Source organism: Rhinoraja longicauda, chromosome 1, assembly GCF_053455715.1.
Source record: "Rhinoraja longicauda isolate Sanriku21f chromosome 1, sRhiLon1.1, whole genome shotgun sequence".
Classification (NCBI taxonomy): domain Eukaryota; kingdom Metazoa; phylum Chordata; class Chondrichthyes; order Rajiformes; family Arhynchobatidae; genus Rhinoraja; species Rhinoraja longicauda.
Window position 1 is genome coordinate 19,946,452 of NC_135953.1, and position 144,179 is coordinate 20,090,630.

Here is a 144,179-nt window from a genome sequence, read left to right on the forward strand (position 1 = left end):
CACAATCTCCTTGTCGACCATGATGCTAAGTTAAACTAACCTCTGCCTGCACGTGATTCATATCCCTCCATTCCCTGCCATTCCATGTGCCTATCTAAAAGCCTCTTAAACACCACTTTTGTATCTGCTTCCACCATTCCCTTGGCAGTGCATTCCAGGCACCACCTCTTTCCGTGTATTCTTCGTGTAATAAAAAGGAACTGCAGATGCTGGTTTATACCAAAGACAGACACAAAATGCTGGAGTAACCCAGCAGATCAGACTGCATCTCTGGAGAAAATGGATAGGGTCAGTCTGATCAGTCTGAAGAAAGATCCTGACCTGAAACGGCACTGAGGCATGGTGGCGCAGCGGTAGAGTTGCTGCCCTACAGCGAATGCAGCGCCGGAGATTCAGGTTCGATCCTGACTACGGGCGCCGTCTGTACGGAGTTTGTACGTTCTCCCCGTGACCTGCGTGGGTTTTCTCCGAGATCTTCGGTTTCCTCCCACACTCCAAAGACGTGTGTAGGATAATTGGCTGGGTAAAATGTTAAAAAAAATTGTCCCTAAGATAATGTTAATGTGCGGGGATCGCTGGGTGGCGCGGACTCGGTGGGCCGAAGGGCCTGTTTCCGCGCTGTATCTCTAAATCTGAAACGTCACCTGTAAAAGGATGTCCCTCGTACGCAGAGTCTTTTACTGAATAGGTTTATTAATTGCACTACACACATTATGCCCTAGCTGTCCGTGGTCATCACCGGAACTAGAGAGCGAGCTGGAGGTGGGGAAGCTACAATTATACAAGAGACCATGGGGAGTGGTTAGTAGTGGTGAGGTCACTATGTTAAAGGAACATGCACTGATCTACATCCTTCCTCTTGGAAACAAGAGCGACCACGGCTCATACGCTAGACTTAAACTATAAGCAGGGAGCAGATAGAATGCAGCACAACACAGACTACTCGTACCCACCGTACCGGACAGGCGGCTTGACCAGTCGCCCAGAGCGGGTGCGCAACCCCCCATCCCCTTCGGTCGAAGGAAGAGCAGGGACGGGTGCGGGTACCGAGGCAGGGGAACCAGGGGAAGGAGGAGAACGGGGCGGCGATACCCGCAAACGCGCAGGCGAAGGAGGGGAAGTGGGCTGGGGCGAGCCGGGCACAGACAGCCGAGACGGCGAAGGTTGGGGCATGCGAGGATGGACGGGAGCAGGAGGCACATCAGGCACCGGGGACTGGACGGGAGGTGAATACGGGACCGCGGGAGGCGGTGCAGGCTCGTTGACCAGCATCAGGTGCTGGCGGGTACGACGGTACACGGTGCCCTCGTAATTAACCAGGTACGACCGTGGAGAGTCAGCATTGCCGACGACCACGGCCAGCCGGTGGTGACCCGAGGCGGACTCCATCCGGACAACCTGGCCAGCGAACAGAGGGGGAAGGGGACGGGACGATTTGTCAAAGGAGCGCTTCTGAATGACTTGCTTTTCGATGATGCGCTCCTTGACAGCGGCAGGGCTGCGAGCCGTTGGTTTCAGGGATTGCTGGGAGACGGGGATGGGGGGTCTAGTGGTGCGGGACATGAGGCGCTGGGCAGGGGAACCGAGCGCGGGGTCCCGGGAGATGTTGCGGAGGTTGAGGAGGGCAAGGTACAAGTCAGAACTGGCAAGCCGACAACGTTCCATCAGTTCCTTCGCGCTGCGGACAGCGCGCTCTGCAAGTCCATTGCTTTGCGGGTACTCGGGGCTGCTGGTGATGTGGCGAAAGTTCCACAGGGTGGCGAAAGCGGCAAACTCCGCGCTGGTAAACTGGCTGCCGTTGTCGGACTGGAGAGATACCGGGGAACCAAAGGTAGAGAAGTGGCGGCGAAGCTTCCCGATGACGGCAGCAGACGTGAGGGACGGCAGCAGGTCCACCTCGAACCAGCTGGAGTAGGAGTCCACCAGGACCAGGTAGTGTTTGCCACGCCACTCGAAAATGTCGGCGGCAACAGCCATCCACGGCAACTCGGGAGCCGGCTGCTGCAGGAGAGGCTGGCGCTGCTGATGAGGTAGTAGGCGGTTGCAGGCAGCGCAGGCGGAGACCCTGTCCCGGATGTCCTGAACCATGCCAGGCCAGTAAAATTGTGCTTGGGCCTGGGATAAAGTGGCCTCCACCCCGGGGTGTCCGTTGTGGGCAGTCTGAAAGTAGTGATCTCGCAGCGCGGCCGGCACCACGACCTTGTGACCCTTCACCACCACGCCCGCGTGCAGCACCAGTTCATCCCGAACCAGGAAGTAGGGCACGGCACCAGCCGGCAGGGAAGACCGTCGGTCAGGCCAGCCACGGCGGATGACGCTCTCAAGCTGTTGCAGGGCAGGATCAGCGGCAGTGTGTGTGACCAGGGACTGCATCTGCCAAGATGGAACGATGTTGACGTTCAACACCATCAGGTCAGCCGATTCGTACGGATGGCGGGAAATGGAAGGTAGTGGGGCACGGGACAAAGTGTCTGCCACGAACATCTCCTTGCCCTTGCGGTACACGATATCGAAGGTAAAGCGCTGAAGCTGCAGCATCATTCGCTGCAAACGGGACGAGGCTGCGTGGATGGGCTTGTTTAAAATAGAGACCAGCGGTTGGTGGTCAGTTTCGATGGTGAAGGTGTTGCCCAGAACATAGTCTTTGAATTTGGAGCACGCGAATACCACGGCAAGGAGCTCCTTTTCAATCTGGGCGTAGCGCTGCTCAGCAGGGGTCATTGTGCGAGAGGCATAGGAGACGGGCAGCTGCCGGTCGTCATAGAGCTGCAGGCAGGCAGCACCAAGGCCGAACCGAGATGCATCGCAGGTGAGGACGATTGGCCTGTTCAGGTCGAAAAACTGCAAAGTGGGGGTCCGTGCGAGTCTGGACATCAGGGCCTCGAAGGTCGACTGGTGGTGCGGGAGCCAGACCCAGGCATAGTCCTTCTTGGCCAGCTCCCTCAGGGGGGCACTCAGTTCGCTGAGGTCGGGTATGAACTTGCCTAAGTAGTTGACCATGCCCAGAAAGCGCTGCAGGCCGGGCACGTCAGTGGGAGCGGGCATTTCGGTGATCGCCGCCGTCTTCTCGGGGTCTGGCTTCAGGCCCCCCGCCGTGAAAACATGGCCAACGTAGGTGACTTCCTCAACGCGGAATCGACACTTCCGTTGATTAAGTTTGAGATTGATCTCACGAGCCCTGTCCAGGACTTGGCGGAGGTGTCGGTCGTGCTCAGCGACGTCCCTCCCGTACACCAGGATGTCATCCACAATGATGGCGCACGGCAACCCGGCAAACAGCTGCTCCATTGTACGCTGGAAAACCTCGCTTGCTGAGTTGATCCCAAAAGGCATGCGGAGGAAACGGAACCTGCCAAAAGGTGTGCTGAAGGTGGTCAGGAAGGAGGAACGTGCATCCAAAGGGATCTGCCAAAAGGAGCTCTTGGCATCTAGGACCGAGAAAACTGTGGCTGGACCGACCTGTGCCGCGACGTCCTCCACCGTCCGCATGGGGTAGTGCGGGCGTTTGATAGCCAGGTTCAGGTCTTTTGGGTTGATGCAGATCCTGATCTCGCTCGCATCTTTCTTGGCAGCGACCACCATGGTGGAGACCCACTGGGTGGGGGCACTCACCTCCTTGAGGATGCCCATGTCCACCATGCCACGTAGTGTGGACTCCACGCGGCCCTTCATGGCAAAAGACACACGGTGGGCCGGTCTAACCACCGGGTTGACCCCCGGGTCAACAACGATCTTGTAGGCACAGGGCAGCTTCCCCAGGACGTCATCAAATCGGTCGGGATACTCGATCAGGGGGTCCATGGGGGCCTGCACCAGGTGGATGTCGCGGTGGAATGAAACCAAGCCAAAGTCCTGGCATGCACGGGCGCCCAGCAGGGTGACGTTGTCAGATGCTAGCAGGAGGAACGTGAGGGGCCGAGAGGTCTCCAGAACAGTACAGATAACCGTTGCCTTCCCCACGGCAACCAGAACACCTCCCCCATAGGCATGAAGGCGGGAGTCGTCAGGAGTAACCCTCTCCCCCGAGCTTATCTGCTCGAAGAGGCCAACAGACATAACATTTGCAAAAGCACCAGTATCGACCTTCGCAGGGAAGGAGTGTCCATTGACAGTAACATGCACGGAAGGATCCGTTATCAACGCAGGTGCACCCAAAAGCGAAAACACTGTATCTGGATCGGGGAGTTCCTCGTGTTGGTACTGGGAACCAGTTGCGCTATCACTGTTCGCAAGGTTGTTTAGACTCCTTCTAGGAGCAGGGACAGGTCTCCCACGAGAACGACAAGCTGCAGAAAAGTGGTTCAGTTTCCCGCAGGAATTACAAGTTTTGCCCTGCGCTGGGCAAACGTTAAACTGGTGTGACGAGAAGTTGCAGTTTGGGCATCGGCGAGGGGTGACCGTAGTGGGCGCGGAGGGGCGACCCTGGCCGGCGGGGCATTTAGCCGCCGGCGGCCGGTGAAATTTATGTCATGGGACGCCGGCCGAGATACTGAGGCAACAGCAGAGGCCATGCGTGCGGCATGTACGGCGTCCTTTAGCGACAGGTCAGGCTTCATCAGGAGCTCGTCACGCAGCTTGGAGTTTAGGAGACCGTTGACCAGGACGTCCCTGATCATCTCGTCGGGTGTGATCGTTTCAAGGCGGCACCGCCGAGCCATATGCCTCAAAGAAGCAATGAAGGCGTCAACGTGCTCCCCTGGAGTCTGACGACGCGTGAAAAAGTTAAAACGCTCAATAATGTTATTGGTGGGTATATCACACAGGGCAGTGAACTTGGCCATGAGACATGCCGGGTCGTTGCGGTCCTCCGGAGGGACGAAATCGAACGAAGCATAGCGTTCCATTGCCTCCGGACCAGCCAGGTTGAGGAGCAGGTGAGCCTGTACCGCAGAATTTGCATCAGGATGGGCAATCGCGATATAGTGTTCGTAGTCCCGCTGGAAGACAGTCCAGCGGTGCACTATGTCCCCATCAAAAACGAGCGTGTCCGGACGACGACACGAGTGAGCCATGGCAAAGTGGAAGGAGGGGACACAACTGGGAGGAACAAATAATAAAATAAAAACCGATCAACAGGAGACGCAAGTCTACCGCTCTGACACCATGTAAAAGGATGTCCCTCGTACGCAGAGTCTTTTACTGAATAGGTTTATTAATTGCACTACACACATTATGCCCTAGCTGTCCGTGGTCATCACCGGAACTAGAGAGCGAGCTGGAGGTGGGGAAGCTACAATTATACAAGAGACCATGGGGAGTGGTTAGTAGTGGTGAGGTCACTATGTTAAAGGAACATGCACTGATCTACATCACCCATCCATTTTCTCCAGAGATGATGCTGCCTGACACTCCTAATTCTTCTCTGTCCTAGTTTGTTGCCTTCAAAATCCAAGCATCCTACTTATTGCTTTGGTATATCTCGATGATGTCAGGCTGGTTAATCAACTAGCATTATGAATTCCACACCTAAAATTGAAAGTACATACTTTACAACACATCATATTTTCAAAACTTAGTATTGTTCTGATATTATGCAAATGGCGAATTATTTTATCACTTTGTTCTTTGTCTGACGCTTCCTCTGCTCTTCAACTGAGATATTTTCATAGATGTTATCTAGAAGACAAGATAACAAAAGTAATTCTTAGTTATTCTTAGTAATGTTGAAGTAAGAATTCTGAAGTAAGAAGATGCATTTCATTCTTAAACTGTAGAAACAAAGAACTGCAGATGCTGGTTAACAAAAAAAAAGTTAGTCTGTAGAAAGGTTCCGCACAAAACGCTTCCTACGTATGTCTTCAAGAAATGTTGTCTGGCCCGCTGGGTTACTCCAGCACATTGTGTTTCTTTTTCATTGTTAAACTGCAGTTTTCACAGACACCTTAGTCTTTTTTTGTGAACATGGAAGGTGAGGAAAGAAAATTAATTGTCATTATATAATTGGTCCTTTTTCATCCTATTTTAAACATGTCAGTTAATGCCTATGAAGACAACAATAGGTAATTCACAGATGCTATAATTGGAGTAACTGGGAATACTGAGAGAATGCTTGTGAGGGGAAAGTAGTGAGATCATCTTTTATCTTCATGGATAATGTCTTGCTGCAGCTAAGGTATCATAATGCAGGTTTAAACCACAAATACTGGCAAAAATAAAACTTAAAATTAAAAATATGGATGTGGAGGCCGTCAATGGATATTTTTAAGGTGGAGATTGACAGATTGTTGATTAGTCAGGGTGTCAGGGGTATGGGGAGAAGGAAGGAGAAAAATGGGGTTAAGAGGGAAAAATAAACCAGCCATGATTGAAAGATGGAGTAGACTTGATGGGCCCAATGGCCTAATTCTGCTCCTATAACATATGAACATTATTTAATCACACATTAATTAGGTTTTTCTGGAAACTTCCTTAAATTACATTTACAATTCAGTGTGTCACAAAAGATATTCACAGACAAGCTGTTGCAATGGAAGAGTTAAATTGTAACATTTACCTCTCAATCGCAGAAGATCTTCAGAAGTATATCTACTGAGGTCAGAGTCCCAGCATGATTTACCATCTCTTCATAACGTTCTGACCACCATGGATGTGCATCTATCAACCTATTGCCTGTTTTTTTATACCACATGCTCCCATTGTATGAAGGTTCGCACTGTGAATGCTAAATCGTAAAAGATACCCCAAACTCTCAGGAAGACATGGCTTTGTAGCATTCTTACCAGATTTAATCCTGCTTTTCCGACAATCAGGTCCAAGTTCTGAGCTGTTTACAAAACATTGTGAGTTGAAACAGATATTTAATTACAGAGTGTTATGGCATGAATTAATCAACAGACTCCAACTAATTATATATACAAGTGATACATTTGTATTCGCATAACAGGCACTAAATTTGTATCACATTTTATGTGATGTTACCTCAATAAAAGAAGAGGTGAAACCAAAAAGCTATATTCAGTAAACTTAACCTGTTATTGACACAAAATGCAAAATCTTCAGTGTAAACCAGCATTTGCAGTTACTGCCTACAAACTTAACCTGTTATTTCATTTGAAGGTAGACACAAAAAGCTAGAGTAACTCAGCGGGACAGGCAACATCTCTGGAGAGAAGGAATGGGTGACCCTTATTCAGACTCAAGTCAAGGAGTCAAGTCAAGGCAAGGAGTCTGAGGCAGGAATGTCACACATTCCTTCTCTCCAGAGATGCCTGTCCCGTTGAGTTACTCCAACTTTTTGTGTCTACCTTTGATTTAAACCAGCACCTGCAGTTCTTTCCTACACCTGTTGTTTCCTTCATCTGCTCTGTCAGAGGCACAACCTATCCCACTTAACATCTGAAGAAGGGTCTCGACCCGAAACGTCACCCATTCCTTCTCTCCCGAGATGCTGCCCGACCTGCTGAGTTACTCCAGCATTTTGTGAATAAATCGATTTGTACCAGCATCTGCAGTTATTTTCTTATAACATCTGAGGAATATGTTTAACACGTTTTGCTTATTTACCAAAGTTCCCTGACCCTCTTTTCTCAACCCCACCACCTCTCCCATACCATACGCCAACCCAATACAATAAGCAGTGAGGTTGAGCCTGCCAAACTGAAATATAACGTTACTATTGTCATTTAGATCACCACAGAATAATACTGGCAGGCAAAGTGTAGAGTAATTGTTTTTAAAAAAAAATGAATTTAAGGTATGAATTATCACGGTAGCACAGCGGTAGAGTTGCTGCTTTACAGCGAATGCAGCGCCGGAGACTCAGGTTCGATCCTGACTACGGGTGCTGCACTGTAAGGAGTTTGTACGTTCTCCCCGTGACCTGCGTGGGTTTTCTCCGAGATCTTCGGTTTCCTCCCACACTCCAAAGACGTACAGGTATGTAGGTTAATTGGCTGGGTAAATGTTAAAAAAAAAAAAATTGTCCCTAGTGGGTGTAGGATAGTGTTAATGTACGGGGATCACTGGGCGGCACGGACTTGGAGGGCCGAAAAGGCCTGTTTCCGGCTGTATGTATATGATATAATATGAAAACTTTCCTGATCATTTCCAGATAGCAGACCAGTAATTCTTTTACTTTAGACTTTAGAGATATTGCATGGAAACAGGCCATTTGGCCCACCGTGTCCATGCCGACCAGTGATCACCCCGTACACTAGCACGATTAGCACTACCCTACACTCTAGGGACAATTTACAATTTTTTATAGAAGCTGATTAACCTGCAAACCTGCACGTCTTTGGAATGTGGGAGGAAACTAGAGCACCCGGAAAAAACCCAGGTGGTCACAGGGAGAATGTGCAAACTCCGTACGGACAACACCCACAGTCAGGATCGAACCTAGGTCTCTGGCGCTGTAAGGCAGCAACTCTACCACTGCGCCACTGTGTCACCTGCCCTTCAGCCTACCAAGTCTGTGCTGACCCATCATCAAACATACACTAGTTCTGCCCTACACACTAGGTACAATCTACAGAAGCCAATTAACCAACAAACCCGCATGTCTATGCGATGTGGGTGGAAACCGAAGCACCCAGAGAAAACCCATGTTGTCAGAGATACAGAGATACAGAGCCTTTATTTGTCATTCGGTACCGAGGTACCGAACGAAATTACGTTACCAGCAGTCACACAAAAAAAAGAAACACAAGACACATAACCCCAACACAAACATCCATCACAGTGACTCCAAACAACCCCTCACTGTGATGGAGGCAACAAAACTTCCGCTCTCTTCCCCACGCCCAAGTCCCCGCGGCCGAGCCGCACCGGGCGCTGAAACATCCCGCGGCCGAGCCGGGCGATGGAAGGCCCCGCGGCCGTACCGTGCGCAGCCAAGTCCCGCGGCCGAGCCGCGCCGGGCGATGGAAGGTCCCGCGGCCGAGCCGCACCAGCGATGTAAAGTCCCGCAGCCGAGCCGCACCCGCGATGTAAAGTCCCGCGGCCGAGCCGCGCCGGGCGATGTTAGGTCCCGCGGCCGAGCCGCGCCGGGCGATGGAAGGCCCCGCGGCCGTGTTGCACCAGTGATGTAAAGTCCCGCGGCCGAGCCGCACCGGGCACTGTTAAGTCCAGCGGCCGAGCCGCACCGGGCGATGGAAGGCCCCGTGGCCGAGCCGCACCGGGCACTGTTAAGTCCAGCGGCCGAGCCGCACCGGGCGATGGAAGGCCCTGCGGGCGATGGAAGGCCCCGCGTTTTAATTTTTTATTTTTTTAGCGAAAACGGAGATACGACTCGGAAAGGGTCGCATCTCCGTTGAGGAAGAGATTTTTAAAGGTTTCCCCCACCCCCCCCCCCCCACCACCCCCTACATATACACAGCTAAAGATACACAGCTAAAGATAGGGCGGCACGGTAGCGCAGCGGTAGAGTTGCTGCTTTACAGCGAATGCAGCGCCGGAGACTCAGGTTCGATCCTGACTACGGGTGCTGCACTGTAAGGAGTTTGTACGTTCTCCCCGTGACCTGCGTGGGTTTTCTCCGAGATCTTCGGTTTCCTCTCACACTCCAAAGACGTACAGGTATGTAGGTTAATTGGCTGGGTAAATGTAAAAATTGTCCCTAGTGGGTGTAGGATAGTGTTAATGTACGGGGATCACTGGGCGGCACGGACTTGGAGGGCCGAAAAGGCCTGTTTCCGGCTGTATATATATGATATGATATGATATAACACTAACAAATAGACAAAGAAAGAAGAAAGACAAACAGACTGCCGGCGAGCCGCAGCTGCAGGGTAGCGCCGCCACTTCCGGTCACAGGGAGAACCTGCAAACTCTACACAGACAGCACCCTTAGTCGGGATCTTGAAGTCCCTTAAGAGCCACTATCATATCTATCTCCACCACCACCCTCTATTGTGCGTTCCAGGTACTCTGAGTAAAAACTTTACCCACATATTTTCTTTAAATTTCTCTTTAGATAATCATTTACCTTTTCTCTTTTTTCCGTTCAACAGCTTCTTTCTTTATTGCTGTGGTATTTTCATACTCAAGATTATCTGCATAGAAAATATTAAATGGCATCACAATTAATAGTTATCGGTCTTTTGTTTCTCGGCTATCGTGATGTCCAAATTCCGACATATTGGAGTTAGTTTGATCCACAGGTAAAACACAGCACAGAACTAAATGCTACGTTTGAGATTCTATGCAGAATCAAAGGCCCAGACTACACATAGTGGTTTAAATTCCTGATGATCTGGCCCAAATAGGGTAAGATCTCCAGCCTGGCCTTCTTTGTGGAGCCACAAGGGGGAGATATTAAATGACGATTTCCCATCTGGTTTTTTTACTGAGGAGACGATCTTGTTAGCTAAGGATTTGAGGCATTGAGGTTGTGAAGTCTTAGAACCTATACAAATTACTAATAAAGAAGTATTGGCAATTTGAAAGTGCATTAAGATAAGTAAGTCCCCCAGGGCCTGACCAAGTGCATCCCCGGATCTGGTGGCAAGTTGGGGAGGAAATTGCACAGGCCCTTGCAGAGGTTTAGATTAATTTAGTTTAGTTTAGTTTAGAGATACAGCGCCGAAACATGCCCTTTGGCCCACCGAGTCCGCACCGACCAGCGATCCCCGCACACTAACACTATCCCACACGCAATAGGGACAATTTACACTTATACGATGCCAATTAACCTACAAACCTGTACGTCTTTGGAGTGCGGGAGGAAACCAAAGATCTCAGAGAAAACCCAGGTAGGTCACGGGGAGAATGTACAAACTCCGTACAGACAGCACCCGTAGTTGGGATTGAACCCGGGTCTCTGGTGCTGCAAGCACTGTAAGGCAATAGCTCTACCGCTGCACCACCGTGTCGCCCGGTATTTTAATTTTCGGCCACCAGTGAAGTTCGGAAAGACTGGAAGGTGGCTAATGTTGTACCATTATTTAAGAAAGGTAGCAAGAACAAGCCAGGGAACTATAGTCTAGTGTGTCTGATAGCAGTGGTGGGAAACTTGTTAGAGGTGATTCTTAGGGGCAGGAACCACCAGCATTTCAATAGGCAGGGACGAGTTAGAAGTAGTCAGCATTCTTTTGTGTGGGGGAAATCGTATCTCATGAATCTGGCAGAGGTTTTTTGAAGGGCTCACCAAAGGTATTGACGAAGACAAGGCAATGGATGTTGTCTATGTGGAGTTTAGCAAGGCCTTTGACAAGGTTCCACATAGTAGGCTAGAATGAAAGCTTAGATCACGTGAAATCCAAGATGAGCTTTAGACTACAGAGGTACAGTGCGGAAGAAACCCTTCTGTCCACCGTTCTCGTCAATCAGCCAATTAACCCACAAACCAGTACATCATTGGAATGTGGGAGGAAACCAGAGCATCCAGCGAAAACCCATGCTGTCACGGGGAAAACGTACAAACTCCGTGCAGGCAGCACCCTGACAGGTAGTCAGGATCAAACCCCGGTCTCTGGCACTGTAAGGCAGCAACTCTACCGCTGCACCACTGCCCCGCCCGCCCAGTGAGCTAGCCAATTGAATTCAAAACTGGCTTGGAGGAAGGAGTTAAAGGCTCGTTGTGAAGGGTTGCTTTTCACATTTGCTGGCCTGTGATCAATGAAGTACCGCAGAGAATGGTGCTGTGTCCAAGGTTGTTTGTTATCTGCACTAACAATTTGGAGGACAATGTAGTTCACATCATTAGTACATTTGCACCAAAATTGGTGGTATAGTAGACAGCGAGGAAAGATGGCGGAATTCTTTGCCACAGACGGCTGTGGAGGCCAAGTCAATGGATGTTTTTAAATCGGCGATTGACAGTTTCTTGATTTGTATGGGTGTCAGGGGTTATGGGGAGAAGACAGGAGAATGGGGTCGAGAGGGAAAGATGGATCAGCCATGACTGAATGGCGGAGTTTACAATAGGATCTAGATCAGTTGGGAAGATGGGCCTGGGAATGGAAAATAAAAAGTAACTCAGACAAGGGTGAGGCGTGTCAATCAAGGCAGGATTTACACTGCAAATGGAAGAGCCCTGCAAAAATGTTATGGAGCAGAGAGATCTAGTTATGCTAATATTAGAGTCATGGAAATAGTTATGGAAATATGTTACATGACAGGAAAGGGGATTGGGGTAAAGGATAGTACTCAGGTTGGCAGGATACCTGTGACGGTGATCTGTAGGGATCTGTGTAGTAGTTGCTGCAAATATTCAAAATATTTATAAAAGGTGGGATTGCACAACTAAGTTTCTTGACGACACATAGATAAATGTCACTGCAGAAGGAAGAAATAAATTACAAGGGAAGATCGGGAAGACACGGTGGAACAGCGGTGGAGTTGGTGCCTGACAGCGCCAGAGATCCGGGTTCCATCTTGACTATGGGTGCTGTCCGTGCGGAGTTTGTATGTTCTTCCCGTGACTTGCGTGGGTTTTCTCCGGGTGCTCTGGTTTCCTCCTACAGGTTTGTAGGCTAATTGGCTTGGTATAATATAAATTGTTCCTAGTGTGTGGGATAGTGCTAGTGTATGGGGATCACTGGTCAGGCCGAAGGGCCTGTTTCGTGCTATATCTCTCAACTAACCTAAACTAAACCAAACTAAACTAAACTTGTGGATTGAGCAAAATATATCCCTTTTCCTAGCTTTACATTTCACTTCAGTTCTCTCCTTATCTGACACCCTTTTGTCTCCATTTCATCTCTAGCCTTTGTCCACCATCTACCAGTCAACACCCTCCCTGGCCCTCACCTGTATCCACCTATCACTTGCCAGGCTTGGTCCTGTCACTACCTCCTTTCCAGCTTACTCCAGCCCTACCATAATCAGCTTGAAAAACTGAAACGTCCTGACCCGAAGTTACTTCAGTCTCTCTATTCTGCACTAACCTCACATCTCTTGATTTCATATATATATATATCATATATCATATCATATATCATATCATATATATCATATATATATATATCATATATCATATATATCATATATATATACAGCCGGAAACAGGCCTTTTCGGCCCTCCAAGTCCGTGCCGCCCAGTGATCCCCGTACATTAACACCATCCTACACCCCACTAGGGACAATTTTTTTTACATTTACCCAGCCAATTAACCTACATACCTGTACGTCTTTGGAGTGTGGGAGGAAACCGAAGATCTCGGAGAAAACCCACGCAGGTCACGGGGAGAACGTACAAACTCCTTACAGTGCAGCACCCGTAGCCAGGATCAAACCTGAGTCTCCGGCGCTGCATTCGCTGTAAAGCAGCAACTCTACCGCTGCGCTACCGTAATAATATCCACTATTAATCTGCTCAAGAACATAAATGGCAGAAAATAAAGTTTGATATTAAGGAAATCAAGAGATATGCGGTTAGTGCAGGAAAGAGAGACTGAAGTAAAAGACCAGCCATGATCTTATTGAATGGCACCATAGGCCTTTGAGGCAGAATGGCCTACCATTGCTTCCCTTTCTGATGTTCTTATTTGCATTAAGAATCAAACGTGCAATTGATTTGTGTGCCATTTCCATCAATTAATATATAATAACTAAAATAAACAACAATAAAAACTTATTTTCAATCGAATAGTGAAAGGCCTGGATGGAGTGGACGTGGAGAGGATGTTTCCACTAGTGGGAGAGTCTAGGACCAGAGGTCATAGCCTCAGCATAAAAGGAAGTTCCTTTAGAAAGGAGATGGGGAGGAATTTCTTTAGTCAGAGGGTGGTGAATCTGTGGAATTCATTGCCACAGACGGCTGTGGAGGCCAAGGCAATGGATATTTTAAAATCGGCCATTGACAGTTTCTTGATTTGTATGGTTGTCAGGGGTTATGGGGAGAACGCAGGAGAATGGGGTTGAGAGGGAAAGATGGATCAGCCATGACTGAATGGCGGAGTAGACTTGATGGGCCGTATGGACTAAGTCGGCTGCTTGAACTTATAAATTTATGAATGTCTGAAGAAAGATTGTCAGAGTTGTGTGTTGCTCACCATTCCACAGCCGGCATTTAGCTTTCCAGAAACAGCAGCATAAAGCAAAGACCACAATCAGTAGGATGGGACAGACAGCGGCCAGAATCCACATGATAAAATTCTTCTTAGCATCGACAACTATATCTAAGGCAAAAGACATGTTGTTAAGAGGACGTTTATTTTTCAAGCATTTACTGTCATTTATTCTTGGATCACAAGCGTCCCTAAATATCCTTGAGAAAGAATCAGTGCCCTTCTTGGACTGCTGCAAATTCCTGTACCACATTCCTGGTTAGGTAAGGAATTGCAGAATTTTGCCAGGTCTGTACAGGACAAAAGAAGGAGCAATGATTACTGTTTCTGTGCAAATGATGATAGTATGTGACTAGCTGCAGAACCATGAGATTGGGTTGTTTTCAGCATCTGCTGCTTGTTTCCATCCAGATACCGGGGGTTAGACTTCAGACTTTAGAGATACAGTGCGGAAACTGGGCCTCTGGCCCACCGAGTCCGCGCCGACCAGCGATCACCCCGCACACTAGCACTATCCTACACACCAGGGACAATTTACAATTTATCCCAAGCCAATTAACCTACAAACCTGTAAACTGAAAACTGTAATGTCCAGGTTCAGGAGCAGTTTCCTCCCTACTACCATCAGCTATTAAACACTACACTGCTGCACGGTGGGGCAGCGGTAGAGTTGCTGCCTTATAAGCGCCAGATATTCGGGTTTGATCCTGACTTTGGGTGCCTGTCAGTATGGAATTTATATGTTCTCCCTGTGATCTGCGTGGGTTTTCTCTAGCAGCACTTGTTTCCGCCCAGACGACAGAGATGTACAGGTTTACAGGTTAATTGGCTTGGTATAATTGTAAATTGGCCCTAGTGTGTGTAGAATAGTGAAAGTGTGTGGGGATCGCTGGTCGGCGTGTATTCAGTGGACCGAAAGACCTGTTTTCGTGCTGTATCTCAAAACGAAACTTAAACTAAAACCTCCAAATAAGCTCCGAATTACAGTATATAGACTTGGGGGCATTGTTATTGTCTTTCACATTCATATATATAAGAAAATAACTGCAGATGCTGGTACAAATCGGAGGTATTTATTCACAAAATGCTGGAGTAACTCAGCAGGTCAGGCAGCATCTCAGGAGAGAAGGAATGGGTAACGTTTTGGGTCGAGACCCTTCTTCAATCTGAATTACTCCAGCATTTTGTGAATAATCACATTCATATACGGTACTTTTTGTTGTTTATTATGGTGTTTACAGAGGACTGTGTTTACATATCTGTTTTGCAGCTTCAAGTAAGAATTTCATTGTTGATAATAAAACTCTCTTGACTATTGACTGAATTAAATCACACCAAAGGTGCAGTGATATAATGCTCCAGTAGAGGTCAGTGTAAGGGCAATCGGACAGAAACAAAGAAAACAGAAAAACAGGTGCTGAAGTAGGCCATTCGGCCCTTTGAGCCAGCACTGCCATTCAATATGATAATGGATGATCATCTAAAATCAGTACCCTGTTCCTGCTTCTTCCCCATATCCCTTGATTCCTTTAGCCCTAAGAGCTAAATCTAACTCTCTCTTGAAAAGATCCAGTGAATTGGCCTCTACTGCCTTCTGTGGCAGAGAATACCATAGATTCACAACTCTGGGTGAAAATATTTTTCCTCATTTCAGTCCTAAATGGCCTACCACTTATTCTTAAACAGTGACCCCTGTTTCTTGACTCCCCCAACATCGGAAACATTTTTTCCTGCTTCTAGCCTGTCCAATCCTTTAAGAATTTTATATGTTTCTATAAAATCGCCTCTCATCCTTCTAAATTCCAATGAATACAAGCCCAGTCAACCCATTCTTTCATCATATGTCAGTCTCGCCATCCCAAGAATTAACCTGGTGAACCTATGCTGCACTCCCTCAATAGCAAGAATTTCTTTCCTCAAATTAGGAGACCAAAATTTCACACAATACTCCAGGTGCGGTCTCGCCAGGGCCCTGTCCAATTGCAGTAGGACCTCCTTGCTCCTAAACTCAAATCCTCTCGCAAAGAAGGCCAACATGCCATTAGCTTTCTTCAGTGCCTGCTATACCTGCATGCTTACTTTCAGTGACTGATGTATAAGCACATCCAGGTCTCGTTGCACTTCCCCTTTTCCTAATCTGACACCAATCAGATAATAATCTGCCTTCCTATGCTGGCCACCAGAGTGGATAACCTCACATTTATCCACATTATACTGCATCTGCCATGCATCTGCCCACTTACCCAACCTATCCAAGTCACCCTGCATCCTCATAGCATCCTCATCGCAGTTCACACTGCCACCCAGCATTGTATCATCTGCAAACCTGGAGATGTCACATTTAATTCCCTCGTCTAAATCGTTAATATATATTGTTAACAGCTGGGGTCCCAGCACTGAACATTGTGGCACCTAACTGGTCACTGCCTGCCATTCTAAAAACGACCTATTAATTCCTATTCTTTGCTTTCTGTCTGCCAACCAGTTCTCTATCCATGTCAATACCCTATCCCCAATACCATGTGCTCGAAATTTTGCACACTAATCACTTGTGTGGGACCTTGTCAAAGGCTTTTTGAAAGTCCAGATACACTACATCCACTGGCTCTCCCTTATCCATTCTGTTTGTTACATCCGCAACAATTTCCAAAAGATTAGTCAAGCATGATTTCCCCTTCATAAATCCAGTCTGACTTTGACCAATCCCATCACTGCTTTCCAAATGTGCTGCAAAAACATCTTTATTAATCTGCTCCAGCATCTTCCCCACTACCAATGTAAGGCGAACTATAATTCAATAGGTCTATAATTCCCTGTTTTCTCTCTCCGTCCTTTCTTAAAAATTGGCTACCCTCCAGTCCACAGGTACTGATCCAGAGTCGAGAGAACATTCTAAAGAACAAGTTAAATTATTCCCATTTCTGACTAACTTCAATCTGACTATCTACCCTACTTATGATTCTCATAATATATTCTTCTGTCAGATTTCACTCAACCTCCAATGCTCCAGTCTGAAGAAGAGCCTTGACCCGAAACGTCACCCATTACTGCTCTCCAGAGATGCTGCCTGACCCGCTGAGTTACTCCAGCATTTTGTGTCTACCAAAGTTTTATAAAGTTGCAACATGATTTCCTGACTCTGATACTTCTATATTAAACATAAAAACATAGAAAATAGGTGCAGGAGTAGGCCATTCTGCCCTTCGATCATCCAAAATCAGTACCCCATTCCTGCTTTTTCCCCATATCCCTTGATTCCTTTAGCCCTGAGGGCTCAATCTAACTCTCTCTTGAAAACTATTCTCATAGTATATTCTTATACTATACTTTATTTCGCTTTTGCGGGACTCTTTGGCTTTTATAAATGTATCTGACATGGTAATTAGGTTCTGGATGGGGAAACTGCAGGTAGTCCCTCATGAATCAAATCAAGTCAAGTCGAGTTTATTGTTACATGCACAAGTGCGGTGAGGTACAGGTACAATGAAAATCGTGCTTGCTGTAACATTACAGGCAAATACACTTAGAAAGCACAGAACAAAATAGTTATTACACATAAAATCACATAAATTTGGCAAGACGGTGAAACGTAAATATTGCAAAAACCAAGACATTCGTGAAAAACATCGTTAGGAAACAAATCTGTGGTGGAACAAGACGTGGGCCTTACTGTTAAGTTGCCAAGGTAGGTTTAGGGTCATACGGATGGGTTATTTATATGGCATATAAATTGCATTTTGGATAGCAGTAAAAGGATAAGTCCAAGTCAGCATGGATTTATGAAAGGGAAATCATGCTTGACCAACTTTCTGGAATTTTTTGAGGATGTGACAAGTAAAATGGATGAAGGGGAGCCAGTGGATGTATTGTATCTAGACTTTCAGAAAGTCTTTGATAAGGTCCCACACGGGAGATTGGTGAGCAAAATTAGAGCACATGGTATTGGGGGTAGGGTGTTGACACGGATAGAGAAATGGTTGGCAGACAGGAAGCAAAGAGTAGGAGTAAATGGGTCCTTTTCAGAATGGCAGGCAGTGGCGAGTGGAGTGCCGCAAGGCTCGGTGTTGGGGCCGCAACTGTTTACCATATATATTAATGATTTGGATGAAGAAATTAGAAGTAACACTAACAAGTTTGCAGATGACACAAAGCTGGGTGGCAGTGTGAACTGTGAAGATGATGTTAGGAGGTTGCAGAGTGACCTGGGCAGGTTGAGTGAGTGGGCAGATGCAGTATAATGTAGATAAATGTGAGGTTATCCACTTTGGCAAAAACAAGGAGGCCGATTATTATATCAATGGTGTCAGGTTAGGTAAGGGGGAAGTGCAACAGTCACTGAAAGTTGGCGTGCAGGTACAGCAGGCAGTGAAGAAAGCTAATGGCATGTTGGCCTTCATAACAAGAGGATTTCAGTATAGGAGTAAAGAGGTTCTTCTGCAGTTGTATCGGGCCCTGGTAAGACCACATCTGGAGTATTGTGTACAGTTTTGGTCTCCTAATTTGTGGAAGGACATCCTTGTAATTGAGGCAGTGCAGCGTAGGTTCACGAGATTGATCCCTGGGATGGCGGGACTGTCATATGAGGAAAGATTGAAAAGACGAGGCTTGTATTCACTGGAGTTTAGAAGGATGAGAGGGGATCTTATAGAGACATATAAAAGTATAAAAGGACTGGACAGGCTCGATGCAGGAAAAATGTTCCCAATGTTGGGTGAGTCCAGAACCAGGGGCCACAGTCTTAGAATAAAGGGGAGGCCATTTAAAACTGAGGTGAGAAGGAACTTTTTCACCCAGAGAGTTGTGAATTTGTGGAATTCTCTGCCACAGAGGGCAGTGGAGGCCAAATCACTGGATGAATTTATGAACGAGTTAGATGGAGCTCTGGGGGCTAGTGAATCAAGGGATATGGGGAGAAGGCAGGCACGGGTTACTGATTGTGGATGATCAGCCATGATCACAATGAATGGCGGTGCTGGCTCGAAGGACTGAATGGCCTCCTCCTGCACCTATTTTCTATGTTTCTATGTTTCTATATCTTCCATATGTCATTTGCTTATTTTTAAGTTTAGAGATACAGCGCGGAAACGGCCCTTCGGCCCACCGAGTCCAAACCAACCACACCGATCCCTGTACATTAACACAAACCTACACATACTAGGGACAATGTACACTTATACCAAATATACAAACTTAAGACAAATTAATCTACAAATCTGTACGTCTTTGGAGTGTGGGAGGAAACCGAAGATCTCGGAGAAAACCCACGCAATCACGGGGAGAACGTACAAACTCCGTACAGACACAACCCGTAGTCGAGACCATACCCGGGTCTCTGGTGCTGCAAGCTCTATATGGCAGCAACTCTACCGATGATTAAACCATAGGCATAAACACAGTGAATCACCTTACCTGAGACTTTTATTATTGTCCCTTCTCCTCTTGCACGCCTGACTGGGGGTGGTATCTCCACCAGCACCTCACAAAGGTACCTCGCGGAGTCATTTAGCCTGGCACTCAGAATGGTAAGGCTTGAGTAGTTAGTTCCCACAACATACTTCCTGCTTCCTTCTCTGTGTTCTCCTGAGGTGTTTGTAAAAATGCTGATGCGGTCCTTTAGCCAATTCACCCTGATGCTCTCCATGTGGCTGATAGTCCAGGAGCACATCATCACGACACTATCTCCTTTGGAAATATTGACTTCTGGAGGGTGCTGAGTGATTTTTAAATCCACTGTGAAGAAAGAAAGACAACATGACGTGCGTTCGGACAGTTGCTCGGTTATATATCTGTGCTACCTACTTCTTTGAAGAATGTTTCTGCTCCAGAACAGGAAACTTGCAGCTGCTTTCATCTCAAACAGCTGCACCGCCTCAAGTTTGTTGGTTTCATTGCGATGTTCTCCTGGAGCAAGGTCATAGAGTCCTCAGTCACCTCCCAATGTCAGCCTCAGCCTCAGCTCAGTGGTTGAAAGGCAACGTGGTCCTACTGGCTCACACCTCCCGAGGTTCGATCCCAATGTTGGGATGTGTCAATGTGCTGCTTGCAGCCGCTCCTCCTGACTACATGGGTGTTACCGTTTCTGCTCACAATGTTCACCACGTATCTGATCCCAAAAATGTGCTGGTAGATTAATGGGCACTGTAAGTGATCACTTTAATGTGAGCGCAGCCCAGTCCATCACACAAACCAGGCCACCCTCCTGTCGACTCTGGCTGTGCTGGCTCGAAGGGCCGAATGGCCTACTCCTGCACCTATTGTCTATCGTCTATTGACTCGAAGATTGACACACAAAGCTGGAGTAACTCAGCGGGTCAGACAGCATCTCTGGAGAATAGGAATAGGCGATGTTTTGGGTCAAGACCCTTCTTCCCGAAACATCACCTACTACTTTTCTCCAAAGATACTGTCTGACCCGTTGAGTTACTCCAGCTTTTTGTACCTATCTTTGGTTGAAACCAGCATCTGCAGTTCCTTCCTACACATCTCCTGTCAACTCTCTCCTGTGCCTCGGGAAAACAGCCAACATGATCAAGGCCACTCACACCTGTCATTCTCTCTTCTCCCCTCTCCTGTCGGGCAGAAGATACTAAAGCTCGTACGCCTGTTCCAGCAGATTCAAGAATGGCTCCCCCCCATTATTATCAGATTCTTGGACAGACCTCTCACATGCTGGTGATGAAATCCCAATCTTCCAATCTATCTTGCTACAGCCCTAGTAGTTTTTTTTATTTGCACTATCAGTATGAGTCTCCAGCTTTGCAGATGACACAAAGCTGGGTGGCAGTGTGAGCTGCGATGAGGATGCTATGAGGATGCAGGGTGACTTGGACAGGTTGTGTGAGAGGGCAGATGCATGGCAGATGCAGTATAATGTGAATAAATGTGAGGTTATCCACTTTGGTGGCAAGAGCAAGCAGATTATTATCTGAATGGTGTCAGATTAGGAAAAGGGGAGGTGCAACGAGACCCTGGTGTCCTTGTACATCAGTCACTGAAAGTAAGCATGCAGGTATAGCAGGCAGTGAAGAAAGCAAATGGCATGTTGGTTTTCATAGCGTAAGGATTTGAGTATAGGAGCAAGGAGGTCCTACTGCAGTAGAAAAGAACTGCAGATGCTGGTTTAAATTGAACATAGACACAAAATGCGGGAGTAATTCAGCGGGACAGGCAGTATCTCTGAAGAGAAGGAATGGGTGTCGATTCGGGTTGAGACCCTTAACCCAGAGATGCTGCCTGTCCTACTGAGTTACTCCAGCATTTTGTGTCTACCTTTGACGTCCTACTGCAATTGTGCAGGGCCCTGGTGAGACCACACCTGGAGTACTGTATGCAGTTGTGGTCTCCTAACTTGAGGAAGAACATTCTTGCTATTGAGGGAGTGCAGCATATGTTCACCAGATTAATTCCCAGGATGGCGGGACTGACGTACGATGAAATAATGGATCGACTGGGCTTATATTCACTGGAATTTAGAAGGATGAGAGGGGATCTTATAGAAACATATAAAATTCTTAAGGAATTGGACAGGCTAGATGCAGGAAAAATGTTCCCGATGTTGGGGGAGTTCAGAACGAGGGATCTCATTTTAATAATAAGGGGTAGGCCATTTAGGACTTAGATGAGGAAAAACGTTTTCACATTGAGAGTTGTGAATGTGGAATTCTCTGCCACAGAAGGCAGTGGAGGGAAAGTCACTGGATGTTTTCAAGAGAGAGTTAGATATAGCTCAGAGGGCTAAAGGAATCAAGGGATATGGGGAGAAAGCAGGAACGGGGTACTGATTTTGGATGATCAGCCATGATCACAATGAATGGCGGTGCTGGCTCAAAGGGCCGAATGGCCTACTCCTGCACCTATTTTCTATGTTTCCAGTGTAAAATAGAGAAATTGATAAGGCAAACAAAAGATTTTCTCAGTTCTTCAGCTGGAGACGCTGAATTCGTTATAACAGTTAAAAACCTGTTGAGAACTACTGAAATAAATAGTTTTACAGTAGTTTATGACAGTTTGAATGAGTAAATATTTGCATTAAATAATTAGTTCAAATTACTTACCTTTAAGGGCCTGTCCCATGTTAGGCAACTGCCGGCGACTGTCATAGTGGTAGCAGGTCGCCGAAAAACCGAAAGACAATCTCTACGACAAGCTACAACAACCTACCACCTAGTCGACGTCAAACTACGGCAAGCTACCGAAAACCGGCGACCCAATTGTCGCAACTTAGGACGTCCACCTAAGACCGCGCCTACGACAATCTACCACCATGCCTACGACAATCTACCACCATGCCTACGACAATCTACCACCATGCCTACGACAATCTACCACCATGCCTACGACAATCTACCACCATGCCTACGACAACCTACATCTACCCGTGACAAGCTACGACAAGCTATAACCCTGTCGGCGACAACTGAAGACAAGTGAAGACAATTCATGTCATTTTGGCCTCCGGTTTTGACACCGGTACCTTTCGCCGGTTGACGCAGGTTGACGTAGGTAGTCGCCAATGGAATTCACCTTAAGTCAGCACCGGTGACAACCTACGTCACCTGGCGACAACCTGGCGACAACCTACGAGAGCACCTACATCAGGAGACGTCAAGCTCCGATCATTGGCATCAAATCATTGGCGGCACGGTAGCGCAGCGGTAGAGTTGCTGCTTTACAGCGAATGCAGCGCCGGAGACTCAGGTTCGATCCTGACTACGGGTGCTGCACTGTAAGGAGTTTGTACGTTCTCCCCGTGACCTGCGTGGGTTTTCTCCGAGATCTTCGGTTTCCTCCCACACTCCAAAGACGTACAGGTATGTAGGTTAATTGACTGGGTAAATGTAAAAATTGTCCCTAGTGGGTGTAGGATAGTGTTAATGTGTGGGGATCGCTGGGTGGCACGGACTTGGAGGGCCGAAAAGGCCTGTTTCCGGCTGTATATATATGATGATATGATGAAACCAACAGTCGCCGAAAAATGTTAAACATCTCAATATCCAGTGGCGACCAGAAAAACGCTGCGACTCTTTACTCATGACCAAACAGGCGACACCCCGGCGACCGTGTGGCGACAGCCTAGTCGCCTGTAGTGACCTAAAAAATCGCCTAAGTGGGACAGGCCCTTTATACTTCAGAAAATTGCCTATTAAGCTATTCAGATTATATTGAGCATCAACACATTTTTCAGTCCAATAAGAAAGAATGGGGTGGAAATACCTGTAGCTTGACTTTGGATATTTTCTTTGTTTATGATAATTAATTGAAGCACATTAATTGACTAAGTATAATTATATTAATGATAATTAATTGAGCCTGAAATGATGACGAATTAAGTATGTGAGAAGGGACTGCAGATGCTGGTTTAAACCGAAGATAGACGCAAAATGCTGGAGTAACTCAGTGGGACAGGCAGCATCTCTGGAGACAATGGGTGACGTTTCGGGTCGAGATCCTTCGTCAGACTGGGACGTTTCGGGTCGAGACCCTTCTTCAGACTGGGGACTAATTCATCTACTCATATTAAACGAGTAAAGGATATAACTCTGAAAAACGATGTTTGTTAGTTTCCATGACAGAATATGCGAACAACCCACGATAAAACCACACTCTGTTCTGAACAGTGTTCCAATAGGGTTCCACAGAAGGGCAATTGTTCACAGTTTTCAAGTTACTTGCTCAGTCCTATAAATGGGTAGATTTATCTCCACATTGACAACGGCATGCCTTTGCCACTAACGCTTTCATTTAATTTCTAACTGGTAAAAATAGACCTACGACAGATATGTTTCCCATGTATGCTGATTGCAAGAAGCAGACTGAAGCCAGATAGAGCTCTTCTCGTAGCGGTGCAGGCTCGAAGGGCCGAATAGCCTACTCCTGCACCAAATGTCCTGATGACTGTAACTTTTTCACCTCGCCTAGGCTCTCCGGACGCGGTGGGGGCTTAGCCACTGTGTTTAAGAAGCATTTCAACTGCCGCCTCCTGAACGCTGATCATTTCTCCAGTTTCGAGGTGCAACTAATTAAAGTAGGCCTAGCCTATCCCCTCTTAATTGTTCTTGTGTATCATAGAGTCATAGAGTCCTACAGCACAGAAAGAGGCCCTTCGGCCCATCGTGTCAGCGCCGCCCGTTACCAAACACAGTCTAATTTTAATCCCATTTTCCCGTATTTGGACCGTAGCCCTGAATGTTGTAGCATTTCAAGTGCCCATCCAAATGCCTCTTAAACATTGTGAGTGTTCCCGCCTCCACCACCACCCCAGGCAGTGAGTTCCAGACTCCAACCACCCTCTGGGTGAAAAAGTTCTTTCTCACATCCCCCCGAAACCTCCCTCCCCTTACCCTATGTCCCCTCGTTGTTGAACCTTCCACCAGTGGAAGAAGTTCCCCGCCATCTACCCTATCCATGCCCCTCATGATCTTGTACACCTCGATCATGTCCCCTCTCAGCCTTCTCTGCTCCAGGGGAAACAACCCCAGTCTGCCCAGTCTATCCTCATAGCCGAGGCCCTTCATCCCTGGCAGCATCCTGGTGAATCTCCTCTGCACCCTCTCCAAAGCTATCACATCCTTTCTATAATGTGGTGACCAGAACTGTACACAATACTCCAGCTGTGGCCTCACCAGTGTTCTGTACAATTCCATCATTACCCCCCTACTTTTATATTCGATGCCCCGGCTAATGAAGGCCAGTAACCCATATGCCTTTTTAACCACCCTGTCCACCTGTCCTGCTGCCTTCAAGGACTTGTGTACCTGTACTCCAAGGTCCCTCTGTACCACTGTCTTCCCTAGGGTCCTTCCATTCATGGTGTACTCCCTCTCCAAGTTATTTCTGCCAAAGTGCATCACCTCGCACTTTTCAGGATTAAATTCCATCTGCCACTGCTCCGCCCATCTGACCATCTCATCTATATCTTCCTGCAGCTTGCAGATCCCTTCTTCGCTATTCACCCCCCCCTACCTTTGTGTCATCTGCAAACTTGCTGATCATGCCCTGTACGTTGACATCCAGATCATTTATGTAGATTACAAACAGTAAGGGACCCAACACCGATCCCTGCGGCACCCCACTGGACACCGGCCTCCAGTCACAGAAGCACCCTTCTACCATCGCCCACCAAAAATGCATAAGGACTTCATCACCCAATTTGCTGATCTGATTTCTAGCATTTTGGCCAAATTTGACCGGATCATGATTCTTGGTGACTTTAACATTCATGTTTGCTGTCCCACTAAGCCTCTTGTGAGTGAATTTATGCACCTGGTTGAGTCCTTCAATCTGACTCTTCACACCACGGGACCCACTCACAAGTTAGGCCATACTCTTGACCTAGTGTTATCGTCCGGATTCCCAATCTACAACATTGAAACTACTGAAGCCTGTCTATCGGACCACAGCGCTATCATTTTTGACGCATCTCTGCCTTTATCTCCCGCAAAATCTCATCTCCCTGTTCGTTACTCCCGCGACATAAATTCATTGACTGCCAGTAAATTCTCCGAGGCTCTCACAGCTGCCCCCAACATCTGCACTATTGAGGCTTCTCCCCCCCATCTCAGCACTGAGGATCTCACCTCTTTATTTAATATCACTTGCTTTTCCATCCTGGATTCTATCGCTCCCCTTAAAATGAAAAAGCCTAAGCCCAAAGGTTGGCCGTGGCTCAATGACACCACCAAAGCCCTAAGGAGGGAGTGCAGAAAATCAGAACGGAGGTGGAAATGTGACAAGCTTCAAATTTCCTTCGAAATTCTGAGAAACAATCTTCTCAAATACCAGGAAGCAGTAAAGTCTGCTAGAGCACAATACTTCTCCGACCTTATTTCCAAAAACTCTCATAACTCCAAGGTCCTATTTAGCACAATTACCTCTGTCATATGTCCTGCCCCCAGTACCAGCTTAGTTGGGTCCCCTGCTAAGTGCGAAGAATTCGCTAAATTTTTCACCAGCAAAGTTGAGAACATTAGAATGAACATTTCCCCTCCCACCCGTGACCTAGCTGTCTCACTAGTCTGTTCATCTAAATTGGACTGTTTCCAACCCGTCACTCTATCCTCCCTTGCAAAGCTTGTCTCCGCTATGAAACCTGCAACCTGCCCCCTTGATCCTGCCCCCACTGCCCTTCTGAAGGATGTCATTGCAATAGCCGGTCCCAGCATCCTCTCTATTATCAACAGTTCTCTGGCCACTGGCACTGTTCCAACCTGTTTCAACCACGCGGTGGTCCAGCCCCTATTGAAAAAGCCTAACCTAGACCCTACCTTGCCTAGCAACTACAGACCCATTTCCAAACTGCCATTCCTGTCAAAAGTCCTTGAAAAGGTCATTCTAAACCAATTAGTGCCCTACCTACACCAAAACACCATCCTGGAAAGTTTCCAGTCAGGTTTCAGAGCCCACCACAGCATAGAGTCTGCTTTGTTGAAGGTACACAACGACCTGCTTCTCGCCATCGACACCGGCGACTGTGCAATCCTGCTCCTTCTCGACCTCAGCGCAGCGTTCGATACAGTGGACCACACCATCCTTATTGACCGTCTCCGGTACGCGGTTGGCATTGATGGCACTGCCCTGAGCTGGTTCGCTTCCTACCTCAAAGATAGGAGTTTCGCCATCAACATAGGCAGTTATTCCTCTGCTCCAGCTAGCCTCTCCTGCGGAGTTCCACAAGGCTCCATCCTAGGCCCCATTCTCTTCTCTCTATACATGCTCCCCCTTGGCCAAATCATTCAAAGGCACGGCATTTCTTTCCACTGCTATGCCAATGACACTCAGCTTTACCTCCCCCTGAAACCCAACAACCAGTCAAATTTAAACAGCCTCTTACACTGCCTTGAGGACATAAAATGTTGGATGGCACAGAACTTCCTCCAATTAAACGAGAGCAAGTCTGAGGTCATTCTATTCGGCCCCCCCGACTCCATCAAATCGATAACAGGCAGTCTTGGAAGCCTATCCTGCCTAGTCAAACCGCATGTCAAAAACCTCGGCATTGTTATTTGACTCTGCATTAAAATTTGACAAGCAAGTCAATGCTGTGGTAAAAGCCAGCTTCTTCCAACTTCGTACCATAGCTAAAATCAAACCTTTCCTCCAATTCGACGACACTGAAAAAATCATTCACGCTTTCATTTCCTCCCGCCTAGACTACTGCAACTCCCTATACACTGGGATCAGCCAATCTTCCCTGTCCCGCCTGCAACTGGTCCAAAACGCCGCAGCGAGACTCCTGACGGGTACCCGTAAAAGGGACCACATCACCCTGATTCTGGCCTCTCTCCACTGGCTCCCTGTACGGTACAGAATCAACTTCAAGCTCCTCCTATTCACATATAAAGCCCTAAATGGACATTCCCCCCCCCCCCCACCCTACATCAAAAATCTTCTAACCCACCTCTCTAACTCCAGGTCCCTCAGGTCGGCCGACTTGGGGCTACTCACTATCCCGCGGTCTAGGCTTAAGCTCAGGGGTGACCGCGCTTTTGCGGTTGCAGCTCCTAGACTGTGGAACAGCATCCCTCTCCCCATCAGAACTGCCCCCTCCATCGACTCCTTTAAGTCCAGGCTCAAAACCTATTTCTACTCCCTAGCATTTGAGGCTCATTGAGGAGGCGCTGTGGACTGTTTTGTATGTGCTGTTATGTTTACATGCTACTGTATGTTTCATTTTTTCCTTAGTACCTAATCAGATGTACAGCACTTTGGTCAACGTGGGTTGTTTTTAAATGTGCTATACAAATAAAATTGACTTGACTTGACTTGACCTATTTTCTATGTTTCCATGTTTCTATGTTTCTATGAAATGCAGATGCTGGTTTAAATCAAATTACAATTTTTAAATGTAAAATCGTTGAAAACATTTGCGACGCAGTGGTGCTGGTTTCCGACGGGCACGGTGATGGACGCACCACACATCTCTGTCCTCCATACAGCTGGCAAGCTCCTCTTTTGTCTCTACATTTGCGTCGTCCATCAACGTCTTCAGCACGGTCTTGTTTGGTCGTCTCGGGTTCCGTCTTCCATGGGGGGGGGTTCCCACAGCACAACCTTGTTTGCTGGTATTTCTGGATGGTGGTGACAATGACCAGCGAGCCTCATCCTTCTCGACCTGATCTTCTCGGTCAGAGGTGGAATCTCCCCATAGAGCTGGGCGTTGGTGATGTGGTCTTTCCAACTGACATTTTGAACTTTACTGAGCATTCGGGTGTAGATACCATCGAGAGACTTGGACAGTGTTGGAGTGAGAGTCCATGCCTAACACCCGTACAATAATATTGTCTCTACAGTTGCCTGGAAGAATCTCAGTTTGAGAATCAATGATAGACACAAAATGCTGGAGTAACTCAAAGGGACAGGCAGCATCTCTGGCGAGAAGGAATGGGTGACATTTTGGGTCGATACCCTTCTTCAGATTGATGTCAGGGGAGTGGGCGGTACAGAGATAAAATGTAGTCGGAGACTGTAATTCTGGTAGGAGAACTGGAAAGGGGGAAGTGATAGAGAGAGATTGGGAAAGCAAGGGCTACTTGAAGTGAGAGAAGTCAATGTTCATACGGCTGGGGTGAAAGATGCCCAAGCGAAATATGAGGTGCTGTTCCTCCAATTTGCGCTGGGCCTCACTCTGACAATGGAGGAGGCCCAGGCCAGAATGGTCAGTGTGGGAATGGAAGGGGGAGTTAAAGTGTTGAGAAACCGGGAGATCAGGTGGGTTTAGTTTAGTTTAGTTTAGTTTAGTTTAGTTTAGTTTAGTTTAGTTTATTGTCACGTGTATCAAGGTACAGTGAAAAGCTCTTGTTGTGTGCTAACCAACCAGCGGAAAGACTATAACTGATTACAATTGAGTCATCCACAGTATACAGATACATGATAAAGGGAACAAGGGATGTGATTATTATCTCAGTGGAGTTAGGTTAGGTAAGGGGGACGTGCAGCGAGACCTGGGTGTCCTTGTACACCAGTCACTGAAAGTTGGCGGTGCAGGTACAGCAGGCAGTGAAGAAAGCTAATGGAATGTTGGCCTTCATAACAAGAGGATTTCAGTATAGGAGTAAAGAGGTTCTTCTGCAGTTGTATAGGGCCCTGGTAAGACCACATCTGGTCCACAACTTTCAGTGACTGGTGTACAAGGACACCCAGGTCTCGCTGCACCTCCCCCTTACCTAACCCTACTCCATTGAGATAATAATCTGCCTCCTTGTTTCTGCCGCCAAAGTGGATAACCTCACATTTATCTATATTATACTGCATCTGCCACGCATCTGCCCACTCACTCAACCTGTCCAGGTCACCCTGCAACCTCCTAACATGCTCTTCACAGTTTACACTGCCACCCAGCTTTGTGTCATCCGCAAACTTGCTAGTGTTGCTTCTAATTCCCTCTTCCAAATCATTAATATATATGGTAAACAGTTGTGGCCCCAACACAGAGTCTTGCGGCACTCCACTCGCCACTACCTGCCATTCTGAAAAGGACCCGTTTACTCCTACTCTTTGCTTCCTGCCTGCCAACCAATTTTCTATCCATGTCAACACCCTACCTCCAATACCATGTGCTCTAATTTTAGTCATCAATCTCCCATGCGGGACCTTATCAAAGGCTTTCTGAAAGTCTAAATTGAAAAATTTGTTCTGTTTACTAGGGACAGGGGCTAAGAGGCCTTAACAATTGCACTTTTTCAATTATATGTGAGTCCAATCTTTAGTCAAAGATAGACATAAAATGCTGGAGTAACTCAGCGGGACAGGCAGCATCTCTGGAGAGAAGGAATGGCTGACGTGTTGGGTCGAGACCCTTCCTCCAGAGCTGCTGCCTGTCCCGCTGACTTACTCCAGCATTTATGTATGTATCTTCGATGTAACCCAGCATCTGCAGTTCCTTCCTACGCGGTCACTTTCAGTCACTGCACTTAACATCGGACAACGGCACGGTGGCGCAGCGGTAGAGTTGCTGCCTTACAGCGAATGCAGCGCCGGAGACTCAGGTTCGATCCTGACTACGGGCGCCGTATGTACGGAGTTTGTACGTTCTCCCCGTGACCTGCGTGGGTTTTCGCCGAGATCTTCGGTTTCCTCCCACACTCCAAAGACGTACAGGTTTGTAGGTTAATTGACTGGGTAAATGTAAAAATTGTCCCTAGTGTGTGTAGGATAGTGTTAATGTGCGGGGATCGCTGGGCAGCGCAGACTCGGTGGGCCGAAGGGCCTGTTTCCGCGCTGTATCTCTAAATCTAAAGAAATCTAAATCTAAATACATGTTACCTCAATTTATAGTAATTTAATTAATTGCACGTAATCTAACCATCAACTGACCAACTCACAGCAGCATTTCACAGGAAGAGGTTAGCCTCAGAGCCCACGCTTTACTGTTACTATCATTGCGACTGATCTCCATTTGGGCAAAGAGTGTTCACATTTACCGTCAAGGTATGCGTGCACATTCACACAACAAAGAATGTTAATGTGAATACTCTGTCTGCAGGTCTCAGTGAGTGAGGGGGGGGGGGGGGGGGGGGGGGACCAGGGTAGCTTGATGCTGGACCGCAAAGGTTGCTAAAAAGTCATGGCAGTGTGTAGCAGACTGGGCTAAACAATCTTACAACCTGTGGGTCAGATCACTGTTCTGCAAACTTGTGGGGATCTTGGTCAGAGAACATCCCCACACTGAACGATTGAAGGGACCAGCATTCGAGTACCAAAGGAAGAGCTGAAGCAGTTGCAACTGCGGTCAGCCAGAAATCATGAATAGATTATCCACTCCGACTTCATTCCCACGATCTCACCTTCACAAGAGCCATATTACTACCAATTTGATTCGCTCAAGATGATATCAAGAAACAGTTGAAAGCATCTGGACCGGGCAACATGTTGGACCTAGTGCTGAAGACTTGCACACCAGTGCCATCTGTGACCTTAGTTGATAAGTTGATAAATTCATAAGTTCTAGGATCAGAATTGGGCCATTTGGCCCATCAAGTCCACTCGCTATCCAATCATGGCTTATCTATCTTTCCCTTTCAACCCCATTCTGCCGCTTGCTCCCTGTAACTCCAGACGCCCACACCAATCAAGAATCTGTCTCAAAAATATCCATTGACTTGGCTTCCACAGCTGTCTGTTGCAATGAATTCCACAGATTCACCACCCTTTGACTAAAGAAATTCCTCCTCATCTCCTTTCTAAAGGCACAACCTTTTATTCCGGACGTACAAGCTGTCCAAGTCAAGCTGACTAAGTCCAGTTACAAAACATCCCAACAATGTGAACACTTGCCCAGGTCTATCCTATCACAAAGGGCAGCACAGTGGCGCAGTTGGCAGAGCGGCTGCCTCACAGCGCCAGAGACCCAGGTTCGATCCTGACCTCGGGTGCTGTCTGTGTCGAATCAGCACATCCTCTCTCTGACTATCTGGGTTTCTTCCTGGTGCTCCGGTTTCCCCCTGCATCCCAAAGACCTGCGGGTTTACAGGTTAATTGGCCTCTGTGTAAATGGTCCCCAGTGTGTAGGGAGTGGATGAGAAAGTGGAATAAGATAGAACTAGTGCGAATGGGTGGTCAATGGTCGGCGTGGACTCGTGAGGGTGGAAGGATACGTTTCCATGCTGTATCTCTGAACCAAACTGAACACAAAAAGATGGATGATCAATCTGGCAAATTACTGCTCAATAAGGGCCTGGGAGATCGCAGGGCAGCAGCAGCCAGACCAGAGAGTGAGTAGATTGGCAGAAGGAAGGCTTTCTCCTAGGTGAGTAGAGTTCGGGAGGTTTAAAACAGCGCCAAGAGACAGCCAGGGGCAATTACCTGGGAGATCGCAGAGCAGTAACAGCCAGACAGCGAGTGAGTCGAATGGCTGAAGGAAGGCATTCTCCTAGGATGTTGGAAGTCAGGGGCACTGACCACTACACCTGTGGGTATCACAAAATGCCGGAGTAACTCAGCGGGTCAGGCAGCATCTCAGGAGAGAAGGAATGGGTGACGTTTCGGGTCGAGTCCATTCTTCAGACTGATGTCAGGGGGGGCGGGACAAAGAAAGGATGTAGTTGGAGACAGGAAGACAGTGGGAGAACTGGGAACGGGGAGGGGAAAGAGAGGGACAGAGGAATTATCTGAAGTTAGAGAAGTCAATGTTCATACCGCTGGGGTGTAAGCTGCCCAAGCGAAATATGAGATGCTGTTCCTCCAATTTGTGGTGGGCCTCACTATGGCACTGGAGGAGGCCCATGACAGAAAGGTCAGACTGGGAGTGGGAGGGGGAGTTGAAGTGCTCAGCCACTGGGAGATCCTCATCTCCATTCTAAATGGCCTACCCCTTATTCTTAAACTGTGGCCCCTGGTTCTGGACTCCTCCAACATTGGGAACATGTTTCCTGCCTCTAACGTGTCCAACCCCTTAATAATTTTATATGTTTCGATAAGATCCCCTCTCATCGTTCTAAACTCCAGTGTATACAAGCCTAGTCGCTCCAGTCTTTCAACATACGACAGTCCCGCCATTCCGGGAATTAACCTAGTAAACCTACTCGGCACGCCCTCTCTAGCAAGAATATCATTCCTCAAATTTGGAGACCAAAACTGCACACAGTACTCCAGGTCGGGTTCACTAGGGCCCTGTACAACTGCAGAAGGACCTCTTTGCTCCTATACTCAACTCCTCTTGTTATGAAGGCCAACATTCCATTGGCTTTCTTCACTGCCTGCTGTACCTGCATGCTTCCTTTCAGTGACTGATGCACTAGGACACCCAGATCTCGTTGTATGTCCCCTTTTCCTGACGACACCATTCAGATAATAATCTGCCTCCTATTCTTACCACCAAAGTGGATAACCTCACACTTTTCCACATTAAACTGCATTGCCATGCATCCGCCCACTCACACAACCTGTCCAAGTCACCCTGCAACCTCACAGCACTTCCTCAAAGTTCACACTACCACCCAGCTTTGTATCATCTGCAAATTTGCTAATGATACTTTTAATCCCTTCATCCAAGTCATTAATGTATATTGTAAATAGCTGTGGTCCCAGCACCGAGCCTTGCGTTACCCCACTAGTCACTGCCTGCCATTCTGAAAGGGACCCATTTGTCCCCACTCTTTGCTTTCTGTCTGTCAACCAATTTTCTATCCATGTCAGTACCCTACCTCCAATACCATCTGCTCTAATTTTTCCCACAAATCTCCTATGTGGGACCTTGTCGAAGGCTTTCTGAAAGTCGAGGTACACCACATCCACTGGCTCTCCCCGTCCATTTTCCTAGTGACATCTTCAAAAAAATTCCCCTTCGTAAATCCATGCTGACTTGCTAGTGTTGCTTCTAATTCCCTCTTCCAAATCATTAATATATATGGTAAACAGTTGTGGCCCCAACACAGAGCCTTGCGGCACTCCACTCGTCACTACCTGCCATTCTGAAAAGGACCCGTTTACTCCTACTCTTTGCTTCCTGCCTGCCAACCAATTTTCTATCCATGTCAACATCCTACCTCCAATACCATGTGCTCTAATTTTAGTCACCAATCTCCCATGCGGGACCTTATCAAAGGCTTTCTGAAAGTCTAAATTGAAAAATTTGTTCTGTTTACTAGGGACAGGGGCTAAGAGGCCTTAACAATTGCACTTTTTCAATTATATGTGAGTCCAATCTTTAGTCAAAGATAGACATAAAATGCTGGAGTAACTCAGCGGGACAGGCAGCATCTCTGGAGAGAAGGAATGGCTGACGTGTTGGGTCGAGACCCTTCCTCCAGAGCTGCTGCCTGTCCCGCTGACTTACTCCAGCATTTATGTATGTATCTTCGATGTAACCCAGCATCTGCAGTTCCTTCCTACGCGGTCACTTTCAGTCATTGCACTTAACATCGGACAACGGCACGGTGGCGCAGCGGTAGAGTTGCTGCCTTACAGCGAATGCAGCGCCGGAGACTCAGGTTCGATCCTGACTACGGGCGCCGTATGTACGGAGTTTGTACGTTCTCCCCGTGACCTGCGTGGGTTTTCGCCGAGATCTTCGGTTTCCTCCCACACTCCAAAGACGTACAGGTTTGTAGGTTAATTGACTGGGTAAATGTAAAAATTGTCCCTAGTGTGTGTAGGATAGTGTTAATGTGCGGGGATCGCTGGGCAGCGCAGACTCGGTGGGCCGAAGGGCCTGTTTCCGCGCTGTATCTCTAAATCTAAAGAAATCTAAATCTAAATACATGTTACCTCAATTTATAGTAATTTAATTAATTGCACGTAATCTAACCATCAACTGACCAACTCACAGCAGCATTTCACAGGAAGAGGTTAGCCTCAGAGCCCACGCTTTACTGTTACTATCATTGCGACTGATCTCCATTTGGGCAAAGAGTGTTCACATTTACCGTCAAGGTATGCGTGCACATTCACACAACAAAGAATGTTAATGTGAATACTCTGTCTGCAGGTCTCAGTGAGTGAGGGGGGGGGGACCAGGGTAGCTTGATGCTGGACCGCAAAGGTTGCTAAAAAGTCATGGCAGTGTGTAGCAGACTGGGCTAAACAATCTTACAACCTGTGGGTCAGATCACTGTTCTGCAAACTTGTGGGGATCTTGGTCAGAGAACATCCCCACACTGAACGATTGAAGGGACCAGCATTCGAGTACCAAAGGAAGAGCTGAAGCAGTTGCAACTGCGGTCAGCCAGAAATCATGAATAGATTATCCACTCCGACTTCATTCCCACGATCTCACCTTCACAAGAGCCATATTACTACCAATTTGATTCGCTCAAGATGATATCAAGAAACAGTTGAAAGCATCTGGACCGGGCAACATGTTGGACCTAGTGCTGAAGACTTGCACACCAGTGCCATCTGTGACCTTAGTTGATAAGTTGATAAATTCATAAGTTCTAGGATCAGAATTAGGCCATTTGGCCCATCAAGTCCACTCGCTATCCAATCATGGCTTATCTATCTTTCCCTTTCAACCCCATTCTGCTGCTTGCTCCCTGTAACTCCAGACGCCCACACCAATCAAGAATCTGTCTCAAAAATATCCATTGACTTGGCTTCCACAGCTGTCTGTTGCAATGAATTCCACAGATTCACCACCCTTTGACTAAAGAAATTCCTCCTCATCTCCTTTCTAAAGGCACGTCCTTTTATTCCGGACGTACAAGCTGTCCAAGTCAAGCTGACTAAGTCCAGTTACAAAACATCCCAACAATGTGAACACTTGCCCAGGTCTATCCTATCACAAAGGGCAGCACAGTGGCGCAGTTGGCAGAGCGGCTGCCTCACAGCGCCAGAGACCCAGGTTCGATCCTGACCTCGGGTGCTGTCTGTGTCGAATCAGCTCATCCTCTCTCTGACTATCTGGGTTTCTTCCTGGTGCTCCGGTTTCCCCCTGCATCCCAAAGACCTGCGGGTTTACAGGTTAATTGGCCTCTGTGTAAATGGTCCCCAGTGTGTAGGGAGTGGATGAGAAAGTGGAATAAGATAGAACTAGTGCGAATGGGTGGTCAATGGTCGGCGTGGACTCGTGAGGGTGGAAGGATACGTTTCCATGCTGTATCTCTGAACCAAACTGAACACAAAACGATGGATGATCAATCTGGCAAATTACTGCTCAATAAGGGCCTGGGAGATCGCAGGGCAGCAGCAGCCAGACCAGAGAGTGAGTAGATTGGCAGAAGGAAGGCTTTCTCCTAGGTGAGTAGAGTTCGGGAGGTTTAAAACTGCGCCAAGAGGCAGCCAGGGGCAATTACCTGGGAGATCGCAGAGCAGTAACAGCCAGACAGCGAGTGAGTTGAATGGCTGAAGGAAGGCTTTCTCCTAGGATGTTGGAAGTCAGGGGCACTGACCACTACACCTGTGGGTATCACAAAATGCCGGAGTAACTCAGCGGGTCAGGCAGCATCTCAGGAGAGAAGGAATGGGTGACGTTTCGGGTCGAGTCCATTCTTCAGACTGATGTCAGGGGGGGCGGGACAAAGAAAGGATGTAGTTGGAGACAGGAAGACAGTGGGAGAACTGGGAACGGGGAGGGGAAAGAGAGGGACAGAGGAATTATCTGAAGTTAGAGAAGTCAATGTTCATACCGCTGGGGTGTAAGCTGCCCAAGCGAAATATGAGATGCTGTTCCTCCAATTTGTGGTGGGCCTCACTATGGCACTGGAGGAGGCCCATGACAGAAAGGTCAGACTGGGAGTGGGAGGGGGAGTTGAAGTGCTCAGCCACCGGGAGATCCTCATATCATATCATCATATCATATCATATATATACAGCCGGAAACAGGCCTTTTCGGCCCTCCAAGTCCGTGCCGCCCAGTGATCCCCGTACATTAACACTATCCTACACCCACTAGGGACAATTTTTACATTTACCCAGCCAATTAACCTACATACCTGTACGTCTTTGGAGTGTGGGAGGAAACCGAAGATCTCGGAGAAAACCCACGCAGGTCACGGGGAGAACGTACAAACTCCACTCCGTTCTAAATGGCCTACCCCTTATTCTTAAACTGTGGCCCCTGGTTCTGGACTCCCCCAACATTGGGAACATGTTTCCTGCCTCTAACGTGTCCAACCCCTTAATAATTTTATATGTTTCGATAAGATCCCCTCTCATCGTTCTAAACTCCAGTGTATACAAGCCTAGTCGCTCCAGTCTTTCAACATACGACAGTCCCGCCATTCCGGGAATTAACCTAGTAAACCTACTCGGCACGCCCTCTCTAGCAAGAATATCATTCCTCAAATTTGGAGACCAAAACTGCACACAGTACTCCAGGTGTGGTCTCACTAGGGCCCTGTACAACTGCAGAAGGACCTCTTTGCTCCTATACTCAACTCCTCTTGTTATGAAGGCCAACATTCCATTGGCTTTCTTCACTGCCTGCTGTACCTGCATGCTTCCTTTCAGTGACTGATGCACTAGGACACCCAGATCTCGTTGTATGTCCCCTTTTCCTGACGACACCATTCAGATAATAATCTGCCTCCTATTCTTACCACCAAAGTGGATAACCTCACACTTTTCCACATTAAACTGCATTGCCATGCATCCGCCCACTCACACAACCTGTCCAAGTCACCCTGCAACCTCACAGCACTTCCTCAAAGTTCACACTACCACCCAGCTTTGTATCATCTGCAAATTTGCTAATGATACTTTTAATCCCTTCATCCAAGTCATTAATGTATATTGTAAATAGCTGTGGTCCCAGCACCGAGCCTTGCGTTACCCCACTAGTCACTGCCTGCCATTCTGAAAGGGACCCATTTGTCCCCACTCTTTGCTTTCTGTCTGTCAACCAATTTTCTATCCATGTCAGTACCCTACCTCCAATACCATCTGCTCTAATTTTGCCCACAAATCTCCTATGTGGGACCTTGTCGAAGGCTTTCTGAAAGTCGAGGTACACCACATCCACTGGCTCTCCCCGTCCATTTTCCTAGTGACATCTTCAAAAAAATTCCCCTTCGTAAATCCATGCTGACTCGGAACAATCCTGTTACTGCTATCCAAATGCTCCGCAATTTCGTCTTTTATAATTGACTCCAGCATCTTCCCCACCACTGATGTCAGATTAACTGGTCTATAATTTCCCGTTTTCTCTCTCCCTCCTTTCTTAAAAAGTGGAATAACATTAGCTACCCTCCAATCCACAGGAACTGATCCTGAATCTATAGAACATTGGAAAATGATCACCAATCCGTCCACAATTTCTAGAGCCACCTCCTTAAGTACCCTTGGATGCAGACCATCAGGCCCTGGGGATTTATCAGCCTTCAGTCCCATCAGTCTACCCAACACCATTTCCTGCCTAATGTGGATTTCCTTCAGTTCCTCCGTCACGCTAGGATCTCTGGCCACTAGAACATCTGCCTTTAGAGATACAGCGCGGGAACATGCCCTTTTAGCTCACCGGGTCCGCACCGACCAGCGATCCCCGCATATGAACAGTATTCTATACCCACTAGGGACAATTTTTCCATTTACCAAGCCAATTAACCTACATACCTGTACGTCTTTGGAGTGTGGGAGGAAACCGAAGATCTCAGAGAAAACCCATGCAGGTCATGGGAAGAACGTACAAACTCTGTACAGACAGCACCCGTAGTTGGGATCGATCCCGGGACTCCGGCGCTGCATTCGGTGTCAGGCAGCAACTCAACCACTGCACCACCGTGCCGCCCAGTTCATGGGGAGAATGTACAAAATCCATACAGACAGCACCCGTGGTCAGGATAAAACCCGGGTCTCTGGCGCTGTAAGGCAGCACCTCTACCGCTGCGCCACCGTGCAATGTTATCCAGTATGCAGTCAGATCAGACAAAAACTATACATAAATTCAATTAAGTCTAACTCAGGTACAATAGATAGAGCAATGGAGAAGATGCAGAGTGCTGAATATTGCTCTCAGCATTGTCACACAGCAGTTCTTTTATAATAGTCTCTTCATCCGACTAATGTCAGCCTAAACCTTCCACCAAGCCATTTGTGTATCCATCTCATCTATCCTTCCAGGCTAGCCTACCATGTGGGATCTTGTCAAAGCCTTGCTAACGTCCATGTAGCCAATGTCCACCGCCCACCCCTGACAATCCTCCATCACTTCTTTTAAAAACTCAATCAAATTTGTGGGATGCTGTCTCCCATCTCCCATATACAATGCCATGCTGACTCTGCTGAATAATCCTTGCCTTTCCAAATGCCCGTAGACCCTGTCCTTCAGGATCCGCTAAGTAACCTTCCCACCACCGATGTGGGAAGGCTTACCGGCCTGTAGTTCCCTGGCTTATTTTTGCAGCCCTTCCCAAACAAATGCACAACAGTCGCCACCTTCAGTCTTCCGCTACCTCACCTGTGGCTAAAAATGGTATCTCTACCAGGAGATCCCTGCAATTTCTTCCCTATCATATACCTGATGATGTCCCGAGCATTTATCTCCTTCAGTATGTCTTAAGACTGCCAGCACCCCCAGTTTGATAATGTGGATATGCTTCAGTACATCACTATTCCCTTAGTTTCCCTGACCTTTTCCATGGTAAATACAGATGAGAAATATTGATTTAACACTTCGTCCATCTCCTGTGGCTCCGTACCTAGATAACCACATTGACCTATTCTTTTCCAAGTTACTTGCAGACTCACTTACGATTATTTTACCTGGCAAAGCTAGCTCCTGTCCTCCTGATTTCCCTCACATGTGTACTCCTACATTATAGTTCTTCACCAGTATCCTCCTTTGTGAAGGCAGAAGTAAAACATCTGTTGAATTGCTTTGCCATTTCCTCGTTTTCCATCATGACTTCTCCCATTCTAGGCTGCTGGAGGCTTGCATTTGACTTCACTGATCTTACCCTTTTTTAGATATTTGTAGGAACATCGATAATCTACTCGAGAAGGCATCTCACCACCACCTTCTCACGAGCAGTCAGGTATGGGCAATGTGCTAGTCTTGTCTACTTAGCCTGCATCTTGAAAATTAAATAATAAAAAAAGCCCACCACTTTTAATATAAAACCACCTGCATGTCTGAAGAACCAGAATGTTAGTGAATCAAAATCAGAATCCCAGTTGGGATTCCGTGGGATATCAACAAACAATCTACATAGTCCTGTCACAGAGTCATAGAATGATGCAGTGTGGAAACAGGCCCTTCGGCCCAACGTGCCCACACCGGCCAACATGTCCCAGCTTCGCTAATCCTACCTGCCTGCGTTTGGTCCATATCCCTCCAAACTTGTCCTATCCATGCAGCACAGCAGTCAGGTTTAGGTTTAGGTTTATTATATTCACGCGTACCGAGATACAGTGAAAATCTTTTGTCTGCCTGCTATCAGTTGTGAAATGTAACACAATAGTGAAAGAAAAAATGTACCTACAAGATATCTCAAATTGTTCCCGATGATGTTCAGCAGACCATCAAGAAGTTTTTTTTCTGATCTCTCTTTTGGGCTATCTGATTTTCTCCTTTACTTCGCTCTCCATTGCTCCCCTTCTCTATGACATTAAACATGCTTATTTTCCTCAGTATTCTAGTCATTGATCATTAACTCTCTCATTTACTGCACAGATTCTCTCAGTCTGAAGAAGAGTCTGGACCCGAAACGTCGCCCATTCTTTTTCTGCTGAGATGCTGCCTGAACCCGCTGAGTTGCTCTTTTAACTGCTGTTTTGCTTTTCATTGTAGATGTAGAGCAATAGAACTGGACCTTCAGTTTGAGCCGACTTGAGACTTTACTCCTTAAATCAAAAAATAATGGCAAACTATGCTCACCTGTATTATTAGCATTAAGAAGATACATTCCAAAAGCTATAAACGTTTCATCCACCGGGTTCTTACCTGCAGTAGCCATGTGAGATAGAAGTAGTAAGTGTTGAGCTAAGAGTAAGAGTTTATTGTTAGGACTCGTGCATCGCAGCTCCATATCTTGACAGTGTATAAGCTTCTCAGATGTGGTGTTCCTTTTGTCTTAAGCCATGCATTCAAGCTCCGTTGCTTCCTGTTCAACTATACCTAACGATAGTCAGAGACACAGCTTTCTACCAGCCACAAGTTTCCTGCTTAGAATTTAAAGAGATAACTGATCTGCACCTTTTTGTCTCCATTTCATTTAGTTATTATCTCCACCCCTCTGCCAACCACCCCACCTCACCTGATTCCACATATCAACCTCTTCCTCTCATCTCTCTCTACCAGCTACTGTCCCTCCACTCCATAGGCTTGAAGAAATGTCCCAAACAGAAACGTGGATGTCCATTATTAGTTAGTTTAGTTTAGAGGTACAGCGCGGAAACAGGCCCTTTGGCCCACAGAGTCCGTACCGACCAGCGACCCCCATACATTAACACACTAGGGACAATTTAGACAATAGACAATAGGTGCAGGAGGAGGCCATTCGGCCCTTTGAGCCAGCACAGCCATTCAATGTGATCATGGCTGATTATTCTCAATCAGTACCCCGTTCCTGCCTTCTCCCCATACCCCCTGACTCCGCTATCCTTAAGAGCTCTATCCAGCTCTCTCTTGAATGCATTCAGAGAATTGGCTTCCACTGCCTTCTGAGGCAGAGAATTCCACAGATTCACAACTCTCTGACTAAAAAAGGTTTTCCTCATTTCCGTTCTAAATGGCCTACCCCTTATTCTTAAACTGTGGCCCCTTGTTCTGGACTCCCCCAACATTGGGAACATGTTTCCTGCCTCTAACGTGTCCAACCCCTTAATAATCTTATACGTTTCGATAAGATTAATAAACTTATACATTTCGATAAGATGGTACATTAATACCAAGCCAATTAACCTACAAACCTGTACGTCTTCGGAGTGTGGGAGGAAACTCGGAGAAAACCCACACGGTCACGGGGAGAACGTACAAACTCCGTACAGACAGCACTCGTAGTTGAGATTGAACCCGGGTCTCTGGCGCTTTAAGCGTTGTAAGGCAGCAAATCTATCGCTGCACCACTATGCTGCCCACAGATGTTGCCTGGTCTGCTGAGTTCCACCAGCACTTTGTTTTTAAAAAAAAGATTTAATAAATACTTTGATCATAGAGCCAGATAGCAGGAACATGTTCATGGCGACAAATAAGCTAATCTAAGCTGATGCTGTTTACTCGCATTCGGCTCATATCCCTCTAAATATTCCCTATCCATGTTACCTGTTTGAATGTCTTTTAAAAGTTGTTATTGTAGCTGCCTCAACCACTTCCTTTGACAGCTCTTTCCATATACTATGTGTAAAGAAGTTAGGTCCCTTTTAAAGCTTTGCTTCTCTCACCTAAAACCTTTACACTGCAGGTATTGATTCCCTAACCTGGGGAAATGACTGTACTTTCACTCTATCTATACCTCTGTAAAGCCACCCATCAGACTCCTACACTCCAAGAAAGATAGTCCTAGCCTACCCAACCTTTCCCTGTAGCTCTGCCCACGAGTCCAGGCAACATTCTTGTTAATCTTCTCTGGACTCCTTCCAGCTTAATAGCAGTGTAATCAAAACCGTACAGAATACAGGGAAGAGAGGAGGCTGGTTTGTGTGATGGACCGGGCTGCTTTCCTCACACAAAACTATACACTTTAACTGTGGGTGACAAACCAAAGTTAGGTCTCACTCATTTTGGTTGTGCTGAAGGCTATAACGTTTCCCACAACTTCACACTAAGATATCACGGAAACAAAATCTAAAACCCAAAAAGGTTGTGGCAGCTTTGAGGCCACACTGATTGTGTCAAACGACTGACCTTGCAGCTTGGAGTTCATTACAATTGAGACTTTCGCTGCAATTTTCATTTTAAATGAAAATGATTTACAGCTACAATAACTTATATATAATATACAGGACATTAATATAATATTTCACAGTGTATTATTGATGCGTTGCAATGCTGAGAACTATATTCTGCACTCTGCATCTCTCCTCTTTGCTCTGTCTATTGTACTTAAGTGTGGGCTGATTATATTTATGTGTGGCATTATTTGATCTGATAGCACAAAAAACAAAGATTTCTGCTGTACCTCAGTACATGTGACAATAATAAACCTAACACTAAACTTGAGTAATGCTGGAAATATTCAGCAGCATGAATGGAAAAATATAGTAAACATTTCAGATCAATGACCTTTTATCATAACTTTGTTGGCTGATCCTGTAAATATTGCACATAACACTTTGGGCTACCAGGAATACCCTGTGGATCCTGTAAAGGGTGGCACGGTAGCAGAGTAGAGTTGCTGCCTTACAGCCCCAGAGACCTGTATTCGATCCTGACTATGGCTGCTGTCTGTAGGGAGTTTGTATGTTCTTCAAGTGAGCCCGTGGGTTTTCTCCGAGATCTTCGGTTTCTTCCCACACTCCAGACGTACAGATTTTTAGGTTAATTGATTTGGGTTTGTATACTTGGTAAAAGTGTAAATTGTCCCTAGTGCATGTAGACTTGTGTTAATGTGTGGGGATCACTGGTCGGCGCGGACTCAGTGGGAGGGCCTGTTTCCACGATGTATCTCCAAACTAAACCATTTCTGTAGTAAACAGTAAAAAATATACACCGATCAGCCAAAACATTATGACCACTCACAGGTAGAGTGAATAACATTGATTATCTTGTTACAATGGCACCTGCCAAGGGGTGGTATATATTAGGCAGCAAGTGAACAGTCAGTTCTTGAAGTTGATGAGTTGGATGCAGGAGAAATGGGCAGGAGTAAAGACCTGAGTGACTTTGACAAGGGCCAAATTGTTATGGCCAGACGACTGGGTCAGAGCATCTCTGAAACGGCAAGGCTTGTGGGGTGCTCCCAGTCAGCAGTGGTGAGTACCTACCGACAGTGGTCCCAGGAGGGACAAACCACAAACCGGCAACATGATGTTGGGCACCCAAGGCTCATCGATGCGCGAGGGCAACGGAGGCTATCCTGTCTAGTAGGAACCGTCAGAACGTCTACTGAGGCACAAGTCACAGAAAATTTTAATAGTGGTCACTGGAGGAATGTGTCACAATACACAGTGCATCGCACCCTGCTGCGTATGGGGCTGCACACGGAGGACCAACAGCATATTAGGCAGGTGCTCATAATGTTTTGGCTGTTCGGTGTACTACTCATTATCACCTTTCCTATAGCCAGCAATGGACCATTGTGGGCTCCATTTTACCTTGATCATTGTTGCTGTCTTTGATATGTCTTTGTGCATATCTTTCATTAATTTGTTTGATGTACCTTTTCATATCTCTTGGTTCCCTCTACCCTAACCCTCAGTCTAAAGAGGGGTCTCGACCCGAAACGTCACCTATTCATTTTCTCTAGAGATGCTGTCTGATCCGCCGAGTTACTCCAGCTTTTTGTGATTTTCCAGGTCCAGGCAACATGTCACTATTCAACCAGATTCCAGTTTTTCATCTGAACCGGAACTCCTGTCAATAGAAAAAATATAGGCACCAATAAAATGTTTCTCGGGCAAATAGCATGAGTCAAGAGTGTTTTATTGTCATGTATACCAGCACAACAGGTTTGTAAACATGATACACAATAGATAATATAATAAACAAACATTTATAAAAAGGTTCAATATATTTTTTTAAAAACCAACATGGTACAAAAAACAAAACCCAAAGTGCAATCAAGGTAGTTGGAGTTCGTAGTGTTCAATAGCCTGATGGACGTTGGAAAGCAGCTGTTTCTGAACCCGGAAGTTGCAGTTTTCAGGCACCTATCTCTTGTTCCCTACGGCAAAAGTGAAATGAGAGCATGGACAGGGTGGTGTGGCTCCTTGATGATGCGAGCTGCCGTTTTGAGAGCACGGTTGAGGCATATATAACAACATATAACATATAACAACTACAGCATGGAAACAGGCCTGTCCGGCCCTACCAGTCCACGCCGACCATGCACCATGTGAATAGGCAGCAGAGTAACCAGTTATCCTTCAGAGTGGCAGCATGGTCCCAAATGATCAGGGCAATTAAACTATCGGTTTTGATGAACTGTTGAACCCTGTGTGGTCATTCTCTGCTTCCTGGCAAATGCAATGGGATGCAAGTTCATCAGTGTCCAATCCATTCTTCCATTGGGTTTCAACCTTCACTTATCTTTTTAGTGGCCCTTCCTCGTAACATTTCCACCCTGCTAATAATGGTAGAATTTGAAGTGTAACTTGTTTAATGAAGTTTTCAATTTTCTTGCAGAAAAGAAATGTCACTCAGAATCTAAGAGACTCAGGTCACTAAGGATAAATTTCCCGCATTTCAGGAGTAAGTCAGGTTTATTGAAAAGACATTGAGCATTGACGAACAAAAAGGTGATCCTTGCAACTTCTTGCTGTCATATCTCTCTGGCTCGTTGATAAATTTGAATGAATGAATAATGGCCAAGTATGCATATGCAAGGAATGTGCCTTGGTGCTCCGCTCACAAATGACAACACAAACATACAGTTAACAATTAAGAATAAAGCATAAACACATCAAAACAATAAGGATACACCATTACGGTCTAAACATGTGGGTGAAAATAAACCAGAGCAAAAAAAGAGACTACAGACTTTGGTTATTGAGTAGAACTATCACTCGTGGCAAAAAGCTGTTTTTATGTCTAGCTGTGGCTGCTTTGACAGTCCGGAGTCGCCTTCCAGAGGGAAGTGCTTCGAAGAGTTTGTGGCCAGGATGAGAGGGGTCAGAGATGATCTTGCCCGCTTGCTTCCTGACCCTTGCAGTGTACAGTTCGTCAATGGGGGAAGGTTGCAGCCAACAACCTTCTCAGCTGTGCGAACGATCCGTTGCAGCCTCCGGATGTCGTGCTTGGTGGCTGAGCCAAACCAGACCATGATGGAGAAGGTGAGGACGGACTCAATGATATCAATGGACCAGATTGTTTCTGGGCAGAGTTCAAATTAATCCATCAAATTTCAGCCATCCTTCCTATTTTGCCCCATGTCAAATACCTGCATTACTATATAATGCTTTTATATAATTTTATATAATAATTTTAATAAGACCACCAGGCCAATTAAATTTGGCCCACTCTTACATAGAAGGTGACTCAGTTGTGGATCGCTGGAATGAACAGGAGGTATAAATTAGGGCTTTAAATGATGAAATAGGAAAGACATAAGGAATTGTGTTTGTGTAAGGAGTTATGTTTGTCTTTTTTTTAACTTGCAGAAACTAGAATTAGAATCTATAACTAATGCAGACATCAGGAATGAGAAATTTGTCCTATCTGGTGAGAATGAAGAAACGATACCTATATTTCCCTGGAGATTAGTATGATAGATTATCTCATTCAAACATTAAAAACGATGACAAAGTCAATGGTGGGAAGTCTAGAACAAGTGGTCACAGCCTTGGAGGAAGGACAGAGATGAGAAACAAATTCTTAATCGTACAATGCTTTGAATGAATGATATTAGTTTTCTCTAATATCTGTCATTGGAACACTGGGCTCTCCATTCCCAGCACTAATTGCATCTCTGCACGTGCAAGATTCATTTTCATTAAAGATCAAATTTGAGGAAGGATATTCTTGCTATTGAGGGCGTGCAGTGTAGGTTTAAAATGTTAATTCCCGGAATGGCGGGACTGTCATATGTTGAAAGACTGGAGCGACTAGGCTTGTATACACTGGAATTTAGGATGAGAGGGGATCTTATTGAAACATATAAGATTATTAAGGGGTTGGACACGTTAGAGGCAGGAAACATGTTCCCAATGTTGGGGGAGTCCAGAACCAGGGGCCACAGTTTAAGAATAAGGGGTAGGCCATTTAGAACGGAGATGAGGAAAAACTTTTTCAGTCAGAGGGTTGTAAATCTGTGGAATTCTCTGCCTCAGAAGGCAGTGGAGGTCAATTCTCTGAATGCATTCAAGAGAGAGCTAGATAGAGCTCTTAAGGATAGCGGAGTCAGGGGGTATGGGGAGAAGGCAGGAACGGGGTACTGATTGAGAATGATCAGCCATGATCACATTGAATGGTGGTGCTGGCTCGAATGGCCTACTCCTGCACCTATTGTCTAAACACAGAAAAGAAATTAATCTCTCAAATGATTAATCATTACAACTTACGAACACATTGTACTCTTCCGTAGCAAGGGTAATATCTTTGTACTGTCTGATTAGCTTTTTCCCCCCCAAATTAAATAATAGACAATAGGTGCAGGAATAGGCCATGATCCATAGTTGATAAGCAAACACATTTTTAAAGGTGATGCTCAAGGTGATTTATAGTTGGAGAAACCAGAATCGCCAAGGATTATTGTCCTCCTACATTCTTTGCATGTCTGTGGTGAATAGCCCTACTTATCTAACTTAGGAACAGATTCCATGCAGGAACTGAAGCCCAGAGCCCAGAACACAAGAAAGCTGGAGTGCATAAATACCAGGCAGAGTCATTATTTTATGGGCATTTATAAAATTACAGTTACAAAAGAGACTATTTGGCCCATTATGTCATGCTGACCAAAGAATATTAAACTAATCCTATTTCCCAGTTTGGTTGGTTTCGAGTGAAGCAAGGTACATCATGCGTTTATTCATGTACTTTAAAAATGCAATGTTTCCACCTCTACATTTTTCATTGCTTTTCACATATTCCTATCAGATCTCCTCAGAACAAATAGGACAACTGTTTTGTTTTTTTAAATGCAGTTTTCCATTATCTTTAAGTCTACAAAATCCATTTCTGTACCTTGATCAGACCCAATTTGGTCATTCTTTGTAATAGTGTCCAGTATTTGCAAGTTATGTACTGCGAGTTAATTACTATCGTCTATATGCGTCTATTAAACTGAAGTATAATTGGTTAATATATCACCAAATGGAATTGATTATATTGGCCTTTACTGATATTTGAGTGCAGAACGAAGGTATTTATTCACAAAATGCTGGAGTAGCTCAGCAGGTCAGGCAGCATCTCGGGAGAGAAGGAATGGGTGACGTTTCGGGTCGAGACCCTTCTTCAGACTGAGTGCAGAAAATGTGCTGAATTTTTTATTGAATCAGAACATGTTTTCTGTTAGTCCACAAAGCTTTTCACTGTACATCGGTACACGTGGCAATAAACTAAACAAAACAAGCATTTAAGAGAAAATTGCACACATTCATTCTTTCCATTTATTAATTTTATATTATATATAAACAATGTTTAACATAAACTATTCAAAAAAGTGGCACCGTTTTCTTCTCTCATTTGGAGCAAAGGCTGTCAGAGCATCATTGTGGAAGTATCATCATCAGGCAGACTACTGTATTTCAATAAGGTCCGTTATCAGCATCTCCGCTAGGGTAATAAATCCAGACTTCCCAATGTCCCTCTCAGTCAGAGAACAAATCAACTACAAAGTGCTGTTTAAGAATACCATCCCAGAAAATCCAACAAACTATAACACCGATAGCATTTTCTAGTAGGAAATGTAAAATTTTATCCCCATATCAACAGGCTTCAGAAATTGTTCATTAAGGAGATGGGCTATTAAAGCAGTGCATCAGAAGCAAAGTAATTAAAAATTATTCACATCTCCATTCTATTGTAGATAATTGCCATCTTTGATAGTTGTTTATGTGTAATCATGTACAGGTTTGTAGTGATCACGTGGATATTTGGAGGTATAAAAATACATAACAATTGCATCTGAAGTACAAAGCCAAAAGACAGCTTTGAAATATAAAAAGATATACAAGACCGAAATTCAAAATCAGTTCAAGATATTTAAAATAACTTGTGATTCCTATAAGTTCTCACAGGGTCACACAGCATGGAAACAGGCACTTCGCTACACCGAGTCCATGCCAGCACATTGACCATCCACTTACACTAAGCCGACATTAATTCCATTCTTTTTCTTGACACATTGTTCCCAACTCCCCCCAGGTTTACTGCTCACCTAGACACAAGGCGCAATTTACAGCGGTTAATTAACCTGTTAACCTGCAAGTCTTTGGGATGCGAGGGGGGAAACTCACGCGGTTACAGGCAGAACGTACAAACTCCATACGATCAGCACACCGGGTCTCTGGTGTTGTGTCGGCGGCCTCAACAAGATGTACCACCTAGCTGTTGTGATGAGTTCCAGGCAATTCTGAATCCGTCTGCTTCTGTGACAAAGTCCATTAATTTTTATCCTTCCCACCAAGTGTATATACTGGTTTTAAGTTTAGGTGTAATGCACGTCACCTACTAACTACAGAGTAAGAAGTCATTTGAATCTATGCGGCATCCAGAAAATCCCAGTCTCATTCCATTCTTCTCATTTTCCTGTCGCCCTGCTATTGATTCTCTCCCAATAACAAATTATTTGATTCTTTAAGGAGTCAATTTACAATAGCCAATTAACCGAGCAGTACTTCTTTGGGACGTGGGAGAAAATTGGAAGACCTGGAAGTGCGTGTGTGCAAAGATGGAGAATGTGCAAAGTCCACGCGGATGGCAGTCAACGGCAGGATTGAACATGCAGCCCTAGAGCTGGGAGACAGCGTTAACTGCTACACCACTGTGTGTCAACCTATAAAGGCGATAAAGAGACAAATTACCATTTTGGAACTTTGGTTACAGAAAGTCCTCCAGACTCTATTAGATTGAAGCAGACACAAATTTTAACAAAAATAACAAACATTTCAGGGGCATTCAAAGCCACCTAAAAAGAAAATTCATTGTGGTTACAGTGACAAGATGCAAGAGGCCAGAAATAAAATCTTTGAGATTGATGGATTCTTGATTAGTACGGGTGGAATGGGGTTATGGGGAGAAGGCAGGAGAATGGGGTTGAGAGGGAAAGATCGATCAGCCATGATTGAATGGCGGAGTAGACTTAATAGGCCAAATGGCCTAATTCTGCTCCTATAACTTGTGAACATGAATTTAGTCGATGTTAAGAACTAGTTCCATAATCATGTTCAGGTTATTTTCAGCAAACAATGGAGATATCAAGAATGCAGAATTTAGATCGACAAGTAGGACAAGGCACCCGATTTGAAAGCCAGGTTTCTGGATGCTGCTGGTCCTGGCGGCTGGCAAACCATTTCCCCATGCAGGTCAGGCACCACATCGGACGGCAGTAGCATTGCTGACATTCACCATCATTTGGCTCCATGCAGATTTTGACAAGTTTGATGTTAGCAGCTGTCTGCATGCAGCCGATACACGATTCCAGTTCCTGCATCAAAGAACAAAAACATGATATCCTAAGGATTCTGTGACATCTTTGTGATTCTGTAAATTTACAAAGTTCCCATTCGTCCAGAGTTCTTCATGCTATTATTCCTCCAATAATAAATTTAATTCTGCCATACTTGTTTTGATGCACAACTGCATCTTCAAAGACTCTTGCTGGCTGGACTATAATTGGCATTAAAGAAATTTTGCATCATTTTACAGTCTGTTGTGGAAAGACTTTACTGCATTAATCATTTTTCCTTATGAACATTTCCTGAATAAAAACTGGCACAATGCCATCTTTCATTTGCTGACAACACTGACAGCACCACTGGTGGAAACAAATTATAGCTCAATCAATGAGGTAGTTTCAATTTGAACTTACTTTCATTTAAAAAAAGTGAAAACCTATCCTCTTTTGAACAATAAAAAACATTAATTTACATGCATCTTTTACAACCTTGGTGTTTGCAAGTGTCTAATAGTCAATAGATTAAAGTATGGTCACAGGAGCAACATCAATTAACGGTCACACTACCCAGCTCCCACAAACAACAGCCTGGTATTTATTCACAAAATGCTGGAGTAACTCAGCAGGTCAGGCAGCATCTCTGGAGAGAAGGAATGGGTGACGTTTCGGGTCGAGACCCTTCTTCAGACTGACCTGCTGAGTTACTCCATCATTTTGTGAATAAATACCTTCGATTTGTACCAGCATCTGCAGTTATTTTCTTATAACAACAGCCAGGTGGTGGTTAACAACCCAATTGTAGGTGACAACCACAACTATCAACACCTTCAATACACCTACAACATTTAAAAGACACTTGGACAGACACATGGATAGGAAAGTTTTAGAGGGATCTGGCCAAATGCAGGCAAATGGGATTACCTAAGATGGGGCATCTTGCTCTGCATGGACGAGTGGGGCTGAGGACCATGACTCTATGACCCGAATATAAGCGATATTAAAAAAAATCCCCTCCTCTCTTTTAAACACGTGTTGGATGGCACAGTGGTGCAGCAGTCATAGAAACATAGAAAATAGGTGCGGGAGTAGGCCATTCGGCCCTTCGAGCCTGCACCGCCATTCAATATGATCATGGCTGATCATCCAACTCCTGTACCTGCCTTCTCTCCATACAGCCGGAAACAGGCCTTTTCGGCCCTCCAAGTCCGTGCCGCCCAGCGATCCCCGTACATTAATACTATCCTACACCCACTAGGGACAATTTTTTACATTTACCCAGCCAATTAACCTACATACCTGTACGTCTTTGGAGTGTGGGAGGAAACCGAAGATCTCGGAGAAAACCCACGCAGGTCACGGGGAGAACGTACAAACTCCTTACAGTGCAGCACCCGTAGTCAGGATCGAACCTGAGTCTCCGGCGCTGCATTCGCTGTAAAGCAGCAACTCTACCGCTGCGCTACCGTGCCGCCCTATGATGATGCTGAAGAGAGGAAACTGGGATCAGATCCCATTTCTTTCAGCCAGAAGTAAGGAAAATAGAGAAATATTTTAAACATGGTGAAGGAGGCCTACAAAAAGATTTTTTTTAGGAAACGTACACAAGGAAAAATTAATAATGCAGTAAAATCTTTCCACAGCAGACTGTAAAATGACACAATTTAAAAAAAATGTCAATTGTAGTCCAGCCAGCAAGAGTCTTTATTGGCACAAAATTCACCATTGTCACTTTTATTTTAATTAAACATTTGCTGCTTGATTTTACATTGTTGCATTTTGTTTTATGTTGACTTGCACCTAATTACACAGCCTGTATCATTTACTTTATAGCTTTTGTATTTTCTTGAATCTGCACTCTTCCTTGTATTAACTTTTTATTGTGCTGGAAAATTAGAGTTTTTTCATTTGAGAAGTTGAAAAATTAACTAACAAATAGGACTAATAGGACTAATTTATATAGGCATGGACGTTGGATTGAATAATCTTTCTCCACGATGAATAACTCAGTGACTTCAAAAATCTAATTTAACCAAAAAAAAGGTAAATTGAAGGAAGGAGAAACTAGATGGGGTGATTGATAACCTGCCTGATGAGATTGGTTTGAAAGAGTGTGAGAAAGATTAGAGGCAGAGCAGAAGTAGCAGGATGGAGATATTGAGGAGATTGCAGATCTTCCAGTCCAGGAAGCTGAAGGCAAAGTCATGAATTGAGAACCAAGGAAAACTGTTGAGGCAGAGAGTTTTCAGAGGGTTGCAGGTCTAAAGAACGTTATTGAGATAAGATCAAAGCCTGGAAAGAATGCAAAAAAACAAGAGTGAAATCTGAGAGGACACAAGGAACTGCAGTTGCTGGAATCTTGCATAGGACACAAAGTGCTGGAGTAACTCAGCAAGTCAGGTAGCATCTTTAGAGGACATGGATAGGAACTGTTTTGGGTCGGGATCCACCTTCAGACGGATGATAGCAGGGGGGAGAAAGCTGGAATAGAGGTGGGGGTGGGACCATGCCTGGCAAGTGATAGGTTTGTAAGCTACCCAAGCAGAATATGAGGTGCTGTTCCTTCAGTTTGAGTGTGGTCTCACTTTAACAAGGAGGAGATCCAGGATTGAGAGGCTGTTATGGAAATGGGAAGTAGAGTTAAAATGGTTAACAAACAGGAGATCCAGCAGGCCTTGACAGACCAAGGGCAAGTGATCAGCGAAACAACTACCTAGTGTACACTTGGTCTCGCTGATGTAAAGAAGGCTACATAGGGAGCATCAAATGCAACATATAAGGTTAGAGATGGTGCAGGCGAGATTTGTTATAGCCAGATCTGAAGCCAAAATGAAAACACAAAGGTAATGAAATCTGGTGAAAGTAGGGAAAGGCAGCAAATTATAAGCTCAGGTACCTTGTGTGCGCTATTAATAGACAATAGGTGCAGGGGTAGGCCATTCGGCCCTTCGAGCCAGCACCGCCATTCAATGTGATCATGGCTGATCATTCTCAATCAGTACCCCGTTCCTGCTTTCTCCCCATACCCCCTGACTCCGCTATATCTAGCTCTCTTGAATGTATTCAGAGAATTGACCTCCACTGCCCTCTGAGGCAGAGAATTCCACAGATTCACAACTCTCTGACTAAAAAAGTTTTTCCTCATCTCTGTTCTAAATGGCCTACCCCTTATTCTTAAACTGTGGCCCCTGGTTTTGGACTCCCCCAACATTGGGAACATGTTTCCTGCCTCTAACGTGTCCAACCCCTTAATAATCATATGTTTCGATAAGATCCCCTCTCATTCCAGTGTATACAAACCTAGTCGCTCCAGTCTTTCAACATATGACAGTCCCGCCATTCCGGAAATTAACCTAGTAAACCTGCGCTGCACGCCCTCAATAGCAAGAATTAAGGCAAAGATTAGTGACTGATTCTCAGCTTTTGCTGATTCATATCATCTCGTTTTTGAAGCAACTGTATCCAACATTACCTTTGCATGGTAATTATGCTATTTCCAGTCATTTCCTTAGGAATGTTTATTTATTTTCCCATTTCCGTCCACATTTGATTTGCTCCATCATCCTTTTTTCATTTAACCTTCTGCTTTTCATAATTTCAGACGTACTCTCCAACTTTCTCACCTGTGTTTAAAACCCGTTACATCTTCAATAGTTCTCCACTTCTGATGAAAGGTCATGTCACAAGCAGAATTAGACCATTTGGCCCATCAAGTCCTCTCCAACATTCAATCATGGCGGATCTATCTCTCTCTCCTAACCTCATTCTCCTGCCTTCTCCCCATAACACCTGACCCCATACCAATCAAGAAAAATGATCAACTCTAAATATTTACATCTTTTCAGATTGTTATTATTTTTATGTTGTCACATGGGTCTTACTGCGATATTGGCAAAGAGTGATGTTTAATTGAGATACCATACCTGGTTGCCAGAAAGAGGGTAACGTTGATTCAGTTCCACTTGGATTTTGAACGTGTCAAGAAACAGGTCACTCAGAGACTGATGGATGACCACATTATGGGCATTCCGTATTGTTGTATGGAGCTTCTCACGCAGTTCACCATATTCTGTTGAATTCAGCCTACAAAACAGAACAAAACAAACAAACGTGAGCTTCAGTTTGTGATGAGAAATAATCTTAGCTTTTTTTCTTTCATTTGCATCCCACTTGTTATGGTTTTGTTGTTGTGGGCTGAAGGGAGAGAACACGGAACAGTATAGCACAGGAACAGGCCCTTCGGCACAGAGTCTCTTGCCCAGAGTCGGGGAATCGAGGACCAGGGGACATAGGTTCAAGGTGAAGAGGAAAAGATTTAATAGGAACCCGAGGGGTAACTTTTTCACACAAAGTGTGGTGGGTGTATGGAACAAGCTGCCAGAGGAGGTAGGTGAGGCTGGGACTATCCCATCGTTTAAGAAAGTTAAACAGGTACATGGATAGGACAGGTTTAGAGGGATATGGACCAAGTGCAGGCAGGTGGGACTAGTGTAGCTGGGACATGTTGGCCGGTGTGGGCAAGTTGGGCCAAAGGGTCTATTTCCACACTGCATCACTCTATGACTCTCATAATTTTATATACTTCTATCAGGTCTTCCCTCGGCCTCCGACGCTCCAGAGAAAACAATCCAAGTTTGCCCAATCTCTCCTTATAGATAATATCTCCAGAAGTTAGATGACAACAGGTGTTAACGAAGGACACTAGAAAATCATTTTAAAAGGGATATTAGTTTAGTTTAGAGATAAAACACAGAAATAGGCCCCTTGGCCCACCGAGTCCACGCTCAGCAGTGATCCCCACATTCTAATGCCCAATCTAAGGTCTTATTCACTAGGGACAATTTACAATTATACCAAGCCAGTTAGCCTACAAATCTGTATATCGTTGGAGTGTGGGAGGAAACTGGAGATCCCAGATAAAATCCACGCAGGTCATAAGGAGAACGTACAAACTCTGAACAGACAGCACCCGTAATCAGGATCGCACCTGGGTCTCTGGCACTGTAAGGCAACAATTTTACCGCTGCGCCACCGTGCTACCTTATAGTTTCAACTTTTAAGCAGCTTTAAGTTGGATAAATAAATTGGTGACAAAAGGAACTGCAGATTCTGGTTCACAAAAAAAGACAAAATCGTAGAATAACTCAGCGGGACAGGCATCATCACTGGAGAATGTGAATAGGTGTTCCTCTCATTGTTCTCCAGAGATGCTGCATCACCCACTGAGTTACTCCAGGATTTTGTGCATTTTTAAAATGTAAATTGGTTATCTGCATGTAGACTAGACTGCATCACCTACCTAATGTCAAATGGTGTGATGCGTGGATTGATGACGCCCACCTGGATGGTCAGGAATTGTACAGGAGTACTTAGGTCGGGACACAGTTCATGTTGCCTTGATTCAGTCAGTGTGAGGTGAATGTCCTGTTGCTGTGCCACGTGAACATGATAAGTAGTCACCTTAATCACCCAGGTGTCAGTGACAATAACTCGCGCTCCTGGTGCACCAGAGGCAAATTTATCAATCCTTCGGAACTCTATATTAATAGAGGATGCCACAGCTCTCCAACTTGACTGGGGAAGGGCATAGAGTGCAAGGCTCCGGGCTATCGGATGATTGCTCCAATTCTTTGAGGACCAGTACAACACGATGAGACTAACAACGGCAGGGGTTAGCACAGCGACCAGCAAGTAAATAATCCATCCCCCGCTCACAAGAAAGTAGTAGTCCTTTTCATCAGAAGATGCAAAACACATTCCTGCATAATAACCTGCAATAAACAAACAAGTGGTAAAACGTAAATTCACAACAGGTAAAGTACACATTAGAAAAGAATGATTAAATACTATTTATAACACTGAAGTCAGAATTTAAAAAATCCAATAATCCTCCACATTTCTCTTTGTGGCCTCGCCTTCTCTCCAAAATAACCCTTGGCCTCAGGTGTTATCTTACACTTTTTATACTGCAGTGGCCACTTAATGTAGAAACAAAGAACTGCAGATGCCGGTTTAGATAAAGACACAAACTGCAGGAGTAACTCAGGGGGTCGTTTTGAATAGATTGCACCATATGGTTCTATGGTTTTGAAAGAAAAGAAAATCCATACTGTAGATTTAATAGATGACCAATTTGAACCGACAAAAGCCAGGCACAAGAAATAAAAGAATTATTGGGACTGGTCAGTCTGCTGACCTGAGAAAACTTTAGAATTAGCATCCAATAACCAGAGGAAGATAAAGTTAATTTGGTGCACTCGTTAAAGTTGAACCAGTGTGGAAATAAGAAAAAAATACTGGAAAAAGCAGATAAAGCAGGGAAGAGCAACAATATCAATTGATGTGTTCATTGAAGTTGCGATCCTGGTATAATAACAGGAATTAATTCACAGCTTAAAGAATAATCAATTTTTGTGTGGTGTGTTGGAGAAATGGATGGTATGCATTAAAAAAAAAACTTTACATTAGAACTGTTGCACACAGAAACAGTCCCTTCAGCCTACAATGTCCATATTGAACATGACACCAGGTTAAACTAATTTCTTCTGCCTGCACATAGAAAATAGGTGCAGGAGTGGGCCATTCGGCCCTTCGAGCCTGCACCGCCATTCAATATGATCATGGCTGATCATGCATCTCAGTAACCTGTACCTGCCTTCTCTCCATACCCCCTGAACCCTTTAGCCACAAGGGCCACATCTAACTCCCTCTTAGATATAGCCAATGAACTGGCCTCAACTACCTTCTGTGGCAGAGAATTCCACAGACTCACCACTCTCTGTGTGAAGAAATGTTTTCTCATCTCGATCCATATCCATGTGCCTATCAAAAAGCCTCTGAAATGCCACTATTGTAACTGCCTCCACCGCCTGCCCTGGCAGCGAGCTCCAGGCACCCACCACTCACATTTGTCCCGCACATCCCTTTCAGCTCCCCACCCACCCACTCCCTCACCTTAAAGCTAGACTTTAACATTCCCACTCTGGAGAAAAGATTCCTCTCATAATTTTATATACTGCCATCAGGTCCATCGACCTCCAACACTCCAGAGAAATCAATCCAACGTTGTCCAACCTCTCCTTTGCGCCAATGCCAACTAGTGCAGGTAGCATTCTGTTTTTTTTTTTAAACACATGCAGTAAAAGCATACACAAGTGTGGAATTTTGATGGCCTGGATCCGTAAACATCTGGCTTAAATATTTCAGTAACAAGAGTAATAACGGGCAGTTCTAAACTGAAATTAGGGACTTTAAAACCTCTCCTCGCCAGCAGTTGATTAATTACCTGCCTGACCACTGAGGCCTCAAGGAGCAGAATTAAGCCAGTTATCACCCCATCAAGTCTACTCTGCCATTCAATTATGGCTGATCTATCTTTCTGTACAACCCCATTCTCCTCCCTTCTCCCCATAACCTCTGACAGCCTTACTAATCAACAATCTGTCAATCTCCAACAAAACGTCCATTGACTTAACCTCCACAGCCTTCTGTGCAATGAAATCCACAGATTCACCACCCTCTGACTGAAGACATCCCTCATCTCCTTTCTAAAAATACTTCCTTATAATCTGAGGACATAACCTCTGGTCCTGGACTCTCCCACTAGTGAGTCCTCTCCTCATCTACTCTACTTTAGTCTTTCACTATTCGGTAAGTTTCAATGAGGTCCCTTCCTCATCCTTCTGAACTTCAAATGGGTGAGATGTGGGCTTTGGGCAACGGCCCAGGTTCACATGGCTCTGAATGTCCAGTAGATGGTCTGTAACCCTATCCCGGGTCCTGGCCTGCCGCCCCCCGTTCCCACCCCCCTCCCCCAGTCCCAGCCCCGCCCCCCGTCGTCCCCCAGCCCCAGTCCCCAGCCCGTCCCCAACAACTCGGTCTCGGCCCCGCTGACCTAGCGGCAGCAGCGAGTGCGCCACCAGCGTGGCGGCCGTCCTGCGGATGTGGTAATGCACGAAGGCCAGCTGCTCGCTGCCCAGCTGCTCGGCCAGCAGGTCCTGCACCGTCAGCCCCGCCGACCGAAACTCGGTCGGGGTGAAGACGAAGCAGAAGGACAGGACGACGTAGAGCAGCGTGAACACCGCCTCGGGGTTGTTCATCGTCCAGCGCTCCCCGGTCGCCGTGGAACTGCGGTCAGTTCCGGCTCTATCGACCCCGTCACCGTGGAAACGCGGTCAGTTCCGGTCCCGTCACCGTGGAAACAATGTCAGTTCCGGCCCCGTCACCGTGGAAACACGGTTAGTTCCGGCCCCGTCACAGTGGAAACACGGTCAGTTCCCGGTACCGGTCGCCGTGGAAACGCGGCCAGTTCCGGTTCTACCGACCCCCGTCACCGTGGAAACGCGGTCAGTTCCGGTACCGGTCGCCGTGGAAACGCGGTCAGTTCCGGTCCCTGTCGCCGTGGAAACACGGGCAGTTCCAGTGCATCGAGCGCCTGAATGACCCGGAGCTCAGTGAGTGTCCGTGCCCGGGAATAAACTTTGGACTTTAATCTGAAATTATCTTCTGTTACGCTTTTAAAAATATATGCTATTTGGATTCATTATCTTAAAGCGCATCTCCATATCCGATAATAGACCAAGTGGGAGTTTGGCTGAAGGAAGCAGTAAAAAAATCATTCGCGAAAAAGTAACATGATGATGTGAATGGAAGGCATGACAACACTTCACCTCAGTCTGAAGAAGGGTCTCGACCCGAGACGTCGCCCATTCCTTCTCTCCAGAGATGCTGCCTGTCCCACTCAGTAACTCCAGCATGTTGTGTCTACCTTCAATTTGAACCAGCATCTGCAGTTATTTTCTTCTCCAAAGTTACTCCAGCATGTTGTGGTATAAACCAGCTTCTGCAATTCCTTGTCTGCACATTCATTCTATAACTGGAACAAAACTTGTTATCCCGCAGTTTAATTTTCTATCAGTAAAGATCTCCAAGTCATGTTCTTCTCGCGCTGTGCAGCAGAGCCAGATCTACTGTCAGAAACTTGATTGTTGCTGCTTTTACTGGAAGGATGTCGCCCCTTCCACAACAGCATCCAACAAAATATATTTGAGAAGTACTGTATAAGATCACAGGGAACACCTGCACCTTCACTTACAGCTCCACCTGGTGGTCACTCACCGCATTAACTTAGCAGCTCAGGCAACATCTCCAGAGAACATGGATAGGTGACAATTTGGGTTGAGACCCTTCTTTAGTGCTGGAAGGGGGTTGTTCAGAACAAGGGGCCACAGTTTAAGAATAAGGGGTAGGCCATTTAGAACTGAGATGAGGAAAAACTTTTTCAGTCAGAGAGTTGTGAATCTGTGGAATTCTCTGCCTCAGAAGGCAGTGGAGGCCAATTCTCTGAATGCATTCAAGAGAGAGCTAGATAGAGCTCTTAAGGATAGCGGAGTCAGGGGGTATGGGGAGAAGGCAGGAACGGGGTACTGATTGAGAATGATCAGCCATGATCACATTGAATGGCGGTGCTGGCTCGAAGGGACGGATGGCCTCCTGCTGCACCTATTGTCTATTGTCTACAGAGCGAAATTTAGAAAAGCAAAGACACAAGGAACTGCAAATTGTGAAATCTTGAGCATTGAGCAAAACATAAATTGCTGGAGAAACTCAACGTGTCAGGCAGCATCTGAGGAGTGTATGGACAAGTGACATTTCAGGTTGGGACCCTTCTTCAGATACGTGATTTTTCAGGTTGGAATCCTTCTTCAGCATGGTGACATTTCAGGTTTGGATCCTCTTTCAGAATTCATTAAAAAAGCTAATTTTTTGAAGATACAATAATTGTATTCTGAAATCCATACAATGTGAGGAAAAAATATTTTTCTTTATAGAGCAGAGATTGTAATGAGCTCTTTTCAAATCTGAAACCATGTCTGTAATCTGAGAGGAAGGAAGATGAAATAACTGACAGAATGTTGGTAATGCAGATTGATCATTGTACATACAAAGCTCATCAGTCTGCCTTCCAACAGACAAATATTTCTGAGGGATTGCATATTGATAGTGATAAGTTGTGCAGGAATCGATAAAGAAGCTATTGCATGGATGGGAATGTGTCCATGCTAGAGTGGAAGATCTATTGAAGAACCTTGTTGGTTGCTGCGGAGATTTCACAGACAGACTGTTCGACAGTGGAAATTGGAATTGTTCCTTTATTTAGTTTATTGTTATGTGTATCGAGGTGCAGTGAAATTCCACAGATTCACAACTCACTGGGTGAAAAAATGTTTACTCATCTTAGTCCTAAATGGTGTGGGAAAATTGAGAGGGAGAAGGGAAAATCGGAAGTGTCAGTATTACAGTATAGCAAAGGGGATTACAGAGGCATGAGGCAGGAGCTGGCCAGACTTGACTGGAAGGAGGCCCTCGCAGGGAAGACAGTGGAACAGCAATGACAGGTATTCCTGGGAATAATGCAGAAGTTACAGGATCAATTCATCCCAAAGAGGAGGAAAGATTCTAAGGAGAGTAAGAGGCACCTGTGGCTGACAAGGGAAGTCAAGGACAGCATAAAAATAAAAGAGAAGAGGTATAACATAGCAAAGAAGAACGGGAAGCCAGAGGATTGGGACTCTTTTAAAGACCACCAGAAGAAAACTAAAAAGGCAATACGGGGAGAAAAGATGAGGTACGAAGGTAAGCTAGCCAATAATATAAAGGAAGACAGTAAAACTTTATTTAGGTATGTGAAGAGGAAAAAAATAGTTAAGGCAAATGTGGGTCCCTTGAAGACAGAAACAGGGGAATTTATTATGGAAAACAAAGAAATGGTAGACGAGTTGAACCGGTACTTTGGATCTGTCTTCACTAAGGAAGATACAATACAATACAATACAATACAATATATCTTTATTGTCATTGTACAGGGGTACAACGAGATTGGGAATGCGCCTCCCATACGATGCAATAATTTAATTAGCTAGTCAGTATTAATTTAAACAACCCAACGAAACAAATTGTAACAGTTTTAAAACAGAATAAAGTGCAAGTAGATCTGTGCCGGATCACTGTGCGTTGTGACCATCCGGCTCAGCAGGACCGGTTCATAGCAGCTATGGCCCTGGGGATGAAGCTGTTCCTGAGCCTGGAGGTACGGGCGTAGAAAGCCAAACAATCTCCCAGATGTTCTAGTGGCCAGAAATCCTAGGGTGACGGAGAAACTGAAAGAAATTCACATTAGGCAGGAAATGGTGTTGGGTAGGCTGATGGGACTGAAGACTGATAAATCTCCAGGGCCTGATGGTCTGCATCCCGGGCTACTTAAGGAGGTGGCTCTAGAAATCGTGGACTCATTGGTGATAATTTTCCAATGTTCTATAGATTCAGGATCAGTTCCTGTGGATTGGAGGGTAGCTAATGTTATCCCACTTTTTAAGAAAGGAGGGAAAGAGAAAACAGGAAATTATAGACCAGTTAGTCTGACATCGGTGGTGGGGAAGATGCTGGAGTCAATTATAAAAGAGAAAATTGGGGAGCATCTGGATAGCAGTAACTGGATCGTCAGCATGGATTTACAAAGGGGAAATCATGCTTGACTAATCTTTTGGAATTTTTTGAGGATGTAACTAGGAAAATGGACGGGGAGAGCCGGTGGATGGTAGTGTACCTTGACTTTCAGAAAGCCTTCGACAAGGTCCCACATAGGAGATTAGTGGGCAAAATTAGAGCATATGGTATTGGGGGTAGGGTACTGACATGGATAGAAAATTGGTTGGCAGACAGAAAGCAAACAGTGGGGATAAATGGGTCCCTTTCATAATGGCAGGCTGTGACTAGTGGGGTACCGCAAGGCTCGGTGCTGGGACAGCAGCTATTTACAATCATTAATGACTTGGATGAAGGGATTAAAAGTACCATTAGCAAATTTGCAGATGATACAAAGCTGGGTGGTAATGTGAACTGTGAGGAAGATGCTATGAGGTTGCAGGGTGACTTGGACAGGTTGTGTGAGTGGGTGGATGCATGGCAGATGCAGTTTAATGTGGTAAGAATAGGAAGGCAGATTATTATCTAATTGGTGTCAAGTTAGGAAAATGGGACATTCAACGAGATCTGGGTGTCCTAGTGCATCAGTCACTGAAAGGAAGTATGCAGGTACAGCAGGCAGTGAAGAAAGCCAATGGAATGTTGGCCTTCATAACAAGAGGAGTTGAGTATAGGAGCAAAGAGGTCCTTCTGCAGTTGTACAGGGCCCTAGTGAGACTGCACCTGGAGTACTGTGTGCAGTTTTGGTCTCCAAATTTGAGGAAGGATATTCTTGCTATTGAGAGCGTGCAGCGTAGGTTTACTAGGTTAATTCCCGGAATGGCATGACTGTCATATGTTGAAAGACTGGAGCGACTAGGCTTGTATACACTGGAATTTAGAAGGATGAGAGGGGATCTTATCGAAACGTATAAGATTATTAAGGGGTTGGACGTGTTAGAGGCAGGAAACATGTTCCCAATGTTGGGGGAGTCCAGAACAAGGGGCCACAGTTTAAGAATAAGAGGTAGGCCATTTAGAACGGAGATGAGGAAAAACTTTTTCAGTCAGAGAGTTGTGAATCTGTGGAATTCTCTGCCTCACAAGGCAGTGGAGGCCAATTCTCTGAATGCATTCAAGAGAAGGCAGGTATGGGGAGAAGGCAAGAACGGGGTACTGATTGAGAATGATCAGCCATGATCACATTGAATGGCGGTGCTGGCTCGAAGGGCCGAATGGCCTACTCCTGCACCTATTGTCTATTGAATGGGTGTCGTTTTAGGCCGAGACTCTTGTCCAGACTAGTACAGCAATTTGTGTACTTGTTACTCCAGCATTTTGTGTCATCCTTCCTCAGATATGGGGCGCAAAATTAGAAACATAGAAAATAGGTGCAAGAGTAGGCCATTCGGCCCTTTGAGCCAGCACTGTCATTCAATATGATCATGGCTGATCATTCAAAATTAGTACCCTGTTCTGGCTTTTTCCCCATACCTCTTGATTTCCTTAGCCCTAGGAGCTAAATCTAACTCTCTTGAAAACATCCAGTGAATTGGCCTCCACTGCCTTCTGTGGCAGAGAATTCCAGATTCACAACTCTCTGGGTGAAAAAGTTTTTCCTCATCTCATTCCTAAATGGCCTACCCCTTTTTCTTAAACTGTTCTGGACTCCCCCAACATCGGGAACATTTTTCCTGCATCTAGCCTGTCCAATCCTCTGTAAGAATGTTACGTTTCTATAAGATTCCCTCTCATCCTTCTAAATTCCAGTGAATACAAGCCTACAAAATTCAAGTCAAGTCAAGTCAACTTTATTTGTCACATATTTGTCACAAGATGTGCAGTGAAATGAAAGTGGCAACGCCTGCGGATTGTGCTAAAACTACAAAACAGAATAGATTTTTTTTTTTAACACAAAAAATAAATTAATACAGTAAATTAAATTAGTCCCCGGTGATATGAGAGTTAAGTCCTGATGGCCTGTGGGAAGAAACTCCCTTCACAAATTGCTCACAATACTCCAAATCTGCAAGGTTTCAGGTTTGTTTTGTTTGCAAAAAAACGTTGTGAATTTTACAAATGTTATTGAGCGCCCTGGGCAACGTGTGTGCGTGTGAGAGATAGCAGAGTGCATCCCAGGGGTGAGGGCGGAGCTGCTCCCCACACCCACCCTCCCCCCACCAGTGCAGCCGCACTACTGGCGCTGCCACCTCGCCCTCCAGCTCCCCCGCTGCTGATTGGCCCGTTTGTATCCGGCTGAACTGTGACCTCGGGAGGCGGACGCCTCCTATTGGACGGAGCGGCAAACGGTCGCATTTTTAAATCTGGGCGAGCGCGAGTGCAGGGATCGGCGGCCGCAGCAGCGAGGAGTGGGTGAACGAGCCGCTCGAGACCGACGACCACAGCCTGGGGACCGCAGCGGCTCTAGACTTGCCGCAGCAGCGAGGGGACCGGAGCGGCTCTAGACCGGCGGCCAGAGCCGCCGCAGGCGGGACCGGAGCAGCGGCCACAGCCTGGCGGCGACCAGGGCGGGGACCAGAGAGGCGACGAGCGGCGCTGCTACAGGTGGGCGGGGACCAGAGGGGCTGCAGGTGGGCAACGGTCAGGAGCGGCTGTAGGCGTAGGGGGAAGGAGGAACGGGACCGGGGCAGCCAGTGATGCGGCGACTGGTGGGGCCGGGGTCGGGCGGCGGGCTGCAGGTGGGGAAGGGGGGGAGGACCAGGGCAGGGCGGTGGACATGTAGCGAGGAGGTCGCTTGACGGGGGAGGGAACAGGAACTAGGAACCGCAGTTTACACCGAAGATAGCCACAAGCCGTTGGAGTAATTGTCTTAGTGGGTCAGGCAGCATCTGTGGAGAAAATGGAGGGGATGAAAAACGTGTCTCTTTTCTACGGGGGGGGGGGAAGAGGGAGGACGACGACAACGTCTGGAGGCAGATACACTGGTGGCATTTCAGAGGCTTTTATAGGCACATGCATGGACGGGGGGGGGGGGGGGGGTCGAGGTGCATGGATCAGGTACAGGTAGGTAGAGGAGCTTAATTTGGCATCATGTTTGGTGTGAACACTGGGCTGAACTACACAGCGCAGTACACCATTGTGCGCTGTACTACACTCTTTTAACTATTAGTCCCAACAGGGTGCGTATCTCAGGTCGGTCTGCAATACTGTAGTTAACTTGTTTCTACTGTGTAATGGCAGTTTCTGTACTTTAAATCTAACTTCAATAGCCATTACTGCTCGGGTGGAGATATAGCTTACGTACTCTTGAGATAACAAAAGGAATCTTCTAAACGCCGTTTCTTGATTAATTGGCCTTTATTAAAGTAACACAAATCAAAGAGCAATTCATAACATTTCTTTCTTATCAATGTTTCTTCTTTACAGATTACAGTTGAGACCGTGCGATTACAGTTGAAACATGGCCATAATATAATGACAGTAACTAATTTAAGTGTAAATGGCTCCTATATACTGCATTAAATATGTGCAGGCAAGTTCCTAAGTTATAGTTGCAGAATTAGGCCAGTTGGCCCACCAAATCGACTTCATTTAATTGTGGCTGATCTGCCTTTCCCCTCAACCCTGTTCTGCTGGCCTCTCCTCATGATACCCTTACTAATCAAGAATCTGTCGCTCTCTGCTGTAGAAATATACATTGACTTGGCCTCCACAATCTTCTGTGGCAATGAATTCCACAGCTTCACCTCTGACTTGCCTCCTTATCTCCTTTCTAAAGGAATGTCCTTTCATTCTGAGCCTATGGCCTCTGGTCCTAGACTCTCCCACCCATGGAATATTCTCTCCACGTCCACTCTATCCAGGACTTTCACTACTCTGCAAGTTTCAATGCGGTCTCCCCTCATCTTCTAAACTCCAGTGAGTACAGGCCCAGTGCCTTCAAAAACTCATCATATGTTAACCCACATTCCTGGGATCATTCTCGGCAGTGCAGATAAGATGAGATTCAACGTCATGCATAGATAATGGTGCTCTGACATATTGAGAAAGTGGTCAAAGGTGCCTCATCGTCAGAGCTTTCAAATAAGTGCAACATTCTCTGGTTACTGGCAAGAATCCTTCCTGTTAGGAACAGATAGCATAGACATGCAATTGGTGAAGTAACAGGCTGAATGGTTAGTATCTTGACTCGAGGAAGGTACATTGTGGCATTGCCAGGGATGAGTTTTTAATCTGCAGTAATGAGCTAAACTTGGGTCTGAAAGCCTCAATTTCTAACTTTGAAACTGACATATTGCCCCACACTTTAAACTTCAAGCCTAGTAGAATTGAGCGATGAAGTTTATTGCAGAGAAATGTGGGCTGATGCATTTTGTGGGAAGGATGAAAAGGGGCAATATTAAAATCCATGGTATTTGGAAAGGGGTGCAGGAACAAAGAACACTAGTTATGTGTGTCACAGATGACAGTGTAGGCTGCGAAAGCTGCTTATGGGGCATATTCAAATCTAGGTTTTTAGCAATAGATGTTTGGGTCTATAGAAAGATGTACTAAGCATTTATTGGCACCTTCAGCTGGTTTTGTTTGTTTATGTTCTCTGTATGGAGGATGTTATAGAGGGACCAGAAAAAGATTTACAAGAATGATTGGATGAGCAATGAGAGGCCAAGTTATTTGGATGATGGAATTGATGACTTTGTGGCCAAATCTGTGGATGATAGAAGATGATTAGTTTATTTGTCATTCCACTCCTTACAGATCATACAACGAATGGGACGAAACAGAGTGCCTCCGGGGGTCATAGTGCAATACAAATGCAAAACATATAGACAGGGGATGACCGTGCAATACAATATGACAATTAGACAGTACAATACATATAGACGGGATTAAAGCATGTAAACGGTAACGATAGGTGAAGGGGCAGGTAGTGTAGAGGAAGCAGGGATTCTACAGAAGGACTTGTTCAGGTTGTTAGAGTGGGCAAAGAAGTGGCAGGTGGAATACAGCGTAGCAAAGTGTGCAGTCATGTACTTTGATAGTGGGAATATGGTGTAGACTAACTTTTGTTTGGGGGGAGGATTTGGAAATCAGAGGTGCAAAGGGACTATGGAGTGCTGGTGCAGGATTCCCGAAAGGTTAATTTGCATGTTGAATTGGTGGTAAGGATGGCAAATGAAATGTTAGCATTCACCTCGAGAGGGCTAGAATATAAAAGCAGGGATGTAATGCTGTGGACTAATTCTGTTCCTTTGACTTGTGTGCTGGAAAATTGAAACAAAGACTGGGGATATTGATGGAAGTATGTTGGGGGGGGGGGGGGGGGGGGGTGTCCCTAAATATTAACATACATGATACATTTCCGAATGTTATCAATGGAATGTATTTCTAGGAAAATTATAGATATGTGACATTTTGAAAAAGAATGCTGGATTTGCTTGGGTCAGGCAGCATCAATGCAGTGAGAAATGTCGTACATGTCTTTGGTAGATCACCCCTAAGGTATATACAGCTTTTTTAAATGGTTGTTCTTTGCATCTTTCTCAGCCTATTTCGTTGAGTTTGCATTTGGATGAAAACAATTGTTTGGATCTTCAAGGTTATACGATAATGGATGAACAGTGTAACCTATCGACACCGGTTATGACCACGGGGCGATCAACTCTTCGATCTACACAAAAGGAAAATTTCCCTCCTAAAAATGCAACAAAACTTTCCAAGGTGCATTTTACCATTAGTAATCTTTGTTGTATTGATAGTGTGTTCTTCTTGACTTTAATAGGCTTACCACATTTGGTTTCCTCATTGGGGGTCTCTGCATTGAAACTTCATAATTTCTGCACCAGTAGAGGGAAGCAAATGTTATGGTAAACGATTCATGTTGATTCCTGCCTCTGGTTTAACCTCCAGATCACATTTGCTGCCAAAATTTGATGCCATTTATGTAAAGTTGTTGTGGAGATTAACCATTGGGCAGAAAAAAAGATTGTTTGATCCTTAATTGTTTCTTTATGTTTTCTGTTGAAGTTAAATTGCAAAGTAAGCCTTTAATAGCTTGTGTAGGAAGGATCTACAGATGCTGGTTTACACCAAAGATAAACAAAAAATGCTGGAGTAACTCAGCAGGACAGGCAGCATCTCTGGAGTCATGGAGTGATAGTGTGGAAACAGGCCCTTCAGCCCAACTTGCCATTGCTGAACAACATGTCCTAACTACACTAGTCCAACCTGGTTGTGTTTGGTCCATATCCCTCCAAACCTGTCCTATGTACCTTTGTAACTGTTTCTTAAATGTTGCGACAGTCCCTGCCTCAACTCCTACCTCCTATGGCAGCTTGTTCCATATACCCACCACCCTTTGTGTGAAAAAGTTACCCTTCAGAATCCTATTAAATCTTTTCCCCTTCACCTTAAACCTATGTGCTCTGGTCCTCGATTCACTTACTCTGGGCAAGAGACTGTGCATTTACCTGATCTATTCCTCATGATTTTATACACAATATGATTGCCCTTCATCCTCCTGCACTGCAAGGAAGAGAGTCTAAACCTACTCAACTTCTCCCTATAGGTCAGACCCTCTAGCCCTGGCAACATCCTCGTAAATCTTCTCTCTACCCTTTCCAGCTTGACAACATCTTTTATGTAACGTGCTGCCCAGAACTGAACACAATGCTTTAAATGTGAAGGAATCTGTGGTGTTCTGGGTCAAGACCCTGCAGACCAGAGATGATGCCTGTCCTGCAAATTTACTCCAGCATTTTGTGACGACCTTCAACATTTTACTGATGTTTATAATATATCCCATTTTAGCAATGCCATATTTTAAACAGACTTTTCATAATGTAGGTGTCCTTCCAAACCCCTGCAAGAGATCCTGTTACCCGCAAAGTGCTGAGTACACAGCTCACCAATGTTTCGTCTCCGAGAGTTGGCAAAAATGAGGAAAGTTCACAGAATACCACGGCTCCAGGAAAACTTGAGGATAAATGGTAGGAGAAAATGTGCTTTTATAGTGAGCTAAAACTTCGTACTAAAGTCTCCAAGACTAAATGTTTTCTCGGATCCAGTATACAGTTTGTATCTATTTTTATCAGGGCTATTCTTTCAATTCTTTCTAGAAGCATGGGGTGCAAAGAGAAACCAAACTGCTACAAGCCTCATATGGGAAGCCTTTAAAAATCCCTTTGGAGAAAGGAGAATAAACTCATAAATAAATGATAACATAGCCAAAGTTAAATGTTGAAGAGCTAATTTTTTAAAGCATATTCTAATCTTTTGGGCTGCATTTAAGCATTTATCTTGATGGGGGTTTTAATATATCAATTGGTAACGTTGATTCGCTTAACTTTCACGTGCATGTCATTTTTGTGAATGAGTGGAGTTTGGACAGGATGCCAGGCCTAATTGCACATTTTCAATCATTTGTAAGTCTTTGGAAATTTGGGCAGTTCTTTCTAGGTACTGAAGCCAGTTCTAGTGAGCCTACTGGAATCTTAAATATAGACCATTTTTTAAACTAAAATTCGAGCAAGTTGAAATACTTGCGTTGCTGTGATATTTGCACAGATTCAGCTCAACAGGTATGTTCCAGAATTTTTGCACTGCTCACCATCAAACTTTATTTAACCCTATCAGTACAGAATTTCACATTCCAATGTTATGGGTATTTTCCTGCAGGGAAAAATCAACACTGAACTTTTTCAGAGATACAGCAGGCCCTTCAGCCCACCAAGTCCGTGCTGACCAGCGATCCCCGTACACTAGCACTATCCTACACACTAGGGACAATTTACATTAATACCAAGCCAGTTAACCTACAAACATCTACGCCTTTGGAGTATGGGAGGAAACCAAGGATCTCGGAGAAAACCTATGTGGTCACAGGGAGAACGTACAAAATGCTACAGGCAAGCACCCATAGTCAGGATCAAATCCCTAGCGCTATAAGGCAGCAACTCTAACGTTGTGCCACCATGCCGCCCTGGGATCCATGTTTTTTCAAACTGAGTGATGACCTACTCTAATGTCGAATTCTGACTGAGAACAATGTTTTCCTAACACTGGAATCATTATTAGGAACTGCAAGAAGGGTTAATTTCAATAGGCCGTGCAACTTGTCCTTTCACTTGCTTGAAAGGTTAATTGCCATAGGCACAAAAAGCTGGAGAGAAGGAATTGATGATGTTTCGGGCCGAAACCCTTCCGACTGGTTAGGGATAAGGGAAACGAGAGATATAGGCGGTGATGTGGAAAAGATAACGATAAAGAACACTGAATGAAACATATTGCAAAAAAAGTAACTGATAAAGGAAACAGGCCATTGGAAGCTGTTTGTCGGGTGAAAACGAGAAGCTGGTGCAACTTGGGTGGGGGAGGGATAGAGAGCGAGGGAATGCCGGGGCTACCTGAAGTGAGAGAATTCAATATTCATACCACTGGGCTCTAAGCTGCCCAAGCGAAATATGAGATGCTGTTCCTCCAATTTGCATTTTGCCTCACTCTGACAATGGAGGTGACAGAGGACAGAAGGTTTGTGTAGGAATGGGAAGGAGAATTAATGTGTCCAGCAACTGGGAGATCAGGTTGGTTCACACAGGCTGAGCGAAGGTGTCCTGCGACATGATTACCCAGTCTGCGTTTGATCTCGCTGATGTATAGGAGTCCACATCTTGAACAACGGATACAGTAGATGAGGTTGGTGGAGGTGCAAGTGAACCTCTGCCTAATCTGAAAGGACTGTCGGAGTCCCTGGACAGAGTTGAGGGAGGGGGGTATAGCGACAGGTGTTGCATCTTCTGCGGTTGCAGGGGAAAGTACCTGGGAGGTGGTGGTTTGGGTGGGAAGGGATGAGTTAACCAGGGAGTTGCGGAGGGAAGGGTCTCTGCAGAAGGCGGAAAGGGGTGGAGATGGGGAAAAAGTGGCTAGTGGTGGGATCCCGTTGGAGGTGGTGGAAATTTCTGAGGATTGTGTTGTATGCGACGGCTGATGGGGTGGAAGGTAAGGACTAGGGGGATTCTGTCTGTTGTGACTGAGGGGGGGGGGGGGAGCAAGGCAGAGCTGCGGGGTACTGAGGAGATGCGTTTATGATGGGAGAGATGAACCTCGTCTCTGATGGGAGTGAGGGCCTCGTCTATGATGGGAGAGGAGAAACCCTGTTCCCTGAAGAATGAGGACATCTCTGATGTTCTAGTATGGAACACCTCATCTTGGGCGCAGATGCAGCGTAGATGGAGGAATTGGGAATAGGGGATAGAGTCTTTGCAGGAAGCAGGGTGGGAAGATGGATAGTTGAGATAGTTGTGGGAGTTGGTAGATTTGTAATAGATGTCGGTCAATAGTCTTTCTTGTAATGGAGACTGAGATCAAGAAAGGCGATGGAGGTGTCAAATGGTCCAAGTAAATTTGAGTGCAGGATGACATTTGCAATAGGCACTAGTTACTAATTTTAATCTTGCACTGCATATGTTCTCTTAAATTCATTTTCCAATTGCAGGCACAAAGATTCCGGAGGTAGTTCTGAAATATCTAATTTGGAATTCGAAGACCAACTTGAGCAAGGCAAGTGTATGTGGTTACAGGCACAACTATAAAGAGACTCATTCGAGTTGAATCTTGCATTGTGAAATACAAAAGATTATAAGAAAATAGCAAATTTATTTATTTGAGATTAGAAATCAATTTGAGGCAGAATTTTGGCAAAATATAGTAATGAAAAGATAACAGTACAACATTATGAACTTTGGCTTTTCAGTTTGCATGGTAATTGATGGCAGTTTGTTTTTGTATTATATGCTTAAGTTGTCAAAGGCAGGTTCTCTGTTTCATATTGTGAAAAGGTGCATTTTTCATGGAACATTTACAGTGGTCCGACTGCTCATTAGTTTGCATTATGATTTGCAAGACATCCAAATTGGACTTTGGAAGGAAAGTAAAACCCTTTGCCAATGCAGACTGTTTTCCAAACAATTACATGTGTCTGTCACAATATAGGTGTTGATAAATCCCTCCAAATGGAAGGGCAAAAATTGAAGGCTCCCAGTACTTGATAAAGCTCCCTCAGTACTTGAAAGCATTCAGAAAGCTGATGCTGATTCTTTGCAACCAGTGAAGCTAGAGATTGAATTTGATGACAGTGAAGGGAAGAAAAAGCCTCCACCAAATTAAATGTGCCTCTGTGGTGATTATTCATTAACTTTTAGATGTGATTTTTTTTTTCCATCTTCAGTGACAGAGACTAACCTATCTGCTGCCAATGAAGTTGGTCCTGGCGACGAGGAGCAAGTTTCATCTCGTGGAGCTTATACGCTCGATCTTGACGTGCATGATGCGATGAATCCATTTAAAAGTAATTCAAAAGTCATGAATTCTCCAGCCCAGAAACAGAGTGACAGCAAGCTTGACTCTTGGGAGCAATGTCTCAAAGTTATCCCAGTGAATAATCAAGTGCTTTCTAACCAAACTGAGAAAATGTCAATAACCCTTCCCTATAACACTAACACAGATCATAGCATGAATATCTCAAATGACATCCTTTTACAAATAGAAAATCAAAACAATGACATGGACCAGGATCCTGAGGTGATCATATCACAGACATTGAGCAGCTTTGAGGTAGATTGTCCTGAGAAGATTGATCCTTGTGCAAGTCAGATGACAGTGGAGATTTTACAGCCCCCTGCAGAAAACCTGTCCAATCTCAACAGCGACAATCCAGGCACTGATAGCTCACTCCAAATGGGAGAGGAAAATCCTCCAGTACTTGATAAAGATCTCGTGTCTGAAAGTTCGCAGAAAGATGTTGCTGAGTCTTTACAACCTGTGAAATTGAAGATTGAATTTGATGGTAAAGGGAAGAAGAAGCCTCCCCCCCAAAAGTTGGCGGAAAGACTTGGAGGCCAGTTACGGCTTAAGAAATCTAGTGACACGAAAAAGAGAACTGCACCTAGCAAAACAGAAGACAGCAAAGAACAGAAGATTGCACTAGAACAGAACAAGGAAGTTGGAAAGTTGGATGAAACTGACCCTGTTGATCCCTTGCCAGAGTCGAACTACGAAGTTGACTGGGACAAACTGGAGGATCCAAATTTCAACCCTTTTGGCGCCGTGTCAAAAGTTTGCAATTCTCCCAGTTCTGTTAAGCTGCCAGCAGCAGAATCTGCACCGCATGCATTGCAAGATAAGGAAGAGAATGGTGAGGCAGCAGCAAATAAAGTGGATGGATTTCAGAAGCCAGAAAACATTCCAGGAACAAGCAATTTCAGTGGAAGAACTAAAGAGTTTCAAAAGCAACCTGTTAAGAAGTAAGTGGATCAACCTAATCATTTAAGTGGAAAATTTCATGACTTTCCATTTTTAGATATAGCGAAGTACTTGCATGCTAGCCATCTCTTTGCTTTTTGATGCATTAATGGATCTTTTTAAAATCTCATCACATTCTGCAGTACCCTAATGAGGGCTTTAGTGGTTACTCTTTGGGTTAGAATATAGTAGTTTGAAGAGGTATGATTAAGCTTGCATGTACTACTAAGATGGATCATATCATTATAGACAGTGCAGTCTGAAGAAGGATCTCAACCCAAAACGTCACCAATGCCTTCTCTCCAGAGATGTTGCCTGTCCCGCTGAGTTACTCCAGCTTTTTGTGTCTATAAACAGTAAAGATGATTATCAAGAATTACAGCTGGATTTTGATCAGCTGGGCAGGTACATGGATGGGAAAAGTTCAGAGCTGTATTAGTTGAACGAGGCTAAATGGAACTAGCTTAGATGGGGCATGATGGAAGCGTTGGACTGAAGATCTTATTTCTATGCTATATGGCTCAAATGCCATAGATATTTGATCAAATTTCTGTAATCCATTTGGCATCAAGTTTTATTACTGATATACTTTCATAACCCTTTTGGAATATGGACTGTTTGGCTGGTTTCTGTGCTGTATGTCGAAACCCATGCTATTTTTGCTTAGTTATGTACTATTGCTAATCTGATTTATGGAGTGGTAATGAATGAGTTTGCATTCAGAAAGCTGCTGACCATTACATCATTCATAACCATCCCTGTTCTCTAGTCCTTAGTTATACAAATGTAGACACATGAAGTTTTGTGCCGAATAATTGGCGGTGAACAGTAAGAATATATTCTGCTTCAGAAGCCTCCTGACATTTGTCCCAGAATTGAGCTAGTTTGTTAATTTGCATATACACAGGGTGCAATGAAATTCCTTTTTCACATGAAGCTGAGTAAACTGTATATAAACAGAAAATATAAATTCAATGACGTGCAAAACTGCAGAAAGGTGCAGGATTTTTCACTTCCACCTCTGGCCTTGTCTAATGGAGACTATGATGTAGGAAGTATAATTGCATTACCATGGTGCTAAAATCCCACCTTTGGGTGCTTATTGTAAGATGTGGTCAAAGCAATAAGGACAACTGTTTTTATTTTTTATTTTTCTTGTTTATTTCTCAACTCTACATTTTTGTATCAAATTGGTTTGTTTTTTCCAATTTGTTTTAACGGCCCAAATCTATTATTCACAGGAACACTTGCAAGGTTAAACCCATGGTGGAGGTCTCAGCAATTCCTTTATTTCAGGTGGGTAAAATGTTGAATTTAAAAGGCTTTATTCAATTCAGTGTACGTAGGGCCAGTATTGCCTATGTGAAAATTGATTCGTAGAATGCCATGTTTAAAATTTAATTGTTTGCAGTCTGACAATGAATAAGCAAACTACTTGGAGTTCAAGAAAATTGGTCATCCAATAGGGTGAGTTGTTTACTGACAACAGCCTTTACAACATCAAAATGCAGGCATATGATGGTATGATCGACTTGGCTGGATGCATGCACCACCATCTTAGTAAGTGCTGGACTGTGTTTGGGGGAGGGTGAGAGGGAGGTGGGGTAGGACAAAGCCTGGCAAGTGATATGGGGGGGGGGGGGGGGGTTGTTGATGGGCAGATGATTGGACAAAGGCCAGAGACAAAAGGGCAAAAACTGAGGCAGAGATGTGAATTGTGAAGCCAGAGGAAAGAGTATAGAAGGCAGGTGGTACGGGAGGAAAGTGCTGTTTGTAGGTTTGTTATTGATATTGGAGAATTAAATGTCCGTACCATTAGGTTGTGAGATACCCAAGCAGAATATGAGGTGTTGATCCTCTAGTTTGTGTCTCGCTCTGGCAATGGGGGAGGCAAGAAATGTTGGTGTAGGAATGTGAAAAGGAATTGATATAGTTAGCAAACCCGGCGATACAGAAAGCCTTGACAGACCAAGTGCCTGAAATGTTCGGCAAGACGGCCACCAGGTCAACTCTTGGTCTGAGCCAAAGTAAAGGAGATCTCATCAGGAACAGTGCTGTAGATGACATTAGAAGAGGTGCACATGAACCTCTGTCGCATCTGGAAAGATTGCATGGGTCCCTGGATGGATGACGGAGGAGGTATAGGGACGGGTGTGCAGAAGGAACCCTTTCACTCAGTTGTGAATTTGTGTAATTCTCTGCATCAGAGGGCAGTGGAGGCCAAATCACTGGATGGATTTAAGAGAGAGTTAGATAAAGCTCTAGAGGCTAGTGGAATCAAAGGATATGGGGAGAAGGCAGGCACAAGTTATTGATTGTGGACAATCAGCCATGATCACAATGAATGACGGTGCTGACTCGAAGGGCTGAATAACCTCCTCCTGCGCCTATTTTTTATGTTTCTATCTCTTGTGGTTGTTGGGGAGGGTACCTGGCGAGGGGGGGTGGGAAGGGATGAGTGAACCAAGCCAGGAGTTGCAGATGAAGCAGTCTATGTGGAAGGAGGAAAGACAGGGGGATGGGAAGACGTAACTGGTGGTGGGATCATGTTGAGGTGGTGGAAATGCTGGAGCATGTGTTGGATGTGGAAGCTAGTGGGGGAAAGTTAAGGACCAGATGAACTCTATCCATGTTCTGACAGAAATGCTGCCTGACCTACTGAGTAACTGGGCGGCGCAGTGGGTCTCTGCCTTGCAGTGCCAGAGACCTAGGTTCTATCCTGACCTTGGATCCTGTCTGTACAGAGTTTGTACGTTCTCCCCGTGACCTGCGAGAGATTTCTCCGAGCACTTCGGTTTCCTCCCACACAAGCCGTGCAGGTTTGTAGGTTAATTGGCTTTGTATAGTTGTAAATTGTCCCTAGTGCATGTAGGATAGTGTTAGTGTGGGGATTGCTGGTTGACGGGGACTCGGTGGGCTGATGGGCCTTTTTCTGCGCTGAATCTCTAAACTAAACTCCGCACTTTGTCTTACTAAATTGATGATGCATGCATCCAAGCAAGTGGAATATTCCATCATAAGCCTGATAGCCTTTTCAATATCAAAAAAATATCAGTAAGCAAGTCCCTCTACATATTCATTCACTCTACATATTCTTATATTCAATATTCATTGTCAGTCTGTTCATTGACAAAGTACAGGTCAAATGTGTGTACCTTTATTCAGTTTGGGTGACGGACATACAAACAACTCCCTCTCTTTTATTCCCCCTCTTCCTTGTGCCCCACCAAGATTCACACATCCCTCCCCCAGAGATGCTACCTGACCTGAGTTAGCCCAGCACTTTTACTTTGATAAATCAGCAGCTGCCGATCCTTGTGTCTCCCCCAACTTAGTTGCTCAGCAAAAGAGTCAAGAGAGTTTAATTGTCATATTTATCATGACCAGAACAATTAAATTTCATGCTTCAGCTTTCCAAGCACGTTAAATGCAACAAAAGAACATTTATTGCATATTTATTTATCAGGTATCATCTCTGGATCAGAAGGAATGGGTGAGGTTTCGACTCGAGATCTCCTTCAGGCTGAGACAGGGGAGGGAAACTAGAGACATGGAAGGGCAAGTTGTGAAAATGACAGATCAAAGCAGACAATAAGGAGATGTAGAATTGTTAATTGAGGGAAGGTGACAACCAGGCATACAAACAATTAAATTAAATTAAAATTATCGTGTCCTCCCAAGCAGGTTGTGGTATTAATTGCATTCCATTTGACCTTTGCATATGTAACTTTTGAATCTCAATCAACCCACTGACCACATTAAACACCTGTGTTATAGCTTTGTTAAACTGAATTTTACCGTCAGATATTAATTTGCTCTACCTTTTTTGAAACAAGTTTCTGAATATAGTGAACTGAACAAGGAAAGTGGTGCCTTTCGCCACTGCACCCTATCCTCTCCTCAGACTCGTATGGAGTGAATTAAAAAAACACCTTTCCAAGTTAGATTACCAGGCTTTAAATTTAATAGACTTGGGCTACCCTGTCAATAGAATTAAACATTGCCATGCCTGCTTAAAATAATTGTCACTATAAATTTGTGTAAAATTAAAATGTTCATTTTTAGGATTCTCAGGTTTTTGCTGTTGGAGATATAATCGAGTCCAGACCTGTATCCCATTCTGAAAGGAGAATTTCAGATGGAGTACTACAAATGAGGAGTTTCGGAAGTGCGCATGACATGGATGGTCATGAGTTCATAGTTGGATCCTCTGACTTTATTGATGGTATCATGGAAGGTGAAGCTGAAGAATTTAGGCCAGCTGACCAAAGTAAGATTGGGTTATTTGATCTTTTTCATACTAAACGATGTTTACTTATTAGTCAATCCTACTTGTTTTTGTGACTTGGACCAACTTAATTTGATTTCCTTGCAGTAATTGTCTTAATACAGAGGTTTCAAACAAGAAGTTACAGTAAGCATATGATATGTTAATGCAAACACGGATAAAAAGATTTCAAGCTGAAGATCAAATTAATGTGTAGCAGAAATTTCAAAGCATGTTCTCTAAATACAATTGGTCTTAAATTTCTTCTTGTGCTGTAAGCTCATTCACCTGCCAATTTACCCGTTGTCAGTGATTGAATATTTGCAGGATTGTGCCAGTCTCCCTCTATCCACCTCTCCCATCTGCAGGTGGAAACCAATTTGGCTCAAATGTGTTTCCTGACTTTGTGGGGCCTAACCTCAAACTATTGTTATTGTTGTGTTCTTTTGTGTATACTGAGATACAGTGACAAATTTATTTGTGTGCTATCCAGATAAATATCATATTATCCATGTGTACAATCAAGCCATGCACACATACAATAAGGAATGCAAAAAAAAAAAGCTGTGCACAATAGTTTTACAGCATAGTCGTGGTATAGTTACAGAGGAAAAGTCCAGCATCCTCTGAGGTAGGTTGAATGATCAACATCAAGGTGGTCTACAAATGCATAACTTTGTGCAATTCAGTTGCAATTTCATATCCAGCCCCACCCCAAGCATCAGATGCATGTATCATTCCTGTGCGATCCTAATGATCATTGAGTTGAAAATCTAGACAGAAGTGTCCAAGGGTTGCCTATCAGGTACCTCTTAGACAACATAGTCAACTGCAGCGCAGAAATGAAACCAAGTCGGCATGTTTTCGGCATACGATAATATCTAAAGCCCAATTTATTGTCCTCGAGTATGGGACTTCCGTCAATGGAACATCTGATATAATTGAAACACAGGACATGGAAGTACAAGATGCCATTCTGCTTCCCTTGTGAATTATGCAATAACATCTGTGGCTGACAAGGGAAGTCAAGGACAGCATAAAAATTAAGGAGAGGAAGTATAACATAGCAAAGAAGAGTGGGAAGACAGAGAATTGGGACTCTTAAAGAGCAACAAAAGTTAACTAAAAAGGCAATACGGGGGAGAAAAGATGAGGTACGAGGGTAAACTAGCCAATAATATAAAGGAGGATAGCAAAAGTCTTTTTAGGTACGTGAAGAGGAAAAAAATAGTCAAGGCAAATGTGGGTCCCTTGAAGACAGAAGCTGGGGAATTTATTATCATATATATATACAGCCGGAAACAGGCCTTTTCGGCCCACCAAGTCCGTGCCGCCCAGCGATCCCCGCACATTAACACTATCCTACACCCACTAGGGACAATTTTTACATTTATCCAGCCAATTAACCTACATACCTGTACGTCTTGAGTGTGGGAGGAAACCGAAGATCTCGGAGAAAACCCACGCAGGTCACGGGGAGAACGTACAAACTCCTTACAGTGCAGCACCCGTAGTCAGGATCGAACCTGAGTCTCCGGCGCTGCATTCGCTGTAAAGCAGCAACTCTACCGCTGCGCTACCGCTACCGTGGGGAACAAAGAAATGGCAGACGAGTTAAACCGTTTCTTTGGATCTGTCTTTACTGAGGAAGATACACACAATCTCCCAAATGTTCTAGGGGCCGGAGAACCTAGGGTGATGGAGGAACTGAAGGAAATCCACATTAGGCTGGAAAAGGTTTTGGGTAGACTGATGGGACTGAAGGCTGATAAATCCCCAGGGCCTGATGGTCTGCATCACAGGGTACTTAAGGAGGTGGCTCTAGAAATAGCGGAAGCATTGGAGATCATTTTTCAATGTTCTATAGATTCAGGATCAGTTCCTGTGGATTGGAGGATAGCAAATGTTATCCCACTTTTTAAGAAAGGAGGGAGAGAGAAAACGGGTAATTATAGACCAGTTAGTCTGACATCAGTGGTGGGGAAGATGCTGGAGTCAATTATAAAAGACGAAATTGCTGAGCATTTGGATAGCAGTAACAGGATCATTCCGAGTCAGCATGGATTTACGAAGGGGAAATCATGCTTGACAAATCTACTGGGATTTTTTGAGGATGTAACTAGGAAAATTGACAGGGGAGAGTCAGTGGATGTGGTGTACCTCGACTTTCAGAAAACCTTCGACAAGGTCCCACATAGGAGATTAGTGGGCAAAATTAGAGCACATGGTATTGGGGGTAGGGTACTGACATGGATAGAAAATTGGTTGACAGACAGAAAGCAAAGAGTGGGGATAAATGGGACCCTTTCGGAATGGCTGGCAGTGACCAGTGGGGTACCGCAAGGTTCGGTGCTGGGACCCCAGCTATTTACGATATACATTAATGACTTAGATGAAGGGATTAAAAGTACCATTAGCAAATTTGCAGATGATACTAAGCTGGGGGGTAGTGCGAATTGTGAGGAAGATGCAATAAGGATGCAGGGTGACTTGGACAGGTTGTGTGAGTGGGCGGATACATGGCAGATGCAGTTTAATGTAGATAAGTGTGAGGTTATTCACTTTGGAAGTAAGAATAGAAAGGCAGATTATTATCTGAATGGTGTCAAGTTAGGAAGAGGGGATGTTCAACAAGATCTGGGTGTCCTAGTGCATCAGTCACTGAAAGGAAGCATGCAGGTACAGCAGGCAGTGAAGAAAGCCAATGGAATGTTGGCCTTCATAACAAGAGGAGTTGAGTATAGGAGCAAAGAGGTCCTTCTACAGTTGTACCGGGCCCTGGTAAGACCGCACCTGGAGTACTGTGTGCAGTTTTGGTCTCCAAATTTGAGGAAGGATATTCTTGCTATTGAGGGCGTGCAGCGTAGGTTCACTAGGTTAATTCCCAGAATGGCGGGACTGTCATATGTTGAAAGGCTGGAGCAATTAGGCTTGTATACACTGGAATATAGAAGGATGAGGGGGGATCTTATTGAAACATATAAGATAATTAGGGGATTGGACACATTAGAGGCAGGAAACATGTTCCCAATGTTGGGGGAGTCCAGAACAAGGGGCCACAGTTTAAGAATAAGGGGTCGGCCATTTAGAACGGAGATGAGGAAGAACTTTTTCAGTCAGAGAGTGGTGAAGGTGTGGAATTCTCTGCCTCAGAAGGCAGTGGAGGCCAGTTCGTTGGATGCTTTCAAGAGAGAGCTGGATAGAGCTCTTAAGGATAGCGGCGTGAGGGGGTATGGGGAGAAGGCAGGAACGGGGTACTGATTGAGAGTGATCAGCCATGATTGCATTGAATGGCGGTGCTGGCTCGAAGGGCTGAATGGCCTACTCCTGCACCTATTGTCTATCATAGCCATTACCTCGCTGAACTTAATTAAGTGAATCCCTCAGCACTTAATTCTCTTATTTTCCTTAAATTTGTGTTTTTGCTGCCTGATCAGTTATTGATTTAAGTGCCTTGCTACCACTTCATAGATTTTATCATTTTGCCTTCCTACTGATGTCGAGTTAGTTGTTTCCTTTTTGGTATAGGATTTGAGTGGTGCATCCTGACTAGGCTGGGTTAGGAACAACATTGGATTTATCAATTTGGATGGCTTTATGGTCACTAAGAAAACTAAGAATATATTTCTTTTAAACATTATTGTGTAATATTGACAACTTTCCTTGCAGTTCCAGCATTTAACGAACCAATTGGAATTGATTACCTGGAACAGTTTGGTCATTCACTGGTGAGTAAAAATGTTATGGTACAAATCAATTTTAATCTTCAATATATTATGACCATGATTCATTGCCAATGGGACTTGGACAAGTTAAGAGATAGGGCAAATGCATGGCAGATGCAGTATATTGTGGATAACTACTTATTGACTGATGGCAAAATCAAAGTTATTTGAACGGTGACAGATGGGAATGGCAGAGTTGCCATGTGATCAGTGCATTCTTGTGTAAGTCAATGAAAGTCAACATGTAGCTACATCTAGTGATTACAAACAAATGATATGTTTAGTATTTATGGAGAGATGGTTTGAGTGAGGAAGGGAGGCACAGCTGTACCCAGCCTTGAGATCCCATCTGGAGTTTTGTGTGCAGTTTTGGTGTCTATATCTGAGGGAAGTGGTTCATGCAATGGATTGAGTACAGCAGAAGTTCACCTGACTGATTGTTGAGATGACAGGATTGACATAAGAGCACCTGGGCCAACTAGGCTTGTATTTGTGAGTTTAGAAGAGTGAGGGGGGTTTTGGAGAATTACCATACGATACTGAGATGAGTGGAGATTTCTTCAGCCAGAAAAACTACAATAACGCACAGTGCTAGAGGAACTCAATGGGATGGAATGCAGATGATAATTTGGGTTGGGACCCTTCAGATTAATAGTAATTGTGGGGGGGGGGAGCTGGGAAACGGGGGTGGGACAAAGCTTAAAAAGTGACGCATGGGTACAGCTGAGGTGGGGGTTGTTGGTTCATTGGCATATGGGTGGAGTAAGTGACTGGTTAGATGTAAAGATGTTGGAGGAGGAGTGAAACGCTATACTATAATGGGGGATGTGAGTGGGTGGGAAAAGAGGGAGTTAATAGGGAAATGGGAGATGAGTGTGCATAATTTATTTGAAGTTGGAGAAGTCAAGAGAACATTAAGAGTGAGGATGTTTTTGTCCGGTGGAATAGTGTTAGTAAAAGGATACTGATTGAGTCAGTCTTCAAAGTTGAACTGGAGGACTCTAACCTTCCTGGTGGGGGAATGGAGGAGTACAGGGATTGGACTACCATGGTAAAGCTGGGGCAATGGTGGGGGGGGGGGGGGGGGCAAGAATTGAAAGCATTGAAGTGTTGGAGAACATGTGAGGTATCACTGTAGGTCAAGAGGGACTGGGCAAGGGAGGGGGGGGGGGTAGAAAAGATGGAATTAAGGGGCAAGATCAGGCACAAACAATGGGTCTGCCAGGGCAGTCCTACTTGTGGATTATGTCGGGGAAATGTGTCAGTGAGGGAGAATATGATGCCATATAACAGAGGTGATGTGTGATAGAAATGACTGTAGGGTTGAAGGCTGTTGGTGGTTGGGTGTCTGACAGCTGACACACAGTACAGTAGAGGTCAGCCTGCCAGACCATGTCAGTGGATTTGATAATATTGGGATTGTTACTTGGTGAGCAGAGGGCTGCATGTGAGGGGCTGAGATCGGAATGCTGAAGGGGAGTGTAGAAGTCGAGACAATTGATGTCACACTGACATTTGCAAATAAATGTCCAGAGGGTTGAATGTCAGGGTGGAGAGTCCAGGAGAAATGTTAGCAACAAGACAATAGTTGTCACTGGGAGGGTGAGATTTCCTTGCTAGGTAAAATAGACAAAGACAATTGGGGGGAGAAAAATAGCTTGACATCATGACTAGCTCAGAAATCATTGAGGTGTGGTTGCAGGGGTATAAAGGCTAGGCCTCTGCTGAGGACAGACTGTTCAAACTGAAATCAATCAAATTATTTGAAGTTGTATGTAGCTCGAGGCTAATGGGATTGAGGAATATGGGGAGAGCTGAATTGGGATGGAGAATTTGTCTCTACTTCTCCTGCCTTGTCCCAGATATCAATTTGCCTGAAGTGTTGCTGGTAGCAGCAAGATCCACACTGTCCACATCTTCTCCAAGACCAGTTTGTTTTGATTTCCTTATTTCATGCCTTGACTTCTAATTTTACTCTTTAATATTCTGACAGTTTTTTGTGATCTTGGCAAAATTAAACTTGCTGAGCTAAAGTTGGTTTTACTAAATTGTAATTATTTTGTTTCAGTTCCATGCTTCTGCTTTGAGGAAGCAGTCTCTGTACTTGAAGTTTGATCCTTTGTTGAGGGAAAGTCCTGTGAAGGCGTCTGTTAAACCCCTGGAGAATAAACCTGACACAGCAGAGCCAACAAGCAGCAAGTAAATCCATTGTCTAATTTTGTTGCACGTTTGTCTGATCACTAATGTGTCGTTATTGCCACAATGTAATTTTGCTTGGATAATGTAAATTAAAACATTTATACTGGGAGAGTAGAACCTGAGGGTAGTCACAAAGCTGGAGTAACTCAGCAGGGCATCCCCGCTGAGTTACTCCAACTCTTTGTGCCCATCTTCAGTTTAAACCAGAATCTGCAATTCCTTCATACACACTAGAACCAGAGGGCACGGCCTCCATATCACACCGCAGACCTTAATGTCGCACACCATTTCTGATTTTATTACTTTTGGCTCTCTGACGTCTAAAGCCTCCAACCTTATCGTTCCCCAACCCAGCACGGCCCGATTTTATCTTCTCCCCATAACCCACAAACAGAACAGTCCTGGCAGACCCATTGTTTCTGCTTGTTCATGTCCCACCAAATTAATTTGCACATACCTTGACTCCATCCTATCCCCCTCCCCCCCCCCCCCCCGGTCCAATAACTCCCTACCCATGTCCAAGATGCCTTACTCGCTCTTCAATGATTTCTATTTTCCAGGCCCCCACTCCCTCATCTTTGCCATGGATGTCCAGTCACTCTACACTTTCATCCCCCACCAGGATCTTTAAGCCCTCTGTTTCTTCCTCGACTACAGAACCAGCCAATTTCCGTCTACTAATACTCTCCTCTGCTGGTCCTTGCTCTCAACTTCTCCTTCGATGCCTCCCACTTCCTCCAAATCCAAGGTGTAGCTATGGGCACTTGCATGGCCTCCAGCTATGCCTGCCTTTTTGTTGGGTATGTCAAACAATCACTGTTCCAGGCATACACTGGCCCGATCCCTGAACTCTACCTCCACTACATTGATGACAGTATCGGTGCTGCCTCCTGCACCCATGCAGAACTCGCTGACTTCATCAACTTCACGACTAATTTCCATCCTGCACTCAAATTCACTTGGACCATCTCCGACATCTCCCTACCATTTCGGGATCTCACCGTCTCCATCACAGAAGAAACCGACATCTACTTCAAACCTACTGACTCCCATAGCTTTGTTCTAAAAGCATCCATTTTGCCACTTATACTATATTAAACATCTTATTGACCAGTATTATTTGAGGGAATAATAGCTATTTAATTTTATTTTTGTTGCAGTTTCGGCATTTTAGATCTTGAAACTTTTCCTGCTATGCATCCTGATGAGGAAACTATGGTAAGTATCACGTTTGTTTTCCCCAAATAAGGTACTGCAAGTAGTTATGTTGTAATTTGAGTGTTCCTGAGAAACCTTGTGTTTTATAGAAAATTGCATTACAAAAACAAATGTCATATGGGAGAAATGGGTTAGGGGTGAGAGTTTCAGACTCATGGTAATGACATTTGTTTTCCCCGGCAAATTTTTCTAAACTGAGGTCTTTTCAGTAGCAATATGTTTGTTTTTGTTATTGCAACTAAAGATACTAAAGCTGTATGTTATTTCTTACAGCGTATCATTGCACAAGTGTTGGTAGAAATGCTTGCTTGTCAATTTCAATAGTAACATGTTAAAGTAGCAACTGTGTTCTTAGTTTAGATACAGCCCTTCGGACCACCGAGTCCGCGCCAACCAACGATCCCCATACTAACACTATCCTACACGCACTAGGGACAATTTACACATACACCAAGCCAATTAGCCTACAAACCTGTACGTCTTTGGAGTGTGGGAGGAAACCGAAGATCTCAGAGAAAACCCACGCAGGTCACGAGGAGAACATACAAACTCCATATAGACAGCACCCGTGGTCGAGATCAAACCCGGGTCTCCGGTGCTGTGAGTGCTGTAAGGCAGCAACTCTACCGCTGCGCCACCGTGCCAATGATATCTGATTACTGCAGGATGTTAAATGAAAAGCTTCTTCAGCAAGACAGTTTTTTTTCTGCTTGTCAATTGCCAAAGTAACTGAAGTGTTTCTCTTCTTCCAACCTCTCTACTCGTATATACCTGAATGCCAATTAACCGAAAACCTTCTTGACCACTATCAAGGAACCTGTACTCCAAGATCCCTCTGCTTGACAACACTCCCCAAGGCCCTACCATTTGCCGTGAAGATCTTGCCCTGGTTTTACTTTCCAAAATGCAACACCTTGCATTTATCTGCATTAAACTCTATTGACCATTCGTCAGCTCATTTGCCCCATTGATTAAGATCCGGTGCTGTAATTCTTGATTATCATCTTCACTGTCTACAATACCACCTACATTGTGTCATCTGCAAACTTACTACATTCTCGTCTAAACCACAAATAGCAATGGACCCAGCACCAATCGCTGAGGCATGCCACTAGTCACAGGCATCCAGTTTGTAAAACAACCTTCCACCACCACCCAGTTGGTTAGCTCTCCCTGGATCCCATGGTGATCCAACGTTCCAGACCAAACTCCATATAGTACCTTACCAAAGGTCTTGCTGAAGTCTATATAGGCCATGCTAATCCTGCCCACTTCAATTTCTTTGGTTATTTCAAAACCATCAATCAAATTTGATACACAAGCACAACCATCCTGGCTATCCTGAATCAGCCTGTCTTTATCCCTCTGATTTCCCCCTCCTACCATAGATGTTAGGCTTGCTAGTTGGCAGGTTTTCCTTTACAGCCTTTCTTAAATGGAACATAAAATTGGCCAATGACCACCCTCCAGTTTTCTGGCACCCCATCCATTTATAATGGATTCTTAGCTTCCCATGGTGTTCAATGATGCATATGCTCGGGTCTGTGTGATTTATCTGCCTTCATATGTCTTAGGATATCCAGCAGCTCCTCAACTGACTGTTCTTGATAATTGGATTAAGTTCCTGAGACTTTGTATCATTCTCCATGGTAAAAAACAAATGTTCCTTGCCCATCTCCTGCAGATTAACATGTGGATGACCCTTTGGTTTCTGAGGAGCCATATTCTCTACCTAGTTACCTTTTTCCTTTTATATACACATCTCTTTGGATCCTCCTTTAATCTTATCTGCCAAAGCTATCTTATGCTCCCATGTAATTTCCTTGTGTGCTGCCCAATCTTCTAAATTCATCCAGGGGTGCACTTGATCCCACCTGTCTATACCTGACCATGCCTCTATTTTTGTGTCCAGAACCTCAATTTCTGTCATCCAAGATTCTTTTCTCCTACCTGCCTTGCCCTTCACTCCAGCAGGTACATGCATACTTTGAACTCTCACTATTGCACTTTTAAAAGCATCCCACTTTCCAGATGTTCCTTTGAATGCAATCGCCAGATTCCAACTTCCAAATATTCTCCCTCTCCAGCAGAGCAGCCCACATGTTATTTGAGAAGACTTGCCTGGATACAGTTAACACTTTCTGCTCCATGTAATCCCTTGGGTAGACAGAGTTAGAGGGGTTAAAATTAATGTTCTATTACAATCTTGTTATTCTTGCAGCTATCTGTAATCTCCACATTTGCTCTAATTCTGGCTAGTTATTGGGGGAACCTATAAATCCCTTTATGTCCAAGTGCAGTCCAGATGGCCTTTGAGGCAATTCCCCCAAAATATCCCCTAAGTATGCTGTGCTATAAATCAAAACCACCCCTGCCTCACTTGCCTCCATCTCTATGCCTGCAACATCTGTTCCCAGAATATTTAGCTGTCACTCTTGCCTCTTCCTTACTATGTTTCTGTTATGGCTGAAATACCCTAGTCAAGGCTGTTATTCAGAGATCTTTAAAATTAAATGACTTCAATTTATTGCTATCAGTGTAAAGGCATCCATTTACAAACTAAATTCACCTGTTATTGTGATAATTGGAAAATATTGGACACATCTTTTGTTCACGTGGATGTATGTGTAATGATATGTACTCTGATAGTTTTCAAAGATGTGTTGCTTAATTCGTTTTTGCTAATTTGGAGTTTGAGTGGAAAGTCGTGAAGATGAAATAGATTTATTGAACAGAAATGGAAACGGTGCAAGATAATTTCAGCAGGTCAGTCAGTAGCATGGGATACCGACCTACTTCCAGGGCACTGGGCTTGCATCAGAACTGGAAAATTGGAGATTTAATAAACCAAAATCCAGATGGGACAAATTGGAGCAGCAAAGGTGATAGTTTTATGCTGGAGAAATTAAAGGACAAAATGATGAATTACAAATGCTGACTTGCAAAAAAAGATGAAGTGCTGGAGTAGCCCAGTGGCTTGGGCAGCATTTCTGGAGGGTATGGATTGGCAGCACTTTGGGTTGGGATCCGTCAGTCTGAAAGGGTCCTGACCTGAAATGATACTTATGTTCTCCAGAGATGCTGCCTGACCTGCTGAGTTACTTCGTTACTCTTATTTTTTTTTTCAAAATGATGTCTTGCCTGTAGTTGCTAAATATATATTTTAACAGTATTAAAGTCTCAATCTAGTAAAACCTTAATATTGACACTTTTCACGGTTGAGTTATAAATCTATAAATTTGTACCCATATTTTTTCTCTCCAGGATATGGCTCCCTTAATGCCTGGTGTGTACTCCATTCTTAATGATCCAGTTGCTGATTTTGTATCTGCTGTTCCTGCTGAGGGTGCCATTGTTGAAGTGTTAAAATACAGCCAGAAAGACCTGGATTCTGCAATTCAAGTTGTAAAACAAGAAGCAGATACTACAACCACAGCTGTAAAACAAGAGGCAAGTACTAACCCATGTCTTCGTTTCCTAGGTTCAAATTTTGGTTGTTTCCATCTAAAAGAAAGGCACTTTACTGAAGTGCTTAATTTCTGAATGACGCTGGAACTTTTAAGAGATAGTGCTGTACTTGGTGGTATCTTTCTAACCGGTTGAGATTTTGAGCCTACCACATTGTGATCTGCACAGCCATGCAGCACCTCTGCAATATACTGTCAATTGTCCTATCTAAAGAACATTGGGTCTATAAATGTCACTCCAGATTATGCGCTCTGAGTATTAAATTATACAACACAATAACATTTCCTTTGGCCCAACCTGTCCATACTGCCAAGGTATTCTAATCTAATCCCATTTGCTTGCACTTGGCCCATATCCCGCTATCTTTATCCATGAAGCTGTCCCAGTGTCTTTAAATGTTGTATTTGCAAATAGTCTATTTCCCCCCATGCAATTTGACTCTAACTCTGAAAGCCTTTGCATGTTCAAATTTGTTGGATATATAAATATGTTCTGCAGTGCTTTTCAAATGTTGCCTATTGAGCTGATGAGTCTTTTTGCTTATGCTTTGTCAGCTGGGGTTTTGGGACTTTGAATTTACTGAGGAGTACTTTATTTTTGGTAGCTTGTTCGTCAGGAAGCTATGACTTTGGAATGGAAGCAGAAGCACGAGGAAAGCCTTGCACAGTGTACAGAAATGAAGTAAGAGTTCTTTTCATGTGTAAGTTTTTTTATTTATCATTTTCAATAATAGAAACTGATTTCAACATTGCATCTTTTAACTTTTTCTAGGAAAATTGTTAATGAATATACAAAAATGACTTTTGACATGATGGGTGAGTTTGAATCGTGTCGTGTTTCTCATAAGTTATGAAATATAGAAATTCTGGCATTGCAATTTTCCCTTGGGAATTATCAATGTATTCTCGAATGCTTTGTCTAAGTTATTTAGAAATGGCGCTCATGAAATTATATTTCAGAGGCATCTACCAAAATGAGTGAAGCATCCAAGGTTGAGCTGGAGAAAGTAAATGAGGAGAAGCTGCAGGCCGTAAAGGAACTGAATTCAGTTGAACTGTCGTTTTCTGAACTGTTTAAACGATTTGAGAAACAGAAAGAAGTATTGGAAGGTTACAAAAAGGTAAGAATTCTATCTAAATAAATTCTGGAATTTTATATTTGGTTTTAAAATTGACAGCTATTAGTGTTGGAGACAATTTTAGACACCGTGGCAATGAAGCACCTAGTTTCAGTAATTTCTCTTTCCCTGTGGTAATCAACTGAATATGGAGTCAATCTTTGACTTTCATATGGTGCAATTTACCTTTTACAGGGCTCTGTAAAATTTCATTGCTGCTGTACAGTTCTGACTTTGCTTGGGATTTGAAACGGAGCATCTCTGAAGCTAATAATTTTAGACTAGTGTTTTGTGATGTGAACATGGCAAGAACTTTAATCAGTTTAGAAAAATTGTGTTTTACCTGCTACTTTATTAAACTTTCACTTGCTATCACTCGAGGTCTCTGACAGCAGAAAGGATGAGAGGATATTACATTGCATTAGTTTGTTTTTTCAATTGGGTGAACCTCTTTGAACTATAGTTACAAGTGGTGTTAAGCTGTGGCCAGAGGCTTCCACCAACAGTGTGAGAATGGTATTTTTTTACAAAGCAAACCTCTCTTCCCTGTTACTAATTGTGACATAAGACTATCTCATCGAATACATTCAAAATTTGCAGTTTACAACAAATGGAGAATCTTTAGCCATTATCTCCAAAAATATAAGATTCCCTCTCAAATGTTACCATGCGGGTTTTCTCTGGGTGCTCCTAGAGTTCAGAAGGATAAAAGCTGAACATTTTTACAAGGTTTGATGATGGTGCTGCAGAGGATCCCAAGAGGATCTCCAAAAGCAGCGGTCACTGTGTCGAGTCTGTCACCAAGTATGTTCCAGATGGAGTGAAATGTTTAGATATGGGAATCGCAGGATATGGCTCATGCAGGAAAGAAATGTAGAGCCTTTATCCTGATTTTATTTATGATTCCAAATATCACAAGTTTCAGAAGATTTCTCACAACTGCAAATTTCAAGTATTTGAACTTTATTTTTCTCTTAAGTTGGACAAGACCAGTTTAAATATAGTTTAGGAGGATCACGGGATATATTTCCAAGACAAGGAAACCAGATCTTTTCCATCGCTGGTTTCCTCCCACATTCCAACGACGTTTGGGTTTGTAGGTTAATGTTTGTCCAAGTTGCACCTAGTGTGTAGGTATGGAGTGAATGAGAAAATGGGATTACAGAATTACTGTTCATTGGCAGTTTGGACCTGTTGGGCTGAAGGGCCTATTTTCATGCTCTATCGTTCAATCTACAATGCACGTTTAAAGAGACAATGGTAAACTGGTCATTTGACCTACTGAGTCCACGCTGACCATTGGTCATGCATTAAACACTTTAATATTACCAATTTCACATCCACAACCTCCACACTAGGGACAATTTGGAGGCCAATTAACATACAATCACTACAAGTCGTTGGGATGTAGAAGGAAACCGGAACACCTGGAGGAAACGCACATGATTGCAGGGAGAACGTTCTAACTCTAAATAGACAGCACCCGAGGCCAGGATTGAGCCAAGATCTCTGGTGCTGTGGGCAGCAGGTCTACCAGCTATGCCACTGTGCTGCTCCTCGTGCCACTATGATAGCATTCTCTCCAGTTTACAAATAGCTGCTTGGTCCTGCATCAACCATCCCAGACATTCCTTCCAACACCAGTGTACTGGCTGCAGCACATAATGTGCTGCAGCTACTCGGGTTGTCAACTCCAGCATAGCCTCCCAAACCCACTGACGTTACCACCAAGAAGGGCAAGAACAGCAGTTGCATGAAAACCATGACTTTCAGGTTCCCCTCAAAGTTTCACACCTTCTGAACGTTTAAACATAGTGCTAGTTCTAGATCTTTGTAACAAGATGCCGTGCTCCACTGCTATCTCTGAAGACGGTTGGCAAGTTGCTAACAATGTCGAGATGTTAAAACGGCTGTCCAATCCCCCCACCCACATTCTGAAGATTAATTAGGTCAGCCTTTTACTGTGTATTTCATCCCCACGCAATATTTCAGATGCAGTCTAACCAGAGCTCTAATTGTGAGCAAGATATCTTGTGGTTTCCATTATAAGTGGCTGGTCCTGATTTCAAATGCTCCCTATAATGGTATGGTTTGAAAATTTAAAAGACCTGCAGTTATCACTTACTATTTTACATGTTTGATCAAATCAATCAAAGCATGCATCAAAACTGAAATTTCTTGTTCTTTCACTTCCATTCTCTTCTGCAACCCACCAGCATGTCACTAAATCAAATACTGTCAAGTTAATTATCAGTTCCCTATTGGAAGTTGTAGCATTTAATATTTCAAAAATTTAGGAATATTGGTATCTTCTAAATATCTGCAAACATTGCCTTTTAAAACGTTCTGTTTGTAGAGGATATACAAGCCTTGATAGCAATGCATACTCTATGACCAGCCTAATTTATATTCAATGCTTCATGTAAATTCAGACTTATTTCTTTTATTTGTAGTCCCATTTTATGAACCTGTGAACTTTTCTCCCCCCGGAATAACTTCCATTTTGAAACTTTGTTACAATATATAGTAAATGTTTCTTCCACCAATCTGACGGAAATCCAGAAAGAACTAGCTCCCGAGTCCCATATTTGTAACTTGTCTTTTCCTGAATGTTTAGAATGAAGAGAGTCTAAAAAAATGTGCTCAGGATTATCTGGCAAGGATTAAGAAGGAAGGACAGAGATATCAGGCACTGAAAGCTCACGCTGAAGAAAAATTGAATCAGTAAGTAACACACTAACTTTCTTACTGGCACAATGAGTGGGGGAAAAGTGACTACAGTTGCCTGGTAACAAGCAATTGAATGAAATTGGCACTAATTCCTCTTAGAATATTGAGAATGGATGATGTATCTAAAAATCGTATGAATTAAGCTGAAATCTTGGCTCCAATTATTAAATCTTTGATCTCTAGTCATTTAGGGGTGAAATAGCAGGCACATTTGTAATTTGCAACATTGGACCAACTGCAATTTGAGATCAATAGACCTCCAATAGAATCAAACATAAATCAGTAGCTATACAAGGGGTTGAGTGTTATGTAAACAAGTGCATGGTGCTGTAATAACGGGGAGATTTAGAGTTCAACAGCATAATTACGGTTATCGGGTAACAATTGTTCCTGTTCTGTTGCAGAGCAAATGAAGAAATTGCACAAATTCGCACTAAATACAAGTCAGAGGTCGCTGCTGCCCAGGCTGTACAGCGCAAGGAACAAATGAAAGTCAATTCCTTGGAAAGGAGTGTGGAAGATATGGTAATAAGAAATATGCTGCAATCTTTCTCTTTGGGCTTTCTTATTTTCCTATCAGTCACAGTAAAGCCAATGGAATGTTGGCCTTCATAACAAGAGGAGTTGAGTATAGGAGCAAAGAGGTCCTTCTGCAGTTGTACAGGGCCCTAGTGAGACCGCACCTGGAGTACTGTGTGCAGTTTTGGTCTCCAAATTTGAGGAAGGATATTCTTGCTATTGAGGGCGTGCAGCGTAGGTTTACTAGGTTAATTCCCGGAATGGCGGGACTGTCATATGTTGAAAGACTGGAGCGACTAGGCTTGTATACACTGGAATTTAGAAGGATGAGAGGAGATCTTATCGAAACGTATAAGATTATTAAGGGGTTGGATACGTTAGAGGCAGGAAACATGTTCCCAATGTTGGGGGAGTCCAGAACAAGGGGCCACTGTTTAAGAATAAGGGGTAGGCCATTTAGAACTGAGATGAGGAATAACTTTTTCAGTCAGAGTTGTGAATCTGTGGAATTCTCTGCCTCAAAGCAGTGGAGGCCAATTCTCTGAATGCATTCAAGAGAGAGCTAGATAGAGCTCTTAAGGATAGCGGAGTCGGGGGGGTATGGGGAGAAGGCAGGAACGGGGTACTGATTGAGAATGATCAGCCATGATCACATTGCTGGCTCGAAGGGCCGAATGGCCTCCTCCTGCACCTATTGTCTATTGTTTAAATCCTTTTATCACAGGCCACGTCATTTTAAACTGAATCTTGTCTCTGATATCTGAAATGAGACTGATTTTAAACCCAGCACTTAACCATCATACCAAATCGTTTTCTCTCTTTCACCCCGCTCACCTGCACCGATCCATGTCAAACCAGGTTTAGTTCTGCAAACATTTGGATTTATTTTTGAGCTGATTAAACCATCTGAGACAGGCTTTTGGTACAACATCATCTCTTGGGGGATGAGTAACATTTTAGTTGGAGGCTGCTTCTGCACTGTGTTTACAGGTGCACTTTACTGTAAAACCTTGTGGATTTGTATTTAAGATAATTTTAAATCTCCCTACACTGGAATGAGGAATGGCAAGCATGCTTCAATGAAAGCAGGCAATCAATATAATTTGCAGAGGCTGCAGCCTGTGTACAAGAAGCAAATGCTTGGTTGGGTCTTTTTTGCAGTTTCGAGTCATGCACGATTTTTCAATATTCAATTTCTCTCTCCTCCCCCACCCCTATGCCCGCCAAAAGATTTGCGTATATAACTCTTTTGAACAAGTGTGTGGACTTTTGTGACTTTAAAACTTGAAGGCAGATTAGAGCATAGGTGTTACCCATGCCTGAACTTTGAAAAAAGGAACAGCAGATGCTGGTTTACAAAAAGAATGCTGGAGTATCTCGGTGGGCCAGGTAGCATCTCTGGAGAATATAGATAGGTGATGTTTTAGGTTAGGATCCCTCTGCAAACTTCTTGATGTTCTTTGAGAGGATTTGAGCTACATTTTGGGTGTTTAGATCATTACTCCTGCCTATTAAACCCCAGAGAATTCTGACCAATGTAGTAGAATATTAGTCCAGCATAAGAACAGTCCCTCACATGGCCTTGACTGTACTGACCGTAAACTAATTCTATCTGTCTGCCCATAATCTGTATCCTTTCATCCACTCTGTTCTTGTCTGTCCAAATGCCTCAAGAGTGCTATCATCTCACTGGGCAGCAAATTCCAGGCACCTTTCTCTGCATTAAAAAAAATATTCCTTGCACATCACAAACTTCCCTATCTCACCTTAAACCTATAATATTGGCCATTTGTATCGTAGAGGGAAAAGATTAACATGCACTAAATAATATTCTCTTTGCCATCTACCTTGCAAGCTAGCAAGCAATTGAAGATGGCACACTTAAGAGACAACAAGAATGGTCAATAAAAACTACCCTGCTTGTGATTTGTAACAAGATGTGGGCAATGTATAGAACTGAATTCTGGTACAAGTACCAGTTTTGTAAATTGTAATGCCTGTGTTTTTTTTATTTTCCCCCACAGACTAAACAAAATGCAGAACTATCAAAGATCTGTGATGAACTGATTTCCAAGATGGCAAAGATCTGATTTCCTTGTCTTGTAAATATCTCCTGTCATCCTCCTGTACTGTTTTTAAATGTCTGTCTTTTGTATAACTGTCTAAATTACTAGAGTAAAATAAAGTTCAAATACTTGAAATTTGTAGTTGTGTATAAAATCTTCTGAAGCTTTTGTGTCATTTGGAATCATAAATAAAATCAGGAATAAAGCAACTTGTTCCCTTGTGTCTGCTCTGCCATTCAGTGTGAATGTGGCTGATACACATCTTTGCATTTCTTTCCTGCATGAGCCCATATCCTGCGATTCCTTTAACATCTAACAATTTCACTCTATCTGGAACATACTTGGTGACTGACTACACGGTGACCCCTGCGTTTGGAGTTTGTCTTGGGAGGCATCCATTCTGCAGCTCCCTCATCAAGCTGTGTAAGAATTTTTCTTTCACTATTCTGAACTGACAGTGGTGCGGTGATAGTTTCTTCCTTGCAGCGCCGGAGACCTGAGTTCAATCCCGACTACAGGTGTTGTCTGTATTGAGTCTGTACATTCTCATGACCATGTGGGTTTTCTCCGAGATCTTCGGTTTCCTCCCACACCACGCGCACAGGTTTGTAGGTTAATTGGTTTGGTATAAGTATAAATTGCCCTTGGTATGTGAGGAAACTGTTAATGTGCAGGGGTTTGCTGGTCGGTGTGGACTTGGTGGGCTGAAGAGCCTGTTTCTGCGCTGTTTCTTTTAAACTATACGCTAGGACGGACAAGTCCAGTCTGCTTAATCGCCCATGCAAAAAAAAAACTGCTAACCCAGAATCAAATCCAGTTAGTCCAGACTGCACTAGCCACTGAATATTCCACGTGCAGTCTTTCATGTACCCTGGATAATTGGAGCAAGTTCCTCTTGTGCTTAAATCTCTTGCAATAAGCCAGCCGACCACTTTACTTCCTAATTACCTATTGAGCAATGGTAACGTTCAGTGGTTTGTGAACACGGGTGCCTTGACCCCTTGGTCACTGGCATCATTTCATTCTGCCTCAAAACAAAATATTCTAAACAAAACTACTGTTTCACTCCCTCCCCAAAAAATGACTAATTCCAATTGTCTCAAATGCTAGACCATGGATTGGCTTTCAAATAACTCTTTGTTCATATCAGTCTCTTAAGATGTATGCCAACAGCACAAGGAACTGCACCTTGACAATGTTCTTCACTTCCAATTACACTTCTGGAACACCTTAACCAAAAGGTTTAAATGTGCTCCACTTGTGACAGTCAATTTAAAGTCTATCTTTGCCACCATTGCTGGTTGTGCGTGCTAGATGTGCTTCCACCTTTACACTGCTTTTCCTAAAGTTTAAAAAAAAAAGAAGACTTTGAAAGCATCTCACAATACTTTAATGATACCACGCATCACAATACTAAATGTCAGTCAATTCAAGTGATATGGAGTTGTAATCGTACTGTGTGGAAACATGCCCCATCTACACTAGTCCCTCCTGTCTGTATTTGGCCCATGTCCCTCTAAACATATCCTATCCGTGTACCTTTCTAAATGTTTCTTAAATGTTGCAATATAACCTGCCTCAACAACCTCTGGCAGCTCATGAGTGAATGGGAGGTGGAGTTGGTGTTCAGCAACCGGGAGATCAGGTAGGTCTTTTCTCATTTTAGCGCTCTATGTCCAGGATATTTTCCACTTGGTCATCTTTATTGGGCACACTTAAGTTTTTTGGAACTGGAAGTGAAAGGTGCTACTAAAATGTTTTAATGTGTTATTGGTTCCTCGTACTTCAAGTTCTGAAGGGCTTTAATTCCATAAAACAGTCCGTAGGCTTTTTAGCCCATGTATAAAACATATACAAATTCCTATCCTGTTTACTGGCATCCATTAGAGGCATTCACTTGTTAACATACTGGTAATTTAAACCTGTTGCTCAATCCCCCCCTCCCTCCCAAAGTGTTCCATCATTGAAGGTCAAAGCCAACATCATGTAATTCTGCCTCTCACCTTAAATAACCTTCCGATTGCAATTCAATGCAAGTCTCAATGTGCCCTGAACATTGTAATATTGTGGTTCAAGGTAAAAATCTGTATCTTGTGAACAATAAGGTACTGGCAACAATTATAGCTAAAACACTGGCCATATTGGAAATGCATGGCTAACAGTGGTCAGTCTGACAGTGAGCTCTGTAGGTTAGAAGAGTTTCATCCCAGCACTTACACTTGATGTGTCCCTTAGCAGATGGTCTTGCTCCTTGCACAATCCAACCTCCTATTGACTTCATTTACACCTCCTGCTGCCTCAGTAAGGCCACCAGCATAATCAAAGATGAGTGTCACATAGAAAATAGGTGCAGGAGTAGGCCATTCGGCCCTTCGAGCCTGCACCGCCATTCAATATGATCATGGCTGATCATCCAGCTCAGTAACCTGTACCTGCCTTCTCTCCATAATAATTGTATTTAATTGTATTTATGTATTTATTTGTTTTTGCATTTATTGCATATATGTTTGTACGCACCGTCAGGATTGGCTATTTTTTAATTTCGTTGTACTCGTTGCAATGACAATAAATGAATATTATTATTATACCCCCTGATCCCTTTAGCCACAAGGGCCACATCTAACTCCCTCTTAAATATAGCCAATGAACTGGCCTCAACTACCTTCTGTGGCAGAGAATTCCACAGACTCACCACTCTGTGTGAAGAAATGTTTTCTCATCTCGGTCCTAAAAGACTTCCCCCTTATCCTTGAGCTGTGACCCCTGGTTCTGGACTCCTCCAACATCGGGAACAATCTTCCCGCATCTAGCCTCTCCAACCCCTTAAGAATTTTATATGTTTCTATAAGATCCCCCCTCAGTCTTCTAAATTCCAGCGAGTACAAGCCTAGTCTATCCAGTCTTTCTTCATATGAAAGTCCCGCCATCCCAGGGATCAATCTGGTGAACCTTCTCTGTACTCCCTCTAAGGCAAGAATGTCTTTCCTCAGATTAGGAGACCAAAACTGCACACAATACTCCAGGTGCGGTCTCACCAATGCCCTGTACAACTGCAGTAGAACCTCCCTGCTCCTAAACTCAAATCCTCTTGCTATGAATGCCAACATACCATTCGCTTTCTTCACTGCCTGCTGCACCTGCACGCTTGCTTTCAATGACTGGTGCACCATGACACCCAGGTCACGTTGCATCTCCCCTTCTCCTAATAGGTCACCATTCAGGTAATACTCTGCTTTCCTGTTCTTGCCGCCAAAGTGGATAACCTCACATTTATCCACGTTATCACTCTGGTCTCTCCCTCTTTTCCCCTATCATCAGGCAAGAAGGTATAGAAGCACAGTTGTCGGGGGTTATAGGGCAAAGGGAGAAAAATGGTGTTAGGAGGGAAAGATGGATCAGCCATGATTGAATGGTGAAGTAGACTTGGGCTAAATGACCTAATTCTACTCCTATCACTTATGTCCTGAAGTGTGAAAATACACACCTCCAGATTCGGGGGCAGTTTCTTCCCAGCTGTTATCAAGCAATTAATCTATTCTATCAACAACTAGAGAGCAGTCCTGAGCTACAGCGGACTTTATCTTGTGCCAAACATTATTCCCTTCATGTATCTACATTGTGGATGGCTTTATTGTAATCATGTATTGTCTTTCCGTTGACTGGTTTACACGCAACAAAAGCATTTAACTACCTCGGTATATGTGACAATAAAGTGAACTAAACTAAACTTAAAGCTTGACAGTAGGCACCATTCAATCGTGAGCCACAGTTTGCTTTGCAACACCAATAAGTTGTGGGCTGATCAGAGGATTTCCTTCGCAGTGGTGACACCATCTGGGAGCAGTTGATAGTGGTCTGCGTGTGTATCCTGGGCAATAACCTGTCTAATGCAAAGTCCGGTCGGACGCAACTGTTTGGTTAACTCAAGGATTGCTTCTGCATCTCACCCTATGCTTTCCTGGCATGGATGCATTTGTGATGGAGATGGGCAACGGTCTCGTTTCCAGTCCAGCATCAGGAGGGCAGCGGGTGGTGTGGTCAATTATACATGGAAGATCTGATGACCTTTCTCACCACTAACCAAGCAAGGAATGGTGACATTTATAATTTAACAAGACAGATCAAACTGTTCAGCTACAACACCAATTGAAGAGCAGGGGCATGAACCACTTGGAGTCACGCACAACGGAAACATCCTCTTCGGCGCAACTTGCCCTACCTCGGTACCAGGCTGTACCTCGGTACACGTATTCTTTACTCCTCTCACTGCAGCTACAATGTACCTCCAGCTTAAGAGGTAGAAACTAATCTTGGATAAGGACTTCCCAACTGTTGTTTTGTAGGATACACAAGAAACGGCAGAAGCTGCAATCTTGAGTAAAAACAAAATGCTGGAAGTATTCAGTGGGTCAGGCACCATCTATGGAGCGAATGGCCAGGTGATGTTTTGGATCAGGGCTCAGTCTTTCGAAGGGTTCGACCCAAAACATTGTCCATTTTCCTCCACTTGTTCTGCTTGACCTGCTGAGTTCTACCAGCTCTTTTTTTTTTTGTCTTATAGGACCTCATTTAAACATTGGAAATATTAAGCAATCGAAGAATTGTGGCATATTCATTTCTTAAATATCTATTATGGCCCTAAAACCATACACAAATTTGTTTACTTTAGTTTAGAGATACAGCATGCAAGCAGGCTCGTCGGCCCTCCGTGTCCGCGCCGACCATCGCTCACCCATTCACACTAGTTCTATGTTATCCCTCTTTTGCATCCACTCCCTACACAGGAGGGGCAATTTACCTACAAATCCGCACATCTTTGGGATGTGGGAGGAAAGTGAAACACCCGGCGGAAAGCCAGTGGTCACGGGGAGCCCCTGAGGTCAGGATTGAACCCGGGTCTCCAGTGCTGTGAGGCATCAGCTCTAACATCTGCGCCACTGTGCTGTCCTAATTCAAAGTTTTTGTTGACAAGACATTTGCTGTTTCTCTGGGGAATTGGTTACCTTGCCCAATGAAAAAAAAAGACCTATTAGACAATAGACAATAGGTGCAGGAGGAGGCCATTTGGCCCTTCGAGCCAGCACCGCCATTCAATGTGATCATGGCTGATCATTCTCAATCAGTATCCCGTTCCTGCCTTCTCCCCATACCCCCTGACTCCGCTATCCTTAAGAGCTCTATCTAGCTCTCTCTTGAATGCATTCAGAGAATTGGCCTCCACTGCCTTCTGAGGCAGAGAATTCCACAGATTCACAACTCTCTGACTGAAAAAGTTTTTCCTCATCTCAGTTCTAAATGGCCTACCCCTTATTCTTAAACTGTTCCATATCAAAAATGTTTCAAAGATCTGGCAGAGGCACAATGGACTTCATTGCCTTTGCCAACAAAAAGGTGTAGGGAAAAACTGCAGATGCTAGTTGAAACCCGAAGATATACTCAAAATGCTGGAGTAACTCAGTGGGTCAGGCTGCATCCCCTGGAGAAAAGGAATAGGTGACGTTTCGGGTCGAGACCCTTCTTCAGACTGATGGGCCTGAAGAAGGGTGTCAACCGGAAACATCATCTATGCTTGCTGCCTGACCCACTGAGTTACTCCAGCATTTTGTGTCTACAAAGGTGTAATTGCAGTACTGCTTGGGAAAGCTCACTAGATGGCAGTATAGGACAGTTTGTTAAGAAGACTTAATAAGATTTGCGTTGTTGTTTTGAAATATAATGAGTACATTTTGGAAAAAAATCCTGAAAAATTGCTGCCACATGAATGGAAATTAATCTGACAACCTTTGAATAATGAGACTTAATTAAGGTTTAAACTGTGACTAAAGAATTGCAGAGTTCAATTTCTTTTAGTAAATTAAGGCAATAATCGTTCAATAGGATATAATTAATGTTTGGACAATTGAGTGAAATCCATGGGAAAGTTATTTAACTTCCCGTACTATCCACGGTTAACCCAGCAAATTGTATGTCTGTCACAAGGTAAAGCCTTTATAAATTGCTCTCCGAAATCTGTTTATTTCCTCTCTTTCATGTGATCCTTTAAACTTCCTAAGCTGTGATTCATTTTTTAAAGAAAATATTGGGAGCTTAGTAAGCGATAAAAAGAAAAATAGAAGGAAAATAAACAGAAACATTAATATTCTAAAATAAAGGAGAAAGAAAACACTGGACACATCCAGAAGGCTAAGCAATATCTGTCAAGTCAGTGAACACACTGAATGTATAATAGTCCTGGAAAAACATGAAGTCGTGACTAATCGTCAATATTTTCTTTTTATCAGAGGCGTTATGGTTCCTGGCTGTTGGAGAATATCACCAGAGTTTAGTTTAGTTTAGAGATACAGCGTGGAACCAGGCCCACCGAGTCCACACCGACTATCAATCACCCGTTCATACTAGTTTTAAGTTATCCCACTTTCACACCCTACATACGAGGGGCCATTTTACACACCAATTAGCCTACAAACCTGCACGTCTTTGGAATGTGGGACAACGTACCAACTCCCCACAGACAGCAGCCATGGACAGGGTCAAACCTGGGCCTCTGGCGCTGTGAGGTTAAAGGAAAAATTAATTCCCCTGGACACAACTATGAGAAGCTGGGCATAGACCACAGAAATCTCAGTCATTTAGTTTAGTTTCGTTTAGAGATACAGAACGGAAACAGGCCCTTCGGCCCACCGAGTCTGCACCGACTAGCGATCCCTGCATATTAATACAATCCTATACCTGAGACAATTTTTACCAAGACAATTAACCTACAAACCTGCACGTCTTTGGAGTGTGGGAAGAAACCAAAGTTCTCAGAGAAAACCCATGCAGGTCACGGGGAGAACGTACGAACTCTGTACAGACAAGCACCAGTAGCCAGGGTCGAACCCGGGCCTCTGGCACTGTAAGCGCTGTAAGGCAGCAACTCTACCGCTGCGCTCCCCTGCCACTCTTGCCATTTTATTTGAAGTCTTTTATTGATCATTTTCACAATGGAGGAGATGGGGTAGGTTGTGTCAGGGAGAAGGCAGTTGGCCTGGCTGAAGGGAACAACTCGTTTGATGAAATCTCCAGGAGTTCGTCTAGCCACACAAATACCAGTAAAAATAAAAATTGCACATTGCTGTTAAACAGTTAGCACCAATTAAATAAAAAGCAGATTTATACCAGAGGAAGAGTACAAAATACCAGAGAGGATACATTTATTGGGAAGCAACATATTGTATTCAAAAACAGTGGGGTGGTGGGGGGGGTGTTAATTGGTTAAAGCCAAGGTTAATTGGCTTTGTTAAAATATTGTCCCCAGTGTGTAAGATTGTGTCAGTGTACACTGTTAGTGATCTCTGGTCGGCACATACTCGGTGGGCTGTCTCTCTAAAGTTCTGTGGGTTCTGTGATAACTGGCGAGACCACAGACTGCTGCTGCCTGTGGCACTTGATGGGGAAGTTGGGGCCTGGTACCTTTTCTACACCAGCAGCTCATTTCATTCACCCAGCACCCTTTGTGTGAAAAGGTTACTCCTCAGGTTCCTATCGAATCTTTCCCCCTCACCTTAAAATCAAACCTTTCCTCCAATTCGACGACACAGAAAAAATCATTCACGCTTTCATTTCCTCCCGCCTAGACTACTGCAACTCCCTATACACTGGGATCAGCCAATCTTCCCTGTCCCACCTGCAACTGGTCCAAAACGCCGCAGCGAGACTCCTGACGGGTACCCGTAAAAGGGACCACATCACCCCGATTCTGGCCTCTCTCCACTGGCTCCCTGTACGGTACAGAATCAACTTCAAGCTCCTCCTATTCACGTATAAAGCCCTAAATGGACATTTCCCCCCCCTACATCAAAAATCTTCTAACCCCCCTCTCTAACTCCAGGTCCCTCAGGTCGGCCGACTTGGGGCTACTCACTATCCCGCGGTCTAGGCTTAAGCTCAGGGGTGACCGCGCTTTTGCGGTTGCAGCTCCTAGACTGTGGAACAGCATCCCTCTCCCCATCAGAACTGCCCCATCCATCGACTCCTTTAAGTCCAGGCTCAAAACCTATTTCTACTCCCTAACGTTTGAGGCTCATTGAGGAGGCGCTGTGAACTGCTTGCGTGCTACTGTATGTTTAATTTTTTTTCCTTAGTACCTAATCAGATGTACAGCACTTTGGTCAACGTGGGTTGTTTTTAAATGTGCTATACAAATAAAATTGACTTGACTTGACTTGACTTAAGCCTCCAAACAACAGATGGCACCGGGACACCACCTGCCTTAAACTACCTGGAAAGCCCTGAACCGCCTCCGCGCTGGAGTGGGACGTTGCGGACTCAACCTTTAGAAGTGGGGCTTCTCGGACTCTGACAAATGCAACTGTGGAGAGGCACAGACAATGGCCCACCCACTGACCTGCGGCGGAGGTGCATGCACTGCGGACGATCTCCGCAGAGGCACAGATGTGGCCCTGGCTGGCAAAGCGATGGCAGAAAGTCGCCTGACACACGAGCAGAACAAAAAAACCCCGTAAACCCATGTCCTCGGGATCTTGATTCCCTTGCTCCGGGGCGGTGGAAGTTGTGTGTCTTGAAGGGTGACGTCCTGATGGTGTGGTCCCTGTGCTTCTGCTGCCCTTGCTCTGCTAGCTGGTGGAGGTTGTGGTTGTGGATGTGGAAGGTTGGTCTATGAAGTCTTGGTGAGTTGCTGCAATGATCCAGTGGATGGTATAATCTGCTGCTACCGTAATTGTGTATCGAGTGCCTATCAAGCAGGCTGTGATCTCCTGTATGGTATCCATCATCTCGAGTGTCATTGAAGCAGCATTCATTCAAAAAGCAAGTGGGAGCATTCCATTGCAATCCTGACTTGAGCCTTGCAGATGGTGGACAGGCTTGATGGAGTTTAAAGGTCGGTTACTTGCTGCAGGTTTCCCAGCTTTAGTTTATTTTAGTTTAGTGGTACAGCGTGGAAACAGGCCCTTTGGCCTACTGATTCTGCACCGATCAGCGATCCCCGTACACGCTCGCACTATCCTACACACTAGGGACAATTTACAATTTTTACCAAAGCCAAATTATCCTAGAAACCTCTACATCTTCGGAATGTGGAGGGAAACCGGAGCACCCGGGGGGGGAACACCCACGTGGTTACTGGGAGAACGCACAAATTCCTTACAGACAGCACCCATAGTCAGGATCAAACATGGGTCTCTGGAGCAGTAAGGCAGCAATTCTACCGTTCTGACCTGCTTTTGTGCCCTCATTGTGTACATGGTTACTCCAGTTCACTATCAATAGTGATGGTCAACCCTCTGGTCAGTAGTCTGGTCAGTAGAACATGATGCCAAGATAAAATAATCTCATCTGCCTGCACATGATCTATATCCTTCCAATCCCTGCATAACCATGCACCTGTCTAAAAGCCTCTTAAAAATGTCGCTATTATATCTACCTCCACTGGCAACACATTCCAGGCACCCACCTTCATCTGGTAACAAACCTGCCCCGCTCATCTCCTTTACATTTGACCCCTCCCAGTTAAAGCTATCGCCTTTACTTACTTGATATTTCCACCGTGGGAAAAGGGCCCTGACTGTCGAGACTATTTATCCCTTTCATAATTTTGTATACTTTTATCAGCTCTCTCCTCTCAACCTCTGCTGTTCCAGAGAAAACAACCCAAGTTTGCCCAATCTCTCCTTACAAATAAGACCCCTGAATGCAGGCATCATTCTTGTAAACCTCTTCTACACTCTTTACAAAGCCTCCACATCCATTCTGTATTGGGGTGACCAGAACTGTATGTAATTTGCAAAATGCAGCCTAACCAATATGCTACTGTATAAGCTGCATCATGACAATAAACAATAGACAATAGGTGCAGGAGTAGGCCATTCAGCCCTACGAGCCAGCACCACCATTCACTGTGATCATCCACAATCAGTACCCCGTTCCTGCCTTCTCTCCATATCCCTTGACTCCGCTATCTTTAAGCTCTATCAAACTCTCTCTTAAAAGCATCCAGAGAATTGGCCTCCACTGCCTTCTGAGGCAGAGAATTCCACAGATTCACAACTCTCTGAGTGAAAAGGTTTTTCCTCATCTCCGTTCTAAATGGCCTACCCCTTGTTTTTAAACTGTGGCCCCTTCTTCTGGACTCCCCCAACATCGGGAACATGTTTCCTGCCTCTAGCATGTCCAATCCCTTAATAATCTTATATGTTTCAATAAGATCCCCTCTCAACCTTCTAAATTCCAGTGCATACAAGCCCAGTCACTCCAGTCTTTCAACATACAACAGTCCTGCCATCCCGGGAATTAACCTCGTGAACCTACGCTGCACTCCCTCAATAGCAAGAATGTCCTTCCTCAAATTTGGAGACCAAAACTGCACACAGTACTCCAGGTGCGGTCTCACTGGAGCCCTGTACAACTGCAGAAGGACCTCTTTGCTCCTATACTCAACTCCTCTTGTTATGAAGGCCAACATTCCATTGGCTTTCTTCACTGCCTGCTGCACCTGCACTTTCTGACTCTTATATTCAATGTCCCAACCAATGAAGGCAAGCATACCATACAGCGCGGAAACAGGCTCTTTGGCCCTCCGCGTCCATGCTGACTAGCAATCATCCCATACACTAGTGCCTTCCTACACACTCGGGGCAACTTACAATTAACAGAAGCCAATTGACCTACAAACCTGCATGTCTTGAGTGTGGGAGGAAACCGGAACACCAGGAGAAAACCCACACGGTCACAGGAAGAACGTACAAAATCTGTGCAGACAGCACTCATAGTCAGGATTGAACCTGGGTTTCTGGCGCTGTAAAGCAGCAACTCTACCGCTGCGCCACCATGCCGACTCCATCTCCCTATCACCCTCTCCTCACCTAGATCCACCTGTCGCTTGCCAGTTCTTGCACCACCCTCCTCCTCCCCCTTTATACTGTTTAACTCCCCTCTACTGTTTCAGTCAGGATGAAGGGTCCCGGCCGGCACGGTAACGCAGCGGTAGAGTTGCTGCCTTACAGCGAATGCAGCGCCGGAGACTCAGGTTCGATCCTGACTACGGGCGCCGTCTGTACGGAGTTTGTACGTTCTCCCCATGACCTGCGTGGGTTTTCTCCGGGATCTTTGGTTTCCTCCCACACTCCAAAGACGTACAGATATGTAGGTTAATTGACTGGGTAAATGTAAAAATTGTCCCTAGTGGGTGTAGGATAGTGTTAATGTGCGGGGATCGCTGGGCGGCGCTGACTCGGTGGGCCGAAGGGCCCGTTTCCGCGCTGTATCTCTAAATCTAAATCTAAAAAAATCTAAATCTCAACTGACCATTCACTGAGTTCCTCCAGTAGATTGTTCGTTGGTCATGTGGCTTCCGATGTCCTGAGGCATGTCCTCTTCTTTCCATACTCCATTGCTGTTGCAGCAGTCGAGCTGCTGCCTTACAGCGCTGTAGACCCAGGTTTGATTCTGATTGTGGGTACTGTCTGTATGGAGTTTGTACGTTGTCCCCGTGACCGGGCGCTCCGATCTCCTCCAAAGACAAAGATGGACGGTAGATGTAGGTTTATTGCCTTTGATAAAGATTGTAAATTGGTCCCAGTGTGTAGGATAGTGTTAGCGTAAGGGGATCGATCGCTGGCCGGCGTGGACTCGGTGGGCCGAGGGACCTGCTTCCGTTCTGTATCCCTGAACTAAACTAAACATGTATGGGAGAAATTGATAATTTGTGACCATTTGCTCAAAGGCTGGGAGGGAGACCACTTTGATGTTTTTGTTCTTTGATCGTGCTTGTGTATTCTAGCATTTTATCTTACACTTTGCTGAGTTCACATCTGAGCCATTGATACGGCTGTGTTTTCTTTTGTTTTATTTGAATTTTTCCTCTTAATCTTAACTTGTCAACTATTATTGATTCATTTGAACTGCAATACCTGTTTACTTTGCGTAAAACACGGGACACAACATGGATTCCATTTGCACATCATTTAAATGTGTTAAGATGTGCAAACTAATAAAGTGAAGAGAGAAACAGCATTAATATTTCATTGGAGATAAGACTGACTGACCTGATGGCTTTTTTTCCCCCAATAATATTAATTAGAAATTCCAACATCTGCAGTGTTTACTTTTGCACTGGAGAGTAAATTATTTATTTATTTATTTTAGAGTCATAGATTTATAGACCCATACACCAATGAAACAGGCCCCTCGGCCCAACACATCCATGCCGACCAAAATGCCCCATCTAAGCTGATCCCATATGCCTGCATTAGGCCCATATCCCTCTAAACCTTCCCTATCCATGTACCAGTCCAAGTGTCTTTTAAATACCATTATAGAACCTGCCTCAACGACCTCGTCTGGCAATCTCTTCATATAAACCTACCACCCTTTGGGTGTAAAAGGTTGCCCCTCAGATTCCTATTAAATCTTTCCCCTCTCACCTTAAACCTATGTCCTCTGGTTCTTGATTCTCCTACTCTGGGTAGAAGACTGTGCATTCACCCTATGTATTCCTCTCCTGATTTAATATACCTCAATAAGATTTTAACCCTGCTTGACCTGGTTGCAGCGAAAAGCAGAAGGGGCCACGTTCTGAAATGGACGTATATCTTTCCTCTCCCTAAAATGTATTTTGTTGTCAATAAATAATTTTAAGTGCATGTCAGGGACAAATGGATGTGGGTGGTGGACGGGGATTGTGGAGTGTGAGTCATAATGATGGATAGAAATAGGCAAAAGTGCCTGGTATTGACTGAGTTACTACTTTGCATCTGTTGTTTTTAACTGGACTAAGACTAATTAACAGAGAATTAAATGATATTTCAGGGCAGCAATGGTGGTGACAGGGAGGATGTGATTTTTATTGAGATTTGGTGACTGCTGTTTAATGAAACTGTGGATGATAGATGGAGATGTGGAAGGACGTTAGCAAGGTTTTGTACTGGCTTTAGATAAGGCTAGTCTTTCCATCAACACCTCCAGAGCCTGCAAGAGCAATCTCTGCCCTACTTCATCCGCGTACCATATATCATTTAGTTTAGAGATAGAGCATGGAAACAGGTCCTTCGGCCTACCGAGTCCGTGCCGACCAGCGATCGCCGTATACTAGTGCCATCCCGCAAAAATGAGTGGACTAAATGTGGAACAAAGAACACAGCACAGTGGCGCGGCAGTAGAGTTGCTGCCTTGCAACGCCAGAGACCCGGGTCTGATCCTGACCTCGGTGCTGGCTGTGCAGAGTTTGTACGTTCGCTCCGTGACCTAGTGGGTTTTCTCCGGAATCTCCGGGTTTCCTCCCACATTCCAAAGACGTACAGGTTTATAGGTTAATTTGCTTTGATAAGAATTGGATATTGGCCCTAGTGTGTAGGGTAGTGTTAGTGTACAGGGTGATCACTGGTCGGCACGAACTCAGTGAGTTGAATGGCCTGTCTCCGCGCTGTATGTATAAAACTAAAACAAAAACATTGAACATCGAACAGAACATTACAACAACAGGCCCTGTGTCGGATATGATGTCAAGATAAACTAACTTCATCTGCCGACATATTCCTCTATTCCCTCCATATCCAGGTGTCTATCTAAAAGCCTCTTAAATGTCATTATCGTATCTGGCTTCATCACTGCCCCTGGTAACGCCTTCCAGGCATCCATCACCCTCTGTGTAAGAATGGGTCGACTGGGCTTGTATTCACTGAAATTTAAAAGGATAAGAGGGGATCTTATAAAAATATATAAAAAATTATCAAGGGACTGGACAGTCTAGATGCAGGAAAAATGTTCCCGATGTTGGGGGAGTCCAGAACCAGGGGTCACAGTTTAAGATAAGGGGTAGGCCATTTAGGACTAAGATGAGGGAAAACGTTTTCACCCAGAGAGTTGTGAATCTGTGGAATTCTCTGCCACAGAAGGCAGTGGAGGCCAATTCACTGGATGTGTTCAAGAGAGAGTTAGATTTTGCTCAGGGCTAACGGAATCATGGGATATGGGGAGAAAGCAGGAATGGGGTACAGATTGTGGATGATCAGCCATGATCATATTAGACAATAGACAATAGACAATAGGTGCAGGAGGAAGCCATTCGGCCCCTCGAGCCAGCACCGCCATTCAATGTGATCATGGCTGATCATTCTCAATCAGTACCCCGTTCCTGCCTTCTCCCCATACCCCCTGACTCCGCTATCCTTAAGAGCTCTATCCAGCTCTCTCTTGAATGCATTCAGAGAATTGGCCTCCACTGCCTTCTGAGGCAGAGAATTCCACAGATTCACAACTCTCTGACTGAAAAAGTTTTTCCTCATCTCAGTTCTAAATGGCCTACCCCTTATTCTTAAACTGTAGCCCCTGGTTCTGGACTCCCCCAACATTGGGAACATGTTTCCTGTATGGCGGTGCTGGCTCAAAGGGCCGAATGGCCTACTCCTGCACCTATTTTTTATGTTTCTATGTTTCTATCACCCACTGTGTAAGAAACTTGCCCTGCACATCTCCTTTGCCTTCTCACCTTAAAGCTATGCTCTCTGGTCTTTGGCATTTCAATCAAGGGAAAAAGGTTCTGACTGTCTATGCCTCTCATAAATAAGATGTTTCTCCTGTTCGGGTGAGAAGTAGTAGCAGGCATAGTCTTCAGCCCTCGACCTTTCCCCACCCCCTACTTTCAGTCTGAGGGAAGGTCCCGACCTGAAACATCACCTATCCTTTTTATCCAGAGATGCTGCCTGACCCGTTGAGATACTCCAGCACTTTGGTTATCCATTCCAGATGAATATGAGGAGAGATTTCTCCTCTCAGAGGGTCATAATTCTTTTGTGTTTTCTACCTTTCAGAGAGGTGTGGAGTTGGCAGTCATTAAATACATTTACGGTGGAAATTGACAGATATTTGAATTGCAAGGAATCAAAATATTACTTGGAGAGCAGGAGGATAAGGGATAATCTTATAGAGGTGCACAAAATCATGAGAGGAATAGATCGGGTAGATGTACAGAGTCTCTTGCCCAGAGTAGGGGAATCGAGGACCAGAGGACATAAATTTAAGGTGAGGGGGGAACGTTTTAATTGGAATCCGAGGGGTTTTCATGCAAAGGGTGGTAGGTGTATGGAACGAGCTGCCAGAGAAGATAGTTAAGGCAGGTACTATCGCAATATTTAAGAAACATTTAGACAGGTACATGGGTAGGACAGGTTTAGATGGATATGGGCCAAATGCAGGCAGGTGGGTATAGTGTAGATGGGACTTATTGGCCGGTTTGGGCAAGTTGGGCCGAAGGGCCTGTTTCTGCGCTGTAAGAATTTATGACTCTATGACTCTAAAAGGCATTGAGAAGAGCAGGGAAATGGTGCTGAGGCACCATCTAGCTCCCTCACCCTGAACATAGGATCCCCCCAGGGTTGCGTCCTTAGCCCCCTACGGTACTCCCTGTACACACATGACTGTGGGGCCAGGTTCAGCTCAAACTCCATCATCAAGTTTGTTGATGACACTGTGATGGTGGGCCGGATCTCCAACAATGATGAGAAGGCCTACCGGGAGGAGGTGGCTGATCTGGCACTCTGGTGTCAGGACAATAGCCTCCTCTTGAATGTCACTAAAACGAAGGAGCTGATTGTGGACTTTAGAAGGGCTAAACATCCAAGGACGTACACGCCACTGGAGATAAATGGGTCTACTGTGGATAGGGTGAGCAGTTTTAAATACTTGGAAGTCCACATCACAGAGGATCTGACATGGGCAACGCACATTGCCGCACTGGTGGGTAAGGCAAAGCAGCGCCTTTACCACCTTAGACAGCTGTGGAAATTCAGAGTGTCTCTGAGGATCCTTCATTGCTTCTACTCTGGGGCTGTAGAGAGTATCCTGTCTGGCAACATTACAGGCCGGTTTGGGAACAGCTCTGCCCAGGACAGGATGGCCCTGCAGAGAGTAGTGCGTTCGGCAGAACGCACCATGGGAACTACACTCACCCCCCTGCAGGACCTATACATCAGGAGGTGCTGATCCAGAGCAAGCAAGATCATGAGGGACCCCTGCCACCCCAGTAACGGACTGTTCCACCTGCTACGGTCAGGCAAACGCCTCCGCTGTCACGCTGTGAAAACGGAGAGGATGAGACGGAGTTTCTTCCCACAGGCCATCAGGACTGTCAACTTTTATAACTCCAGAGACTACATTTTTGTCTACACTATAGTAACTTATTAACTTTATTTATATGCTGTAACTGTAATTCTTTTTTGTGCACAATCCGCAGGCATTGCCACTTTCATTTCACTGCACATCGTGTATGTGTATGTGACAAATAAACTTGACTTGACTTGACTTGACTTGAAGAATTGATCAGCCATGATCTTGTTGACTGAGGGAGCAGGCCCAATGGGCTGATTGACTTATTTGCTGCTCTTTGTGTTCTTTTGGTATTCAGTGGATATTTAACTGTGGCAAGCAACCTTCACAAATGAGAAATTTGCTGTTTTCCAATTAATTCATGTCAAATGTCCTTTGCTAGGTCATTTCAGAGGGTCAAACACATGGTTACGTGTCATGTTCATGTCATAGGAGCAGAGTGAGGCCATTCGGCCCATTGAGTCATCTCCGCCATTGAATCATTGCTGATCTATCTTTCCCTCTCAACCCCGTTCTCCTGCCTTCTCCCCATAACCATCGACATCTGTACTAATCAAGAACCTGTCAATTCCCCTTTAAAAATACCCAATGACGGCCTCCACAGCCGTCTGTGGCAATGAATTCCACAGATTCATCATCCTCTAAAGAAATTCCTCCTCATCTTCTTTCTAAAGGAACATCCTTTTATTCTGAGGCTGTTCCCTCTGGTCCTAGACTCTCCCACTAGTGGAAACATCCTCTCCACTCCCGCTCTATCCAGGCCTTTCGCTATTCGGTAAGTTTCAATGTGGTCCCTCCTCATCCTTCTAAACTCCAGCGAGTACAGGCCCAGAACCATTAAACACTCACCATATGGTCTGGAGTCTCATACAGGGAAACCGGATAAGGTTTCAGATTATCTTCTGAAGTGCAGTTAAGAAAAGAAATTCAGCGATGGGGTTTGGTTTAGTTTAGTTACGTTTAGTTTAGTTTAGTGCAGAGATACAGCGTGGGAACAGACCATTCGGCCCATCGAGTCCTCGCCGACCAGCAATCCCTGCACATTAACACTATCCTACACACACTGGGGATATTTACAAATATACCAAGACAATTAACCTACAAACCTGTACGTCCTTTGAGTGTGGGAGGCAACCAGAGCTCCCGGGGAATACCCACGCATGTCACAGGGTGAGCGTACAAACTCCGTACAGACGGCACACACAGTCAGGATTGAACTGTCTCTGGCGCTGTAAGGCAGCAACTCTACTGCTGTGCCACCGTGCCACCCTGTTGTCAGCATTGCCCATGAGGCACTGCCCATGAGGGGATGGAGATTCTTCCTGAGAGCATGGGTTGCTGGAGGGGCAGTGATGATATTTTGGGGTGCAGCAGTACAGAGCACGATACCTGGAATGGCCACAGCTTAACAGTCTGGGAACCGACATCATATCTCACTGTGGAGACAAGTGGGACTGCAGATGCTGGTTTACAAACATGGGTTTCTCCTGGGTGCTCCGGGGAATGTGGTATCCTCCCACATTCCAAAGACATAGAGGTCTGTAGATTAATGGGCCTCAGTAAAGATTGCAGAATTATCCCTAGTGTGGAGAATAGTGCTCGTGCACGGGGATCACTGGGCGATGGGGACTCGGTGGGCCGAAGGGCCTGTTTTCACGCTGGATCTCTAAACTACATTCAATCTAAACTAAACAGAACACAGTGCTGGAGTAACACAAGGGGTCAGACAGCATCTCTGGGGGACATGGATGGATCCTGTTTCAGGACGGGACCTCTCATCAGACTGATTGTAGCGGGGGGGGGGGGGGAGAAAGCTGTAAAAGAGATGTGGGGGTGAGGCAAAGCCTGGCAAGTGATAGGTGGATATAGGTGAGGGGGGTGGTTTAATTGGCAGATGGGTGGGCAAGAGCGAGCGATGAAAGGGAGACAAAAGGGTGTAAGATGAGGAGAGAAGAAGGCAGTGCAGTGTGAAGCCAGAGGGAGAGATATAGGTGGAAGGGAGCGGGGGAAAGAGGGGCAGATATAGGTGGAAGGGAGCGGGGGAAAGAGGGGCAGATATAGGTGGAAGGGAGCGGGGGAAAGAGGGGCAGATATAGGTGGAAGGGAGCGGGGGAAAGAGGGGCAGATATAGGTGGAAGGGAGCGGGGGAAAGAGGGGCAGATATAGGTGGAAGGGAGCGGGGGAAAGAGGGGCAGATATAGGTGGAAGGGAGCGGGGGAAAGAGGGGCAGATATAGGTGGAAGGGAGCGGGGGAAAGAGGGGCAGATATATTTGCTGGAAATCTGCTTGTAACCATTAGTCTTGAAGCTCGAAATATGCCATAAGGTCATAAGTGATAGGAGAGGAATTAGGCCACTCGGCCCATCAAGTCTACTCAGCCATTCAAGCATGGCTGATCTATCTCTCCCTCCTAACCCCATTCTCCCCATAACCCCTGACGCCCGGCAGGTGGAGAAGGAAAGGCAAGACGACTTAGGCAAAGGCGAAACCTCTTAAAGCTCGGAGAGTTAAGCGACGAGAGGAAAATACATTTCCTCTTTAAAGAGACACATTTCAAGTGAAGCATTGGCAGTAGTCTGGAAGTACAAGCCCACTTGGGACGTCCTGTCAGGCCGAGCTGCAGTGATAAATTTTGCCCAATTATTTTTCCAAAAAAGCAAACAACGACATGCCTATTTTGCCTTTCTCATTAAAATTCAAAGGGTACGCTTCCCGTGTAGAAAAGTGCCCATTGATCAGTGCGGTAGGCTCCCTGCAGGCTCACCCACTCCTTCCAACTATTTAAAATGGGATGTAACACCAGCCTCAAAACCATAAAAGCTGCTGCTTCGGAGGAATCAATCGCCACCAAGAGAAATAAAGGAGCAACATAGAAACTTAAAATAGAAACTCAAGTATATTTTTAAGTAGCATGCCAGAAATAAACTGGTATAATTCCTACTGTGCTGCGAGGTAGTGTGGCTCTGCGTTAGTCAATGCTACTTTATCTTGGATGTCGTATAGTTTATGTAAACGCTGTATAACTCGCAACTTTGGAACCAAAGCTTTTGGCACGTTGGCCTTCAACAGCCAGAGCACTGAGTGTAGAAGTTGGGAGGTCACGTTGCAGTTACGTAAGACGTCGGTGAGGCCACATTTAAAGTCTTGTGTTCAGTTTTGGTCACCAGGTTATAGGGCCAAACGCAGGCAGGTGGGACTAGAGGAGATGGGACATGTTGGTCGGTGTGGGCAAGTTTGGCGCTGAAGGTCATGTTTCCGCGCTGTATGATTCAAAGACTCTACGACAAAGGTTAAGAAATAAATAACGAGCAAGGATTAAAAACTTCCCCTGATGTAGCTCACTAATACTCAAAAACCCAATCCTTTGACAAATTCCTCATTCTTTACAAACTACCACTAATTTTGAGCACTAGTTTACAGGATATAACATTTGTTAGAGAGCAAAGTGCCTGCCAGCTGGTTGCCAACAGGATGGGGTGGGATCATGTCCCAATACTGCATGTTCCCAATGTTGGGGGAGCCCAGAACCAGGGGCCGCAGTTTAAGAATAAGGGGTAGGCCATTTAGAACGGAGATGAGGAAAATCTTTTTCACTCAGAGAGTTGTAAATCTGTGGAATTCACTGCCTCAGAAGGCAATGGAGGCCAATTCTCTGGATGCTTTCAAGAGAGAGCTGGATAGAGCTCATAAAGATAGCGGAGTCAGGGGGTATGGGGAGAAGGCAGGAACGGGGTACTGATTGAGAATGATCAGCCATGACCACATTGAATGGCGGTGCTGGCTCGAGGGTTTTGAGGAATTTGTCAAAGGACATTGGGAACATGTTTTCTGCCTCCAGTGTCTTAACTGCACTTCAGAAGATAATCTTCCATCCTTCTCTGGTTTGCCTGTATGAGTTTCCAGACCATATGATGACTAGTTGAAGGTTCTGGTTCTGGGCCTGTACTCACTGGGGTTTAGAAAGATGAGGGGGGGGGCCTCATTGAAACCTACCAAATAGCAAAAAGCTTGGATAGAGTGGGTGTGGAGAGGATGTTTCCAGTTGTGGGAGAGTTAAACTAAGCAGGACTTTACTCAGTACTTTACTGCACCTCACTAGCCTTACCTGACCCAGGACTATCTGATACCAACTCCAGATTCCTGAACTGGAATGTGTTCCAACACTAACATCCCTCATCTGGATAAACACAATATACACACAGAAAAAGACACCTGTTTCCTCAATTGCCGTGCAGTACTGAGTGTTTAGTCCAATGATTTCCATATCGCTCTTGCTTACTTCTGCCTGGTATATGTCCATTTAAAGATTCAGTGGGAAAAACTGTGTTCTGTCCTGCCTTGCACTGCACTGATTTGAGCCACACAGGGGCTGAGTGCCAAATGTTCGTACGCATGTCCAATTCACTAGACAACTATCTTTTAGCAGTAGAGTAGAAATTAAAACTAGTATTTACTTCACATTCACACTTCACATTCTCAATTCTTTCCCAGAGTCCCTCTCAACCCGTGGTGTGATTTTGAAATGTAGTTCAGTGACAGTAAAATAAAGGCCAGACAATTTCTTTTTTGTGTAGGAAGGAACTGCAGATGCTGGTTTAAACGGAAGAATAGACACAAAATGCTGGAGTAACTCAACGGGACAGGCAGCATCTCTGGAGAGAAGGAATGGGTGACGTTTCGGGTCGAGACCCTTCTCCAGTCTTTTTGTGCTGTGGACTGAAAGGTAATAAGGTCATAAAGTCATACGTGATAGGAGTAGAATTAGGCCATTCGGCCCATCAAGCCTACTCGCCATTCAATCATGGCTGATCTATCTCTCCCTCCTAACCCCATTCTCCTGCATTCTCCCCAGAACCTCTGACACCCGTACCAATCAAAAATCTATCTCTCTCTGCCTTAAAGATAGGTAAGTAATTAGAAGATTTAAAAAATCTGCCACCTTTTTTCAAATAGACTTTACATCCACATAGACACAAAATGCTGGGTCTGGGAGCATCTCTGGAGAGAAGGAATAGGTGACGTTTTGGGTCGAGACCCTTCTGGTCGAGACCCTCCTTTACATCCACTGCAGATAAGGCTGATGCATGGATTATGGCTCAGTTTACGCACACCATACCCAATTATAAAACAATTATAAATTACTTTAGGATGTCAATGCACTAGCAGGTTATCCCACTGATCAAGTCTGGGCTTGGTGGGCCGAATGTCCTTCTTTGGGGCTGCTGCTGTTTCTTGACTCTATAATTCCATGATTTCATCCAACACCGGCTGCTCTGTGGTGAATTAACTCCGTGTAATGGCATTTGCCCTTTTCCGAGAATATATTTGGTTCCCAAAAACGTATCAGTTGCAGATGTAAAGTCAACCACTGACCATGCTGAATTGTCACTTGTGGAACACAGTGTGTAATCAGAAATTTGGAGAGAGGATTACAATCAGTCTTGTCACTGAGCCACAATGACATTTATATCTTTGGAAAATCAGTTTTATAAGTTCCTCAGGAAGTCTGATAGATCACAAAGCACTTTTAAAATAGGGCTTCATCCTACTTAAGATGATGAGATCCAAGGGGCGGCACAGTGGCCCAGCGGTAGAGTTGCTGCCTTACAACGCCGGAGACCCGGGTTCGATCCTGACTACGGGTGCTGTCTGTATGGAGTTTGTGCATTCTCCCTGTGACCACGTGGGTTTTCCCCGGGTGCTCCGGTTTCCTCCCACACTACAAAGACGTACAGGTTTGTAGGTTAATTGGCTTCGATAAAAATTGTAAATTGTCCCTAGTGTGTAGGATAGTGCTAGTGTACGGAGTGATCGTTGGTCGGCGCGGACTCGGTGGGCTGGAAGGGCCTGTTTCCGCTATGTATCTCTAAAGTCTAAAAGTAAAAGCGGTTTGCTAACATGACACCTTCAGTACCCTACCGGTTCTGTGCACATATGATCATTTTAGGCACCTGAAAGTGCGTACGTCACAGGCAGTGTGATCGAGGTGTAAGTTCAAAAAGAGTTCTTGGGACATGGCCGCCGCTGGCAAGACTAGCAATTTTCAAGGTCCTTATTTGGTCCGTCAAGGTGCAATGTGCGGTCATGTCGATCCATCGAGCAAAGTAGTTTGCTCGGATGCTTTGGAGGACGGGCATGACTCATCCCCTCCACTGTGGAGCAGAGGGGAATCAAGCAAACCTCCAGGCTCCCTCCTAAAGAGTCATCGCTGCGCCAGTTTGCCTTGTTAACAGCAAATCTGGTGCCAGTTTTTAATAGTTAACTGGAGAATATTTTCAGTCCTCTTGGAGGTATATCTGCAAGATGCTGCTTTCAAAGGACTTTCTATTTTTTCTATTCTTTTGCAGAAAGAGAGAGAGAGAGAAAAAAAACCAGACGGGTGCGGTTAAAGTAAAGAATTGCGAGCATAAGCTGCTCTGTGTTTGTTTGGGTGGCATGTGCCTGTATCCCTCATGGATCGTAAAGCTGCTGTTTTCTGCTGTGTGGTATTGTAGGCATTTTGACAGAGTTGACATTTGACTGCCAATAAGGATTGGTATCATTAAGGCATGCTATTAACTTTGTTCCATTCATGTAAGTCCTAAACACACATAATTGTGTATTTATATGAGGCATTTGGAGTCGGTCTGTCTGACTGTTATCCAAATATATCTCAGTAAACACTGTTTGTATTTTCATAAATCCTCCACTTATAATAAATTCCATTGGTGGAAAGTAGTTAGACATTCCACTTTGTCAAATTACACATAGAAGTTGGCCAAACTGATATTAAACTGGATTTATTGAAGCCTTTGGTGGTTGAATTAACCAATAATGAACTGGAATGAAAATAATGGAGGATAAATCTATAACAGATGCTTGCCAAGCAATCCGATCTTTTGAACTTCTGCTTTCAGTGCCATTGTATCATCTAACATAATGAGAATACTTGTACATTGCATTTTTATTAATATTTTTGTTGATGTCCTGACATTTTGTGTTTGTGTTTTCCCTCCATTCCCTCCACAGATGCAGACTGAGCCGCTGAGTTCCTCCAGCACTTTGTGCTTTGCTCAATGTTCCAGCTCATATCTCGAAAGCGTGCACTGCCAGACTCAGGACCAGCATCCACCCCTCCCTTACCGGGCTTCTGAACAGTCTTTCCATAAGGTGGGGTATTATCCAATTCACCTCTACCTCATTGAGGACATTGGACTTTGTCTATGGAATTGGTGCACTACAATGATGGGAACTATATTCTGCACTCTGTATCTTTCCTTTTGCTTTATCTATTGTACTTGATTTTGAACTGATTCTAACTATGTATGTAGGTGAATTGGTTTCGGTAAAAAATTGTAAATTTTCCCTAGTGTGTGGGATAGTGTTAATGTGCGGGGTATTCGCTGGTTGGCGCGGACTCGGTAGGCCGACGGGTCTGTTTCCGCGGTGTATCTCTGAACAAAACTAAACTAAACTAAACTTCCCAGATTTTCATAAGTTCATAAATTCATAAGTTATCGGCTGTGCAGAATGGCTGATCTACCTTTCCCTCTCAACCTCATCCCTGCCCAAATGATGGATCACGTTCAGGCAGAGGAAATCAGTCTAACTTGGCATCATATTCAACACAGGCATTGTAGGCCGAATGGCCTGTTTCTTTCCTGCACTGTTGTGCGTTCTATGACCAACCGCTTGATCAAAGAGTCAGGTGTGAGACACCATACAGATTCATTCTGTGGCACCTTGTCATTGGAGGCTTCCATCTCTGGACTGTACCCAGTCATGGGCCCCAGTCACATGGGAGTGTCGCTGGGTAAGTCACACTCACATAGGCCTCAATGCTACAAGTGGGCAAGTTGTACAGGAGAGAAAAATAATAGATCTGGTTAGAGTGGATGTGGAGAGGATGTTTCCACAAGTTGGAGAGGCCATAGCCTCAGAATAAAAGGATGTACCTTTACGAAGGAGATGAGGAGGAATTTCTTTAGTCAGAGGGTGGTGAATCTGTGGAATTCATTGTAACATACGGCCGTGGAGGCCAAGTCAATGCAAATTTTTAAGACAGAGATAGATAGATTCTGGATTAGTATGAGTGTCAGAGGTTATGGGGAGAAGGCAGGAGAATGGGGTTGAGAGGGAAAGATAGATCAGCCATGATGGAATGGTGGAGTAGACTTGATGGGCCAAATGGCCTAATTTCTGCTCCTATCACATATGAACTTATGAAATACATAACTCCACCTGAAGAAAACTCAGGGGCCAGAAGTAAGCAAATACATCAGCAACACCCTCATCACGTAGACCCACGCATTGAGTGTGTGTTTGGGCGATGCTGGCAATCACAAGGCTCACTTCTCACATGAGGGTAACGTCCTAGGGAAGCAAATGATAAGGGCACATGGCTGCTTTGTTTTATAGACACATGTTTACAGGAGAGAGGTAGCAATGAAAATTGTTTATTAAAAAGAAATAAGGGGAAATTACACCAAATAAACATCAGTATTGAGGAAAAGCAGCAGGAAGAAATGAAAAGAGAATATTAGGCAATTGGAGACAAATTCTTGGTGAACAAGGGGTTGAAATGTCCCAAGGCGAGTCTGGGGAACGTAGCCTCACCACCGGGCCAGCTATGATCTTATTGATCTCATTATGGAGTTGCTCAAGAGGTGAATGACTTACTCCCACTCCTACCTTGTCTGTTCAAATGATGGGAAAATAATTTGCAAGGGAATAGATGGTGAGTTCAGAGGTAGAAACAAGAAACTGCAGATGCTGGTTTACACAGTCTGAGTCTGAAGAAGGGGTCCGACCCAAAATGACACCTATGCATGTTCACCAGAGGTGCTGCCTGACCTGCCGAGTTACTCCAGCATTTTGTGTACTTTGGTGAGTTCAGGTTCAGTTTAGTTTAGTATAGTTTAGAGGTACGGCGCGGAAACAGGCCTTTCGGCCCACCGAGTCCGTGCCGACCAGCGCTCTTCGCATATTAACACTATTACAAGGGACAATTTTACATTTATACCAAGCCAATTAATCTACAAACCTGTACGTCTTTGGAGTGTGGGAGGAAACCGAAGATCTCGGGGAAAACCCAGGGGATAAAGTACAAGCTCCGTACAGACAGCACCCGTAGTTGGGATCGAACCCGGGTCTCTGGTGCTGTAAGGTGGCAACTCTACCACTGCGCCACCGTGCCGCCCGGTGTTTGGTATGTGACAATCAACCACTTATTGTCACCGATGTTTATGAATTAGAGCGACTACCACTTTGTATCAATATATTTTGATATTGGGGGAATCTCAGTCAGCCTGGGACTGACATTTTAAATTTCAGCAAACTGATCATGGTGCTGAAACCATCTGTAGTATTGACAAGGACATATTTTATTAATATTTTACTTCATACTCTTCACTAATGTTTCAGTGTGCTTTAACTAAAACTAAATATCACTCACTGGTTTATCTTCTCTACCATGCTCTCATATTTTCACGTATTTAGAAAATTAGAAACATAGAAAATAGGTGCAGGAGTAGGCCATTCGACCCTTCGAGCCAGTACTGCCATTCAATAGACAATAGGTGCAGGAGAAGGCCATTCGGCCCTTCGAGCCAGCACCACCATTCAATGTGATCATGGCTGATCATTCTCAATCAGTACCCCGCTCCTGCCTTCTCCCCATACCCCCTGACTCCGCTATCCTTAAGAGCTCTATCTAGCTCTCTCTTGAATACATGCAGAGAATTGGCCTCCACTGCCTTCTGAGGCAGTGAATTCCACAGATTTACAACTCTCTGACTGAAAACGTTTTTCCTCATCTCCATTCTAAATGGCCCATCCGTTATTCTTAAACTGTGGCCCCTGGTTCTGGACTCCCCCAACATTGGGAACATGTTTCCTGCCTCTAACGTGTCCAACCCCTTAATAATCTTATATGTTTCGATAAGATCCCCTCTCATCCTTCAATATGATCATGGCTGATCATCCAAAATCAGTACCCTGTTCCTGCTTTCTCCCCATATCCCTTGATTCTGATTTAAATAACTTCACTTGCTATATCTATTATAACAAGTTCTATTTAATAAAATAATTTATTCTTACTTTACATATATCATTTCGATATTCCATGCCCTGTATCCAAACAGCTTTAAATTTAATTAATCAATCTTGGGATATTATGTTTATCTTTTCTTTATTTTATTATATTATGCCATCATTTCTGTATTCTACAGTCCTATATTTGATCAATTCTAATTCATCAGTCATATATTCCATCATATTTTATTTAACATTTTTTAAACATATGCTCTATTAATTCCACATGTTATCAATTAAAATCTATAACCATCAAAGATATGACCTTTTTCACCTTTTATTTCTAAACTTCAAATTAAGTCACTGAAAAGCCTGCTATTATTAAGAAGTCATATAGTACATCAGTCATACACTGTTTGAGACATACGGTGCCAAATGTGTAGTTAGTTGATATAAGGAAATAAAATGGCAAAGTGTTTACTCAACAGTGCAAAAAGAAAGAAGCTTTTGAACTTGATCAAGATCAAATAGGTATATATTCACCTTATTTATTGAGCATGTAAAATGAAGCCTGAATGGATTAAATTGTGTTTGTATCGCAGAGTAGTGGACAGCTTTCCCTCTGTCCGCAACCACCATGATCTTTATTTGCTGGGCACTGAGCCATCAATAGTGTTAGAAACCAATATGACAAGTGTGTCACAAAATGCTGGAGTAACTCAGTGGGACAGGCAGCATCTCTGGAGGGAAGGAATGTGTAACATTTCAGGTCTCGAGACCTTTCTTCAGACTAGAGTCTGAAGAAGTGTCTTGACCCGAAATGGCACCCATTCCTTCCCTCCGGAGATGCTGCCTGTCCAGCTGAGTCACTCCAGCATTTTGTGTCTATCTTCGGTGTAAACCAACATCTGCAGTTACTTCCTACACATTAACCATTCTACAATGTGTAAAGTCTTGACCCAAAACGTCGCCCATTCCTTCCCTCCGGAGATGCTGCCTGTCCTGCTGAGTTACTCCAGCATTTTGTGTCTATCTTCGGTGTAAACCAGCATCTGCAGTTCCTTCCTGCACATGACAAGTGCTTGATCTGCCACCATCCCTGAGACAAAAGACAGAGAGCTGCAAAGAGGATACGATGGGCTAAATGGCCTCTCTCCCTCTGTGCCATAATTGTCTATAATTCCATGAGGCAAAGCATTCAATCGTAATGAGTGTAGGTACTATTGAAAGCAACTTCCAGCAATTAAGTAATAAAACAGTCAATTAGTGATTCAAAAATAGATTTTGCAATTACACTGTATCCTCAGTGTAACAAATTATTGAAGGGAGTATCTATAATGTGATGGAGATGTTATGATAAACTGTCTGACATCTATAGCTTGACTTTTGGCTTTCGAAGGTACCTCTCATTAAGCTTCTCAATGAATCCTTTATCTCTCCTCAGTATTAAAAAGGAAATTGGCCTAAGGCAATCTAATGTTAAGCCCTTTTAATGTATTTTAACATTGAATGTTTACAGAAAATATATATTTCTACTAACTGGCACTGTCCCACTAATTACTCGTTGAGCTTTCCTCTGTTTAATTTCCAACAAGTTGCTGTACAAAACACTCCAGCTTTTGTGATTGTAAAATAAATACATGTTCGGAGGATAAACCAAAATCTTGATGGGAGAACTGTAAACTGTGGTCTAATAATTGTTTTATTTTGCAGGAATTTCTTGATTGAGTGTGAAGGCAGAAACAAACTTGTCAGCCCTGTCATTATTACTGAGCAGCCTGAAGATTCTGCAATATTGAAGCAGCAGGATTTTATTATCAAAGCATGCAGACAGATTTTGCATTTTCACTCCTTGTGACTTATCCTGTCACTTTCACCTGCTCAAAGATTTTCAATTTTTTAATAGGAAAATAACTGCAGATGCTGGTACAAATCGAAGGTATCACAAAATGTTGGAGTAACTCAGCAGGTCAGGCAGCATCTCAGGAGAGAAGGAATGGGTGACGTTTGAAGGAGGGCCTCGACCCGAAACGTCACCCATTCCTTTTCTCCTGAGATGCTGCCTGACCCGCTGAGTTATTCCAGCATTTTGTGATACCTTCTAATTTTTTAATAATAACATAATTCAGGGTGTGAGGGGTTCTGGGGAGAAGGCAGGAGAATGGGGTTGGGAGGGAGAGATAGATCAGTCATGATTGAATGGCAGAGTAGACATTTATGGGCCAAATGGCCTAATTCTGCTCCTGGAAGTCATGAACCTATTGCCATATCAGGCAAGGAAATTAAAATCAGTGAACGAGTGAGTTTATTCTCAATGATTTGTGACCATGGATGAAAGATTATTGACTGTACATCAACTAATCATTTACACTAATTCTACATTACAAAGAATATAGAATTTAGTACAAAGACCAACACTGCATAGGCCCTTTAGCCATGATGTACATGCTGAACACAAAGCCAATTTAAACTAATCACATCTGCCTGCACATGGTTATTATCCCTCTATTCCCTTCTTGTACAAGGGCCTGTCTAAATGCTTTTTAAATGTTGCTATTGCATTTGCTTCCACCACTTCTGCTGGCAATGCTTTTCAGGCACCTAATATTCTTTGAGTGAAAAACTTCAATGCTTCAGTGGTGCTTTACTGGCACATGTGCTGAGGTACAGTGAAATTCCTTTGTCGGTTCGTTTCGTTTATTGTCACGTGTACGGAGGTACAGCAAAAAGCTTTTGTTGCGTGAAAACCAGTCATCGGAAAGACAATTCATGATTACAATTGAGCCATCCACAGTGTACAGATACATGATAAAGGGAATAACGTGAATAACGCTTTTTGCAAGTTAGTTAAATTTAGTTAAGCTAAACATGGGCGCAATCATACTTAAGTAGGATGCCTATGGAGGTCAGTTTCCATGCTGCATCTCTAAACTATTCCAACAGTCTAACCCAACTGTTGTTAGGCAACTTAACCAGGTGCCACAGCTTAAGCAGAAGGGGTAGGCCATTTAGAACGGTGATGAGGAAAAACTTTTTTCACCCAGAGAGTTGTGAATCTGTGGAATTCTCTGCCTCAGAAGGCAGTGGAGGCCGATTCTCTGGATGCTTTCAAGAGAGAGTTAGATAGAGCTCTTAAAGGTAGCGGGGTCAAGGGAAATGGGGAGAGGGCAGGAACGGGGTACTGATTGTGGATGATCAGCCATGATCACAGTGAATGGCGGTGCTGGCTCAAAGGGCCGAATGGCCTATTCCTGCAACTATTGTCGATTGTCATCCTACCACAACCAGAGAGCAGTCCTGAATCTATCCTCATCGGGGACCCTCGGACTATCTTTGATCGAACTTTACTGGCTTTACCTTGCACTAAACGTTATGCCCGTATCATGTATCTGTACGCCGCGAATAGTTCGATTGTAATCATGTATTGTCTTTCCGCTGGCTGGTTATCACGCAACAAAAGCTTTTTTTTCACTGAACCTCAGCACATGTGACAATAAACTAAACTGCAAACTGAAATTGGACTAACACTGGATCTCAGCAAGGGATGGCAGAGATGTCCGTGTCACAAGCGACATGTCCATAAAGGACGTGCCTCCTCCTCCACCAGGAACTCCAATTCCACATCTGAACAGGCCTGTGTATTGGCTTGGTTGGTCCATGAGTCATCTGCACCATCCTACAATGCAACAGGCAGGGCATTCCACCGCTTCAGTGGACATTGATACCAGGAGCTCACATGCACTATCCAGAGAAATAGCGTTAATAGAGTTGAGCGTTAATATTCCGATGTGCACTCGAATAAGCAACTCCAGGGTATTTGATATTACAAAAACCAGCAACTGATGACTCCAAAATTCTGGCCCAATTCCAGACTTTCAAATGGGTTAATGCAAAAGTAAAATACTGTGGATGCTGGAAAGTTACAGTAAAACATAATATGTGCTGGAAGTGATCAGAATCAACGTATCAAGTCAATGGTTGGAAAACATGAGAGACCTTCAGTGTTTTAACAAGTGCAGTCAGGAAAAGAGAAGGGAAGAACTAAACTAAAGAGGAGGTTTGAGTTAGGGTTTAAGTTTCTTATTGTCAGAGATCAGATAATATGATGTATAAATATAATCAAGTCAAACTCAAGTACGACAGGTAGAATAAAGGGAAAGAAGGGGGAAATTAAACCTACTTCTCCCAATTCAACGTCCTCTATTCATTGCTCACAGTTTATGCAACAAATGTTTTATGAAAGTCGTACGCCACATAAACAAGCACTTCAGTTTCTTCCCAGCTGTTATCAGGTAATTGAGGCATCCTCTCATCAGCCAGAGTGTGGTCCTGACCTCCCACCTACCACTTTGGAGACTTTTGAGCTATCTTTAACCGTACTTTCTCGGACTTTATCTTGTACTAAATGTTGTAGCCTTTATCCTTTATCTGTACCGTGTGGACACCTTGATTGTAATCATGTATAGTCTTTTCTTTGACTGAATAAGCGCGCACCAAAAAGCTTTTCACTGTATCTCAAGTGTAAGAAAATAACTGCAGATGCTGGTACAAATCGAAGGTATTTATTTCACAAAATGCTGGAGTAACTCAGCAGGTCAGGCAGCATCTCAGGAGAGAAGGAATGGGTGACGTTTCGGGTCGAGACCCTTCTTCAGACTGATCACTGCATCTGTATCTCGTATCTGATACTTTCACTGTATCTCGGTACACGTGACAACAATAGACTAAACTAGACTAAAGCTTTCCTATCCATGAACTTGTCCAACTGTCATTTAAACATTGTAATTGTACCAGTCTCTACCTCATTAACTAAAATCCCTCTTCCCCGGTAACATCCTAGAAAACCTCCTCCATACCCTTGCCCAGGGCTTTTTCTCTTTCCTGAAGTATGGTGCTCAGAACAATCCATAACCCCCAGCTCAGACATAACAAGTAATGTATAAAGCCCAGGCATGGACTTAGTTTTCATATTTTACTCCTTAATTTACAAATGCAAGAAATCCATACGTTTGTAAGCTACCTAGAGGCATACAGCTCGGAAACAGGCCCTTCTGCCCAACTCGTTCATGCTGACCAAGGTGCCCATCTATGCCAGTCCTATTTGCCCAGGTTTGACCCCATTAAACCTTCAGTTCAGTTCAGTTCACGCCCACACTAATCAAGACCTTGCCGAGGCAGCGTGAGGTGTAAATGGAGTCAATGGAAGGGAGGTTGGTTTGTGTGATGATCTGGACAGCGACCACAATTCGCTGCAATTTCTTGCAGTCTTGGATGGAGCTGTTCCCAAACCAATCTGTGATGCATCCCTATGAAATGCTTTCCAACTCACCTGGTCACCGAACAGTCTGTCCTCAGCAGGGGACTCACCTTCGTTTCCCTCCGCCCCCACATCAACGAGTTCCGGGTCCGCCACGATGTGGAGCTCTTCTTCCGTCGCCTCTTCTTCCGAGCCTTTTTCCATGGGAAGGAGTCCTCACCACCCAGTGATGACCCCTTCTCCCGTCTCCAGCGGACCCCCTCCTCTTGGACCCCCCCCCGGTTGGCCAACTACCCTCACTAGACCTTTTCATCTCCAACTGCCAGTGTGATATTAACCGCCTCAAATTCTCCAATCCCCTGACTCACTCTAACCTCTCCCCTCCTGAACGTGCAGCCCTCCACTCACTCTGCAACAAACCCGACTTAGTCATCAAACCCGCTGACAAGGGAGGTGCTGTGGTAGTCTGGCGTGCTGACCTCTACCGGACCGAGACCAGACGACAACTCTCAGACACCTCCTCCGACTTATCCCTGGACCACGACCCCACCGACGAGCACCAGACCTTAATTACCAACACTATCAAAAAATCGCCACCACCTGGTCAACTTCAAGGATTTGTGAACAACACCACTGAAATCTCCATGTAGCTCTATCCTGTGGAATAGGCAAAGAGGGAATACACATCGCATGCTCACGGCCTGTATGTGCATCACTTCATATTTCACTACATTGGATTCCCTTTCTTCTGCCTGTTCCAACATCCTGTGCTATTCTGAATCCCACAACCAGTGTCATCATTATTTATTGCTTTGCTGAGTTGCACGCCATTTGCCAAATTTCTTATCTCTGGGTGATTTATAAAAACTGCAAAATGTATTTGATTCAAAACTGACCCTTCATCTGCCAAAAGATTGTTCATCGCTGTCCTTTGTATTCTGACAGAGCCAACTTTGGGATTCATTCCACCACTTCCCCTTCATAAGTTCATAAGTTCACAAGTGATAGGAGCAGAATTAGGCCATTCGGACCGTTCATGTCTACTCCGCCATTCAATCATGGCTTTCTTTAGTCAGAGGGTGGTGAATCTGTGGAATTCTTTGCCACAGAAGGCTGTGGAGGCCAAGTCAATGGATCAACAATAAAAAGGCAGGAGAATGGGGTTAGGAGGGAGAGATAGATCAGCTATGATTGAATGGCTGAGTAGACTTGATGGTCCGACTGGGCTAATTCTGCTCCTATCACTTATGACCTTATGACCTTATCTATCTTTCCCTCTCAATCCCATTCTCCTGCCTTCTCCCCATAACTCCTGGCACCTGTACTAATCAAGAATCTATCTATCTCTGCCTTAAAAATATCCATTGACTTGGCCTCAACAGCCTTCTGTGGCATTAAATTCCACAGATTCTCCACCCTCTGACTAAAGAAATTCCTCCTCATCTTCCTCCTAAAGGAACATCCTTTAATTCTGAGGCTCTGATCACTGGTCCTAAACTCTACCACTAGCGGTGCGTGCTCGAAGGGCCAAATGGCCTCCTCCTGCACCTATATTCTATGTTTCTATGTTTAGTGGAAGCATCCTCTCCACCTCCACTCTATCCAGATCTTTCACTTGTGTTTAACACACAATCTCCCCCATTTGTGAACATGACCCTGCAAAACGCCCGTGAGTGCTCAGGGAAGTATCTTTCTGTGCAGATCTGCTTGTTCAGTGCAAAACAGTTAGGGAGGTAAACGCTGAAAACCAAAATGTCTAACCTTTAACTTTAAACACATGTTTACGATTATAGAGCCCCGAGTAAGTACATACTCGGATTCAACGCGAGTCATTTTGACATCAAGCCAAAAGTAGGAACTACACCTTCAGACAACAAAGTCAAGTCATTTCCCAAGTTTTGAATCAAACATTATTTTAAATAATACATGTCAAATTTTTTAAATGATGTCAGTCGAACAATAAGTCAAGTGTGTGCGGTGGACTTTAAAGTATCAATCAATCACTGGTTCGTTTCATCTTCTGGGAGGCCCTGCCACATAATAGATTTCTGCGCTCTTTCTAACTCAATTTGCTGGCAACCACAACATAATACTTAATGTAAATGTATTTGGGTCTGCCTATCTGATACTCCCAGAGAAGGTAACATTGGTGTCAGTTGTTCAGAACTGCGGGCTTTAAAAAGACACATCAGATGGAAAATGCGCGCTGTGGTAGATAATGATGGAAGCCTCCTTGAACATCTCTTAATTTAAGCTATCTACATTGACTCCAAGTGACAAGTGTAACCTCTAATGTACTTGCCGTGCATGTTAGGGAGTGGAGTTCCCATGAATTAAAATGAAAAGAAATGGTCTTCTAAATAAGGCTGGACTCGTAATTCTTAATGCTTTGGAGCTTTATTAGTTTCTGGTTAGAGTCAGCAACACCTCAAGCATAAAAGATACAAAGAGAGGCACTAAGTGAAATAAATTTCATTAAAAAGGATTGAAGTCCACATTAAGTGCTCCAACAACAGAGGTAGTAAAACAACATTATTTATTGTGCAGCACTTATCTGAACCATATATTTAAAAGCAGTACCCGATACAGAACAAATAAGAGGAAATGGTGCACTGAGCCATGTGCCCGTCCACTTCTGCTTCAGTAAGTGTGGAACAGTACAGATGTGGGAGATAGACACAAAAGGCTGGAGTAAATCAGCGGGACAGGCAGCATCTCTGGAGAGAGGGAATGGGTGACGTTTCGGGTCTCGACCCGAAATGTCACCCATTCTGTCCCTCCACAGATGCTGACTCAGCCTGTCCCGCTGAGTTACTCCAGCTTTTTGTGTCTCTCTTCGGTTTAAAGCAGCATCTGCAGTTCCTTCCTACACAGTACAGATGTGGGAGGTGCTTTTGAGGCAACAGGGGCAAGTTGCCTCGGTGTACTTTGTAATTGTGATACACTCCATGTTCTGAGGGTTTTGTTCGAGATGCCGCAATTGAAAATTAACTTGGTTCTTTCTGCTGATATTCTCACTAATTTTGCTCAGCTTTACATCCATTTCATTCACCCTGTGTGCTGTTGCGACCCGTGCTTTCATTAGTCAGTTTAAAGCTGGTGTTGTCAGATAGGCCCAAATACTTGTGGTTCGGGCCTAACTCCACAGTGAGCATTGCAAGGTACTCACATGCTGAGGCTTGGTGCAGTCACTGCAAAGGCTGTGCAGGGAAGAACTATGGACTAGGGTCCTAAATCACTGACCATTAGGGAGGCACAGTGGCGCAGGGGCAGAGTTGCATTCTTACAGCGCCAGAGACCCAGGTTCGATCCTGACTATGGGTACTGTCTGTACAGAGTTTGCACGTTCTCCCTGTTCCACATGAGTGTTCCCCAGGTGCTCTGGTTTCAATCCACACTCCAAAGACGTGCAGGTTTGTAGGTTAATTGGCTTCGGTAAAAATGGTAACATTTTCCCTGGTGTACAGGGTGATCGCTGGTTGGCCGAAGGGCCTGCCTCCATGCTGTGTCTCTAAAGAACTTTGATAACTGGGCCCAAGGTGAAAAGCTTCAAATGCTTCTTGGGTGTTCTGTTTAAGGGACAAACAGGAGTGGCATTGCTTTGTAAATTGACAAGCAGAAAGAAAAGCTGTAGAAACGTTTTCAGTCAGAGAGTTGTAAATCTGTGGAATTCTCTGCCTCAGAAGGCAGTGGAGGCCAATTCTCTGAATGCATTCAAGAGAGAGCTGGATAGAGCTCTTAAGGATAGCGGAATCAGGGGGTATGGGGAGAGGGCAGGGACGGGGTACTGATTGAGAATGATCAGCCATGATCACATTGAATGGTGGTGCTGGCTCGAAGGGCCAAATGGCCTCCTCCTGCACCTATTGTCTATTGTCTATTGAAACAAGGAACTGCAGATGCTGGTTTACACAAATGGACACAAAGTGCTATATAAACTCAACAGGGCAGGCAGCATCTCTGGAGAACATGGATAGGTGATGTTTCGAGTTGGGATCCTTCTTCAAACTTCTTATCGAGTCCACATCACAAGATTAGAAATAGTTCAGCCAGAGCTTCTGGTGTCTGGCGTGTAATGGACGCTCTTTCTTTGACCCTTCTTCAAACTGATTGTGCGATGGTGTTGGTGGGGAGGGAGAAGGCTGGGAGAGAGGAGGGGCAAGTCAAAGCATGGCAGCTGCCAGGTAGACACTGGTGAGAGGGTTTTTCCAAACTTCCTCATGCCCGGAGTGAAATGAGAGCGTGGCCAAGGTGGTGTGGGTTCCTGATGATGCTGGCTGCCTTTTTGAAGCAGCACCTCCTATAGGTCCCTTCAATGGTGTGGAGCTCAGTGACTGTGATGGACCGGGCAGTGTCCACCATTTTGTTCCTAGGTGTTCGAGTTGCAACCAGTCAACATGTTCTTTACCGTACACCCCTAGATGTTCAAGAGACTATTCGTTGACACACCAGGTCCCCTCAACCTGCACTACGTACCTTGTGTATTGCAAAGATTGCACTGCTTGGAATATTAAGATCTGGTATACCCACGACAATAAATCATTTATTGCATATTTATTTGTCGTGTTGTTGCATTTAATATGGCTGTAAAGCTGCAGCAAGTAAGAATTTCATTGTTCCATTTTCTGGCGTATATGACAACTAAACACTTGATTTAAGCAATTGCCTTGATTAGCAATTAGTGCTAGACTTTAAGGAAAACAATTCAGAGCAAGAGATTCTTGTGGAAGTGCTCTAATGTGTTTTAGTTGGGTGCTGCCACATTGTCCTTGTTTAGAACACCTGCCAGCCACGTTGCTGAAGCTTATGTTCCAGATACCTGTGTAGCCACAACATTTTGGGAGTTACTCTGCCCTAAAATTGCATTAGTAATTCTTGCAAAGAACCCAGACTATACAAATCGCTGATTAACCCTCTTATCTGTGCCATTACCACAAACATAACCAGTTTGGGGGACGGTAGTGGAAAATTTAATCGGGTCCCATGCATTCTTATCAAAAAATGTTCCCTTGACATTTAGAAGTCAGAACTTTGCAACTGGCCTCAACTTTGTCTAGACCAAAGAATGAAAATTATCAGCCTGTGCTCTGAATCATAATCAACAAGTTGCAAACTTTAGCAGTGTATAGTTTCCCGGCCCACGCTGTTTATTTCACTCAAGACATATAATCACATTATGTGTACAGGATCGTGAGAGGAATAGATAGGGAAAATGCACTTATGGAAAATAAAACAAACCACTTATCTTCACTGACCTTTTCAAGTACCTACTTCCATCTACTCCCATCCTGTCTTCCGTAAGGATCATTTTCTCTCAGTTTCTCTGTCTCTGCCACTTTGCTCACAAGACAAGACTTTCCATTCCAGGACTTCTGAAATGCCCTCCTTTTCCAGGGAATGTTGTTTCCACTCTATCACTGTTGATAGAGGCCCTCACTAGCACCCTCACTCACTCCATTTCCTGCACACCTGCTCTCAATACCCCCTCCCCTCCCCTCTGACAGAACAGAGATTCTGACCGAGTTCCCTTGTTTCTCACTTTTCACCCCTCTAGCCTCTGCTTTCAGCACATCATCCTTTGCCATTTCCACCAGCTGTAATAGGACTCCTACCATCAGTCATGTCTTCATCATTGGATATGACAGGTATGGAGGGATATGGGCCGGTGGGACTAGTGTAGATGGGACATGTCGGTGTGGGCAAGCTGGGCCGAAGGACCTATTGGGCCCAAATTGGGCCGATTGGGCTTTTTCTACGCTGTAAGAATCCATGACTCTATGATGACTCTCTTCCCTCTTTCTGCTTTCCACCGGGACCACTCTCTCCATGATTTCCAGAGCGGCGATCTCACCTCATCTACCCCATCCCATCTCCTGGTGCCTTCTTCTGCCATCGCAGGAGGTGCAACACTTGTCCCTCCTGCTGCACCCTAATCTTACAGCATTTCTAGGTGAGGATAAGATTCACATGCATCTCCTCCAACCTCGTCCATGACATTCGGTGCTTGCTACCTGGCCTCCTCTACTTCACTGAGACAAAGTATTGGCTAGGCGATCGTTTCCAGAGTACCTGTACTCTGTCGGCCATAGCCACCGTGAACGTCAAGTTACATGTCTTTTACACTCCTCTTTCTATTGCCACACTGACCTGTCCGTCCTCAGCCTTCTCAATTGCCACAGGGAGCACAAGGACAAACGAGAACAACCTCTCACATCCCTCGAGTAAAACACAGAAACATAGAAAACAGGTGCAGGAGCAGGCCATTCGGCCACGTGCCTACAACCCAATGAAAGGAACATTTGTATTTTCTGATTCCAGGCTTGCTGTCATCATTTTCCCCTCCCACCATTCCAGAGCAGCCCTGACTCTCTTGGTTCACCATTCCCATTTTCTCCCCTCTTCCACCTTTATAGACAATAGACAATGAGCAATAGGTGCAGGAGTAGGCCATTCGGCCCTTCGAGCCAGCACCGCCATTCAATGTGATCATGGCTGATCATTCTCAATCAGTACCCCGTTCCTGCCTTCTCCCCATACCCCCTGACTCCGCTATCCTTAAGAGCTCTATCCAGCTCTCTCTTGAATGCATTCAGAGAATTGGCCTCCACTGCCTTCTGAGGCAGAGAATTCCACAGATTCACAAGTCTCTGACTGGAAAAGTTTTTCCTCATCTCCGTTCTAAATGGCCTACCCCTTATTCTTAAAATGTGGCCCCTTGTTCTGGACTCCCCCAACATTGGGAACATGTTTCCTGCCTCTAACGTGTCCAACCCCTTAATAATCTTATACATTTCGATAAGATCCCCTCTCATCCTTCTAAATTCCAGTGTATACAAGCTTAGTCGCTCCAGTCTTTTAACATATGACAGTCCCGCCATTCCGGGAATTAACCTAGTAAACCTACGCTGCACGCCCTCAATAGCAAGAATATCCTTCCTCAAGTTTGGAGACCAAAACTGCACACAGTACTCCAGGTGCGGTCTCACTAGGGCCCTGTACAAATTTATCTAATTTTGGTAACCTTCCCCCACCTGGATCCATCTGCTCACCACCCACACATCCAACCTGGATCTGGTCTCCCCTGGCCCACTCTTCCTCACCCCTCGCCCATCCGGTCCCATCCAACCCTCACCCCTCCCCTTTCAGTTCCACATCACTTCCAGCCTCGATCTTTACCTTCCCCCTCCCCTCCTCCCACTGTCTGACTTTGTCTGCTTGCTTTTCCCTTAACTGTTTCTACCTCTCATCTACCAATCTCGGTCTCTGAACTTCCCCACCCTCCCTCACAGAGTGATACAGCGTGGAAACAGGCCCTTTGGCCCAACTTTCCCAAACCGACCAACATGTCCTATCTACACTAGTCCTACCTGTTCGCATTTGGCCCATATGCCTCTCAACCTGTCCTATCTATGTACTTGTTGAAATGTTTCTTAAATGTTGCGATAGGACCTGTCTCTACTTACCTCCTTCAGCAGCTCGTTCCATACACCCCCCACACCTTTGTTTAAAAAAGTTACCCCTCAGCCAGGTTCCTATTAATTCTATCCCCCCTCACCTTAAACCCATGTCCCCTGGTTTGCGACCCCCCCTAGTCTGGGCAAAAGACTCTGTGCATCTGCCCGATCTATTCCTCTCATGATTTTGTACACCTCCATAAGATCGCAGCTCATCCTCCTGTGCTCCAAGGAACAGTCCTAACCTGTTCAACCTCTCATTTGGCTGTATCTGCCCTTCACCCCTCACCTCACCTGGTTCTGAGCTACCACCCACCAGCCCTTGTCTCACGCTCTTCCACTCACAACTTTACACTGGCCACCTCACCTCTACACGCTCATTCCTCATGAAGGGTCACGACCTGAAACGTCAACCATCCCTCTGCCCCAGTTCCTCCAGCAGTTAGTTTTTTTAACTTAAAATCCATGTTCAGCCCTGCTGTTTTTGCTTTGATTTGGTCAATTAAGCTTTATATCTGCCTGGAATAGTATTTAGGTTTTGATTGGAAGCTGCTTTTCACTTTAGGCTCTTGGCAGCCGTGCAGGTCAGATTGCAATATTTGTGAATGGGTTGAATTGGAATTATCTCGGTCCACTCCCCAGTGGGTGTGAATGCAAACCGCAAAAACACCACCAAATTGCAGTAATTGCCCCGAACAGTCAGCCCAACTCTCACTGGCCTCTCGATAAAGAAGGCTAAAGAAAACAGAAGTATTCCCCTGGGTGCAAGCGAAGTGTGCTTCTGAAACACAGATCCAGACAACCTCTCACCTTCCTCTCGGGTAGCCTACACCCAATGAAGGGAGCATTTGTATGTATAGGAAAATAACTGCAGACGCTGGTTCAAATTGAAGGTAGACACAAAATGCTGGAGTAACTCAGCGGGTCAGGCAGCATCTCAGGAGAGAAGGAATGGGTGATGTTTTGGGTCGAGACCCTACTTTAGTTACTCCAGCAATTTAGTTACTCCACCGAGCATCAGTATGTTCTCATTCCAGATAGCTCAGGCTTGCTGTCTTTTTATAGTCTTCGAGATACAGTGCAGAAACAGGCCCTTCGGCCCACCGAGTCTGCACCCAACCAGCGATCCCTGCAAACTAACACTATCCTACACACACTAGGGACACTTTCACACTTGTACCAAGCCAATTAACCTGCAAACCTGTACGTCTTTGGAGTGTGTGAGGAAACCGAAGATCTCGGAGAAAGCCCACGCTGTCACGGGGAGAACGTATAAACTCTGTACAGACGGCACCCGTCGAACCCGGGTCTCCAGCGCTGCAAGCGCTGAAGGCAGCAACCTTACCGCTGCGCCACTGTGGCCGCCTGTCGTCCTTTTCCGCTCCCACCATTCCACAGTGGTCCTGACCCTCTTGGTTCACCATTCCCATTTCCTCCCCTCTAGACTTTTTGTGGAAATAAAGTTTAGGAAAGATGCAAAATTCATAAATTCATAAATTCACACATTGTAGGAGCAGAATTAGGCTATCCAGCCCATCAAGTCTACTCCGGCACTCAATCATGGCCAATCTATCTTTTCCACTCAACCCCTTTCTCCTGCCTTCTCCCCATAACCCCTGGCACCCATACTAATTAGGAATCTATCAATCTCCACTTTAAAAATATCCATTGACTTGGCCTCTGCAGCCTTCTGTGGCAATGAATCCCCCAGATTCACCACCAAATTGATACTGATTCACTATCACAGCATGGCAACCCACACATCACAACAGTAACTGGTTTCCAAAATTACCCCGTTATTTATGATACACCTTGGGGTTATATTACAAAAGGTGTTAGCCCGTGTTACTCTCTCCAATGGAAAGAAGGAAACAATGCAGCCAAATTAATGGCAGATTAAAAAAACACTTCAGATACTGCAGACCCATTGACAAGAGGCCCTTTCTACAGCATATCCCCCAGGCAACCCTGGCCTCACCCCATCAGAGTTTTTCCTTAACTCCACCCACCTCACGCTTCCTTGCAGGTTGATACTTATTTGATTTCTTCCCATTCCAGTTCTGATGATTAGTTTCAGACTTACAAGGTTACTTCTGGCTTTCTTCCTACATTTGCTGGCTGACATGTTGTGTGCATCCAGCATGTCAAAGAGCCATGGAGACATACAACACAGAAACAGGTTCTGCGGCCCACCCTGCCCATGCCAACCAAGACGCTGCTTCCACACTAGTCCCATCTGCCCGTATTTGGCCCATATCCCTCTAAACCTTTCCTATCCATGTACCTGTCCAAATGTATTTTAAAGTATGTAGGAAAAAAACCTGCAGATGCTGGTTTAAATCGAAGGTAGACACAAAATGCTGGAGTAACAGCGGGTCAGGCAGCATCTCGGGAGAGAAGGAATGGGTGACGTTTCGGGTCGAGACCCTTCTTCAGACTGAAGAAGGGTCTCGACCCGAAACGTCACCCATTCCTTCTCTCCCGAGATGCTGCCTGACCAGCTGAGTTACTCCAGCATTTTGTGTCTACCTGTCTTTTAAAGTACCTGCCACAATATACTGTCACCAACACCACCCACTTTAGTGTCATCTGCAAACTTACCTTCTACATACTCATCCAAATCATTGATGTACAGTAATCCTGAAACGGCAAAAGGCCCAGCACTAATCCCTGAGACACAACACTAGTCACAGGCCTGCAGTCCGATAAACAACATTTCACCTGCCTGTCTTTATTTCAAATTAAATGCAGCTCCTTTTGCTCAGCATTTGCACACTGGGTGGAATTTGTGCGTCTGAATCAGTTAATCGTGAAATCAAGTCTCAATTCCCCCCATTGACAAACCGTACACTGCAAGGACCAGGAAGGGAGCGGGCAAGATCATCTCTGACCCCTCTCACCCTGGCCACAAACTCTTTGAAGCACTTCCCTCTGGAAGGCGACTCCGGACTGTCAAAGCAGCCACAGCCAGACATAAAAACAACTTTTTTCCACGAGTAGTAGTTCGACTCAATAACCAAAGTCTGTAGTCTCTTTTTTGCTCTGGTTTATTTTCACCCACATGTTTAGACCGTAAGCACGTAGCACATGTGACAATAAAAACACCATTGAGCCAACGTTTCAAGCCGATTACCTTTTGTCAAATCCCAGTTTTGAGAAAGAATTAAAGAAAACTGCGGGATGTGGAAATCCAAAATTAAATCAGAGAAAACTAAAACCACTCAGCAGGTCAGGCAGCATCCGTGGAGAGGGAAATAGAGGTAATATCGCAGGGTGGAGATGTTACCTCTGTTTCTCTCTCCACAGATGCTGCCTAACATGTTGAGTGTATTTAGTCAGGACAAATCTTTTGTTTGTTTGTTTGTTTGTATGTATGTCTTGTTTGCTCTGTAAAGCGTCTTTGAGTATCCTGAAAAGTGTTATATAAAATAAATGTATTATTATTATTATTATTATTTAAAAAAAAAACATTTTCTGACTTTATTTCAGATTTCTACATCCCGCTGTTTAAAAAAACAATTATGTCTGAAGGAGATAGGCTGTAACTCCTGCTGACAGAGTGACATTTTATAACAGTCTGACTCCAACAACTTCACCAGAAAATAATTATTCAAATAGAGCAGCTGCTTCCCTAAAGCCCCAGTTAGTATGAGATCACTTGCAAGTCAGGGCAGGATCGCTGCTGCTTTGAGGGAAATATATTTAACTAAATTGTAAAACATGTAGCGAATGAAAGATTGTCACTGACATTGCACTCACTTTTTTAATGGTCATCTTATCATATCATATCATATACATACAGCCGGAAACAGGCCTTTTCGGCCCTCCAAGTCCGTGCCGCCCAGTGATCCCCGTACATTAACACTATCCTACACCCACTAGGGACAATTTTTACATTTACCCAGCCAATTAACCTACATACCTGTACGTCTTTGGAGTGTGGGAGGAAACCGAAGATCTCGGAGTAAACCCACGCAGGTCACGGGGAGAACGTACAAACTCCTTACAGTGCAGCACCCGTAGTCAGGATCGAACCTGAGTCTCCGGCGCTGCATTCGCTGTAAAGCAGCAACTCTACCGCTGCGCTACCGTGCCGCCAGGCCTTCTGAAACTCCAAGAGGTTCGACTGGCACACGTGCTGAGGTTCAGTGAAACTGCTCTCTTCAGTCGGTTTAGTTTATTGTCACATGTACCGAGGTACAGTGAAATTATTTTCTTACAAACAGTCCAGCAGTGTATTGCCGTACCATGCAAAGAATAATTCCCCAATTAGCTAGGTGTACAGAAGTAGTCCACTGGGCCTGCATGCAAGAGGCGCCGTGTCTTGGCGCCATTTTCGATGTCCAGTCCTCTCTCTAGTTCTCGTGAGCGATGGTGCGAAGGGCACTCTAACGTTCACCAATCAGGTGTGTCCACATACGGAATTCAATACTGCAAACCATAGCTTAAATCAAAGGCTGAAATTATTAACGCAGAATATAAAACAGTAGAGCACAGGATTGGCCCAGAGCAGCGGATACAATAGATGAGGTTGGAGGAGGTGCAGGCGAACCTCTGTCTCACCTGGAAAGACTGTTTGGGTCCTTGGATGGAGTTGAGGGGGGAGGTAAAGGGACAGGTGTTGCATCTCGTGCGGTTGCAAGGGGAAAGTGCCCGGGGATGGGGTGGTTTGGGTAGGAAGGGACGAGTGGACCAGGGAGTTATGGAAGGAACGGAACGCAGAGAGGGGAGGGGATGGGAAGATATGGCCAGTGGTGGGGTCCCGTTGTAGATGACGGAAATGTTGGCGGATGATTTGTTGGATCCGCTGGCTGGTGGGGTGGAAGGTGAGAACGAGGAGGATTCTGTCCTTGTTGCAAGTGGGGGGAGGGGGAGCAAGAGCAGAGCTGCAGGATGTAGAAGAGGCCCCAGTGAGAGCCTCATTTATAATGGAAGAGTGGAAGCCCCGTTTTCTGAAGAATGAGGACATCTCTGATAAGCCATCCCTGGTAGTTCATTCTAAGTCCCCAGTACTCTCTGTGTAAAAAACTTGCTCCCTGCATCTCCATTAATCTCTCCCCCTCTCATCTTATAGCTACCTCTCACCTCTAGTGTTGGATATTTACATCCTGGGAAAAGGGTTCAGTTTATTACATATTACATTTCTGGTTTAAAAGGAGGGGCGGCAGGAGGGGCCGCAGAAGATTGCTCTTGGGAGAGTTGAGCAGTCCTCCTCAAGTACAGTGGTCATTGTGGTAAGTTGTAACCACCGGCCTCTGGTTTCAGAAGTTCATAAGTGCATAGGTTACAGAGCAGAATTAGGCCATTCAACCCATCAATTATGCTCCACCATTCAATCATGGCTGATTTATCTTTCCTCCTCAACCCCATCCTCCTGCCTTCTCCCCATAACCCCTGACACCCGTACTAATCAAGAATCTGCCAATCTCCACCTTAAAATTATCCATCGACTTGGCCTCCACAGCCGCCCGTGTCCCATCCAGTAGAGAACTGAAGATCAAAGACCGCAGGCCCGTAACTTCCCACATCTCACCATGAAGACGTTCACCTCGTGGCACCTCTGGACACTACCACCAATTACAAGATCAGGAATATGATGGACAATGCTCCACTTGTTTGGATGAGTGCAACTATAAAATACTAAGTCATCCAAGACAAAGCAACTCACTAGACTAATCCAAGCATGAATTCTCTCCACAACCAGCGCACCTTGTCTGTAGTATGTACCAACTGTAAAAGTGTATTGCAGTTACTTGTCTAGTCTACTCCAATGGGAATCTCCCTAACCAGTAAAGACAAGGGCGACACAGTGGAGAGGCTGGAAGTGCTGCTGCCTCACAGTGCCAGAGACCCGGGTTTGATCCTGATCTCAGGTACTGTCTGTGTGGAGTTTGCATGTTCTCCTTGTGACTGCTGCTTGGGTTTCCTCTGAGTTAGAAACATAGAAACATAGAAAATAGGTGCAGGAGTAGGCCATCCGGCCCTTTCAGCCAGCACCGCCATTCAATATGATCATGGCTGATCATCCAAAATCAGTACACCGTTCTGGCATTTTCCCCATATCCCTTGATTCCCTTAGCCCTAAGAGTTCTCCAGTTTCATCTCGCAACCCAAATGTGCAGGTTTGTAAATTAATTAGCTTCCGTAAATAGCTCCTAGTGTGTAATTTAGTTTAGTTTATCATATCATCATATCATATATATACAGCCGGAAACAGACCTTTTCGGCCCACCAAGTCCGTGCCGCCCAGCGATCCCCGTACATTAACACTATCCTACACCCACTAGGGACAATTTTTACATTTACCCAGCCAATTAACATACATACCTATACGTTTTTGGAGTTTAGTTTATTGTCACGTGCAGAGTGAAAATCTTTTGTCAAGTCTTAACCAGTCAGCGGAAAGACAACATATGATTACAATGCATAGAGTGGATGAGAAAGCACGATAACAAAAAACTAGTGTGAACGGTTGATCGATGGTTGGCGTGGGCTTGGTGGGCCGAAGGGGCCTGCTTCCAAACTGGATCTCTAAAACTAGGATAGCACGGAGACACCAGGATCTGGCACTTTGCAAATAAGGGACGGATTCTTCCATGGGCACTGGCGTCTTTACAGTGTTTTCAAATCATTTTATTATTACGTTTATGCACCTTTGCTGAAGGCAAATTTGTTCCCACGTAACAACATTAAAATAGAAACTGAATGTATCACAAAATGCTGGAGTAACTCAGCAGGTCAGGCAGCATCTCAGGAGAGAGGGAATGGGTGACGTTTCGGGTCGAGACCCTTCTTCAGACTGATGTCAGGGGGGGCGGGACAAAGAAAGGATATAAGTGGAGACAGGAAGACAGTGGCAGAACTGGGAAGGGGGAGGGGAAGAGAGGGACAGAGGCACTATCTAAAGTTGGAGAAGTCAATGTTCATACCACTGGGCCTCGCTATGACAATGGAGGAGGCCCATGATAGAAAGGTCAGACTGGGAGTGAGAGGGGGAGTTGGAGTGCTCAGCCACCGGGAGATCAGGTTGGTTAAGGCGGACTGAGCGAAGGTGTTGAGCGAAATGATCGCCGAGCCTGCGCTTGGTCTCGCCAATGTCGAGAAGTTGACATCTGGTGCCTAAGTTACTCCAGCATTTTGTGATACCTTCGATTTGTACCAGCATCTGCAGTTATTTTCCTATTAAAATAGAGACTGCTTTTCAAAATTATCCAGGTGATTCGCCATGTTGATTTTACTATTCACGTCATTGGGATCTTGGGAGAAACTCACGGAAAACGTTAAACCTGCATCCAGAAAGCATGGGAGGTTTGGATTGAATCCGGGTTGCTGGAACTGTGAGGCAGCTGCTCGATCCACCTTGCTTCTGTGCTGGCTCCAACCCAGGCAACAGCCTGTGAAAACTTTACATGCCTGGACCCTGGCTTGGTTCAAACATGCCTGGCTTTAGGCACTGGAATGATGGTGCAAACTTGCGGCCTGATGTTAAAGAGGAAGGAACTGGCTTGTCTGGCAAGATTTTTTGTTTGGAAATGCTGCTGCATATTTCCAGCAATTTGGATTTTGTTGCATGTGCAAGAAGGAACTGCAGATGCTGATTTACACCGAAGATTGACACAAAATGTTGGAGTAGCTCAACGGGTCAGGCAGCATCTCTGGAGAAAAGGAATGGATGATGTTTCAGGTCGCACCACTTCATCAGACTGAGAGTCAGGGAGGGGAAAACTAGAGGTATGAGTATGGATTTTGTTATAGTTTTTTTTTCAAATGTACATTAAAAAATACCTTTTTAACAGGAGAAAGGCCACTTGACCTTTTTTATGCATCATTCTGGAAGAATCCAAATCTTCTGTTATTAACACCATCTCATTACTCCATTAGTTTTCTAAAGGTCATTGGACAAATTCTTTAAGCAGGTCACTGAACCAATTCTCAACCAAGACTGTCCAGTTCTGGAGACATTATAAATGCAGGACAGCCTCTCCCCTGACATCAGTCTGAAGAAGGGTCTCAGTCCGAAAAGTTACCCATTCCTTCTCTCCTGAGATGCTGCCTGACCCACTGAGTTACTCCAGCATTTTGTGACACACTCATATAAGGGATCGTTTCATTGAATTACAATGAAAAGATCGGTGGCGATAAAGTGTCTTTCAGGACACTCCAAGGTACTTGGCAGCCATTTGGATGATTCTGAAAAGCGGCCATTTTGCGGGAGCTCGTGTGAGCCCGGATAGTGAAGACGCACAGCATGCTTGCCTTCATCACTCAGGGCATTGAATATAAATGTTGCCTTCCTTCGTACAATATAATTGATTTCCCAAACTGCACAATTTCACACATATCACGATTAAAATCCATCTGCCATTTCCTTGCCCAAATTTCCAATGGGCCAATGGTTCTTTATTGTCATGTATGCACAGCACAGTTAAATTCCTTTGCACAACCCACACCGTGGCGCAGTGGTAGAGTTGCTGCCTTACAGCGAATGCAGCGCCGGAGACCTGGGTTCGATCCCGACCTCGGGTGCTGTCTGACCAGAGTTTGTACATTCTCCCCGTGACCTGCGTGGGTTTTCTCCGAGATCTTCGGTTTCCTCCCACACTCGAAATTGGCTTGGTAAATGTAAAAATTGTCCATAGTGGGTGTAGGATAGTGTTAATGTGCAGGGATCGCTGGTCAGCATGGACCCGGTGGGCCGAAAGGGCCTGTTTCCACGCTGTATCTCTAAACTAAATGTACAGTCACCATATTTTGGGGCCGTTTACAAAGCAAACGTCCAAAGTCCAAAGTACAAGTCTGGTCGACATGTTGGAAGCACTGTTGCGCCTCTGATCCAGGTAAGGCCCAGGTAAGTCCAGGTCAGGGCCAGGCTGCTGCAGGCTTGCAACCCGATGTCTATCTCTCGCCCGACCACCTCTGTATCTCGGGGGGCACCTCCAGCAGGATATGATTCCAACTAAGATGATAAGATGATAAGATCATAAGAGACAGATATACTGACAGATATACCCTGCTGTATCCTTTGGCAATTTCCCACACCACTCACAACTCCACCAATATTCATGTCATCTACAAATTTACTAATCAGACCGCCGATGTTTTCATCCAAATTATTAATACATATTACAAACAACGGAGGTTCCTGCATTGGTTCTTGCAAAGCACCACACACCAGACTTCCAGTCAGAAAACCACCCCTGAACGTCTACCCTCTATCTACTATGGACAGGTCAATTTGGGTTACAATTTGCCAATTCACCATGTAGCCCATGTGACAATCTTCTGGAGGGACCTATGGGACTGTTTACCAATTTACTCTCTCCATTCCTGCCTCACATTGTTGTAATTTGTTTTCCCCCAATTTCGAAGATTCACCAGTCACATCCTATCAATAACTAACGTCAAACTTATGGAATGATGAGCACTGTTCTCCCAAGTCGACTTTGATCATCTTGCCAGGCAAAGTCAATGGTTTGACTTCTCTGGTTGGGCTAGCGACATATCGTTTCAAGAAACCTTCTTAGACGTACCGAACAAAAATACTGTCCCATCTAAGTCCCCTGGCACTAAGGCAGCCACAGTCAATGTTGGGGAAGCTGAAATCACTCACAATAATAACCCTATTGTTTTTACATCTTTCAATGTTCTACCTGCATACCTATTCCTCCAACTCTGCTTGCTGTTGTGAGGCCTATAATATATATATTACCTATACCTAATGATGATCAATCTGTGCAATTCTGCTTATACAATCCATAATGAAGGATAAAATGGCATGTGTCTATCTGGGGGGAGTTGGTGTGGGGTAAAGTAGGGAGAGGGTTAGTTGGGTGGCACGGTGGCGCAGCGGTAGAGTTGCAGCCTTAAAGCAGCAGAGACCCTGGTTTGATCCTGACTGTGGGTGCTGCCTGCACAGAGTCTGTACGTTCTCCCTGTGACCACGTGGGATTTTTTGCCGGGTTGCTCTGGTTTCCTCCCACACTCTAAAAGACGTACAGGTTTGTATGTTAATTGCCTTCGGTATAATTGTAAATTGTCCCTCGTGTGTGTAGGATAGTGCTGGTGTACGGAGTGATCGTTGGTTGGTGTGGACTCGATGGGCCAAAGGGCCTGGTTCCGCAATGTATCTAAAGTAAAGTCGAAAGAAAGTTGTGGTAAGAAGTATAACGCCTCCAAAGACCACAGGGTACTGTCAAGTGCTCCTATCCAATAGAAATGGAATGACTCCAGTTAATGGCATTGCTGGTGTAGGTGGGATCCAATCATGTACTCAATTTAAATATTAAGCCTTAAATAAACACCTGGGAGGCTGTTGGGTGAGTTCAGTTTATGTAATGTTTTAACATGTAATTTGTGTTATTGTTTCTATCAAAGAGCAGATTTACTGTCATCATCTCTAGCATGTTGACTCCTTGAGTTTATAAGTCTGGAGCTGTTGGCTCTGCTGACTTCAGCCCATATTTGATTTACAACGCTCTGGATGCCTGGGGGACTTTCAATGGCCGGCACCCTGCTGATGTACCTGATGAAATAATTGGCTTGGAATAAATGTAAAAGTCCCTAGTGTGTGTAGGATAGTGTGAGTGTGCAGGGATCATTGGTCGGTGCGGACTTGGTGGGCCAAAGGACCTGTTTTCATGCTGTTTCTCTAAACTAAACTAAACTAAACTAAACTAATTTTAATTTTATGTCCTCTGGTTCTATCCAATAGCTAGTTATTCCTGAGTGGTCCTAACCTACCATCTACCTCATTGGAGACCCTTGGACTATCTTTAATTGAACTTCACAGGACTTTATCTTGCGCTAAACGTTATTCCCTTTATCATGTATCTGTACACTGTGGCTGGTTCGATTGTAATCATGTATTGTCTTTCCGCCGACTGGATAGCACGCAACAAAAGCTTTTCACTGTACCTTGGTACATGTGACAATAAACTAAAGTAAACAAAACTAGTTTCCATTTCCACCTTCTTACAATGGAGACATAATGCAAAGGTTAGACCGGAGAACTGTGATGTACTGCTGGGAGAAATAGTTGATTTGTCCTGTTGCAAACAGCAAAAACTGAAGGTTGTGTGAGCAGTTCATTAATATTGATCTGACAAAGTTCCCCAAATTATGCTTTGTGTGTTGCAGCAGGAAATGTGGAAGATCGAGGACTAGTTCTTCCTTCATATATAACATGAAGAATCTGTGGCGATGGAAACCGGTTGAAGATTTATTTCACTGGGCTTTTTATCAGAACTCTTATAAATCACTAATAGAAAGGGAGGAAGAGCATGCAGCCCTTAGAAGAAGTTGAAAACAACAATCGGTCAATAATTATCAATGCGGCACTTTCTCAAGTTGGCTTCAGAATAGTAATAAGTCTGAAAAGCTTTGTCCCCTTCACCTTAAACCTATGTCCTCTGGTCCTCGATTCCCCTACTCTGGGCAAAAGACTCTGTGCATCTACCCGATCTATTCCTCTCGTGATTTTGTACACCTCTATACACCCCCTTACCCTCCTGCATGCCAAGGAAGAGAGACCCAGCCTACTTAACCTCTCCCTGTAGCTCATACCCTCTAGCCCTCGGAACATCCTCGTAAAATCTTCTCTGCACCCTTAGATAGAGACAAAATACTGGAGTAACTCAGCGGGACAGGCAGCATCTCTGGAGAGAAGGAATGGGTGATGTTTCGGGTCGAGACCCTTCTTTCCCTGTACCCTTTCCAGCTTGAGCTCATCATCGAGTAAAAACATGTGGACAGGGAGATTAAACAACGATTGCTGTTCTCTAACTTTAGGAATTGA

General features: G+C 44.7%; 2 protein-coding genes across 5 annotated transcripts; one reads left to right on the plus strand and one right to left on the minus strand.

Moving 5' to 3' along the window:
* Positions 1–47,072: 47,072 nt before the first annotated feature.
* On the minus strand, positions 47,073–57,832 carry tmem129 (transmembrane protein 129, E3 ubiquitin protein ligase). Of its 2 annotated transcripts, none has more exons than XM_078414579.1 (4): positions 57,426–57,832; positions 54,831–55,302; positions 53,455–53,614; positions 47,073–48,913 (listed from the first exon to the last, which is right to left on the minus strand). In XM_078414579.1, the coding sequence occupies exons 1-4, from the start codon at positions 57,628–57,630 to the stop codon at positions 48,887–48,889; spliced, it is 864 nt and encodes a 287-aa protein (XP_078270705.1). In that variant the 5' UTR covers positions 57,631–57,832; the 3' UTR covers positions 47,073–48,886. The 2 variants fall into 2 exon arrangements, with proteins under 2 accessions (XP_078270705.1, XP_078270613.1); XM_078414487.1 differs by having other exon boundaries at positions 47,073–49,564.
* A 460-nt stretch (positions 57,833–58,292) lies between these two features.
* LOC144598786 (transforming acidic coiled-coil-containing protein 3-like) lies at positions 58,293–93,726 on the plus strand. 3 transcript variants are annotated; one of them, XM_078409222.1, is made up of 17 exons: positions 58,293–58,359; positions 66,503–66,676; positions 67,802–67,944; positions 70,449–70,513; positions 71,181–72,255; positions 73,495–73,549; positions 76,319–76,523; positions 80,190–80,248; positions 82,314–82,444; positions 83,605–83,662; positions 86,927–87,112; positions 87,735–87,811; positions 87,902–87,945; positions 88,090–88,250; positions 90,865–90,971; positions 91,382–91,502; positions 93,521–93,726. In XM_078409222.1, the coding sequence occupies exons 2-17, from the start codon at positions 66,566–66,568 to the stop codon at positions 93,584–93,586; spliced, it is 2,664 nt and encodes an 887-aa protein (XP_078265348.1). In that variant the 5' UTR covers positions 58,293–58,359; positions 66,503–66,565; the 3' UTR covers positions 93,587–93,726. The 3 variants fall into 3 exon arrangements, with proteins under 3 accessions (XP_078265348.1, XP_078265339.1, XP_078265358.1); XM_078409213.1 differs by lacking the exon at positions 58,293–58,359 and adding an exon at positions 63,426–63,559; XM_078409232.1 differs by lacking the exon at positions 58,293–58,359 and adding an exon at positions 64,805–64,873.
* Positions 93,727–144,179: the final 50,453 nt, after the last annotated feature.

Bases quoted from the DNA above. Each gene is read 5' to 3' on its own strand.
- tmem129 (XM_078414487.1), bottom strand. From the start codon at position 57,630: ATGAACAACCCCGAGGCGGTGTTCACGCTGCTCTACGTCGTCCTGTCC. The intron at 53,615-54,830 runs GTAGGTGATGCA...TCTGTTTTGTAG, and splicing joins ATCACACCATTTGACATTAG to GCTGAATTCAACAGAATATG. The intron at 49,565-53,454 runs GTATGGTATCTC...TCTTTGATGCAG, and splicing joins ACCCTCTTTCTGGCAACCAG to GAACTGGAATCGTGTATCGG.
- LOC144598786 (XM_078409222.1), top strand. From the start codon at position 66,566: ATGGATGAACAGTGTAACCTATCGACACCGGTTATGACCACGGGGCGA. The intron at 70,514-71,180 runs GCAAGTGTATGT...TTCCATCTTCAG, and splicing joins CGAAGACCAACTTGAGCAAG to TGACAGAGACTAACCTATCT. The intron at 88,251-90,864 runs GTAAGAATTCTA...CTGAATGTTTAG, and splicing joins TATTGGAAGGTTACAAAAAG to AATGAAGAGAGTCTAAAAAA.